This window comes from Rhea americana, unplaced genomic scaffold (assembly GCF_003343005.1).
Source record: "Rhea americana isolate MKP2758 unplaced genomic scaffold, rheAme1 scaffold_51, whole genome shotgun sequence".
NCBI lineage: Eukaryota > Metazoa > Chordata > Aves > Rheiformes > Rheidae > Rhea > Rhea americana.
In genome coordinates this window covers 4,416,315-4,560,493 of record NW_028186657.1, presented here as the reverse complement: position 1 = coordinate 4,560,493, position 144,179 = coordinate 4,416,315, and the positions used below count along the sequence as shown (strand labels likewise).

The 144,179-nt window shown below is 39.5% G+C and overlaps 2 protein-coding genes and 1 long non-coding RNA gene across 4 annotated transcripts; 1 reads left to right on the top strand and 2 right to left on the bottom strand.

Moving 5' to 3' along the window:
* The first annotated feature begins 62,738 nt into the window (after positions 1 to 62,738).
* Positions 62,739 to 115,237, top strand: CLINT1 (clathrin interactor 1). 2 transcript variants are annotated; one of them, XM_085317964.1, is made up of 12 exons: positions 62,739 to 62,928; positions 89,865 to 89,969; positions 90,621 to 90,717; positions 92,179 to 92,287; positions 93,164 to 93,328; positions 96,649 to 96,817; positions 101,979 to 102,216; positions 103,365 to 103,446; positions 107,877 to 107,954; positions 111,738 to 112,030; positions 112,789 to 112,993; positions 113,490 to 115,237. In XM_085317964.1, exons 1-12 carry the CDS (start codon positions 62,888 to 62,890, stop codon positions 113,852 to 113,854), a joined length of 1,947 nt encoding a protein of 648 aa, XP_085174090.1. In that variant the 5' UTR covers positions 62,739 to 62,887; the 3' UTR covers positions 113,855 to 115,237. The 2 variants fall into 2 exon arrangements, with proteins under 2 accessions (XP_085174090.1, XP_085174089.1); XM_085317963.1 differs by having other exon boundaries at positions 96,649 to 96,823.
* A 3,218-nt stretch (positions 115,238 to 118,455) lies between these two features.
* On the bottom strand, positions 118,456 to 124,103 carry LOC146588518 (uncharacterized). Its single transcript, XR_014897413.1, has 3 exons — positions 124,032 to 124,103; positions 122,133 to 122,392; positions 118,456 to 118,557 (listed from the first exon to the last, which is right to left on the bottom strand). It is a non-coding gene; the product is annotated as an uncharacterized LOC146588518 (long non-coding RNA).
* Positions 124,104 to 130,026: 5,923 nt separating this feature from the next.
* On the bottom strand, positions 130,027 to 140,899 carry LSM11 (LSM11, U7 small nuclear RNA associated; the record flags this gene model as incomplete). The annotated part of the gene is made up of 3 exons (XM_085317962.1): positions 130,027 to 138,286; positions 139,896 to 139,979; positions 140,741 to 140,899. Coding segments are annotated over 3 exons (648 nt in total), but the record flags the coding sequence as incomplete, so codon positions are not given.
* Positions 140,900 to 144,179: the final 3,280 nt, after the last annotated feature.

Sequence of the window (144,179 nt, the reverse complement as noted above, 5' to 3'; positions counted from 1 at the left end):
GTTATTATGAGATAATGAAGGAAAACTGCTTCCAACTTAAATAAATAGAGGGTTAAAGAGAAAATAAGGTGAAGTGAACTTTCTGCAATGACACAAAGATTATCCTGGAAAAATCTTTAAAGTCTTAATTTATTCCTTCTTTCTGAATAGATTCACTTTTAAAACCTGCATCCTGCTCTAAAAGTAATAAAGAGGAAAATCTACTTCATTCTTCTGTGATTAAGGAAATGGTTAATGGGTTCAGCAAAAGTGGCAGTCTGAATCCTGGGGAGCTCCATTTACTTTTATAGTGACTGACATAACCCTCTCAATTTGTTGGATGAATTGTTTTTTTGAAGATAAAATACTTTTCTTTTCAGTCTTTCAAATGTTGCTCCAGGAGTACAGATTACTCAAAAAATGTGCTGGATGCATCAGATATTGCAGCCCCAGGAAAACAGCCCTTGATAGAGTAGATTTTGTCTCTTGCTGTTAAGTTTCCCACGCTTCTCAGCCAGATTCTGCTGGCCACAGCTCAGAGCCTGACTCTTGCTGTGAAAGCACGGGAAACCAGTTCATCCTTAGAGCTTACAGCCTCTGGATGTTTGAGCTGCAAAAGAAAGAGTGGATGTCAGAGAAGACAGAGAGATGATGTAGAACAGCTCACTGTAATGCCAGGTATTGTAAGGTCTCCAAACTCCTGGCATGCTGGCCACTTTACAACAAGTAACATATTTATCCCCATATTGCCTACGTGAGGAGGGAAGGTCCCAGAAACCTTACTGTCCAGCCAGAGAGCAAACACAAGGTCACAATGGAAAAGGCAGAAGAGGAATATAACCTTGTGGCTTTTAATTCCCAGGCTGTATCCAACTCCCTCTTCTGCAGATCAACTTGCTCCTCCTCTTCCATCCACAAAAATGACACTGCAACTCCAAAGGCTTACGTTCAGCAGGCTTTGTCCACAGCCGTCTTTCTGCTATAACCAGAGATGATACACAATATACTGTTGTCTGTTTATTCAGTTCACCCTGGCTCCGGAATCAGTTACAAAACAGCATGCCTTTTTAGAGCACTTACAGACACACCTGAAGTAGGCACAGAGATACACTTGGGTGCCTGACAGCCAGGAAAGAGTTTAGGGTATGCGATCCTTGTCCTGGCCTCTCTCTGTTTTCAAATTGCAACTCTGACTGTTCTGTGGAGAATTTAGTGGAATTTTGTGGAAACCGGAAATATATTAATCAACTGATAAGTTGTAGGTGACTCTGAGGATTCTCAGAGTTATCTGTGTACATCAGTGCTCTTTAGAGGTCTTACCATGAACTGGGATCCCACTGTGTGCAGAACTATGAATGGTAGTACAATGGAACAAACACTGGYACATCTGCAGAAGCAATTGTGGATACCATTTTTAGAGTAAACCTCACTTTTTTCTTAACTATCCCACATTGCATTCAAAATATTCTGCAAAATCCCACTTYATGTCCTGCCCCCATGGCAAATGGGAATATGGAAATGAGAGAGAGCAGGAAATTCCACTCAAATTCCAGCTGCAATCATTTCTGTGAAGAGGCAGGACAAGAGGAAGCAGATTTAATGATGGATAAATGTCATGTGCCAAAAGAGACATCCATCAGAGAACARAGTCTGGGATAGGATGCAGGTCACACATGGAAATGGAAGGAGATAACCATGATCTTTGTCTTATATTTGGATAACAACACTAGTTAAGACTTGATTTTACATAAATAAGACTAATATTGGTAAAGGTGTGTGGATGAGTTTCTTGTGTCCAAGGACAGCTGGACAGAACTTCATTTCAGGTTTTGAGAGGTGGGGGGGGGAGGCTGCAATTCATTGCTAGCAAAGTTTTTCCTTAGTTATTACTACAGATCTTACTGTTATAGATACCAGTAAGAATGCAACCCACCTATGTTTCCTGAAAAAAAGAAGAACTATCAGTTTTGCTTAAAGTCTTCAGTGGGCCTTTCTTGCACTATGAAACTGTCCTAAAAAACTCAGTCTTCTCCAGAAGCAGAAAAAGTAAGTACAGGACTTTGAATTTGGTGCCAGCACAGTAAGATATGTATTTTCTGATCTCATTAGAAGCCTGATTTAGCTCAGAAGATTACCCTTTAATGTTTTAAATCTGAACTTAAAAATATTTAATTTCCGTTAGTGAGCATACTTGTGCAAGACAGGCAAGAGAATCAGCTTTACCCTGGAAGGGATGTCTGCATATCAGTCTCCCATGTTTTAAACATATCCCTGATTTAAATGGTGCGAGCTCTATGCCTAGACAGATCTAAGAGTGAGGAACCATCCTGGCTACTTTGGAGATGATAGACCATCTCTTTCCAACTCCCCTAAGGCTGTTCCTTTGCATACTGAAGCTAATGGAATCACCACCACTGCTACTTTCCCATTTGGTTGGGGATGTCACTAGGCCTTTCTCTGCCCTTTCCCTTTTCCATCTTCCCTAGGGACCTGCCAAAACAGTACAAAAGAAAAGGAGTCAACATCACTCTGACAAGTTGTCTCCTGCTACATTGCCAATAAAAATGATCTTCCTTACACCACACTTCTCTGAATCTGACATCTGTCCTAAATCTCAAGTCATACATATCTTTCTTCCATTAACATGAGTCATCCTACAGACATCCTTCTGCTACTCTTACAGTCATGTCAGAAAGAATCATTGACTTATTGTCAGCAAATTCAGCCTACCATGTTAATGGTGTCTGCAGAACCCTCTTCGCTGATCATCTTGTTCTTACATTCCCAAAACTGCTATAAATTACTTACTGAGCTCTAAGATGTCAGGAACAAGGAGAGAATAGTCTGCCCCTGACTGCTACGTTACCTGGAGTATATGGGATCATTTGCCAGATTTTTGAGTTCTCTACCCTAATGCAGAGCAGAGAAACTGTCTCTTCTTGGGATCTCACAAAGCCTCAAGCTGCCTATGTGGGCTAGCTGCTGATGCTCTTGAGATTTTTCAGGAAACATAATTGCCTTTCTCCATGTGGATTATGGGCGTTATGTCTATAGGAATTTCCTCTGATGTATTTAGCACAGGAGTCTATGCTGAACACAGCCTAATTCTAGATACTTCAGGGAAAAATACCAGGACTTCAGAGTGAAGAGTTACATAAAAAAAAAAAAAAAAAAAAAAAAAAGAACGTCTTAAGCCTTGAATCATGATGTATTTACATCCCCTCAATCCTTACAAGCAATAGGCCAAAWAAGAAAGAGGCTTTCTTTATGGGGAAGGGCCCACAGCAAGTCCTGCTAGCTGCTTTCATTATCACCATCAACAAGACATCAACTTGGTGTCTTGAAAGATTTATTAACTCATTCTTCTTATTACTCTTTTCTATTTTTTTAAAGTCACTAATATTGCCTCTATTCTTATGCACTTCAAATAGCCTTTCTGCAAAGTCAGTGAAGATCAATCTCAGCCTYTCTCTTGTCCACAAATGGGAACTGAAATGTTTTCAGAGTGTGGGGATGGCTGTGGTTATGCTAAGATCCAGAGTCAAATCATTGAGCCAAATCCTTGGCTAGTGTAAATCAGCACCAGGAGGGACAGAAACTCTGCCTAATTATTTATAGGGAATAAAGAAATCCTTAAAGGATCAGACTGAAGGTCCACATATCCCATTTTCAGCATTGAGCTAATTTTTTGAGGGAGGTGCACAGAACCTTCTAAGAGTTAATTTTCGTCCTGCATTACTTCTACTCCCAAATCTTTAATGCTTAGTGACTGGTTTGAATTCTATGGTTTGAGCAAGCTCTYCAGCAAAACTGACTTCCCAGCAGAGCTGGCAAGGAGACACACATTGGGACAGAGCTTATGTAGGTATCACCCTTAGCCCTGAGGATACGTGGGGCCAGCCACAAGTAAAGGGGCCTTAYTCAATGACTGCCCTTTTTGCTCCCAGGTCACAGTGTCTGAGAGCCTCAGCTGCTAGCCCTGGACTTAGGACTCCCTCCAGTTAATCCCGTTTTGACCTTGCATTACATTCCCTGTTACAGTCTGTTTTCTCTGAACAGCACTACTAACTAAATTGCACTACCTAGAATTGGCTTGCCTGCCCATGAAGGCCGGAGAGGAGACTGGGGTAGGCTGGGACCAGAGAAGTGAGGCTGCACAGCCTCTTGGTTTGCAGAGCTTTGTAGGTCCTCATGTGTGCCCATTTGCCGTGATGAGCTACACTCTTTTCCACCTTCTTATACTGCAGCTGAGTGGTCTGGAGACATAAAATGCCTTTTCCACAAGAGCAGTAAGTTACTTAGGAATATATTTGTGTCCATAATTCCTTTCAGTTAGAACAGCCTAAGCACCAGAAAACTCTAGTACTTTCTTCTTTCTCCAGCATCTGTGTTTTCTCCCCAGAGTGCTCTCTTCTCACAGTGGAGGATTTCACTCGCACAGTGAACTCACACTAGAAATACATACAGTAATCCCGGTGCACAGACAAAGGGTCAAGGCAGGGCTGGAGTCAAGACACAACATGAAAAGCAACTGTCTAGAATCTCTGAGAATCACTCAGATGTGTGAGAAGAGAACTTTTCCACCTAAGAACAGTAGAAGAGGGGTTGYAGGAAGGAGGTCAGCTCAATGCCAGCTGGGGAGGGATAAAGAAGAATAACACCCAGAATAACACCCAGATAGGATATACAAGTAGAGAAATGGTGGCGGGGGGGGGGGGGGTTTGCCCAAGGTGTTTCAAAAATGTGCCTGGGGTGTAACTACAACCTGGGTCCCTGAGTTGACTCATGAGAAAGCTCAAAAGCTGCGGGCAGGATGGCTTAATTAACATCAACAAAGAGTTTCTCCTCTCTTGCTCTTCCAGTTCCTCTGATATTCAGGTAATAGGAGGAACAATTAAAAACTTCCTCCTATCAGGTGGCCAAGTATTAATTAACACTGCCATGTATAAAGCTGCTGTGGGCTGTCAGGCCTGGTTTCTATTTCCTTGGGCTACAGAAGCTAAGGGAGAGGCACCTCTCAGCCTTGGTAGGTTCTGGAGGGAGCCACATTCCTTTCCTTCCTGGAGCAAAGCCTGAGGCTGTGGAGAATGACAGAGGTGTAGAGTACTCCATTGCTCACTGTAACTCATCYTTGCTTAGGATGCAACAACCCCTTACAGTCCCATCCCAAATGCAAAAGTATACGATTGGGGCAATCACTATGGCTACTTGCACGTAAAAATATACAAAGCTTGGTGCTCCGGGATGTGCCCACATCCCRCTGTCATCCAGAGAGGAGAATAACACATCAATGAGGTTCAGATGAATCAGTTCATTCCATTCCATCATTATGGTGGACAGCAGACTGCCATGAAACAGTTCCATCTCTGAGACAGACAGCCACCTTGGCTATAATTAAAGCTAATTATTCAAAGGCACCCTGTTCATGTAGCATTGCTCAGAAGCTCCCTGCATGAGCATGTAGGCAGTAGGGCTGTTTTTCTTCATAAAAACTTATGAGGAACGCTGTGCAGATTAACAGCTTTAATGACAAAAATTACCGCTTACAACACTGACTTCAAATCAAAGAACAATATCTGCAGACAGATATTTTCATGGTTTTCATAACAATTCATTATAGGTGGCACCAAGGGATTACATTTTTATTTCCCTTGTGTCATTTCTCTCAGACTCAGGTTCATTTCTCTTAATGAGGCAGCGGAAGATAAAGGGCAGTGAAGGCTCCTCCAATGCCTCTGCAGAGTGTGAGGAGTTTAGGGGCAAAGTGATAACGGATCCTCCAAAGGAAGAGGGAGGGCTTKGAAAGGGAGGGGGAGAGGGAGAGTGATGGGGTGGGATGCTCTCTGCCATAATGAACTAAAATTAAGACATAAATTCTCCTACCTTTGTTCTGACCAGAGCTAACAAAAGGGATTTGGCTTTTTAATGAAGAAGGGATCAGCTGCAAAATTATTAGCTAATTAATTGTAAAGAGAAGGCAGAGGAAGGGAAAGAAGGGGGAARAAAATCTTCTCCCTGAAAGAACAGGACCAAAAGTTCTCCTTCTGGGTTCACAGAATAGCAAGTAAGATCCCAATCCAGGGAGCTCTACTTAGACAGCAAGGCCCTTCCTCATGCATAGTTTTGGATGGCAACGTAAAGGTCTAAGTGAATCACAGAATCAGTAAGGTTGGAAGGGACCTCTGGAGATCATCTAGTCCAACCTCCCTGCTCAGCAGGGTCTCCTAGAGCATGTTACACAGGGTTGCATCCAGGCGGGCCTTGAAGATCTCCAGAGAASGAGACTCCACAACCTCTCTGGGCAACCTGGTCCAGTGCTCCATCACCCTCACAGGGAAGAAATTCCCCCTCACGTTCAGGCAGAACTTCCCGTGGTTCGATTTCTGCCCATTGCCTCTTGTCCTGTCACATGGGACAACTGAAAAGAGTTTGTCCTCGTCCCCTTGACACCCTCCCTTCAGGTACTTACACACAYTGATCAGATCTCCCCTCAGTCTTCTCTTCCCAGGCTAAAGAGRCCCAGCTCTCGTTAGTGAGAAGGAGTAAGAATCAGGTAGAGCTCAAAATAGGAGTATCAGGCTTGTCTAGGGCTGAGAAGAAGTTTCCAATGCAGCTGGATGGAAACTGTCCTGTGAAATAGTTTTCTAATGGAAAATAATGTGGAGGCAACACAAAAGGGTTCCAGGGAGTGGGGGACTCCTGGCATGGCCTCAAGAGACCAGACAGCTGTTTTTTTTCTAAAACCAAGATTGTCAACCCAAATGCTTCAAAGTTTTCTGAGACAAAACAAACTGAGAACTGGCATTTCTGATTCATGGAAAGTCCTCTCATTCTTGAGTTTTGTTCCAGCATTTGTTCKAACAATTTCAGTTTCCTGTGAGTGGGGCATTCTGAGTTTCAGCAAGCTCTCTGCCCCTGAGTCTGGAGTCCCATCACTCCCTGCATTTGCGGCTCTAAAGAACAAACAATGGGAATCCAGGGCTTCCTCTATTTTGGGGATCACACTGGCAGAGAAAAARTCTATTTAGATTTTCCCAAAGTAAAACAAACCTGAATTCGGGYCTATCAAAAAACCTCCACTAAAGATAATTGCTTTCTTTGGGCTAACTCTAACTCATATCCTTGTTCTGTCTGCTCTTAAGTGGTGCTTTCATGAAAACCATCATTTTAAGCACTGCTGGAGTTGGGCAAAAGTCTGGGAGCCTGGATGGGTAACTATATCTGACAAGTCACAGAGCCAGGAGTCAAAGGGGCTAGACAGGGGAAAGGAGAAACCAAGGATAAACGAGATAAAGTTAGTGACATGTATGTACGTTCAGCTATGGTGAAGGCAATCCTGAAGAAGAGGAAAGAAGAACTTTATTTTAGCCTCTCTCCGTCTACTTATCTTGGCTCTCAATTTTTCAGCTAGTCTAAATGAAACAGGAACAGCCATCCTTTTGGGACAGATAGGCTAGATTGAAATGGAGCCTTTATTTATGAAGTAAATATCTCTAGAGTATTTAGCCCACACCCCTTCTGCCTCCTTCAAATGATGAGGAATCCTTCCCACCACGGCAGGGGACCCGAGTTGCACACAAAGAGGTGCTTCACACCCGCCTGACTGCTCTGCAGCCACACCAGGGAGCACAGACTTGCAGGTTGAGAAATGCCCGACTAAGTGACTTCCAAGGCTGTCTCCGAAGAGACTGGCTCCAAGAAAGTACAAAGCTGACCTTCCTTCCCCCAAATGTTTAATACATACATATATTATATATATACACATATATCTCAAGGAGCTAATTCTTTGCCTTCTGCTTCTCATATTTTTCAGTGTTTTCACTTGAAATCAACAGGGCTTGAAACATCTCTCTCATTTAATGAAGGCTGAGCTTCTTGTGGACGCCCATGACAGCAGGAGGTGCTGCTCCCTGAAAAGCCCAGAATGGTGGGAGACTTTGATAATATCACGAGAGTTGGTAACACGGGCAGGAGACTCTGAATAAAGCTGTCTGACCTCCTTGGCCCACGTGCTTTTACAGCCAAGCAAAACAATTTCTCTGGACTCTAATGAATAGAGTTCTGTCGTTGTTCATCATAATAATGCCCCGATCCTGGCTAGATTACCTAGATGCTACCATCATCCTGCTAATAAGTGATGATTATAAAAACCACACTTGAGGAAAAGGAAAGGTAGAATTTGGATYTTTTGCCCCAGTCTCTTCCCAAAGGAAAGCAGGATAATAAATGACTTCTGACTGTGATATATGACAAAGGGCCTCACCACATCAGAGTCTGCTACAGCAAAATTCAGCCAGCTCACTCAGTTTTGTCCATAAAAACACTGCACTATTCAGTGCAAGAGGCCTGATAAGTGTGTATGTGTTGGGGGGTGAACCATACTGAAGACACTTTGTGAGATTTTTTTCTTTATTTCTGGGGCAAACAGCTGGAGACAGAAAAAAAGATTAATTATKTTTATGAAACAAACATTTTTTCAAGTAGCAAAACTTCTTTGTAGTACTACAGAAATATACGATTCTCCCATCACGGGTTAATTCCTATCCTTTTTCATCTAGAGWCTTCTGTTTGCTGGCAGAGTCCATTACCAAGTATTTTACCCACAGGTAAAAACAAATTGCTTAAGACAGCAAAGCATGACTGAGTGGACTAGAGAAATGAAAAAAACATAAAGTGGGCTAATTCTGACAATTTTCCTTTGGAAAACAGCATGTGTGGCTGTCCCTGCAGTCCCTCTGACTGGATTGCTGTCCCTTGACTAGGGATAGAACTGCAGACCAGTTATCATGGTCACAGTATATGTTTTTTTAAAACATGGTCATGTTTTCTTGCTCCAGAATTTGGTCCACTGTAGTTGATGGGAGATGCAGCACAGCAGAGTTTCTCATGCTTGTTTTATGTCTTATTCAAGCCTAACTACTGTTTCCAATGCTAACAYAAAAGGATGGCTTCATGCAGAAGCATGAGCAATGCGTGTTACGCAGGTAAAATTCTGTGACAGCCTCTTGCAGTACTCTGTATCCTTAGAAGTGGGAGTCAAAATCTTGGTACGTGCAAAGAATAAAGCAGCATTAAGATTGTTTGAATGGGAAACCTCACAAGTAGCACACAACCAGGTCTGGGCAAATTTCAGCACAGGAAACCTTTAGGTATTCTTACAAAATATGTGTTTCTGTTGCACCCATTGTTATGGTAGCAACATACATGTCACTTTGTTTTCACACTAAAAATAGCTTGTGTGCAAGCCAGCATGAATTCAGAAAACCTAATATATCACCAACTCAGCTACCACCTGAGCTAAAAATGCCTTTATCTTAGGAACAGAGCCTTTCTCTTCCTACTGGATTACATTTCAGTGGGAGTTGGGCCAGGAATTTGCTTTTATTTATATTCTCCACCCCTGGCAAAGTCCATAGCCTCATTATTCCACTGATGGGCCAGCCTCACGATGGAAACTAGAGATGGTGCAAGCCACATTGCCAGAGGAGTTGCCATTTCCCTCCTCTCCCCAGGCTTCATCTTGCTCCCAGCCTAAGCTCACCTTCAGTGCCCTCTTTCCAAACCTCAGAGCTCTTCCCACCATCTCCATTCCACCTGGATGGCCGCAATCTTGAAGACAGAAAGAAAAATATGGCTTCAAAATCCATGTACACTCACATCTGCTGGTCTGAAAGGGGAAGGACTGAAATTAGAATGTTGCCTCTGGGATCAGGCCCAAATAAACCTTCACTGTCTAAATAYGTAATAAAATTGCAACACAGCCTATAGAAAATTAAGTGTCACACTGTCTACAGTGAATCCAGGGAACATTGCCTCCCTTTCAGACCATAGTTTAGCTGCTTGCTGATCTCCTGTTGGAGGAGCTGCTACCTTCTCACTTCTTTTCAACCCATCTTTTTATGTAAAAAGTGTTTTTATCTATGGACTTTAATACTGTGACCAGCTTTGCTTTGACTTTTGTTTTGCACATAATCTGTCTTGCAGTAGAAGGACCGTTAACCAGTCAACAATGTTCAATCCCAATAACATTATTGCTTAACAGGAACACAGCAAAGATTTCTACTAACTAGTGGGCAGTAAATTTACTCTTCTAATAGGTTCATCCTTTATTAAGTATATATTTCAGGAGGTTAAACTATAATTAGATTGTGTTAGGAAGACGAACTAAAAAAAAAAAAAAAAAAAAATAGGAATGGAGATTCCAACCTGGCAATTTTTTTATTTGCTCCTTGGATGTCCAAAGAAATTCTCAGTACAATCTGTATTCCTCCAGATAGGGGGTTGCACAACTAAACAGCTCCAATGTTTCTGCCAGGAGTTTGCATTTGTCTTTCCTGTACAAAAGTTATTGCCAAGCTGTAATCTTTCTCTGAAATACAGTGTGTGGAGCCAACACTGAACCCAATTTACTGTGGCAGATGAATATAGCCAAGGTGGTGGTCTGAATGTTTGGCCTAAAGGCACAATCCAATTTTCAACTGTTTCAAAGCTATTATGTCAAAGGCTGTTTGCATAAACATAACAATAGCAGAGAGCCCTGGCAGAGCAAGGCAGGAGAGGGAAAGCCTGCCCTCTCGTGTCTTCTGCCTGCATGTGTCTGGGAGCAGATTTACAGCCATACGGAAAGGTTGCTGTGGAGTTAAGAAATAGGTAGTATTATCAGAGCACAGTAGGCATGCATATGCACTTATATACCCACAACCCGTCTATGGGTTCATGCTTGCCCATGGTGAATGTATGCACACGCAGAAAAAGGTGCTATTCGTCTATATGGAAGTATATGCAAATACACAAACATCGTTGTAAGCTGCAGGCACGCACATCCGCATGCACAGATATTTTTTCACATGCACACGTGTCCACACTGCTGAGATGCTKGTAAAAAAAAAGAAAAGTGGATTCTGCCAATGATGGAAATAGGAGAATGTTAATGACTTTTTAAACTTTTCTCAAGCTTGAGAAACAGATGTGATTATTCAATTCATTACAAGAAAAATGTCTTGCAGCAGCATGCATGTGATGAGCTGACTGATGATGTGGGAACCTATGAGAAAGCTGTTTCCCTTATTAGAACTGGAGAATTTTCAAGTCAATGTTCAATTTCTCTTTCCCATTATGTACGCACATACATACTTTTTAAACAACAGGAATCCAGACAAATCCTTAGATCCTTTAAATCCATAATGAACAAAACCAAAATACCAGACTCAAAGGTTCTGTAGCCTGCATGGTTTTACACATGGATCAGAAATTCTCCCAAATTTGCTRTGTTCAGACACTATATAGACTAGGCCTGGTACTGAGACTCATCTCTGATTTAAAAGATGGGAAGAGGATACACTTATCATTTTTCTGGAGAGTAGTTGGAGCAGGAAAATCATTAAATGACAGAAGCTGACAAAATAAACATCCTCTGCTTTAAAAATCCTCGCTCTACAGAACCTCCAATGCAAAGGGTTTATTAAGACATCTGGCAAATTATTTTTTCTGATGAAGAGAATTCTCAAGGCACCTCATTTAAGTGGTGAGCAAACCTAGAATAACAGAAGATGTCAAAGCAAAACCTATTTCCAGCATTAAAGCCATGCATCCCTTAGCTACTTCTAAGAGTCCAAGTTCACTGAAATCCAGCAGTTAAGGTAGGATTGAAGCCAAAATCAAGGGAAGCAACCTCACAGCCACCCTGCTCAAAATAAAGTCTTCTTCATCCAATATCTGATCACATCAATACCTGTCACATCCAGCATTGGATGACACTGAGGAAGATGCTAGTGAGAAGACTGATGAATGTGACAGATGCTGAGTAACCTGTTCCAAAATTGAATCTCTTTCTAAACTCAGAGGTCTGGAGTCTTAGACCAAGAAACACATTGCTCCATACCTTTTATTTTTGCATGAACTACTTTACAAGCACATGTGTTTTCTAGAGCTCTGACTGGACATATCTAGCACCTTTCTAAGACACGGCATAGAATCCTACTCCAGTTTTGGAAGACTACTGAAGTATGCCTCATAAAGGCCAATTCTACTACTAAATTATGAAAAAAAGCAAACTTGTAACTATTATCACTCTTTCAAATAGCAAAGTGATAATACAAATASAACCTTAAGGAAATAAAACCATTTATACAGTCAAAAATAATAGCTAATGACTRCATAGCGTGAAGGGCATCTCAGGAGCAGAGTGGACGTTACATGATGGCACATAATCAGCTGACAGAAGGCAGGCCTTGTCCTAGAAAGCTAGTTGTCTCAAAAGGGTGAAAAAGATCAAAGTAGAGCAATGGACAAGTAAGTATTAAGTTAGAAATAAGAAAACAGTTATTTTTCTTCATAAGCAAAAGCATGTCATACTTTTCATCATGTATTTCATTCCAGAATTAAGGCTTRTAGATTAAAGTTTAAATGAAGGTTTGTAAATCCTGTCTTGCGCTTCACAGGCACATAGGTTTATTGAGATCAACAAAATACTGGTAAAATACAGCCAGGTATCTCCAGGGTTTTCCTTGCCTGTGAAATGGGACAACGACAACTGAGATAATTACTTTTTTTTTCAYAGGACATCATAATGATTAATTAGGTGCAGAAGGAACACAACGTACAGAAATTAAGAAGTAGATATTTTTATTTGATTGAAAAATATTTTTATACCTATGYAAGCTCTGCCCAAAGTTCACAAGTGAGAGCAGCAACCTTTTGAGCTACATCCTGAACACTGTTCTCGAAGAGAGGTCCTGCCCAAGTGCCGCTCTTAGCCTGCCCACATGCCTCTCCTTACTCCTTCCTCACAAATGGAAACCCATTGAGTAAAGCTCCTGTTACTCACCTAGGTAAAACTGAGAAGGGACTCAGGCATTTGGGAGTTAGGAGYGGCAAGAACCACAGGACAGGCACAGAGTGACAAGGAAAGTGTGACAGCGCCTTTGCAGAACTCAGTAACAAAGATGCCCAATGCCCAGTCTGGTGCTTCACCAACAAGAGCACCTGCCTTCCAGGGAAGGGCCATCTGAACAGAAACAACTAAGWCGAATTGAAATGGCAGTGGGAACAGCTGAAAGAGGCAGCTGAGAAACAGTTTAACAAAATCCAGCTTTGTTAGATATTTTTCTGCATCTTGTTGTTTTAAAAATATATTCCTGTTTACATTGTTTCGGATGCAGCTTCGTCCTTGGCTTTCCTGGGCTCGCCGTTAGATCATCTCGCCGACACCAGGATGTTTGGAGTTGTCCTTCTGTTGCTATGACTCAGATGTTAGAATCCACTTAGGCATAAACAAACCTCCAACCTTCAGAGGCGCTCCCCCGAAAGAGGGCTCTGTCATTGAGAAAAACATCCAAAGGCTGTTCTCAGCTTAACCATGACGCACTGGGTGCACCAACTTCAAACAGGGCATGTGCATACACTTAGAATCATTCTCTGAATAGATGCAAGATTATTTGCAGACTGAAGTTTTGGTGCTGTGCTGAGTAAGGAAAGTTCATGCATAAGCGTTTTGCTGAATTGGAGCTTGATCGAATGCAAGGAAGCAAGAAGCAACTGACCTCAGGAGGCAAAATATAAAAAGTTGAATGTTGTGAGGCAGATATGTGACTCCAGACTGGCCCCTGCTCTCATCTCAGTCCCCCGCACTGTCCTATAATTCAGCCAAGGGGACAATCCAGAGAAAGTGGAACAGGAGGACTCAATGTGTGCAAAGGATGTGGGGAAGCCCAAGAACCAGAACTTCTGTGTAATCAATTGTTCCGTTACAGTTTGCTTCACAGTCTCTGTCAAGTCACCTAACTCTACATTTTTAATACCCTTGTGTTTTTGAAGGCCCAATACCAAGCTTTCTGAAGCTAGACTATGCTTAGATCAGAGGAAGCAAGAAGATCTTTGAGCTCCCTTATACATGTGGGTCCTGCTCCAGTCTCACGTTCTGATTTTCAAGCACATGGGTCAAAGAAGAGTTAAGATACAATGCAACAGACTTCTCATCTAGGCAATGCGAGAAGCAGGCCTTCAGAAGGGTTGTGGCCTGCACCAGGAGTTCAGTTTAACTTTCATAGAAACTCTGGAATGGTAAACAACGGGAATTTGTAGAAACTGGAGGACCCCACTATTCCATTATTTAAACCATTGGAAAATGAGGATAACATCTGCCAACGAGGTGCAGACACAGCTTCCTGTGTGAAGCCAGTGAGTCCTAGCTTTGTCTCACGCTGGTCTTGCAAGGCTTCCTTAACATTTGTAAAATGTTTTGAGATCCTCAGATGAAAGATGATACTGGACAGCAAAGTAGCATTGTTCATTATTGTTAGAATTAAGTCTGCGTGCTGACAGCAAAGTAGATGGAATGAAAAATGTCAGCGACTCAAAAAAATTGCAAACTTCAAGATGCATAAAGGGAATAGCCTGTTTCTCCCCCCCTCCCCCTTCTTCCCATCACGCTCAGATGTAATAACTTTCCCTCRTTCCGCGGCTCTCACATAGCTAATGCTGTGTTCGGTTGCTGGAGTCTTTACAGATGCAATGCATTAGCAAAGCCTGCCAGTCGGCATCCTGTTTTTCCAATCACTCTTCTGAAACTCCTCCACTTTTCTCAGAGGTTTTATCAGAAAGATGTTCCTCTGAAACATTTCAGCAAGGGGATCTGACAGCTCTTCAAACACCAGCTGAAATTCATTTGTTTTCCACTGCTTCCTGTTTTTACAAGTTCATTAGTGTTTCACTAAGATAGACTAAAGATTAGTACTTTCACCAGCCATCCTGGATCTCTGACATAAAAAGTCATGGGAGACTATATCTCTGTGTTACATATACAAATACACAGAAATATACGTGCCTGTGTGCACATATATACACATTTTATATTTAAGTATAAACATACATGCATATGGGAAAATATATTGCAGTCCCTCAGAGTATCTCTGCATATATCTAGGTATGCATGTAGCTTGGTGTGCATACACACACTCAGCAACACACATACCTAAAGGCAGCAAACTAAAGGCCTCATTGTGGGCAGCCTGACACAGATCCTTTTTTTTTTTTTATGGAATTTGAGGCCAACAAAGTAAATAAGTGTCTAAGTATCTCAGCTGTGGTCCATAGGTCAGGGCTGCTCTTAGGACAAGCAGGAGGCAGGGAGCATGTTGTACACGTACATTCCTGAGGACTCACGAGGGCTGAGCGTTAARGCTCAATGAAGAAAGGATTGTGTGTGCTCAAGCATTCAGGCTTTTAGTATTATCTGTCTGGTACATTAATATGCTAATTGTAAGAGAAGAAACATGTAACTAATTCCATATATCATTCATGTAAGAGCATCTAGGTAGCACCGAGATAGAGTTGTATCAAAACAGACACAGTCACATTGCTCTTGATGTATTCTAGAGCAGGACTACACAGTATGTTCTCCTTTTTAAATAGGTTAACCAGATGTTTAGTTACAACAGCAGCAACAAAAACTGAAATCTATTTCTAATTTTCATACTGGAGCTGCTTTCTCTTATATCCCTGAAATGCATCTGTGCAGCCTCTTCCTATAAACTGCAGTTGTGAAGAAAACAGCAAGAAAGAAGACAGGCAGTTTTCAGATTAGTAGATCAGTTCATTTCCAAAATCACAAAACATGATTCTGTTGTTCTTGATGATTTAAGAGTTGGCACTTAAACTATTCATCTTCTGTTTGGGAATTTTTATTATTATTTTCTCAAAATCTCCTATAATTGATCAATTCAGCAGTTATTAGAAAAGGAAAAAAGGCAAAGGAAAGCACGCGTGCTTTGGTCTAGTGATTTTAAACAAGTCTGATGTGTCAGCCAACAGAAAGTGCTGTTGATATAATCATGAAAGGCACGGGGTAACTTACTGTACTTTTACATTAAACTAAATTTGAATGATTGCATTCTGGAAGCTAGAGCTTTCTAGCTGACTGCTAAGAAAATGTCAAATAACGTCATATTTTTAAAGTGGGTTCTGGGGCTGGTGGTGATTTACAGCCAAATGTTTATGATAAAATCAAAAATCCTTTCTGTTTGCTTTTCTTGCAGGTCAACTTGCATATTTTCAGGGCTCTCTGTCACGTGATTTAGACCAGCCTAACTCTGAAAATGGTTCCCTGGATGGCCAAAATATCAAATTCCTTTAAAATTGTCCTGAGCCCTTAACATCACAGAGCCATTATTAACTTATTGCCAGAGACCATAAAATARAACATTATTGCTTGGTTACACAATGTATTTGTTGATTTGTCTCTTCATTTTTAAGTGAAGTAAAGCAACTGCTCCAGACCTACTCACTTTGGAACTTTCTGCCATTTGATGCTATTATTAATAGCATTAATTTAGTGACTAATGAATACTCTATTGTTATTAAGCTCCAACTTCACTAGTGTTTGCTGATTTTTTTTGTATTTTCTCTAAGGTCTTTTGGCCTGCCAGACAGAGCTGGAAACATAATCAGGTGTTCTCATGCTCTTTTCATTACTGCTCTTGCCCTGGATGAACTAGTACTGCTGCAAGAATATTTTATTTGATGTATTTCACCTTCACCTTCAAGGTTTTGTGAAGACCACCACAAAGGGACACTAGAGGGAAAAGTAAGTTAGCAGAGGTTTCCTAGGCTTTGGGAAAGAGAAGGTCTACTGGTCAGTTCAAGCAATGGACAAAAGTTCAGATCATCACTAAGTTTATGATAAAAAATAATAACTACCACCACCACCACCCATCTGTGTGAAGTCTTTTGCATCCTGACATGTCTGAAAATTTCATCCTAACAGCATGGCCCAGCCACGTAGCAAACAGACCATCTAAGAATAAGATCTTTGGCACAGTGCAAGGTATGTGACAATACTGATGTTTTTGTTGGTCATTTGTTCTGTGAAAAAAATACAGATGTCTAGCCAGCAAAGGAAATAGCAAGCTTAACCTTCCTACCTGTTGGCTTTGTTTAGTTCCAGCCAGAATACTTTAATTTTCCTGACCTACATAACACAAGCGCCATGTTAGATGATATATAGACAGGTGGAGAACAAACTAATACCAGAGTAGGTCAACTTCAATATTTATCTCATTCTGACTTCTTTTATGAAGTTCTTCAGAGGAACAGTGTGTTCCCCACTAACACAAAGAATAGGATGTGCTGTGTTTTGTGGGAAGTGCCAACAAGGTTACTAACAGCAAGAAATCACCTTCTGCATTGAAGTAGGAGATCAAGATCTATTCTAAAGTCAGGTATGTTAATACAAAGCCCTATTTGCAGTCTTCATCTACTAATTAGTTATTGTAAATGAGAAATGCAGCATATTTTCTTACAGACAATTTTTTCTATCTTTCAGGGTCTTAAATACAAGTGCCACCTTGGTGCTGGTATCCTTGAGTCTCAGTAAAGGCAATAGGAACWGAGTAAAAAAGGAGGGGGAATAGGAGGACTTGAAGTGAGAGCAGCAAAGTCAGCATGTTTGGAAATCATGTCTATTGTTTTCCTTTCAAAAACCATAGATATTTAATCTGGAGTATTATGACCATATAAATTACCTTTTGGAAGGAATGAGTTTTAATGATGTGCTTGACAAAGGGGAAGCATGGGAGCACAGGAGAAGCCATCTGGGAGAAGAGCACAGCATGGCTTCAAAGAAAAAAGCCAAGAGCTGAGAGTAGGAAAATTCATCAGACAACTTGGCCAGGGCAGTGAAAAGCAGTGGAAAGAGATGAGGAATGGAGTCAAGCTTCTGCAGATCTTCCTTCTGTATTGTTTTTCTTCTGCTACTGACCCTTCCACCTCCTTTTTCTCCAAGCTGCCAAGGCAAGGTGAGACTGTCTGTTGTCTGCAGCCCAATTTCCAACCCCCCCAACACCATCTGTGAATTTGCATTCCTAATGGAATTTCCAGATGTTTGTGTCATCTTAGTGATTCTGTCATTCTGGGCCTGGTCCTTTAGTTCGGATCTCCATGTCTCTGCCATGGCACTGCATGGGCATCAAAGCTTCACAATGCACAGAATAAATCACAGGAATCCCATGATAGATAAAAATATGCTGTAGATAGGGATGGCTGAGCCTTCACTATAGGTGTGCACGCACACAGAYTAGTGAACAGGCCAGTCTTACAGATAGGTGTGCTAAATTATCTGTATACTACCTCAGTTCCCTGCAGGCTTGAGAACCATTCAGCTTTCAATGCATACCTCAGTTATCACTACTGGGTGGCCACTGCTTGGAAGAGATTTCAAAAAAGTACAGAAATCATTGCATCAGGTACTAGAGGAAACACTCCTATTAACCTGTTGGAGAAAATTTCATCTAATAGATTCTGCCTTCAACTTGCATGCTGTAGTCTGCAGAGTTATTCCAGGTAATGGTACTGTGGGGATTCTCCCTGAACTTCTACACACAGAGGGTTACACACCAACCCAAGAGGTAGACCTTAATCCCTACACGGCTATAATTAAATTTTACTGGATTTAAAAACAGAACAATCTCAAATCTGTTTCCTCAGACTTASGAAAATTCTCTGCAAATGCCATTCAGATGTATGTTCCCATTGAGCCCGTAACAGACTTGCTTTGCCCAGCAGTCATTTGCTACTTTCACCCTTCTTGTTATCAAAACACTGGCAAACTGTTTTGCAATAGGTTTGAAGTAGACATAGCCTACAAGGCAGGTTTTTTTAGAACTATAGGAGACTGCCCTAGGAGAAGCAAACACCTGATGATGTGTTTTGCTGAAAGAAAAATGTATTAACTTTAATCTGTCTTTTAAAAGACAACAAATACATTGCAGCACTTCTAAGCAAGTATCTGTTTTGTTCTAATAAGAACTTGACTACACAGCAAAACTAGCACAAAATAAAGAACTTAAAACTACAGTAGCTATTCCAGGAAGTCCTGAACCCCATGCACCCTTTTGTATAGTTTAAATTAATCCACTTGCAAAGTGGATCAACTTAAGTTGCACAAAGGCACTTTCGTACAGAAGAACATCCGCTCTGGGAATTAACACAGAATAGTTGTAGTGCTTTAAACATACCCCCAAACTTATTCTGTACTAACTTCCTGCTCAGATAAGCCGTAATAGTTGAACTTTCTGCTCCTGATTTTCCCTGTTAAGCTGTGAGAAACCAGAGTGTCAGGAGCATGTGCCTTAGAGTTCAGGAGTCAGAAAGAGAGAATCTATCCAATCATTTTCTCATTTAAATAATAATAATAAAAGAATTCCCTTAGACTTCCAGCCAAAGAAGAAAGTAACTTGGCAAACAGGCTTCCTTTGAGTTCTTTTACTGGAAAGATTTATATTTTGCTCACCACAAATATACAGAGCAGACATATAGCCCACTGCATGTTTGAGAGGTCGCCTGTGCTCCTTGTAGCAGAAGTTTTTGGCAGTCTTCTCTAGGATAAGTTTTAGAAAATACACACTCCTGGGGGCAACCTGACCATTGTGAAAGCCAAGAACAGCTTTTAACTGGATAAGTTACGGATTCAGGCATTCACAGATTTTARGCCAGAAGGTATTACTGATCACCTGATCTAGTCTCCCACACAGCTCAGGCCAGAGTGCTTCTCCAAAATGAATTCCCCATTAAATCCAGTAACCACAGCTGAATTCAAGTATCTTTTAGAAAGACATCCAATTGCAATAGAAATTTTTCCAGTAATGGAGAACACCCCACATCACTGTATGTCTGTTCAGAATTTCTTGGACAACCTCACTGCACGTGTTCAGCCGTGCTACRGCATGTCAGAAACTTTCAGAAAGCATCAGAGCTGCTGCTCACACACAGCGGTTACTGCAGCCTGTGCTTGCTGAGCGAGGCAGACCTGCCTTCAGATGAGAGCTCCCACATACCTAGAAGCCCCAGACAAATACAGCCAGCCCTCAGATGAAATTAAGGTAGATTTTATACTTCACAGAGAAACCTCAGAAGAAAGCAAGAGAACACAGGCCTGTAGCACCCTAACTACAACCCTTACTATCTCTAAAAGAAGATCATCCTATCTAGAAAAAACATCTTACAGACATCCTAAGGAAAGCCACATAAAAGCTAAAAGAGAAAGAAAACTCTCATTAAACTGGTATAGTTCAGGCAAAATCCTCAATCCCTTTCCTTTGCTTTTTAAGCTGTTTCTTCCACAAAGTACTTAGGCAGATAACTYCCTACAGCTGCCCCATCCCTTGCCAGCACTCAGGGCTCACAGCTGTGAGTGCATTTTCTAGCCAATGGAACAGGGTTAACCCTTTCTCCACTGACCTCGTAAGCTAATTCCTTCTTTTGGTTTTGGGGTACACAAAAAGCTGTGTAAAGCCTTGCAAGACGTCAGGTGAAAGCAGGAAGAAAAAATAGCTGTTCTTTGAGGCTGTGCTGTTTGTGGCAATACATTTGYAAGTTAAGGTGCATCTGAGTGTACTGACACTTAAAGAATCAAGTGCATGACCAAGATTTAATTTCTTTGTCATTCATCATGCCAAATTTTAGGGCTTCTCTGGAGACTTTATCTCATGCCCCAAGAAGAAGGATCTAATTCCTGTTGACCTTTACCTGCTCCAAGGTATGTACTGAAAAGTTTGTTTGACTGAGTGACAATCCCAAGACCTTCCACAATGCCTACTGATTATAAGGACTTCCAGTCCAAGGAAGCAAATAACTTAGTATGTTGTCAAGGAGAGYCCAATATTCACTTTCGGAAACGCAGGCTTTTTTCAGCTACTTCATGCTGGACAAGCAAGTCACATAGGATGTCTGTTCCAAAGRTGTCTTTCCCAAGAAGGGGGTCTTCCAATTCACTCAGTACAGGCATAAAACTACCCTCTGTCGGAATTGCTCTCAGCTTCCAGTGAGGGCAGAATAAAGGCARCAGTACCCTCTTTGGAAGGAATCTTGCAGGATTTTTCACTCCAAATATCAGTTCATCAACATAACAAAGCATATTTCCACACTGCATCATTTTTAGTCTTTCTGTTCACATGTTATTGCAGGGTTATGCATGAACCCAAGGCTGGGTACGCTGACAGACTGGAGCTGTGGAGGGGCACCGGGGACAACGCACACTKGTGCTTGCCGAAAAGTTTGGCTGATCACACTATTTTGATTTTTAGAAGTTGCATGCACTGAAAATAGATCCTGGCTCTTSTAGTAGTAACACAATTGCATAGACCTTCTCCCCTTCATACTCTGGCAGCACCCAGCCCAGCTAAGTCATATGGTTTGTACTGGATTTTTAGCTATAGAAAATAGAGAATTGCACGGTCCTGCCACACAGAAGGACTGCACAAGGTCCGAGGCACTGAGAATATCTTTTAAGAACATCTCTGGGAAGAAGTTACACCATATACCTTAGAGTGAAGCAGAATTARGAATATGGACAGGAAAACAAGTATTTTTTTTCTCTCATTTTATCCTGTGTTTAGAAACAGAAGTTTACAGGCCTCCAGCCAGTTGGTACAAYATCCATTATTTACTCCTGTTGGAGTGGGAATTTCAGCAATCCCTAACACCAGTGATCTGACACCAGCAGCACAGAGAGTGGAGGCAAGAAAGATGCTCCTCAATGTCCCCAACAGACTGCTCCTGCTGTCTCAGCCAGATGAGCAGCACTGTGTTGCTCCTGTTTGGAAAGAAAGAAAAAAAGAAAGACTATTTATTTATTTATCCACCAGCATCTTAGAAGATTCATTCCCTACTCAATGGGGCTGATTTTCCATTGTTCCCCTATAAAGAAATAGGGTTTTTTTTACATACATGTTGCATTATTTTTGCGGTGATTTAAATGCTGTTATTTTAGAAAATGAAGTGGTATAACATTTACATAGAACATAGAGGTCAAGTACCCCCAGGGGCATAAGAGCCTTTCCACTTTTAGCTAAGAAGTCAAATCTATCCCAGAAACACTTCTCCTCAAATATTTGATATGTACATCTCAATCTGCTAGGACTCGCACTGATTTCACCGGGTTCAACTGAATCTAAAATTTCCTTTAATAGCACAAACTCAGTCTTCAAGAAAAAGCTGAAGGAAATAGAAGATGATATAAAGAAAGAAGCCACTTGTCCACAGAACACTGTTGTCTGCTTCTGGTTTATTTTCTAAGCAACCACTACCTCTCCAAGCCAAAACTTCTGGAGAGGGAGAAGCTTAAGCCCACTTAGTGCCATAACACAGGTTTAAACTCTCATTTACACAGTCCTGATAGAGGAAGAGATGAGTGAGCATGCAATACTCTCCATGCCAGAAATACCATGGACTTCTTTTCTAAGCTTAATGTTGGTGGCCTTACGCTGCAGCTGGGCAGGCAAGCAGAAGAGTAGAAACTGCACCCTGCAGAACAGCCCACATGTGAGTCGCAGAAGAATACTGCTGTCCACAGTAACTCAAGGAACCAAACAACTGGTTGCCCAAATTGTTCCCTTGACTTCTTTTTTCCAAGCCCACTCCACCTGCACAGTTTTCAAACTATATCTGGTTACAACAATACTTAGAGTTTTTCCACACAGCCSCAAAAACAAGCATCAGCATTGGCAGAAAATGGACTGCAAAAGGATTTGTGACCCATGGGTGCTGATGCAAGGTCAAATACAGTCTCAGCTCCTACTGTAGGTACTGCTGTCTTGTCAAAGCACACAGATGCAGAAGGAAGATGAGCTCAGAACTGTGGTCCTGAGCCAAACACATCTATAACTGTAATCTAATCTCTGAGCCTACAGGAGAAGTGGGATTTCTCATCACTCCCACTCATCCCCCAACCWCCCATCCCCTATGTGGTAATGTTCAGCTTTGGCCATATATAGCATGTAAATTACAGTACAGGCAAAAAGGCTCCATTTGCTATTCAAAGAGTAAGAGTCATATCCCTAGGAGTTCACAATACAAATAAAATGGATTTTAAAGTAAAGGTTTCAAAGTTTGGGGAAGTTTAGAGGCCCAATACTATCACCCAGAACAATAACTGTCAGAACCAGAAACTGAACCAGATTTCCTGAAGTGCAGAATCTTTATTTAATAGCAAAGTTAGTCTGGAATAGAGAGAAATTCAGCTTCTAGTCAAAACCCTTTCATTCATGGTTCTCAGACCTGGAAGCCTATGGGTAAGTCCTAAGGGAGCCTCAAAAGGTACAAATCAAAATTCTAYTGTCCATGTGCAAAAAGTAAAATTCATGATTCCCCAAAAGTTTAAAATTTGCTGCTTTGGGAGAATACTATAAGAACTAAGAAGCACAAACCGCAAGCCGATAACAGTATGTTTAACAAACATATGTATCCAATGAGCTCCAGAGTAAATATTCTTTTTTTTTTTTTTTTTTTACCCTGGATATTCCTCTTCCCAGCCCCCATCCCTGCAAAGATTTTCTTGCAGAACATGTCATTTGTGACCAGCTTTGGGTGTTTAAAACATTTATAGGGGGAGAAAGACAGATTGATGCCTTTAGTGCAGCCTGCACTCATCAGGTCTAAAGACAGGTCAGGGAGATGACAGGAATACTAAGCTTAAGGTGACGGGCTTGGCGCCATGCTACATTTAAGCCGAGACTGAGAGTCCAGAATTCCTGGACATCATAAAGAATCTATTATCATTGTGGTCGCTTTCAGCAACACTGGTTTCATTACCATCTGTCTTCATCCTCTGATGCTTAGGGAATAAATATTAAATATGAAACTTTTCCTGGATTCAAGTCACAGAAAGCAGAAGGCGAAGCAGTTCTCTAGTAATATCATCTCAGAACACCTTCGAGTAGGTGGAGGAAGATAAAGAAATCAGATAAGATCATTAGCTCTGTCGAGTTGAAAATAAGGGTTCAGTTTTCAGTTGAGCAATAATTCTCTTTTCAAGGTGGGCAATATTTAAGCAATCATCCCTAGAAAATTGGTCATTACCACTGGCTAATAACTGATTTGTTAGTTAATAGCCCAAGGTGAAACCAAGGGTACTAAATTCTCTGGAAAACCACCACTGACTGCAGTATTAACAGATTTCAAGGGCATCATTGCTATTATAAACCATGTTCATTGATTTATAACAACACTAATATGTTTTATAAAAGAGCAGTGCAGTGTTCTGGAAAAATTAATCATTTCTCGCTAACCCACAGCTGACTGTCTACTACTCTCAGCCCTGTAGCAAGCTGGATACTGTCAAGTTTTGTCTTGCTTAGACGGACGAGCACAAGAAATGGACTGGAGGAGGTGTCTCTTCCAGAGTAAGGAGCACACATTTGTGTCATCCTGGCAATGGCATGGCTGCCTAGTATCCACAACTCACTCTTGCATGCTTCTTCCACGGTCTATCTGGTATCACATTCACACCCCCACAATCTGTTTCTTCCATGCCATCCAAAGAGCCATTCATAGATGGGGCCTCCTTCCTAAAGCTTTCACAGCTATGCTCGAGAGAAAATACAGACAACAGGCTCAGGTACACATTCATGCCACAAGTTCCTAGGGTCTGCTGAACTACAAGCTCAGCACTTACAAGCTCTTAGTCATCATCATCTGTGACAACCTTTGAGAGAGGCATTTAAATTAAACTACACTTCTTTGCCATTGGCGTATGCTAGGATTGCCTGTATGGATGTTACTAGAGCTCGGCTGATAGGTTTTAACTTAAGTCATCGTAACTCAGGCATATCACTGAATCTTTGGATTCTGTGACTGAAAGCAGTATCAAAAAGCTAATTATATTAGAGCAAAGCCCAGGACACTCATGAACAACACAGGGCTAGCAGGCTGGAAAAAAAATGCAGCTTCTATTCAATAGGTGTTGCAGTTCCCCCCAGCAGTACCCTTCCCACATTTCACCTAGAGGACTGTGCGCTAGCATTGATGTATAGGTATTATCCTTGTCATCAGTTGAAAGGAATCTACAGACCTGAGCAAATGTCCTGCCTGGGCATAATCTGTTTCATCTGTATGCATTTGACTCTTGTGATCATGGTGAAGAATTCCAAGGAAAACACTTTGCAGGAATTATACCTCTGGATTATTGTTACCACCTGGCATATAGCTAATTCCCAGTGCAGTCACAGGCCCCATGCGAGTCTTGATAGGACTCACATAGAAAGAAGGACAAAAAAAAATCTGTTTATCCTTCCATTTTGGAAAATACCTGGATTTTCCCAATTGTAGTAATGCATGAATGGTAACTAGTCAGCTCACATAAGAAAACTCTAAGCAGGACTATTCCTGGTTAAGAAGGATACTGAAAGTTCATTCATTCATCCTTCTGTTAGTAAATCTGTTCTTTCTGTCACCAGTGCCCATCAAACATGAAGAAGCCTCCAGGTTTTCAAGGGYATGATATGGCCATTCATGCAAACTTTCCCAAGCTGCAGCATGAAAGCTTTAAAGAGAAACACTTGAAGGAGAATGAACTCAGTTTGCTGACTTTCAAATAGCCGGGAAAACTTCTACAATTTCTAGTCAAGTAGAAGTCTTACCTTTAAGTAGGTAAACTACTTGAAGCTCCATTAGAACAAAAGCTGAGATGCCCAGCTCCTCAGAGGTTCTTACACACTATTGATCAAACGTTTCAGTGGGAATTTGGTGCCTAAATACCRTTGAGTTCTGGAGCAAAGTCTCTTAGCAGAGAAGGACTTCACAACCCCAGCCTTCTGTTTCCCAAAGCAAATTTCAGTCTGAACCAAGCTCTGCTAAAAGAGACAGATAGATGAGCTAGAGCTACTATATGTACATACCTGCCTGTATATATATTAATCATAATAAGGATCTGGTGTGGACATTTCAACCCAGTAATTTTAATGGAAATGAGGCTCTAAATCTGTATTATTGCACCAAGAAAAATGGAGCYATTTTCACATCTCAGTTGCCTAATGGACTAGACACACATTTTCCTTTGTCTTGGGGAATGAGCTGTAAGTGACAGCCTCTCCCCTGGTTGTTAATGGTGCTTTCTTCTATTGGCTGGTCCATGACAACCTGCTGGGTACGTTGCTATAAGAAGTACCTCCACTTTATCTGCCAAAGCAGTTTGTACACACGTGTTTGTGCATGTGGTGTGTAATGCTGCATACAAAAATGCACAACTCTGTGACCAATGTTTTCTGCTTCTGAAATGAAGAGGTTTCATGTGCTCGTATTTTCAATTAATGTCTGAACAGAAGGTAACATTTACTTAATATAGTAGCTAAGAACTCCAAGACATTTTCAGGAATCAATCTTCTTACACAGAAAACCTGTTGATCTCATAGTGAGGACTGTGCAGAAACTGAGTCACAGCTTTGGGATTTGTCCCAGTTCTAATAGTCATTGGAAATGTGTTTCTAGGTATTACACAGGCTCACTCTGTGATATATTCTAAAGCTGGCCCTGCCCAACAGAACCAATAAAGATTGTCGACTGCAATAAAATTTCTTTGACAATTTAGGAAGAACAATTGGAAACATAAATTCATGCTGTGGATACAGCACCTCAGCAAACATTTGCTGCTTTTTTTTTTGTCTTTCCCACAGAATGTTTTTAAAAAAAAGAGAAAGAAAGAAGAATGACAAAGAATTAGCTGTATGTTTGTGGTTTATTGGTTTTCCTAGAATTTATTGCGATGCCAGAAATTAATTTATGAATAATAGCAAGCATGGGATCACAACAAACTTCATGTGAAGAAAAAAAACACCTCAAGAATGTTCTAGTTGGCAAGAAAAAGCCCCTGCATCAATTYGAACGCCAAAAAAGGAGGGTAAACCTCGCATACCAGCTTTGGAAATCATTAGGGGTTTGTAAATTACGAGACAATGTTACATTGTCTTCCCAAGCATTTTTTCCCATTTACTCCTCTGTGTGCTCGCAGTGTCCTGGAATTTTATTGCCTTATGGCCACCGATACGCACAGATTCAGGAAAATGTCGCTTTCTATTTTTTTTTCAAAGTTGCTCTTTCCTTTTCTTTGAATGGAGATTGCTATGTATTACTCATTCCCATGTCTCTTTAACAAGGATCATTACTTTTGTTTATTATAAAAAGATGCTCTGCATTAGTGTCATATGGTTCCAGGATTTGTTATTATAATGTTGCAGAGTCCGGAAATGGCACAAAACAAAGGCCAGTTTTGTTTGGCATATTTGTAATAGTCTTTCACTGCCAAACTCCTCCTTAGTTGCTTCAGTACAAGCATCTCTGAGATTTAAAATAGAAAACTCATTTTGCATAGGGAACTAAAGCATAGACCAATTCTCATTTTGGAAAAACAGGTACAAAATCATAGGAACCACATATGGTAGGTTAAATTTGTTCACAGCACAGTTCAGCTTCGCATCCTACAGCCAAATGCATCCAGTTGTCCAGGGTTTGTAGTTAGTTAAATCCCACGAGTTCCAGGAGCTGTGTTTGTCCATCGTAAAAGCCCACCTTAGGCCTGGCATCCTTCACAGAGCTCAGCAGGGAAACCAGTGGCAGGGGACGCTAGATTATGGAGCTTAGAAGAACATAGAGGTCAACAGGCGAAACCACACTGAGTAAGGCTTGCAGGCAGCCAGCATGTGCACCAGACGACTCTGCACTGATACGGACCTTCCTCCATCACACAACCAGAGTTACACCTTGCACCAAGACARCATAAGGGAAGAGGAGATACAGTCTCCTTAACTCTTCCTTTGACTTAGTAAATTTGTCCCAGGAGAAAATTTTCCCACTGAGGTGTGGTTAYGGAAAGATGTCAGGGTGCTGCACAACACTACTCAAGAAACATTTGGGAAAGATATCAGAATTTGCTGAGGGCTGAGGTCTACATTCTGAGAAAATGGTGTAGGAAAGGCAGGTTGGTTAGACAGACTGAACTGGTGGTTCCTTTATTGAGATKTATCAGTTCTATTTTCACGTAGACAGGACTTTTAATATTGGCAAAGATATTGAATTGATAAACAGATATAATAATGCTTACCTGTGTCACAGACATACTAGGATCCCTAGTTAGACAGAGTTTCTACAGATCTTTACTACTCCAGCTAAATACTATACTGCATTTGTTAAAATGGAGCTTTCTCAAATATTTCCAGGTATGGCTATGGGCTAGTAAATGCAATACAAGTATTAATTTAAAGGCTATGTTGGTCCTAATTACTAAAAAAAAAAAAAATCATGCAATAGCATCTTGACCACTTAGATGGCAATATGATCAAGGTTTGTAGCCATTGGGGAAAAATAAAATTGTTCAAAATATAAAAATGTTACAAGAAAAATCAACATTTTGAAGCAGTGTTGCATTCTGAATTTGAAATAAACCTTAAAACAAGAACTCTTTGTGAACTGAAACATTTCTCATTTAAACCGCATAGAAGTGTCTTCCTTCAGAAAGGTCAAATGTTGTCACATAGTATTTCCTGTTTCATTTTGTTCTTATAAGACATTGTATTGAAATTGAAGTGACAATTTGAACCTTCTTGGACTTAAATGTCTTTTTCTTATCAAAATGAAGTGTTTCAGTCTTATCAAAATGAATTCTGAAATAACTTCTGATAAAAACGTTGATGCAACTGGTGCATTCCTAAAAATACCTCATTTTTAACTGTTAAATGGTTATCTTCYATAGGACTAATTCTACTGCATTTTCCACACAAAATACCTTGCATAGTAAAACAGGCAAAAAATTGAAATTTTTCTGCTTTTATAAGAGTAAAACAGCAACTTTGTCAATTCCTAATCAAGTATAATTTGAGAGATGTTTGATTATATTCATCAAAACAGTAAAAAWTGTATTAGGGAATGAAACAGAAAAGTTGTGAGGTTTTGCACAMATCTAACAGCAACTTTCAAACAATAGCCACAGAAAAATCGTCGTCGCAGGCTCACTTACTGCAAAGCCACTTTGAAGASGGTGCCCATCAGCATGAGATTTCTAGGCTTGTTCTGCAAAATCTTCCAAATATGGCTAAACACTGACTCCACATGCATAAGGCTGGGTAAAAGACAGCTAGATTTCAAGCTCCACAAGGGCTGTGCTAGAGAGATTTCAGCTCATGAATCAAAATTAGGTTTCACAGGCTTGTAGTCAGTGAATCCTGCAGCAGCTCTGCGGATGGCTGCTCTGAGAGTCGGGGGTGCTAATGAACAGCGAGCACAGTTAAGACTTCCTACATTGGAAGTAAATGACAGAGGTGGTTTATCTTATTGTTTCCAATGGGTGCATTTGACAGGAGTTCAACTGGAGCAGAGAAGTAAAAGAAAAAAAGAAAAATGTTAGGTCTGGACCAAAATAATAATGCCTGAGAATCACAGCACTTTCCTTTCAAGGATCTCCAAAGAAACTGTCATCTTAAACAGGGATATGTCTTACCAGAAATGGCAGCTATATAGGTGATGTAGATATAAATACTAGCTATAGGGTCACTAGAGTATAAAAAACACATTGAAAGGAGGTTTTCATTATACACTTGCTTTTGTCTTCTTTTGTCAGGTTAGTGTTGAATTTGCTCTGTTGTGTAGTAGCTATGACTTTCATTGATTTGTGTTTTTTATACTGTAAATGCTCCTGGCCAGGGGCTGTCATCATTGCTTGACATGACTATATTCTGTATAATATTTAGCATGAAATATATCAATAAAAATAGTGAAGCCCCCAGATGATACAGCTGTGGAGTGCTGAGCATAGCCCTGACACATCTAACCTCAGGATTCACAAAATAAGGATTCACAAAGGAATTCAAAATGAATGTTTTGCTGCATGTTCCTTTCTGAATGTCTCTGATCTCTGTGCAGTGTGGACAAGCAACAGCTTTCAGGAATCACAAGTCAAGCCCTACACGATTATATCAGCTTTCTTTTAATCTGCAACTCTAACAATTAGACATTTATTTAAAAGAGATGGAGATAGAGATAGGGATTAGAGACAATGATAGTGATAGAGGAAGAGATAGAAAGGTTCCTAAAATCCCAGGACCTCAGAGACTATTTTTTAAGAAAAAAAAMCCCGTTATCACAAGACTGCTGCTAATATAATGGAAGCCAGCAATGATCAGCTCAGGGCTTCCCTCATGAAATCTCCTTAGAGAAACTTTTCATCTTTACTACTTCCTCATGACCCAGTTCAGGATTTTCACTGTTATTCTCTGAGGGCTCTTATGCCACTGCTACTTGTCTAATTTAGGTCCTGAGTCAGCAAGTTACTTAAATCTCTGCCTAGTAGCCCCACTAGYTGTACTGGGATTACTCCCGCATTTAAAAGCAGTATCTTGCCAAATTGAAATCACATGCCCTACTTAAAGTCACTTAAACCATAATCTACCAAGCCCAGACCCTCAAACCATCAGGTGTCTTTACGTAGCTATTACCTAAGATCACTCATAAGATCAGCCAGAATATGAGAGTCCTATCTCAAGCACTAGATGTATGCAAAAAATGCGTATGTTTAAGTTTATTGCTTTTCACTTTCAGGTCCTTGGGGTACAGATGACGACAAAATTTTTCTGCCAGAAAGAAGAAAAGGTCTTAACTGCTTTTAATTTAAGAGATTTCAATTCATTTATTTGTTAGAGTGATGGAAGGGTAATGTAGCAATCCTGTTTTACCCAGAAGAATTTCCCATGACAAATGATATTGGCTCATCATCTGTGGTCATGATTGAATTCCAGTATTTTCCTTGCTCTAAAGCATGGATAGGGCTGTAAAGAGCTCTTGTTTTCCTTGGGACATTTGTTTCCAATTTTGCAAACACTGAGAATGTGGTTATTTTTGTAGTGCTGTTATGAAAGCCTGGCATTTTCTTCTTCATGTTGGAGTTAATTATAAATCATTGGAGTTGCACTGCCCACAACAAAGTTCTCAGACCCAGAAACTGAATCATTGCTGATCACTGGTCTCCCACCCCTGCGTTCTCTCTCACTGTCAGTTACTCTTTGAGGAAGGGAGGGGGYGTTATTTTAAGATGTTTTTATTGGCTTCAAAATATAAAGTGTCAGTTCCAAGGTCTTTTTTTCCCAGAGCAAGATAAACTCCTTTGGGTCATACATCATGGGGCTTTCGCATAACTTGACAGGACCTCACATTTAAATGSCTTTGCAATACCATATCTGATGACTTATGGGAGGGCTGTAGTTTTTCAGGGGATGTATCATCAAAAGCCCCTTTCAGTAGCATTGGGCTTAGTCCCAGGTTTGCTTCTTTAACACTTTCAATAGCATCTTTTTTCTTTTTCAAGAAAGAAAGTACACTCACAAGAACACTCTCACACACACACACACACTTAACACTGTAACAGGCTGGCTGTCTACGGACCTAGATTGTGGTTTTGTGTTTGGTTGGGGACAATTGTTTTGTTGCTGTGTTGCTGTTGTTGTTTTAAATTAACAGCTTGGTTCTTTTGTGAATTTTACTGTCATTTTAGGCTAAAGTATGTTCTTTAAAGCAGATTAAATCTGAAAATCCAGGTCAGAGAATCACATCAAGTTCTGTTAAAGGAAATTTGTTAAAGCTCCCCTCCCACTAACCTACTTAGTGTCAGGTCTGATTTGAAAGTAGGGCACTTATAAGAGGAAAGAGTCTAATCAGGTTTCCTTTTTTATTAAAAAAGATGAAAATCCAGCTTCTTTTTAAAATAAACCGCTCAATTTTTATTTGGGTCTTGGTCAAGGCAGTTTGTGTTCATTCCTAAGGATGAATGCATTTGCAGGAGCTGGCTGGTGCAGACTTGTGAAAGGGAATTGTCTCTGGAAACAAAATAATCATATTTAACTTAATTGGGCCCTAGTTCAGCAAAGCACTTAAGCACAAGTATAAATCTAATCTTACTCAAGACAAGACTTATACAAGCACTTCAACCTGAAGTGCTTAATTTCCAATAGAGTCAATGGAGCATTCCAAAATCATGACTCAGATCCTAGAATCATTAGACTGGCATGACATTTGGAAAAAAAAAAAAGAAAGAAAAAAAAAAGAAAGCATAACTGGATGTTATTTTTCCCTGTCACTAAGGTGGCTAGAAAGTTTCTTAAAAATAAAGCTCCTTCCTTCAATCTTCAGGGCATGCCTAACTGCAAGATTTTTTTTTCTTTTCTGAATTAGGGATATGAAGCACTACGTCAATTTACTGCAGTATAATCTCCCGTCAAAGGATGATCTTTCTGAGATGTGAGGAATATATCTGTCATCAGAAGATGAATGCCGTGGTATAAAGAGATGTTTGTAGTAGGCTTCAGTGGAGGTGGGGTCAGAGACCAGAGCCATTACATGGAGGTTACTGTTTAGCACAGTCCCCCATGGTGACAGTGAAAAAAACATAACCACTCATGTTTAGACTGATGTGGACAGTGGCTGGGAATAATTTACAAATCCTGTCACTACCTCCTTTGAAATAAAAGGGAATCAATGTTGAATGCAAATACCAATCCAAAATGCATGGCTATAAATGGCGCATTAAGTTCCCTTTCATTTAAATGAACAGCTTTGTGCTTGAAGAGAGGAAGGGCTAAAAAGGCACGTCTATTTTGCAGTTGCAGGTATACTGGTATTAAAAAACACCTTCTGGGAAATGAGCCTGTCAGCTTGCATACATTGTATGTTACCTAAATAATACATTCAGTGTTAAATTACCTCCTGGCATAGTATGTAGAATTCTATTGCTGACCATACAGTGTCATGCTCATTTACACCAGTGGGAGTATTGACCTTAGTTCTACCATTCAGCAGGCTCATTTATTCCTATTTAAAAAGCCCAAACTCATGACAATAAACTTTGGTTGTTGTAGTTAAGTCTTTTTCTCACTTTTCCACGAGCTTCAGACATTTAATATTTCAAGTGACACCAATACTCTGTGTGCATCTGGGGTAAATCAGCCTGATTCCAGTGAAAACAAAGACRCAATGGCAAGTCCCTCTAGCTGAGAATCTGGCCCACAGTGCCTGCTAACTTCTCTAGAGAGGCTAATGGGGAAAATGCCTATCATTTTGCGGCTTCTTTCTCTCTACAAACACATTTAAGACAAGTTTGGTCAATTATCCCCATGTCTCCTATATCCATTTAGTGTAATTCCTATTAAGTGCAGTTCCACCTACAGCACTAATGGGAGAAATACTGATCAACCCCAGGTCCCTCTATGCTATATTTAGCAAGCCTAAACGCTTGTGATTCCAGTGCATTGCCAGGGAAATGAGATTGTTATAGACTATAGCGTTTCCATTTGACTTCCCAGGAGGATAGACCAGCATGGGCGAAATCCAGAAACCTACTTCAACAGAAGTACAAATACTAATAGGCATAAGTGACTGTAGGCTCTGCAGTCACAACATCCTGAAAGCCAGGCAACAGAGCTGAAATGACATTAAACTAGGCATCAAGAGAGCTGGGTTCTACTTCTGTCACTATCCTGTTGCGTGACACAGAGCAAGCCCCTTCATCACTGTGAGGCTCTCGATCTTATTTCTTTTCTTCTTTTGTTTTCACTGTCCTGTGTCACTGCTCAGGTTTGCCTGGGAGAAGTGGTTCGTGGCCTTGCAGAGAGCCTCTGGAAGGCCTCAGTTAAACTGGGCTCTGCGTGCTCTCAGGCACATGCAGTGGCCTTGTCTGCAGGCTTCACATGTGCGCTCAGAAAGTCTGGTTCTCTCTAACAGTAGTCTGTGCCCTTGCTCTCTCCATAGCCATTGGTGCCTGGTATTCTCTGTGGTTCTCTATGCTAAAACACTTCGGCATTACTTCTCCAATGATGGCAAGAGAAGCCTGTGTGCTATGGTGGCAAAGTGGGGGAAAGGCAGTGAAGGAGAACCAACCCTCAAATGAGCTCGTCTCCTCCCCAGAGAGCTCTGGCATGACCAAAAGCACAGCTTGTGTTTTGACCCTTACAAGTGCAAGCAGACATGGGTACAAGGCACAGACAAGAACCTGCTATAAGGCTCTGTTGTGCGAAACCGCATGAGCTGGCTGCACCCCAGGCTCACACCACAGTCAGAAACAAACTGGCCGCTCATTGCTTGTGATAATCTGAGCTTATTAGCTCAACCAAGTAATTAGGTCCTGCTATACACACAAATAAGTAAGAATACTAACTCAAACACCAGTCAGCTAAATGTGTGATTATAACTAGGGAGATTTTAAAAGCTTTGTAGAGATCAGCAGTCAGGCACATCTGGCTCCAAAAGTGGGATTTTATTGGGCAGGAAAAGGATGTGGCAGATAAGCATGCAAAATCAAGCCAGTGTGCAGGAGGGAGAGAGATAAGGAATCAGACCTCTACAAGGAATGCAATGAAACTGTGTTTTAAAAATTTGTCCCCATATCTGTATACTAGTGGAAGGCCTGGGCAGTCTGTTCACACTGAGATATCAGGAACCTGCATATTCATTCTACTGTAGAGACTAGTCCAGGGTAATGGAGATGTATAGCAACAAAAAATATCAACCTAGGTAGATTTCTTGCTTCTCTCTCACACTGAGCACAAATAATGTGATTCTCAGGAATCATATACATGTACAAACAGTCATACATCTGTAGGTATATGTTCTGCTTCACTCTTACCACTTTTATAGCAAACTCATTACATGCTCATACACTCCTTCACAACATTTGCTAATTCACAGAGAGTGAGCACAATGCTAGACCAGAAATCACCAGGTGGAGGAAGTCAGAAAACTTTGGACAATGTGTTGCTGCTGCTTTATCTCTCTTAATTTTTCTGCCAAGCAATGGAAGAACAAGATTTGAAATAAACAGAATAGAGGGATGGGCAAGACTATCATGGAATCATAAAACAACTTGTTTGAGGAGCAAAGCAGCTAATGAAGCCCAGTTCCCTCCAGCCCTGTGTTCTGCATCCCCTAAGCCCTTGCCATGACCTACAGTGCTCCCATCTCCCTCACAGACTAGGGCTGGAAGAGACCTTGAGAGATCACCAGTCTATCTGCCTGCCCTAAGGCAGGAGCAACCATACCAACATCAGTCCTGACAGATGTTTGTCTGGCTTGTATCAGGCATAGCACACGCACTTTGGAGCGTGCCCAAGAGATGAGAAAACTAGCTGTCTTCAAAATACCTGGCAAGCTCTTCCATGAGCTTGACACAGCATTTCTTAGCACCTGGAAACCTGAGAACATCTGCTTTCCACACAGGGAGAGCAGAGCTAAGTTACATCAAACCCTACTATCCGTATTTTAAGCTTATGCAGCTAACTAAGATACAATCAGCACAATCAGCTCAAGAAGAATGGAGTAAAAGTGACTTCAAATCCCCTGCAAACTTCCCTCAGTCCCTGCCTGTGTGGCTGTTCTTCCTTATACTAACTGCCAATGAACTGTACTCCATTCTGGCAAGGGGGGTCGTTACAGAAGAATACAATAACTGAGTGGCTCTGGTCTAATGCATCTACTGCTTCACTTCATCCATGCACTCTGGCCCCAAATCAGTTTAACATACCACAAGGCCAGTTCTTGTAATGGCTAGTAGAGAGTCTGTTAAGCCACTCCATCTTCCTCCTGCCAGAACAGTCAGAGATAGGAGTTAGAGACAGAGGAAAGGAGGTTTGACTGGGCTGTCCCTGGGCTGATGTTGGGCTTTCAGCACACCCAAGAGAGACCACACACCAGGCTGCTCTGACCACCGGATGAAAGTAGCATCAGAATTAATGTGAGGAAAAGCTTCAAAAACTCCTTTTCCAGATTACTGACTTGCTTTTTAATTTTCTGTTCTTCTTCATCATAAATTATGTCTCAGTCCATTTCGGTGCTTGACAATTAGAAACAGAGAAGTTCAGCTAGGACAGAGTTCTCACCACTTTTCTCATGGGTTGCTGTGTGACTGCAGATCCAAATTCAGTCACATGCTAGGTTGGTTAGGAATCTACTCCAGGTCAAAAGTCTATACTATACATATGGGTCAGCCTGCCATCAAAAAGTGACCTCCATAATGCTAGTAACTCAGTACATGTCAGAAATACTCYTGAGCTTACTAAAGAATCTCTGTGGTTGGAAAAGGTTTTCACTCATCAATCACCGTTTTATTCACACACGATAACAGGCACATTAAATCATATGAGATTTGCAGGAGATTTTATATGCTAATTTAATATCAATGTAACCAATTACACAAACTTTACACAATATTTTTAAACAACCAAGTGGTTATTGAATTAGCATGTACTAAAATCTCAACTAATTCCTAATTTAAGACTAGTGCAGTGATTAATCTGCACAAATCCTAAATAAACCCACCAGAAGAACCAGCAATGTGCCCCTGTGGCCAAGGAGGCCAATGATATTCTGGGGTGCATTAGGAAGAGTGTTGCCAGCAGATCAAGGGAGATTATCCTGCTCTACTCAGCCATAGTGAGGCCTGAGTCTGAAGTACTGTGTCCAGTTCTGGGCTCCCCAGTACAAGACAGATATAGAACTACTGGAGAGAGTCCAGCATAGGGCTACAAAGATGATTAGAGGTCTGGAGCATCTCTCTTATGAGGAAAGCCTGCAAGAACTGTGCCTGTTTAGCCTGGAGAAGAGAAGACTGAGATGGGGGTCTTATCAAAGTATACAAATATCTTAAGGAAGGATGTGAAGAGAACGAGGCTGGACTCTTTTCAGTGGTGCCAAGAGACAGGATGAGAGGCAACAGGCACAAACTGAAACACAGGTAGTTCCATCTGAATATGAGGAAAAACTCTTTCCTGTGAGGGTGACAGAGCACTTGAACACATTGCCCAGAGAGGTTGTGGAGTCTCCTTCTCCAGATATATTCAAAACTTGCCCGGATGTGATCCTGTGCAGTGTGCTTTAGGTGACCCTGCTTGAGCGGGGGGTGTGAACCAGATGATCTACAGAGGTCCCTTCCAATCTCAACCGTTTTGTGATTCTGTGAGAAGCCATGGCCCTGAGACAATAGCACTGCCCAACACATAAGCAGTAGGGATACGATAGTTCTACAGGAGCTCTCTAAAACTGCTTCTCCCTCTTCATACAGGGCAGCCAGTATGTCTCCCAGCACTATATATACCTCTATATACCTCTGCACCATTTGATGGAGAATCAAGTAGCAAAACTCAGAGTACAAAAGCTTTGGCTCTGATTTCACTTCAGCTGTCTCAGATCAGACTGGTAGGGTCTAGACACACAGCCTAAAGCAGTTTAACAAGTTTTCAACCATTAACAGAGCCACAGTAGTCAACTCTGCCCACATCAGTGGGGTAGTAAGATGTTCCTCACAAGCAGAGGACTCAAATGATAGGCAGTAACTTGTTTCTATGGTAGTTTGACCAGATATTTTGAAGAAAGTCTCTGAGAAGTCCTCTAGCCCTGGACTGAAAATTTCTGGGGCAGTTCAAGGCCCTCCTGCCCTTTGCTCTGTGCCACTGTTGGAAGCCCTTGCCCCCATGCAGGGGTAGTAGGACAGTCATGCTGTCCCACTTCTTGGCTGTTGTGATTCACAGCTAAGTGCACTTGTGAAAACTAAAGCTAACAGTTGTGATGACTTGCCAGCCATCCTGCCTCTCTGAGTTGGGGCTGCCCATTCTGCAAGAGTCACTCCCACCTGAGATGCTGTGTCCTGACTGAACCCTCTGAGCCAATTAAGACAGCCAGCAAGCCACCTGTCTTGCCTAATAGCTCATCTCATTCAGGCTTTGGCCTCACACACTATTAGCTTCAGCGACTACCTTCATTTCTCAGGAGCTGTCATGCTCCCCTACTCCATCCTATCTTCTGAACCTTCCCAATATCAGAGCTCTCTTCTTGCTGCAAGAAGGAAAGAGGAATTCTGCATATGGCTGCCAGAAGCCTGCCCACTCCTGCCATTCCCACAGCAAAGAGGTAGCAGATGTATTGTTATGACTGCTTTCATTCTGATTCACTTAATAACAGTTTTGCTCAAGTTTTTGCAAACTGTGTCCTAGAGACCAGAGACTGGACACAATGGACTAGAAACAGACCTTTCTAGTGATACCTGCTCCAATGCAGAGGGTGGCATTGCAATGGGTCCTGGAAGGGAAGCAGGTCTGGAATCAGACCTTATATGGCTGGAGAGGGGCAGGCTGTGACCCACAACAGAGCTTCCTTCAGCTGAAGGCCAGATACACAGCACACACCATGCCTGTATGGCACATTGTCCCCTTCTTGTTCCATGATCTCACATGCCAGGAGCAGGCAGATAGTAGAAACGCAACCCTGACAGCCAGGGTCACAAGGGAAGAGGCTCTCAGCCTTACTGCATAAAAATGTCAGAAACATTCCTAGCTGCAGAAGTACATAAAGCAGGAGCTGAACAGATGAGTTTAAGCCTTTGTGAAGATCTGGCACACTTGTGGGAGGGCCACAACCAACCTGTGTTTTGAGTAGGCATGAACCCTGTAGACCCTACCCATTGCAGGGCTGTCTGGCCATAAGAAACTCAGTTTGTCTGTGCTTGATGATCAAGCAGCACAAAGGCATAGCCACTAAATCTTACAAATAAAGATCCCTCTATGACCACAAGAGCAGCAAGTCACCTTTGCTGTCACTATCATCACAATGTTTTTAGCTCCTACACAGTGGGGACCCCAAACATTCAATAAACACCATTCCCAGAGCGAAAAATCACGTCCTTATACAGGACAATTATGTGCATCGCTTTCAGCTGAGCAGTTGAAAATCCTCCTCATATCTGCAGAATGTTTCCTTGCCTCCTTTCTCACCTGTGAAAATAGAGCATGGGTTGCATGTGCAGGCAGTTGTACTTACAAGTGGCACAGCTGTGTTCTGAGAAGCCGGGTGGAAAATTTAGCCCATAGCTATTTTGTATTCTTCACAGGGATTATTACGAGCTCTCCGACAGTTTTACTCTATAGTCTCTTGAGATCATGTCACATTTGGGTTTCATTTAATGGTGTTAATCACAAAGCAACTGTGAAACTGATGTTTGTCACTGCTGCAGCTAGAAGACCATTCACCTAGCAGCAAAAAAGAGCACATATTCAGAGGAAAAGGAAAAAACAACTACCCATAAGGTTTGCCCTTTGTTCATGCTGGGGCTGTCTTCTTTCTCCCACAGCAAATTCCTTGGCAATATTAAGTGCAATAAAATAAACCAGCTTAAGGTGGAAATGATTGCTCCATTGAACACCGCAGTGAAGCAAACCCTTGTCTCTTCTGCTCAGCTTCTTAAATGCTTTAGTGCAATTGTTCCACTAGATGTCAGGGACGAGCATGAAGCAACCAGAAAAGACTAAGTTCATCCAGCTAGTCTTGTAAAACAACTGCTGTTCTTCATCGTCACAGCACTTACAGTCAGCTCTGTGTAGCCTAGGTCAGCTTAGAAGGAAAATCGCTCTTCATGCTGCTGAAGAAAGGCACAAGAAACCGGAGGGGGCTCTTCCAGGTTGTTGTCCTGTTTTCCTTAATCTTTAAGAAGAGATTTGCAAGGTTGATTGGCTTAGTGGAGGAAAGCAGAGTTAAAAGTGAGGCTTGAATGTGCCACTGCATTACWGTGCCACGTGCAACCTGTGACCTATGCATCCGCCAACACTTGCAAGTGTTTCTGGAAGGTTACTAAGGGTGCAGCTCTGCAGCAGCTTAAAGAAGATCTAAAGGGGAATGAAGGAAAGGTTCCTGGGAAAAGCATACTTGGTATGATGTAGAATAAGCATCGTTCAGCTCCTCACTTGTGGCCACACAAAGCAGTCTGTGACCTGTTACACACTGGAAGATACGTGCTGTGTATCACATGCCAAGATGGGGGAATGGACAGAGCTGTCAGCTGTGGTGTAGAAAGGCAGCCCTGAGAGCAACAGTGCATGGACTTCATCTCCCCTTTCCCTACCCTGAGCTGCTGTTCACATCCTCAGCTTCCTGGCATGACTACCACAGTGTAAGGTTGAGAATGTACATGGTGTAGACACAGTGCTGCACTGGCTTGCCTACAGGTAGACATGACAGGGGATTCAGTCATTTGAGTCTGGAGATCAAGCCATGAGGTTTCAGCACTGGAGAATGGTGGCTCAAGGAGTCAGAAAAGTCTTGGGACAGACACTGTGAAGAAAGGCTGTCTGAGTGTCAGAGCCTGGGCAGGAGCTCCAAGGTGCTGGATGGGATATCAAAAGAATGAACCACAAGAAGGATTCACACAGTTCTCCCTGTAACTGCCTGCACCCATCTTAAGTCAGATCCTCTGAAGTCATGTTGGTCTTTAACAGCTTCCTCTGTTTGGACTGGGAGTTACTGGGCTCCCGGCTAGAATGACAAAAGAGCTCGTGGCAGTGTATGAGGTCCATTCTCCTGCTAAAGGGAGGGAACATGGCCCATGGTTTCATCAGAGACACTTGCCTAAAATGGCTGGACCAGGCCTGGGTGTAGGTGTTTCTCCTTGAATACATGAGCATGTCTTTAGAAGAGATGCAGACCCACCCTGACTGGTTAGACTGGCTTTTCTCTGGATTTCTGACAAATGCTTTGTATTCAAAAGGTTAGACAGCAATGGCACCTCACACTCTGGAGCACAGAATCATTCCTCACTGTTTCTCTCTGCTCATGCCTGGCTGCCCAAGCTTGCTCCATCTCCCCTGCATCAGACATCCAAACCCCTCTCAATGCAGGGGACATGCAGCCACTTCCTGGCATCAACTGTCAACTCAAATAGAGGGGAACAGCACAATGACATCAAAAATGTGTTCATGGATATTACCCCTTTACCCAAGTCCTGCCTGCAAATCCTACACAAGAGTGAAATTTTTGTTTTCCAGCAAGGATCCTATTCTTTTGCTGAGACAATAGCTCACAATCCAAGTTTTGGAAGGGAAACAGGGAGGCTCTGTTACGTTCTTCCTCAAATCCCCTATTAAACAGCTGCAGTTCTTGCAAAAGATCCTTGTTGTCTTTTGCACACATTTGTTAGAGACAGAAGGAAGCAGAGATGCAATGCTTAGAAGGTGGATATGCTCCTAAGAAGAGGACTCCCCCTCCCTGCAGCAATCTCTTCCCATGGACTGTATTTCATGCCAGGAAGCACCCACTATGTTTTAACTCTTTTCACTTCCGAGAGAGAAACATTCCCTCCTATGACCTGTTTTGATGACTCCCCCATTAGCAGGTGTGAAACTGCCTCAAGCAACCCTTTTCTCTTTGTACTGGCAACCCTGGGGAGTCTCTGATGACTCTGTAAGCAGAAGAAAATGCACTGGCAACTGTCAGAGACCAGGGAGTAGACAAGAAAAATAGATGTTTAAACAAAAAGACAAATACAAGTGTGTTTGCAATTTTACTGGGTAATTTAGTCCTAGAGTGAATGACTCAATCAGCCATATTTCTCATGCTGAAGTTCTAATACCATCAAAGCCATGCTAATAAATATTGAACTCTTGTGCATGCTCCCATTTCTTTCTTTGCATAGGCAGAGGTGCTCACTGGATCCCCCACTGMATGAGCCCATTGAGTGCACTGAGCTGTCAGAACGCTAACCCTACAAAAAGAGAAGAAGTGGGATTAGTTTCTGCTAAGCTGAAGTCTGTGAACCAGCTCGTGATAAGAGCAGACAAATGCCAGTGTGGAAAGCACGCGCATCCAGGAGCTTGGCCAGTCTGAGCGGAGCTATTGTGGAAACATGTCCCAGGTGATCCTTACTTTTCCAACAGACTTGTTCCTCTACCTGCCTGACCACTCACAAGGGAGGAATTGAGAACATATGGCCAGCAACAGGGACAGGAGAGCAAAGCTAGCCTTCTTGGCATCCTACAGACTTAGATCAGTTTAAGATGATTCTGAAACTGTTCCCCAAGTGGAATTTTACAGTAAGTATTTCTATGATTTGATACTCTATGAAGAGTCCTTCCTAAAGATGAGGGAACAGTGGTTAGAGCTATACAAACGCACAACCGAGGCTCACTGGGAGCTAGGTAGCTCCAAATACCCATGCAAAGCTTTTAACATAATGAAGGCTTTCTTTATGAACCAAATTGATTATAGACAAAGAAATGAAGGAGGATAACCCAGACTTCAAGTAAGAGGAATAAAGCTGCTCACCCTTTCTCCAGAAGACTGAAGTTGATTGCCTAACAGGAATCCAACCTAGACAGTTTATTTTTCAAAACAGTTGGCAGCTGGAGCCATTACACAACTGGTTTGGAGACACAAACTTGTTGAAAGAGGGAACCTTGCACCAAACTGTTCAAATGAAACTTTTGGCATCTTTCGTCATTGGCATTTTTAACAAAAAAACTTCTCATGCCTTTTAAAATATTTTTTCAAATCTTTTTGTCAAAAAAATTTTTTTCTCCGTATCTCCTCTACAACAGTGTTTATTATCCAGGCATCGAGGAGACAAAAATATTCATAATGTCTTTATCAGCATGTTGGTTAAAAATTTGAAAAAGAGTATTTGGAGGGAAGTGTAAGAAACCGAAAACATCTTTTCAAACTCTTTGAAGATAGATTTTTTTTCCACACGAACATTTTTATTAGATGACATAACAGTGCAAAAGGAGGCCTTTCAGAGTTTGGGATCAGATCCTACTCTCATCTGTATCAACATAAATAAGGAATATAGCTAAGCTATATTGGTATGTATGAAAAAATACTACCTGGCCATTGTCCTTTCGTGAGCTATCAAAATTTTGTCTCAGACTAAAGCACAACAGTATCACTGTTGTTGAAAACTGATCTTATTTGATATTATAATGAGGCTGTGATTTTTTTCAGATGATTATTTTATATGTATCACTGAAGGATTRCAGTCACAGAGAGATCTTATTTATAGTTTCCAATAACTTATGCTAAAATTTAACACAGTACTTACAGATTTCAGCTGTGATATCTATCTGAATACCAAAGACAGTTATAAGGACTGACGCTATTACAGTGCATAGAAAATGAATCTGGAATGATGAGACTCCTCAGATAAATTATCACATGGCATTTTAAAATTGCCTTCATTTATCTTTTTTGGATCATCTTAATTGTTTTGTCATCTTCATTGGGTAAAAGGGACTGTAGAAAAGTTGGTTTGTGGGATTACATGAACTTGCACCAGAGAACCTCCAAAAACCTAGAGCTTCTCAATCCTTTAACCTTTTCTTGTCACAGTAGCTCTGTTCCTGCAGACATACAGGGCCACGTTAGGTCCCATTAGTGATGCATCTGGAAAACAAGAGATGCCAATGGCATTCCTACATAACTACTACTTGAAGGGTTCACCTAAAATTTTTGTGTTTTCTAACACATGAAATTTCTAAATCCAGGAGAAAAGTAAATAAATTAAAAAATAAGAATTCAGAGGATGATCAGACAAAACAGTTCCATATTGGTAGCAATTTGCACATACAGAATTGGCCTGATCTGCCTCTTTAAGGACTGAAATTTAGCCACTGGCAAAGTCCTACACAAACATTTTATTAGGGGTAGGGCTACCACTCCTGTCTAATATTACATCTAATTCTTGTTCTATTGGAGATTCATCAACAGTCACTTTCTTAAAATAGAAAAGATGCATAAGGTTCCTTTTAAAGAATTCCAGTTATGGTAATGGTGATCATGATGAATGGGTGAAATCCGCACTTTTCTATCATTCCTAGGCGAAGTTTTCATGGGGTTATGCTGTATGGGAGTACTCCAGCATGTGTCTGGTTCAGGGAAAAGTAAACAGTTTCATTTCATCTATTCATCTCAGACACTGAGGAACACATGACATCGGATCATCTTTACTGCTTTGACTAGAGCAACCTGGAGCTGGCTAAAGACTGTGGGCTTTGAATAACTGGAGCAAATAAGTATAATGCATTCTTCTTTTAAAAAGACGCACTATGAGCCTCAGCTCAGCTCCTTAATAGTAGTCTCTCTGGGTTTTGGTAAAGCCAGTCTCTGAAACTTTTACAAATATAAATGTCATACAGGGTTGAAAATCATAATTATTGACATACTTCATCAGTAACAGTAATTGAACAACAAACTCAGCAGGCCTCCCTTAAATGGTTTAATGGCTTATTATGTCTCCAGGCTGCCAATCTATCTCTTTTTCTCTCCATACTTCAGTCACTTTTATGTTTGCAGTCCACATACAACATATTGCATTTTTTTTTCTTTTTATCTTTTCTCTTTCTGTGGCATCACAGTGTGGCCATCCTAGGAACACAGATTCAATAAATACGCAAATCAGTTCAAATACATCTCAAATACCTCTTTTTCAGGTGGGAAAAAGTGAGGAATATGGTCAAGTATCACTTTAAATTATCTTCTCAGTGAAAAACAACAACATGCTAAGGAAACAAAAAAAAAGGAGGAAAGTGACTAAAACTAATATTCTTTTTCTTAGAAATTTCTCATGCCTTTGGTCACAACCAGCACACAAGGAGCTCAACTTCAAAATGGAACAGACTGGGACTGATCTGATGAGAATTACAAACACATTAGGCAAAATGTTGTATCTCCACATTTGTGAAAACCATGTAAAGCCAGAACAGTCCCACTGACCTCAAGACTGCCCCAGTGTAACTCAGATCAGATTCTCCCTCAGTGGGACAGAGGAGGAAATACTTTGCTAGTAACCTTTACTGATGTTCATTTTTCAGTTAAGAGATCAGATTCTGAGATCTTCCTATTGGCTCCTGCTATAAATGAAAGACAGAGATTGTGCCCCAGAAGGCACAAGGCCTCAGAGGAACTTAGTGGAATAACAGTAGTATGATTTAGAAAGCAGAAAACCTGCTAATGCTGCTGTGGAGTCAGAGGGCCCAATTCTGCTTTCAGTTACATCTGTGTAAATGGACAGAAAGCTCCACTCAGATAAATGGAATAGTCCACATTTTATTAAGATAAATAAGCCAGCTCTTGACAAGTCATCTACCAAGTTGACACTCTGAAGATTTATTCTCCTTGATATTTAAATAAATACATAATAAAAATGTACCATCAGCACAAATGGGAACTGATAGCAGTGTGGCAGACAACTGGCTCCCTCTTTTCCTTGCCATAGAGAGGGTCAAGAAAATCCCTGGTGGGGATCAAGCTGCAAGGAGGCATCCTAATTCGCTGTGGCTCTGCTCCTAATCTGTTTTATAATTTTAGAAGCTTTTTTCCCCTCCGTACCTCTATCTCCTCTTTCATCATGCTTAGGCAGCCGGTCAGTTATTCCACGTAATAAGACTGGGGATTCAGTTTAGACTGTGACCCTCCAAAACAACCTAATAAATAAGGCCCTGTGTAAAAATGGAGAGAGGTTTTTATTCCTGAGAATCTGTAAGCAATGACACAAGGCTTGGAGTACATCATTTTCAGCAATTAACACCACAGATCCACCAAGTCTTAAAGCCAGCATATGCCTGCACTACCGCTAAAGGAAGTGGCTCTTCCTTCCCCTCACCCCAAGCCCACATTCCTCCTTTCTCCCTCTGCCACTCCCTCTCTTGCGCCAACACAAGTGTTCTTGTGGCCCTGCAGTGAACCAGATCAGGGAATTTATCCAGGTTAAAACTAACCTGGGGAAAAGSAAATTGTTTAGTTTTAACCTGGCAGAGTTCCCTGGACTGGTTCATTGCACAATCATGTATGTGCTCGTGCCAGCACAGGGAAAGCGGCAGCCCTGGTCCAGGAAGGAAGAGGCAGAGGAATGGGAACAGTGGTGGACCTCCCTCTGATAAAGGCTGTTGCAGGGCTGGCTTATGCCAGCTTAAGTGTTTGTAGAAATATGGCAAATATTTAAAATTTCTGTCTTCAAGGAATATTTGTCTTCAAAGAATTAATGCTTCCCAGGATATTCCAGCCTTAGGCCATCTGTGGAGCATTGCTTCTCCCTCTATCCCACCCCACCTCAATATACTGGCATGGAATTAAAGCCCTGGGAAACATGAAAGCAACAGGCCTGGGGATCTTGTGACAAATGCAAAAATGTTCATATTTGTTAAACCATTAGCAAAGGGGTACAGCTGTTTTGAAAGCCTTGACCTCATGCCAAGTGYAGTCAGGCCTGCTTAAGTTTGCATGCCTGAGTCGTACTCACTTTGGCAACTCCCATTCAGTTCCCTTCTGCATCCCCATGACAGGTGCCCAGACAAACGCAGGTGACTCCAAATTGTACAGAGGCAGATTATTCAGGCTGCACATCACCTGAGCCACAGATATTGGCTATGCGGCTCCAGCACTTTCAGCTGCATTTGCCAACATGGARCCCGAATGAAAAAGCCCTGCCAGACAAGAGCCAGCTTCTGTGGAGCCAAGCAGGGCAGCTCTGCGCTGTGTGACTCAACCCACGGCACTAAGGGCAGCGACAGCCGGGACCATGCCCAGGCACACTGATGGCCCTGGAATTGGAGGCAGTAGCTGCAATCGCAAAGCTGGAAGAAGGCAAAAAGAAGTCACAGCCTTCCCTTGTTGGGTTGATAATGGGGTGGGGGAACAAGGAGCAACATTGAGGATGGGGAGGAAGAAAAGAGGAGGTGTAAGTTGGTAAGTCCAGTGGTGAGGAGTGGGTTACAACATGTGTCTCTGTAGCACTGTTTCAGGACATCGTTTATTTTGTAGGTTCTTTCACTAACCGCATTTACCCTAAGAGAGCTAGGTAAAAACCCAAAGCAGAGATCTGATAGCCTAGGCCTGCTCTACTAGAGACAAGGGCAAGGCTGATATGAATCAGTCAGACTTACTGGCTTTGCATCAAGCTGATTGGTGTTCAAATTTCATAGCACAGAGCTACAGACATTAATAACTAAATAACATTAATAGCTAAACCCAAAGCATTTTATTTTGACTAACCATCCAAAGTTCAGGGCCGATTCCGATGTCTTTGGTCAGCAAATCTGGCTAAAACTGTCGTGCGATTTGGCCTCTACCAGATTCCCAGAAATTTTTGGGCTGGAAATACCATGAGGATTAGGCAAAAGTTAAATCCTTCTCTTCATTTATCTAGATATATTTGTCCCTGCTCAACAGAGCAAACATTTGCTTTCCATATTTGCCCGTCAGTTTAAGGCTTTCATTTTACTGCTGCCAACTTTTAGCTACTTTAAAGCCTGACAAATCTTTCCTCTTCTTCTGCACCATGTTATGTCTACTGGGAGCATTGATTAACCCCTTACYACTCTCACTCTTCCAAGAGCAACCCACACTTTATTCCTTTAGGAGGAGTGGCTGAACAAGCCAGATAGAGCAATGTTTGAGAATGGGGCTGAGTACTAAAAATAATCAGTTCTAATCCTGGCTGGTTTCCTCATCATTTGCTGACCTTTGGTCAGATTCTGCTACTTTCACTCATTCTGAAAATAAGCAAATTTTTCTTATCTCCAATGTTTGTACTTTCACAGTACTCCATAGGGTGAGATGAGTGCTAAGCATTTTGTATATGCAGAATGTATACAGAGTGAGAGACACTGTCAAAAGTTCTACTCCAACCAGATCGCGAAGACTCAGGGAGGGATGTGAAGTAGAAACTGAGAAAGGTTATGTTATGACTTAAGCCAAGGGCCTTCTCCACCCAGCTGTGCTAGTGTGAGACACTGCCCCCAGCTGTGTGCCACTGACCTTCCTACGAGAGTTCACCACCTTTCCCTATTTAGACCTGCTGATGGAGCAGGCTCATGAGAGTGTGCTTTAATTTGTTTCCTGAAAAATCATCCATATCAACTCAAAAAAACCCAACTGCAATTCATTCACCCATCCATCCATCCACGTGTTATTGCCTGAATTTAAGACCACTTATGTGGGATGTTTCATTGGCAGACTGACTGGGGCAGTAACCTCTGGCAATGTAGGTGATGATGACCTGCTGGGAATAGCATCATCTTCCACCAGCACAGCTGGATCTATCCACAGCTGTGTAAACTTTGACTAGCTAAATCCAGCTAGTCAAAAACAGACTCTCAAATCAATCCCAGGCCCCCTGAGCTAAGCTCCAGTTGGGTGAAGCCTCCTCTATGTCACACAGTCCTTCAGCTGCTGGGAACAGAGCTCCAACAATTAAAAACTACTGAATATGCAAGGGGGAAAGAGGGGGCATTAGGTCTTGTAAAGCCTCATATCTCACTGTTCCCTCTGCAAAATGGGACATTGYCCTGTCTCTTACAGGACAATTTGAGTAAAAAACACTAAAACTGTTGCAGTGCTTTAGAGATCTAACATGGTCAAGAAATGGTAAGGTTGATAAATCCAGAGGCCCAGGCACAGCTCAAAAGCAAAGCAGAACTCTCAGGACAGGAGGTTCAAATGGCAATAAACAAGCAACTTTAAACTTTCCCTTGGCCTCTGCAGCAGTGGCTCCTTTAAGACCTCTGGGTAAGCGAGTTACTCTTTACAGCTACAGGTAAGCAAGTTTTTTAAATATTAATCGCATCACATGAATGTCAGATTTTTCCCTCGTGTACAGTAATTAATGTCTTTGCAGTTGGCAGTCAATGTGCTGTGATGTGCAGTTCAAACAGCAGAGGTGAGAGAGAGAGAKGTTTCACTGACGTGCTTCTTCCTGCACATACATGTACACGTCCACATTCACACACACACATAGATTCAACTATGTGACTAGATCAGCAAATAAGCACTCTTTCAAGGACATCTCCCCCCCCCAAAAAAAAGAGGAAAAAAAAAAGATTCGGGACAGAAAAAAACACASGGAATTAAAACTATCTGGGCAGGTTTTCCCAGCTGCCAGCTAACTTTTCCTTACTAATTAGAGGAAGAAGTGGATGAAAAGAAAGGAAAAGAAAATAATTTATGAAACATTACAAGTCTGATGTTTAAGAAGCATTTTCAGAAGACGGGTTATAAACCTCTTGCTAGACAGGGGAGTTATTTCTGTAGCTGGTTAATCAAAACAGACAGAAGTCAGGTAGAGTGTGAATTATTGCCGTGATGATTACCGAGAGGGAAAGGATGAAGATCAGCTAGAAGCGTTGCCTTCTCTATGCTGTGAATACACCTCAGTCAGTCTTCTTGGAGTCACTAGAAACATGTCCATTCTTTTCAAGGGGTGCTGAATCAGACTAACAGCAAAAAAAAAAAAAAAAAAAAAAAAAAGAGAGAGAGAGAGAGAGAGAGAGAGAGAGAGAAATGGGAAGGAACATGAATCACTAAGTAAAAAGTAAAACTCATCTACAGCATACTTAGAGACATCTGAAATTCCAGAGCCTGAAGGAGAGGGGTCATTTAGTGAGAACTGTTTTTTTTCACAGCAGTGCTCTCCTACTATTAGGCTTAAGATTCCTTTTATTTGATTTCCTTTTATTCAGAAAATTWAAAAATATCTAAGAAAAATGTTGATGAAAGGAAAAAAAAATGTCAGTGAAATATTTTCCACTGGAAAAAAGAGAACAGAGCCATTTGTCTGCCGGCTGCTAGTTCTGTTCGCTCATCCCATTTGAACTAATTCTCTGTACCCCACCTGATGCCTCTTCACTTCCACTGGAGACTGGCCTCCTAAAATGGCAGTGCAACTCAACCCCCGGCCTGAGATCATGTGGAGAACAACATAGTCTTTCCAGTCTGCCCCAGCTCCCCAGGTAATTTGGCAGAGTTTCACCAATGCAGGCCTTTTCACTTGTAGAAAAATTCAGGACTGGAAAAACTAGAGATATTTGAGGTCAGAACCAAGCATGTCAGCAAAGCTAAGCTGAAAGGAATCTTGCACAATGTCTATGTACTCTGTGCCATGAAGCAGTTAGTTCTAATACCCCTGCAGTTCATTAGCATCAAATAGACTTGGAAGAGAAAAAGAAAAAAAGAAAAAAACAGAAAAAAAAAGAAGCTTGCTGCCCTTATTCCTGCAGATCAATTGGCTCCTCTACTTCCACCTCCCCTCTCCTCTCTGTAATGATGTATTCCCCTTGCACCTAAATGCCATTGCCTCTGGCAAGGGTGTCCCTTTCACATGAGGGATTATACTGCTAAATTGCCTTTAGCTAGGAAAACCTAACATTCTGCTGGGTCTGCAAAGCTCCTTTCACATTCATCTCATCATCCTTTCCAGTGCAGCTGGTGTGTTTCTCAAGAGCCAGACTGGGCTGATCCCATTCTCTGGAAAAGGACACACATTGTTGCTCAGCAATGGGTGTGTTGAGAAGAAATTCCAGCTGTGGCAAGATTTCAGCAAGCAGTTATACTCTGCAGTAAAACTGAACTCAGCTGGCTGCAGCCAAGCCTTATGTGGGTTCCTGTGACTGTTCAGACAATCAGTCCCCAGTGCTGACTGCACCTAAGCACYTGCCTGTTTTAACCACTCTCTATGCGTTATTAAAAGTAACATTTGCAAAGATATTTTCAAACAYTCTGAAGTTCCAACTCACTTTCTCTTTCAAGAACTTACTGTCTCTTCTAGAAGTCCTCAGCTTCCCTCCTTGTCCACTGTCCAATGAGACATGACAAACAGTTCATAATCATGTGCTTGAAGATGGGGGCCAGATTCTCAGCCAATTTAAACCATTTAAAATCCCACCTATTTTGTATAAGGTCTACTAGCTATGCGTATACAGCATGTTGGCRTCTTGGTCAAGGAAACCACTAACTACATGTATTTCTCACCCAGAAATACATGTAACATTTTAAAATAATTTTCATTTTTATTTTTGATGTCAAAATATTCTTAATAAATGTAATGTTTATATTAGCAACAGGTTAATATAAATATTAGCAAAAAGCTAACATAAACAGGCTAACAGGTGTTTTCAAACTGCACTGATTTCAGAAAGCATCTCAAATACCTTGTTCTATTCATATACATTTACGGAAACACTGGAAATAATCAGCATCTTATTGTAGCCCCAGACAATCTAGAGAACTGTCCCAGCTACTTCCTACCTGAAGGTAGGATCACTCAGATCCTTTCTTGTGCTGAGCCGACTTTCACAACTCTRAGCATGTAAAATTAAGTGAGTAAACAAAGTTGGATTTAATGAAGTTTACTTCCTATGGAAATCAATTTTGGCAGCTTTTGAACAGTAATTTGGGTATAGGAGTTTTGGTTATTGTTTTGTGTCCAAGCCTGACAAGGAAAAGGGACAGGAATAGGCTGTTGTTTAGTTAAACTCTGCATTGCAGCTCTGTGTCTCTGCCTGGGTTRCCTGAGCAAAAGAGGGGAACCAAAGACTTCTTGTACTGCCCAAAGCTGTGAATTCTCTTCAGTATCAGATGGGACTTAATTCAGTCCGTGCAGTGGTGAGAAGATTCCAATGCTGTTCTTTGCAAGAAAAATRAAACCCTTTCAACTGGCTAGTCACAGCCTCTGGGCACTTACAATTTCTGTTTTCTTTATTACTTTGGTGTGGGTGAGCARAATTTCCCTTCACCAAGTCACTCACAACTTTTACATAACAGGCATTAAAACCAACCTGACCAATACACAAAACCCTTGAGAGTTCTCTGGACYAGTTGCAACCACACTACTGGTACGAAGACTGTTGCAGTAGCTTAGTTAYTCCTTCCTGAAACTTCACATCTACAGCACTCATCCATGTTTGGGGACAGATAGTTTTTCCTAGGGAAGCTGCCTCTGAGCCTTCATGCCAATATCAGTGTTTTAGGAAATGAAACCAAGTATAATAATAATTCTATTCATTAAGGCTAAGGCTTGTAATGGTACTTAGTCATGAAAAGATGCAGCCAGTGGGATTTTCAAATTGTGTAAGTAGATTACACATCTAATTCCCATTGACAGCCAATGGGAATTAGGTCCCAAACTCCCTGAGGCACTTTTCTAAATCCTATTAGGTGCCTGTCAGCATCTTTGGGTGCTTAAATACCTTTATAAACCTGGACAAGGGTATGCTCCCAYGCTCCAGGGGTTGTGTTTCTGGGTTTTGGTATAGCAATCCACCTAATGGAATAAAGTCAATGCCAGACCATCAGGCTTACTTTGCAGATCTCAAAATTTGGAATATGGACCACAAATTAGGCCTTTCCTACCTTTCAGACCTCCCAAGTTAGAGCAATAGACCTGCTCAGATGTGTTCAGAGGTTGCTCACTAGTGTTGACTCATCACTGCTGGAGAAACTCTTTTAGAATCAGCTGCCCTTCCTGTCAGCGTTGCTAGAACAGGTTAGAGAGCCCAGAGCAGAGYCAGAAAGCTCAAGCCTTGTGGCATTCAGCCAAAACACTCAAAGGTGCTTCCTCCTTTATTTCATCCTGCTTTAAATGCAGATGCAGGAGATTATGATGAAGATGCAATTGATTTGAATTTTGTTGTAGCTGCAGCTGGTTTCTGTGCTTCTGGCTGACATGCATGTGGAATTTGTGCAGAGTTCTAATCAGATTAAGCTGATTCTGTGGAAGCACAATGGTGCAATTTTTAAAAGAGCACAGCCGTGTTTTTTCTCAGTCTTTGAGAGTGCATCCTTTACAGAAATGGCTTTGTCACAATGTGAAATTAAACAGGCCAAGGCGAAAGCAAACATTCCACTCTTCTGAAAGGCGACAGTGTGATCACAATAATACCAGCTGAATCCTACTCCAAGCTAGASCAGTGCTGATGACTATTTAGAAAATAATTAATTGAACTTTACATGACATTCAGTTGTTTCTTGGCTCAAATACTCATCTATTCCTTTGCTGAATTCTAGGGATTCTGCAAGYAATGAAAAATATTTGCTTAATGACAGACTTGCAAACAATATTCTTGTTGTATGAAATCACAGTATTTGTGAAGGCACAATGTAAAAARGGTGCTAGATACATAAACAATTTTGTTAGATAGATTTTGAGTGTGATRAAGATAGATCTTAAATATAGAACAAATATAGTGTGGTTTTAGAAAAAGGGGGTCACAGGCATGCTTTTCAGCTCTGGCAGGAAATACTTCAAAGAATGTGGGATTTATTTTGTTGAAATAGTATTGCTCATATAACTGCTATAAATGTTAAAGGATCTTTRGCTCTGATTACATCAGAATTGAAGAGTAGGCTTGAGAGTGGACTTAAGCTTGCTAGGCCGTGTGACCCCTTGCATTTTCCATCTGCACTGCTGGCTATGGATTGGGACAAAGCACCCATGTAATGCCTCGGAAGTTCTGGATACCTGCTGCTGGGCAAGAGTCACATTCAATAACCCACTCATATCCACATACACATTATGAATAAAACATRTCCTCTGCCAAGATGCTAAACAGTTTTCTTCAGCTCTCAGGCTGGGATCATGTAGACTTGATCGTTTACAGAGTGCATGACGACTCTGGTCTTGACAGTGGGCTCAAACTTATGTCAGGCTTACTGTGTAAATAGACGTGCTACATTTTTCTGTGAAAATCTGAATGAGAAACGTGTTGCTTGACAGCAAGAGAGTATTCCAAGTCCAAATTCTCAACCCAGAAAAAGTGGAGAGTTTACAAAGAAACCTTAATCGACACAATGGGACTGAGAGAAGAAGACAGAAGAAAGAACAGCTAAGTCCCCAGGACATTTTTCCTTTTACTGATGGATGGAAATGCAGATGTTTCTGTGTGCACATGTATGTACATGTGTATACACACTGCTGGAACTGGAATTTCACATTTCTGAGGGAAACTGCATTCTGAATTTTCATGAAAAACTGGATATAAAATTTATTCCAGAGAAAAAGACATTTTCTAAAAATATCATCACAGACCTATCAAAACAAACATAGCAGAGAGCTAGATGGCTAGGAAAAGAAGCAAAGGTTTCAGATTTGACCACAGAAAATAGCTGGATTTCTGAAACACTTTCACCTATTATCTATGTTCTTAAAAGCATGTGCCAGTCACTGGTGCCTGTTTTTAGTAAACAACAGTTGCAATTTTTATACAAAGTGTTTCAGTTTCACAAAAATATTTTTGTTGTAGAACAAATACAGGTGTAGGTGCATTCCAAAGCAAATAGCTAGGATGCCAATTGTAAGGCTGGCTTTCATTTATGAAGCAGAAAAMCAAAAGTGACCCAAAATGTGTCTTTCACTAAGAATGATTTATTCATGATCATAACTGTGGCTGTGTGGAAATCAAGAAGATGGCAAATAAAAAGTACAGAGATTGTGTAAAAGATAATGTAATCTCAAAAGGGAGAGAGAGGACACCTAGGAGATATTGGCATGCAAAGATAAACTCAAAGCAGCAGCTGCATGCCAGACTCTTCATCATTCAAAATGGAAGACTGCCTTACTGACTTGGAGCTTGCAAGCTTCTTATTTAATGGAGCCTTGACTGATACTCTCTGGACTAAACCATTTAACAAGATCTTTTTAGCTTTAAATAGCTCCAAATGCTAGTTTCATAAAAATAGCCCCAAACACAAAAGCATCCTTCATATGTATTTAATACAAACTGTAACTGTAAAAGCTAAGTCAGACTTCTACTCAGCAGGGTTTCAGAAACGCCTTTGAGTGGCCTGTGCAGGATGTGCCTGCGCTCAAGAACAGCTCAGAATGGCTCAGCACTTCTAACCAGCTAGTCGAAGAGCCAAGCAGGTTCGTAGGGAAGTACACATCACTTCAAGCAGGTGCTCAGTGGCAAAAAGCTAAACAGTTTTTGAAAGATCTGATTACTAAACAGTTCCCTTTTACTGGCCATGTGCTTTCTCCATGAATGGATTCATTGGATGTGCAACTATAATTGAGTTTCATCCCATGGGAGAGGTCCATTTGGCGACTTAAGTGCAGTCACTTGTCAGGATGGATTTTTCCACAAATGTACATTTTTCAAGTTTGCATGTCTTTTGTCAATACCTTGGCTCTCCAAGGGACAGCATGTCAAGTTCCTACACTCTTGCATTTGACTGGTACTGAAAATCCGTCTGTTATGGTTCTCTGAAGCCTGTCTGATGAGGAAAGGCTTTTTGACAACTCTTGCCTCTCTAGAGCTCTTACCTCTTTGTTTYTGTTGTAGTCCTTTCCTTTCCCAGCAGAAACCTTGTATACAGGCTAGCAGCATTTACATTCTCTTTTTCCCTTCCCAGTCTTCTGAAATAGTGAACAGTTCAGAATTCAAACTGTTCATCAATCCAAACTGTAAGTATGGACTTAGATATTTTACATACATTCCAAAAGTATGACACAGGGGAGCCAGCAAATAGAAGCCACACCAATGGAAACAATGGAGGAATTGAAACTATTGCAAATGAAGGAAGCAGTAGAGCAACTGGTAGAAAAGTAACCAGGYCACAACATTCTGGTCTTGTGCAACATACTTGTTTTACCAGGTGGTACTSCTTGAAAGGCAAAATTTTCAGTCGATCTGGCATGTATTCCAGAAGGAGGAGACAGACAGTTGGAAATGAGCATCATTTTGTTCCGAAAGCTTTCCTCAAGATCAGAGAAAAAGTAGATGKTAGTTCTAACTTTCTTTGCAGGGGTACAAGAACTGAAGGACTCAGTCATGATAACTTCAATACTGAATGTACCTCACTGARGAACTTAGGAACTGGAGATTATCAGTCCATTTAATTCATTGTTTTTTACCTGAAGGCTGTCAATACCAAATAATTCTGAGAAAGAAATGTGTACTAAATGATAGCRTTATAAGGTTATTCATCCCTTCAAGAAAATGTGCCCTTAAGTTGCAATGGATCAAGTCTGGTTCTTGTAGATAATGCTTGAAATACATACTGTTAATTTATGCTATTTTTTCTTATCTGATATTCCTTCCAGCTTAGACAGCAAATATAGCTTCATCAGCTTCACCTCTGAGATAGATTYTGTTCTTTCAAGGTTTCTTTTAATTCACTAAAACATTTGGGTTCWCTTCAGTAGCTTTTTTTGTTGGTATGGTTCTTGTGGTTTGCTTTGGTAAACTACTAATAGTCAACATCAGATTTTAAAGCCTTACTTCTGTAAACAACATAAACCAAAAGAACCATATTCCAAGCAACTGAAATGGAAAAGGATGAGTGAAGCATGAAAGGAAACGTTGCTGAAGCACCATTGCCTCTCTCAAATGGGAGTTACTCAAGTGGGAACCCTCTGTTCCAGGACTTGCATTTGCRGTTTTCCTGGTAATGAATATAAATTATTACCTGACAGAGAGAAAAGAAACTCACTAAACAGCTTGCTTTTTTTCTTTTTTTTTTCATGTACAAAAATCAGCAGCACTTTCCATCATTATTTTCTTTTCTTTGGAACATGATTTAATTGAAATCTGTGGAGGGTAAAAAAAAAAAAAAAAGTATTTTAAAGCATCTTTTCTCCCATTTTGGGATAGAAAGATAGTTTCTCTGACTAAAATTGCCTCGATAAGGATGGCCTGGAGATTCCCAACCTGTCAGGCTGTGGAAATGTTTCCACTAGTGTGTTTTGATTCAAGTCCAGCTAATCACTCTGAAAAARAGGAATTCAAAAATTATCTTGTGAAGTGTTGCCACAGAAGTTTTATTTTCAGCAAAATAAAAATGAGAATAATTGTTGGCCATTCAAATATTATTTTCATTTCTATTTTGTTTGTTTGTTAGCTCGCACCCATAAAAATGGTATATATGACCTTCAAGCAAAAAAAAATTGCAGTGGTTTCATGGATCATGCTTTAATAGCTTATTAAGCATTAGTTGTTCCRGAGCACAGCCTAAAGATGGTACTGATTTGCCATTTCTTTTACATGTTTAGGGGCTATTTAGTAGTGTTAAGGGGAGAATGTGACCACAGCTCTGTCCTCTGTCCACAGCTGATGGAAAGCCCTACAAAGGTCTTTATCTGATGTGACATTTAAGATATTTGTTACTGGTTATTATACAGCATAACAGTCAGAATTCAGAGAAACAAGGCCTTCAGCAAGCAGCTGATGGAAGGAAATCTGTTCTCCTATAGTTTTGTGTCTTGTGGTTGAATTCTCCTGTGCTTAAGAACATACAAACTCCCTCAGAAGCTGCAACATTGATAACAGTGCATTCTCAAGTTATTCATTGCTGTCTAACCGAACTCCCATTTCAGCCACTCCCAAGAGAGGGGCATTCATACGGTCTCCTTCTCTACAGAGCTGTGTATTTTCACAAAAACTATAACTGCATATCCTTACGCCTGCCACCCCTCTAGCTAAACAAATTTGGTTGAAATTGGCCAATGAGTCCAACAGTAATGACAAGAGGACTGAGAGAGAGAAACACATAAATGGCAACATCTCATAAGCTTTGTGTCCTTAGGAAATTAGGCAGTCAATACCTTCCTGGCTTGGGATCTAGCACAAAGCTCAGTGACTTGGACTATACTCAGACAACATAACAAATGGGAACATTTACTGGCTGCAGCCATATCCAAGAATTCTGACCTCAGTAGTCTGGCATGTGCTTCTGGTTCAGCCCTGTTYTGCCTCCAGTTATCTAACCCTGGCCACTGTCACAGGAATTTTGAAACTTGAAATGCAGACTCCTAACCAAGACAAACCTGTCAAGGGCTGTGTGTTACAAAAACCAGACAGCAGCATGTCCTTTCTTCCTCCTTCTGTGTTGTTCAGATGCTAATAAGAGCTGGATTTTTGTCAGTGGACAAAATAACTTCCGGGAAGAGCTGCATTGCAGAGCAGTAAATAGCAACAATGATCCAGGCTCTAAATTCTTAGGATATACTGGAGATAAAGAAAAAGGCTGAGAAATCTGGAGATGAATTGCTGTAGGAAGGAGGATCATGGCTGACTCATCTGAGGGAAGTATATTATATTCTGAAAACCACTTCTCAAAAACAAACTCTTAAATTCCCCTTGTAAAGTACCACAACCAAGTAATGGAGATGTCAAGGGACATGAAGGAAATAGTTGTGACAACAGAGGTTTTTTTCTCCATATTTTGCACTTCTAACAGTGGGAACACACTTTCAAAAACACATTTCCAAAGCCTCCCCAAGTATTGGATAATGCTATTTCATCAGCATGAAGGAAAGCTCAGAACATCTAGTATCAGTCATGAGCTGACAATCCCCAGACTCCACATTTTCATCCTACTTCGGAACTCAGCACCCACAGCCAATTGCTAGTGCAGGAGAAACAAAAACAAACAAACAAAACCCCCAAGTAACTCTGTAAAAAGTGGAACTAATGATGCCTGCTTCCTTGGAGACATGTGTCTCACAGTTGATTGATTTAACAATTAAGCAATAATATTTTGGGAGCAGGAGTTYGCTCCTTCCTAGACATCAGGGAATCCACACCAAAGAGTAACATCATGAATGCTGTAGGCACAGGAAAGCCAGAGTTTACTACTTACTGGACACCAGGGAACCCAGAGAAGATAGCCTTGATCTCAAATGCTTAAGGGCTAAGCTCAAGTTGCATTTGTCTTCCAGGAGCAATAGTAATAATAAAGTCTCTCCTATTCTGTCACCTATTCTCAAGAAGCCTGTGAGAATTTTGCAAAACTTTGTAATTCACTTTGAGAGGYTACCATCTTTGCCTAATCTAGGTAAAATGGGTTTGATTGTTTCAAACGATTGTGAGGAGACAGGCAGCATAAAAACCACATGCCCACAGTATGGAATCAGCCTTCATTTCTTCAGGCCAGAAATGAGAACAGCATTAGGGCTGAATGTAGACTGAGGTTAATACTCAATACAGCCTCCCTATGGGGACTTTTCACAAAAAAAATGCTAGTGTTATGTTGGCTGTCTGAGTGGCTTAGAGACAAATCACCGCTTCTGCACCGCACTTCCCATCTTTTGCAAGGATAGTATGGCAGCAGTTGCAGTCTTGGCTCTTAAGTTTAAAATAGGATAATTATCACTTCTTAGAAAACTTTGAAGAAGTTTTCTGCTTAGAACATTCCTTTATAATGAATCAGACATGTCCTGGGCATGAAACTGCTGTTAGTAAAAGGATATACTACCTCAGAGCAGGGGTGAAAAGGCCAGTGTTAGAAGGGATATAGCTGGAACAGCATACATCACTACCAGATTCTCCTTTTTATTCTCCTTATACTTATTACATGGAACATTCACATCTCCTGTTATTACCTGCACCCCAAGCCTCTCTCCTTGAGCTAAGGAGTGTGAAATGAGCTTAGGTGACAAGCATTAGAAGCTCTGCAAGCAGACTGATGATCATGGAAGTGACCAGAGGGTTTTGCCACTTCTGTTTGCCAGAAGCAGAATGTTTTGTGACAGAACAGGGAGACAGTTTCCAAAACAGCCCATCTAGAGGCCTTCCGTTTATAACAGTGTATGTGTATAAGTTTGCATGTATGGCATATGTTAAAGAAAGACAGAGATTTGGATTTGGAGAGATGTGATTGTTTAGAAAAGCCTGGGGCACTAACCAGTCTCAAATGGAGARAATTATTTCAGTGTTTCTTCTGCGCTACCAATTCTTAAAAAAATGTATATTTYAGGAAATTCAGATTTCAGCTCCATAAGTGGGTAAAAAGTGGAGTTTGATGAAATCATGAAAACAAATATTATTTAAGTGAAAAGTTTGTCTCAATCTCTGCCACTGCCTCTGTTCCCAGACCCTAATGTGTTTTCTCTTGATACTTCTCTTTTTCTTTTCATTTTAATTACAAATTAATCACTGACTTGGATATATCTCTGCTGTACATTAATTGGTTGAGATTAACAACAATATTGCTCTTCAGACGTTTGGAATGTGCAAGACATTTTGTGCACCAAATGGCTCATATTAACTTCTGTAATACCCAGGTGCAAACTCTATTGCCGTGTTCAAATTAGTTCAATTTCTCTAACAGCTCCTCCTGTAATTGATGGCTCAAATTATAATAAAATACAGTTCCTCTACATGATATATGTTACAACTGCTACCTGTTAYGCTGAATATTGCATTGCTTTGGAACTGCATTATCCTCTACCTACATGGATCAGATCTTTCTTTAAAGCAACTACTTATGCACCAGAAAGCATCTTCACATCATTCAGAAATTATACATATGCTCATGCACTTTATCAGTAGCTGACAGAATGGGGATGGCAAAATTACTGTCAGTCATGTTGCATTCAATCTTACATAAAGACCTGCTTTTTACTATACCCTAAAATTGACAATAAATGCCGTTCGTCTCTCCTTGCCCCATTACTGCATCCAGACATAGCTAGTAAYGCTTAAAAGACCTGCACCTTCATCTTAACTGCTTTTTAATTCCAGCTTTATTTTCTTTCTTCTGCATATACTGTTACTCTGCTATGCCTAAAATACTATCTACTAAATCTAAATGCTAAAATACTCTCTCCCTATTCATTCTCTTTTTCTGAAGCATATAATTACAGCAGGACTTTATTTTTTTATTATGGAAAGAAAGATTTGTTAAAAAAACCCAAACAAATTAATCAGTCAAATCCTGAGGGTTCACTGACCTCCAACTGTTTCATTCCAAATGTTATCCGTGATGGAAAGAAAGGAGGGGGTGGATTTGGCTCTGGGACATGTGCACCTGCCAAGTGTGGCCAGAGATGGGTCCCTGTAAACTGCCTCTTGCAGCCTATCAGACCTGCCAATTCATGGCAGGTCTGTTCCAGCACTCAGGACTCTGGGAGCTGCCTGAAGCCGCTCGAGGAAATCAGCATAGACAAAAACATCAATTTCATTGCACCATAGCAGAATCTGGGGAACTTGCAGATCATCAGAAATATATTTAGAAATTTGATTTTGATCCAAAATGGACTGAAGCCAAATTTCAAAATAACAATAGTAAGTCAGAAACTTTGCTTATTAGCTACCTCCAGTTGAAATACTTAATTCCTTTTCTTCTCTCCCATTCCTGAAGACCAGTGTCCTTGGTTTATTCACAAAAATTGAAAGGCAGATAATGAAGAACAAGGGTCCTCACCCTGCTTTCTTTGCCAGGTGTTACCATGTGAAATTAAGGATCTTATCACTCCTAGTCCCTGATGGAAAGGCACATAGCAGAGGGGACAATGAGCACAGGAAAACTGGCACTGAGTTCAGTCAAACACAAAATTACAACAGCCACAAACAGCCACCATAGATGTTGTTTTCCAGTTTAAAATACTAGCTTGGTGTTCTGTAGCATTCAAAAAGGTAAGCAGCATTAAGAACTCTTATGAGGGGAACTGTCAACGCARAAGAAAATATTATTAGGGTGATCTTTATATTGAATACAACATGTAGCGTTATTTCCTCCCCTTCAGTTTCAAAAAAGATACAGTAGAACTGAAAAGGTATGGTTAGCACAACTTTTGCACAACAAAAAACTAGGTATAACAAGAGTCACAGTCACAGAAACAATGAAGAAAACAGTATAGTAGCAAGTATCATAAGATCTATCTTAAAAATTCACAACTGGCAAGAAAATGAGCAATAGGAAATTATTAAACACTAATTCTCATAATACTTGAACAAGCAATACTATTAAGCAGAAAATTGAAGAGAATCATTTTTTCACACAACTCTCTATTCTAGAATTCATTGCCACAAAATGTTGTGGAAGTTAAAAATACAAATAGGTTCAAACAGCAATCAGTTAAATTCATAAAACCAAATTTAAAACCAAATTTTATCAAGTGCTCTTAAACATAAAGCTTTAGCACCAATACTCTGGTATCAAATCCCTGAGCCACAGAAAACTGGAAATCCGAAAAAAAACAAGAATGGGAAATCTGTACCTGGGGAAAGATCCATCCACACTCGCCACTTCCTACATGTCTGGAAGAAACCATAGAAGTACCTATGTAAAAAGATATAGCAGGATGTCAGAAAGTGGGCAATTGATCAGCTGTTTGCTTTTGCACCTTTTCCTGATTAGTTCAAAGAGCAACCAATTTTCAGAAGAATTCACTGTAATTTGATCATTAAGTGAAGTCACAGCTCATCTTTCAAATGCTGTTGTGCCTGAAAACATAATTAAAATGTAAGGTAAAAATTTACAGATATATGTCTTTAGGCAAAACACATTATGTTTTCTGTAATTTTCTTAAAATGAAACACAGGCTTGATATTAAAATTCTCTCTTACAATTTGGTCCGTATAGTATGCCTACAAGTAGAACTGTAGTCCTACCTCACAAGCAAGAAATACACATCAGGAATGTATTATAGACTAACCATAATATCCAGGCACTCTGTTCATGTCCTGTAACTTGCAAACAGATAGCGGACTGACTTTCATCTCTTCTGAGAAAAAAGTCCCTCAGGACTAGTCATTCAAAATTCATGCTGAAAACAAGTTGATAGATAATAAAACTAAATGTATAATGAAACTGCCTGACAATCTTGATTATAAAATCACTTCCCTGGCTTCACTGTTTTCATTATACCAAGGGAGTTGTGATTCCTGTTCAATACAACATTTGAAGATGGTATTGTAACACTTGTTGACAAGTATGTTATAACAGTTACTATTCTCCTGAGGCAGCTTTAATGCATATGATTCTTCTTTGGCTTTCTCTCAATTGACTTGATCTCTCCTCAGCGGCGGAGACAAGGTTCCTGCACTCGCGTTGCCMGGTGGGTCACGCTGCCCTCCGCACGCTTCACCCCGCCGCCGCAGCAGGCCGTGCCCGCGGCCGCACGTACATCGTCAGCAGCAAGCAAGAAGTCATAAAGACAGAATTCTCCTCTTACACGAGTTCCTCATAATGAAAGTGGGGTATAAAACCATATTCAAACGTGATTTTTATGTCTGTGTTTTGTAGTTTAACCGGCTGTTTGCACTGACTCTCTCTGGTGCCTCTGTTGGCTGCGAGTCGAGAAGCTAACCCGGCATTAGACAGGGCCGCAAGGCGGCAGCAGGTCAGGCCGGGCTGCAGCCCAAGCCGCGGAGAGCAGAAACCTCGGTCCCAGCGCAGGGCTCGGGCCGGGCCGGGCCGGGCCGGGCCAGGCGGCCACCGCGCCCCCCGGGCAAGGCCGCCGCACTACGACTCCCAGAAAGCCTTGCGTTGAGAGGCCGCGCTCTTCACCGGCGACTAAACTTCCCAGCAGGCTCCGCGCCCCGCCGGCTTTCGGCTCCCAGCAGGCTTTGCGAGGCCAGCCCGGCCTCCGCGCCCGGCCGGCGCGGAAACTACATATCCCATGAGGCGTCGCGGCGGGGAGTCCTCCATTTCCGGGAGTGGCGCCGAGTGCCGCGGCTGGCAGAGGCGGCGGCCAGCCGGAGCGGGCCTGGCGCGGTGGTGGCTGCCCGGAGCGCGGTGAGCGGGGCCTCGTGGGGCCGGCGGCGGAGGGCAGCGAGGCCGGGGAGGTCTCCGCGCGGTCAGCGCCATGCTCAACATGTGGAAAGTGCGGGAGCTGGTGGACAAGGCGTGAGTACGGCGGGGAGCGGGCGGGGCGGGGGGCCGGGGCGGCTCGAGCCCCCTCAGCGGGGCCCGCGCTCCCCCCGCAACATGGCCGCTGCCCTCCCCCGCCGGGGCGGCCGCCTCACGCCCCCTCGTGATCCTCCTTCCTCGCCCGCCTCTGTCCCGGCCCCTGCGCCCTCGCCGGGGTGGCTGCCCCGCGCGGCCCCTGCCCGCCCGCCCGCCGCGGCGTGGGCCCCTCTGACAGCCGGGGCCTGCCCTGCGGGTGCTCCRTGGCCTTCCCGCTGCGGCTGGTCCGTTCCCTTCTCTCTCCGGCTCTTGTGGGCCCTGGCAGGTCTTGGTAAGCTTCTTTTGGGCACCCCCTTCCCTGCCAGGGTTCTGCTGGACGTGTGCCCATTCTGGGACTTGAGCCGTTAAAATCAGCTGGATCGCCGCCTGTCATGGCCACAGGGCTCCTTAGGAAGAAACGGGAGTGTCACACGAGAAAKAAGGAGGGGCGTCGGGAACCACCTGTACAGCAGTCAGTTTTTAGAGTGCTTCCAAAGTCACCACATTCTCCTTTGAGTTTTTTTTCTTCCTCCCTAAAGACGTGTCCCTGCTGCAACCACGATTGACTCACTGCCCTTGGGCCTCTTAGAGGTGGAGCATGATAGAGGGGTGAAATACTCTGTCCCAGCCCTTAAACGTTTAAATAGTTCAGGTGTTTGCAGACTGGTTTCCTTGAGTAGAACCTCCTCCCACTGTAAACTTGGCAGTAGTGGTAATAATCACGATCACTGTGTTGCTCTGAGAACATGACATTATTGTTTTGTTTCTCTGCCACTTCTTGATTAAAGGCATGAGGAAATTCTGATATGGTGGCTAAAAATATATATTTTGCCCCATTAAATAATCTTTGGATTATTTAATATTAGGCATAAATTCAGAACACTTTCCTGAGTTTGTGGACCTCTTAGAGGAATAACTGGCTGACATTTTGTAGATGAGTATGTACCAGATCAGATTATGTGATCTAATAGTTGTGCCTAGCTTTGGAAGTTAAGGTGAGTCTTTCAAAATTGAGGTCCTACATTGATTTTTTTTCAGCTTCTTTTTTCCCAAACAATACTTAAACTTGTATGTAGAATGGTTAGTTTAAGGGCAACAAACTGGAGAAAAATGATAACTTATTCATGATAGTATTCATGATTGATATAACATTGCTACACCCTATCACTATGTTTAAAATATTTACTTTAAAGATATTTCATAAGTCAAATAATGCATCGAAATCTGYATTGGAAAAGACTTATAATTTTTAAATCAAGCACAAGAAGCGAGTAATTTCAAATGACGGAAAAATACTTCTGAACAGTCTTCAATTTCAGAGGCTAACATTATCCAAGGGAAGTGAACTGTATAGCATTTAGAGGCATCAAAATCAATAGTCCCAATTGTGTTCAGTACAGATCTGTCATAATGTCTTCTGTCTTAAAGCCTCGAGATACAAAATTCTCTGTAGAAGGGGCTATGTCATGTTAGCCTCTTCTTAAATAACCGCAGATGCTGTGGCAGGGACATACTGAACTTTAAGAATGACTTTTTCTTTCCTTTAAAAAAAAAAAAGAAAGAAACATGATTAAATAGTAGTTTCGAAAATGCAAATAGCCTTAAAATGTAAATTTTGATAGTTTGGGGGAGGGGAGATRGTGGTGTTAACTCTACATCTTGGTTTTGTATTCAGCTGATGCTTATCATAGTACTTCAGCTTGCTCATCTGTTTTCAATTTGCCATTACGTGGGCTTTTAGGTGGCTGTTAGCTTGGTTAGATTGGAGATGTGTCAAGTTGGAGAACTTGTATTAAACAATTCTCAGATTTTTTGGTGTGTAAAAGTTCAGAAAACCATAATATGATTAAGTCACTGTTAAGTTTGATGTCTGTGGGCAAATGTGTGTGTGTGTGTGTGCATGTATGTATGTATTTTAAAAAGAAGTAGAAACAGTAAGTGAAATAAGCTGTTAAAGTCTTTAGAGGTTTTATGAACCTAAAAATGTTAAGAAAAAAACTGCAAGGTATGAAATAAAAATAKAGGTTTGTAGTTGATATTACTGAAATTTTTAGTATTCATGCTTTCTTCAATTTAATAGAAACTGAGCAATCAAGTTTAGTAGGTCAGTTCTGCTTCCTAGTTCTCCCGCACTAGAATCACCACTATTACTTTTATTGTAGCATTTCCTAGAAATTCAAAGTATAGGTCAGCATCCTTTTCTGCATAAGATGTAATTATTTGTATTATAAAATCATAGCCCTTATCTCTTTAAAATTTAGAAAGACTACATGATAGAGTATTAGATTTAAACTGTTCTAAGATATGACAAGATAGTGTGATCTGTATTGTTCTCCCTCTTTTTAACCTCACTGTTCAATAGTTGATAATGTAACTAACCTTCCTTTTTAGTTTTAAAGTGCCTTGATTAGAATTTGGTGCAATTGAACAGTAATCTCTCTTTTTTTTTTTTTTAAAGTTAGATATTGTGAAGTAGTTTGAGACTTAAAGCTTGTCTGCACCTAGTAAGAGTTGTTTTGTTCTAACTTTATTCTTCTGGTTTCTAAACAAATGTCAAAGTTCTTTCTACCCTTGTTCTTCCTAGGTATTGCAATGTGCACAAGCATTCTTCTCATGTGGAATTAGATCAAGTTTCTGTCTGGCTAGCTTGTAGTTTAGAGGGTAGAGATCTAAATTTTCTCTCTTTTTTTTTTCAGGAATAAACTCTGTATTTCACATTATTTTGTGAATAAAGGCTTTTCACTTTTTAAAACATTCACTTGTGTAGTTTCTTTTTTTGCCCAGTAGGTCAAAACTGAATTGGGAGGTAGACTGAATAAATGCAGCCCTCTAATGAACTTCTACATGCTGTAGCAGTAGATTCTACATTTTCCTTGAGCAGTGGCAAACTAAACCTATGCCACTTCAACAGTGTTGTGTGATGCAGAGATGGTGAGTCAGGTGGCAATTTTGAGTCACTGCTGAAGTAGTGTAGTAGACTTCTTGTTAAATTCTGTGTTGCCATAGGCTTAAGTTAGGTCAACCGCATAAACACATAGCCCGTGTGGCTTAAATTGGCCACCTCCTGCACAGTGCTCTTCTGATCTCATGAGCTACATACTGCACTCTATGTAAGTGTGCCACATACTTCTGATAGCTGGTGGGAATATGAGTTCTAAGAACATTTTGCAGGTGGGAGGTACACTGCTATTGTAGGATGAATTTTGTAGCTTTGTCTCTGAGTGGCCAGGTAACAGCACTCCTGGATATTCTGCTGTCTCCTGCAGCAGGGGGTTCAGATTACATAGGCATCCCTGCTCGTGCACAGCCCTGCTGCTGTGATGCAGCTTGAGGGTAAGCCTTGTATTTGAGCAGCTTGCATGAGGCTTAAGAGGCAGGCTGGCCAGTTCTGAGCTCTGTAACCTTGGAAATACATGTCTGGTGTAGAAACAGTTTACAACAAAAATACCGTGTTTTTGTTGGTATAGGTGCATATGTGCTTTGAATGTCAAACCAACAAAGACTGCAACTAGCCTATTGTGTAATAACAGCTATGTTGGCAGAAGGTTTTGTAGTCTCTGACATCAAGTTTGGGAGTCCTGGATACAGAAGTCTAGAATTTTTGTGCACCCTGGAATATTCCTTCTTTAATCTTGTAAGAGAAGTATGTAGTGCTTGGATTCTATGTAGAATTTTTAGGGGTGTTTTTCTGAAGAATGAAAACTTTTGAAGAAGAAAACAGGAAATATTAAGAAACCCCGTTAGAGTGATTTTTAACTTAACCATAGCACAGAGGTATTAACTTGGCTTTATTGGCCTATCTTTTGAACCTGGCATCACATCTCTCCTTGACTTTGAATATTCCCTTTTCCTTGAAGCAGAACCTGTTGTGATTCTTAGTTTATTTTCCTGAGTGAACTACTATTGCGGTGTTTCTGTACACTGTTACCCTAGCTCAGTGTTCTTATGCTGAACGTAGAAGACTGTGCATACATAGTTGGCAAAGCTGTTTGGAATTCTCTTAGAATTCCTCTGTCAGTAAAAGATGTTATAGCTTAATGTTTTGGCTAACTAGTTTCCGTCCCAGGTATGTAGGATGTGCTGTAAGTAAGGTRGAGGGAAAAACTTAACCTTTGGACCCACAGAGATTAGATTGTTGCTTGTGTCACAAGGTGATGACTTTACAGCCATTTTCTTTAAAAATTCATTACCATATTTAGCTTTTGTGACCTAGAGTATGAGAGATCTTATGCTAAGCACCTTCCACACATTAGAGAGCAAAGAAATAGCCTAATTAAAAATCTGGTCAAGGTGATAGATGAGCATGTATAAAAGACTGTAATCTAGATGCTCATTTGAATTGGTTTAGGTGAGTGAAATAATTGTAGCTGAGTTTTGGAGCTTCTTGGATAAGTATTGAAAAGAAGAGAGCCTGTGAATTTCTTTACAGTGTTAAGAACATGACAGCCATCCTACTATTTTTCCCTACCTCCTTTCAATTAAGTATGGTTAGGGTTAATTTGTCCCTATAGCTATGTCCTAACTTCCTTGCTGATACTGCTCTTGAGCACAGCTTTCTAGTACCTGAGCAGGAATGTATTTGTACTCCCTTATAAGATAGAATGGGATTTTTGTTACAGAGCTATATTTTCCTACATYTTGCAAGGTTGATGAATTGTCCGAATATTACATATTTTAAGTTATCTTGAAATGGAGACCAAGGTGTCTTTTCTCAGGTTAAAACTGATTGTAATGTTTATACACACATTAAATGGTAGAAGCACTTATTACCTTATTACCTTTGAGAATCTATATTCCTTGAGAATCCTTTTTTTTTTTTTTTTAAGTTGGGCACTAGGGTCTTCTGCCAATTGTTCTGATGTTATGTCTGTACAAGGAGGAATTATTTTAAAGTAAGTGAAAAARGAAGGATTGAAGCTACTGTAATCAGCTCTAATACAGCAAACTAAACGAGAAATGCTTTTAGTTAACAGGGTATATTTTCCTTAGCTCATACCATTAGAAGCACTGTAAAGAGAAGGATAATTCTTGGCAAAGTAGAGTGAATTTCTGCTTTGGATAGTTGCAGATTCTAGCTGTTGTAGTTTAAAGCATAGCATGCAAACTAATCCATGTTCTTCTGCTGAGGAGTAGAGATTTCTGGATTAGCCCTACTTCACCGATGTTGAAAAAGAAAATTGTCAAGTGAACCAAGTTGCAGTGAGTTGGTGAAGATTAAAACCAGATTTGCTGGCTCGTGGTCTCATGTTGTTGTGTGGCAGCTCATGTTATGTCTACATTGTGTTTATTAATATGGTAAATACACACTACTAGTTAACTCTACAGTTATGTGACTTACATGTAACTTTCAGTTGCTTACTGCCTGTGGTATGCTTATGTTTGACCAATGTGTAAGTGGGATTATACTTGTTACTCAGCTGGAAGTTTTAAATCATCTTGCCCAGCTACTTTCCTCTTTTCCAATGTGCTTGTAATTGTTCTTGTTTACAGGCACTTTTCTTTCTGTCCAGGGACCAAAAGTATCGTATGGTTTGGCTCAGTGATAACAGGTATAGTGGTAAATCATCTCTCTCCTGAGGTATCCAGCACAGGGGTACATAACTGTCTAATACTAGTTTATTGCTGTCTGACCTTACTGTAAACTCATTTGCTCCTGTTCCAGGATCATTTAGTTTTCTTTGTATTGAAGGTTTATTTTGGTTTGCAAAAGCAAGATCTTCAGAGCAGTAAGCCCTTTCATTGTTTTATGTAAGGGATAGTTAACCTTCACTATCCTCCTGTTGCTGCTTAAGAGATGTCCTGCTGATAGCTGCTCTAACAACAGCATTTTGTATCATTATTACGAGCAAGGTCATCATTATTATCTCCAGTCCTGTAAGGACTTGTCCTCTGCTCAGTTATCAGGCAGTCTGAGAGAAGCAGTACTCCTGGGAATGCAAAGAAAGACTATTTGAACGTATCATTTGGCTCTGCAGTAGTGTGTCGCTGTATCTAGTAAGCCACTGCCATAGCCCTTATTTCTTAGGGCATTCCTGCTTCACTTAACTTTGAAAAGAGTTGCTCTAACTATTTCTTTAAGAAGGAGTAAAAATAATTGTAGTTTTTAGAGCATATAATTTAGTATTGGTGATAAATATCTTTGAAATTATTATGCTCTATTATCTCATGTACATAGATGCACCATTCTCCCGTTTGAATATTCAATCAATAGAGTAATCAAAGTAAGCTAATAATATAAGTTGAAGTGTAAGGAAGTTGTGACCAAATACACAGGCTTCATCAGCACACTCCTTGAAGTGGTGCTTTTGTTTGAGCTCTTTCAGATGATTGTTGCCCTTTTACACATTATAAAACAGTTAGTATATTGCATAATACTAGTTAAGGCAATGGTCACATGTTTTCGGAGAAACTAAATGGTATGTATCCTAGAACATTTATGGATTTGAAGTACTTTAAAATTTTGTGTCACTTTACTAGAGGTAAAGCTAGGTTTCTGCTTGATAAGAGCTGTACCTACAGCACTGTGTTCAGTTGTGGTCAAAAAGGTCAAAGTGTTCAACTCTCAGATCTCTGCTAATTTCTCTTGGTTGTATTGTGAGGTACAGTGTATTAGAAAATACTAGATTATTTCTTACCCCAGATATAATTACAGAAGACAGTGGTGCATTTCACAACACTTTGGAAGTAATCAGGATTGCCTATTTAAAGAAGTAACTGTAACAGTAGTGGTCATAAAATATAATCTTTGATATTATAAATCTGATTCTTGAACTTCATTTATACCTCCATTTAAAGTTTCAACTAAATTTTTGTGTTTATGTAAAACAGCTTAGCTCTTGTAAGAACAGAAATACTAGATAGTGGAGAATGAATTAAGCTCTTTGCCTTGTTTGATGGCAGGTTTAGAATGCACAAATGTGGTGTTCCTTAGGAAAGTTGTATGCTTCATTTTGAACTTCTCTCCTTCAATCTGAAGTTTGGGACATGGTTTGTCCACAAACCGGAGTTCTAAGACGCTCCATTTCAAGCTGGTAAACTCTTAACTTCTGTAGCATATTTAAAGCAACTGTTTTTTCATGTGTTCCAAATACTTTGCTAGAGTGCTGTTTGATGTATAACCTCAACTTCCAAACTACCGGTGTGTGTTCTGAGCTAATATTAAAACAGTATTAAAAAAAATCTTGAGAATCCTTGACTTAAGTGAGTGACTTYAGAAAAAGTAGAGCAACTACTCCCTTTAGTAGCCTTTTTTTCCTAAAACAAAGATGTATATAGAATAAATCTGTTTAAAGTTCCTTGTTTTACAGGCTGCTTTTTTGTTTACATGCTTACTTCACTTTTTTTTTATTCATAATGCAGAGCTAATACAGGGGAAGAAAAGGAAAGACTAAATTAGTAGCAAATGTACCAAGAGAATAATGTATTCAGTTTTGCAATTGATTTTTCTTCAGCTCCTTGTAGTATGCCTCATCTTCTGGGCATAGGTCAAGCAGAGGCACAGTTATAGACAAAGATTGATAGTTGTTGTGGTCTTCAACTTGGAGCATGAGCTTTATTTACCCACTCCATTAGGAATAAACAGCTGCAGTGTAGCGGAAGTTTTATTTTAAGGATTAAGGATGCTCTTACAGTCTCTCTAAAGAGAACAGCACAACCCTTTCTTGAAGAAATAGTCCCTCTATTTTGCCTCTCTGAAAAGTAAGCTTAAATTTAGCTTGGGTACGTATTTAAAATGCAAGTGTTTGTGAAGATAGTTGTGTGAAACCATTTAAAAAGTTGTTAGTTTGCTGTTTMTAGGAAGCTGTCAGGCTGTGATTCTTCAAGCATTTTTCTTGGTAACGATATTAGATTAGATCTTCATTATTTATTTATTCCTATATCTTTTGCTATGAAGTATTGGCAGTTTGGGTTGCCATGCAGTTAACTGGTTAGAGGAACATCCCAGAAGGATTTCAGAGTTTTTTTTGTTTCTCAGTTAGACTGGTTCCCTAGTCTGGTTTACCATGCAGCTGCGCGTGTGCACCTGAGGGGACAGTGTCAAGGTGTGAGGGGAGAGAAGAGAGAGACAGCTGAAGCTGGCATAACTGGAGGACACATGTTCTTATGTCTGAGTCTCCCTTCTTGGTTGCCCTGAAGTCTCAAACTGCCTCAGCAGCACTGTTGGAAATATGAAAACACAGCCTGAGCGATGAAAATCTTAGGTTATGGTTTCATAGTCAGTGTAGGCATAGACTGATACTGAAAGAGATTTCAGTCTGCCTCCTGCCACAGGCTGCACATTTCCACTGCCTCCCTTTGGCTGGCACTAGCATACTTTCTGCCTGATCAGAGAATATCTCCCCCAGACTAACCAGTTGTTTTTGCCAATTTAGTTCTCAGCTGGAACAGTTCCCTGGTATAGTTGATTCTATGGTCACACAAATATTTGTACTGGCATAAAGGAAGGAATGGTATTTGGGTAAGAATAAGTGGCTGAGGGCAAGGGAGGGCAGAGACAGGTTTAGCAGTTGAACTACACCCTTAGGATGTGGTTTCAAAAGTGGATGAAGAAGCTCTAAGATTATTCTGTTGTTGAAAAAAAAAAAAAGTCTCACTTTCATACTTGACCATTCAATGTTATTCCCTTCCTTGTGCTTCTGTTGTGTAGCTCAGTATTTGCTTTTACTAGCTTGCTGATACAGCTTTAAAAAAATCCTTTTATTTTGTATGGTTAGTTTACAAATGGATCTGCATGGTGCTGCATAAGCAGCTGTTTGTGGGGCTGCAAGTGCTTGCACTGGTAACAGATAAGATGATAAGATGGGCTGGGACCATTTTTGATGATTATGCAATTTTTGGTAGCTTTAAGTCAGTTTTGAAACTGCAACATTAATGGTTTGTTACTTGCAAAAATGCTCTTAAAGGAAAATCACAAATTCTAAATGTAAATTTCTTAGTTGTTCCTCTCGTATATCGCTCTGTTTCAGGCTTATGTGCTAACCTTCCCATGTTCATATCATTGTATTTTCAAAGCTGTACATTCTGGTTTAATTCTCAAGTCCCTGATTTGTGAGAAAAGCTGTAATTTGAAGTGCGTAATTGTTTATCTGGCATGGTTCTACTTTAAATCTTTCAGGTTGAAAGTAGTCTCAGGATGCAACAACTCTGCAGAACTGCAGTTACTCTGCAGGGTGCAGAGTAGCTAATTATACTAGAAATACTAGGRGCATTTATTTCAGATATAAAGTGGTAAAAGTGGTATTCTATGCAGAGTATTAATTTCAAATAGATTAAATATTTCTGGATGTGGTTGATTTACAAATAAAAATCGAACTAACGAGACAGTGCCAGCATCTCTAGTATGCGTTTGTATGTTTTAAGAAAATTGCATGAAAACTGGCACACTCACCCTTCCCTTCATCCAAATAGTGTGTTGTATCACCCTAACCGGTTAAATACTGACTGCATGCTTAATAGATATTAACTGGCTCATTTGGGATACAATTAGAAATATTAATGTGTATCCAACTTGTTTAATGAGACTGACCTGCATGTTTTTTTAATCTGTTGTAATAATAATGAGACCCACTGGGAGTTAAGTATGTTGTTTTTTCTCTTCTCCATCCCAACTCATAACGATAATATGCTTTTGTTGGTGGTTCTTTACCTCCCTCCTCCTGCCAGTTATCTAGAAACATCTTATGTATATACAGTAGATACTCAGTGTTTTCTGTCATGATAAAATTATATATTTAATAAACAAATAAATCCCTGTGATCATTGGAAGCTGTTCTGTGTTTCATAAGACCATTTAGTTGAGGGTTTCTCTAAGTCCATTTTGAACTTAAAAGGCTTTTGATAACTTTTGGTAATTTTGTTGGAATTAATGTGGGTGGATCTCTGAAAAGTAAATTTCATTCTTGGTATCTTATTTCTGTTATTAGAGTTAATTTCTTAATGATTGCTGTCATCTTTAATAATTCTTCCTTGTGTTGATTACTTATTTTAATTACTCTTCCATCTGATCATGGAAAGAGGTGGAAAAAACCCTTTCTGTTCAAAGGTGTTTAGTGTCTAAGTGAGCTAACTTAGTAACATGGCAGTTTCTTTGTCTCACCAAAGACATTACTGAATTGCTTTAGAGAATTTAAACTTAGTGTTGGTAGAGTTCTGATTGGAAAGTGGATTCTCTTAGCCTTTAAACTGCCAGCCTCAGTTTTTTATGTACAGAATAACTATAGTCTACTTCTATAGTTACAGACATTAGACTGTAAAAATCCAGTAATCTTGCTGTGAATCAGTGAGAAATACTTTTTTTCTGTATTGAATCATACTGAAAAGTGCTTTGTGGTAAATTCATTGTTTAATTTGAAGACATCATCTGTATGTGGACAGAAATTGGAAACTGGGGCTCCTAGCAAAAGGAAACAGCTCTTGTTACCTTTTAGGCCTGAAGAGTTACTTGATCTCCTGGAGGAACCAGTTTAACAAACAATACCTATGAAAGGAGAGGAAACAGTGGGTCCTTATCATTCACAAATAAACATTGCTTGGCATTTTGAAAGCTAGTTTGTATGTGATTTGTCAGACACTTCCTGCAAAAAAGTGTTAGCTTGGAGTAAAAGATACATTTTTGTTAACTTGCAGGTTTTTGCCAAGCTACCCTTTTTATTTAATGTAAGCTACTAATCTAAAAATTTTAATAAAATATTGAATATTATAATGATGATATCTTGTTTCATGTGCCTTAAGCTTCATCTCTAATTTTTGTATCAGTTGAACTACTGTGATTTGGCCAAAGAGAATTACACACTTAAATAATCAAAGAAATAGTCCTTTTTCTTTCCTTTCATATGAATGCTATTGCTAAGATTTGAAAGTCTCCCTTACTGTTACAGCCCATCTTCCCAACTGTGTGCATGCAAAGCGTCAGTGTTGTATCTTTACTGACGTAACTGAAAAAGTACATTTTTGGTGGCTTGCATTGTAATCTGTCCATGGAACTTATCTAAGCTCACAGGACCACACCAAAGAATTGAGTTTTCTGACACTGTTGGACCAGGTTAGGTACTTGCTGAACTTACTATTGCATAGTTACATGCTTAGCCTATGTAATAAGATGCTATAGGAGAAATGGTGGGAAACTGCTGATTGCCGGAGCTCGTTGTCCACATAAATTTGGTATAATCTTAATAAAGTTACTTGATCAGGAGATGCTAACTGATGTAATTGCACAGGAGGAAGGCCTCAAGCTTATAAAGAAAGAAATAATTCTATTGGACCTATTGTAAAAGATAGGTGTCTACAAACAAAAAAACGATCTTGAGGTTAGGACTCCTGGTTAGAGATCCTGGGTGTACTGTAGGTGTGAACAATATAGTCACAAACACATTATTTATGCCAAAAAAAGACCTAGAATAACGGCTTGCCTGTTGCGCAGGAAGATGACAGACTTTACGATGTACTTGGATAGGCTTTTAGGAAGTGTTGGAGAAAAGCTACTACTAATTTCAGTCTATGTGAGTAGCAGTGTCATTGGCAAGAGTAGGAGTGAGGTTCTTGAGCTCTTAGGCAGGATGATAAAGATAAGAATTTAAGTGCAAGTAGTCTCAGAAATAATGCTAGCAATGTGTGCAGGATCAAATGGAGGAAAAACTGCCTTAATATGTGGTTAAGAAAATGATGTAAGCAGGAGGGTTTCAGATGTATCAGGATCTGTGGAATGGGGGAGTTTGTACAGGAAGAAGGAGTTGTATTGAAGCCAAAATGGAACCAAATTGATAAGAGGTTAAAACAACCAACATCTTGAGACTCCTTTTGTGAAGTCAAGTCACAAAAACTGAATCCCCCAGTAAAGAGGAGGAGGGGAAACTAAGGAGTCAAGTAAGGAACAGTTAGAAGATAAAATTTAAATGGGTGCAAATAGAAAATCTAAACTGACTGTGTGTTCATTTCTACACAAATTTTAGATTGAAGGATAAGGTAGATGAACTTAAATACTTTCTTTTCAGAAAACTTTGGATAGATCTGCTGTGACGATGTCCTGTTTTAAAACAATGTGATTAGTGGGACTATAATATGCTGGGTACAAAATAATACAGGAAAGGCTGAAAAGAGAAACAGCAAGATTTGCTGTTAACCAAATCAATGAACAAACTGTGAATAAGTAAAGGTTTCTATGAACTGAATATTTGGGGCCAAAGGCTTTGGGCAGAGAGAATAGGAAGAGGGACTGTATCACTTGATATCCTCCCACCCAGTGTGGCTGACAGAGAGGCCGTGTGGGCAGGAAACACGATAGTGGTGAGTGACTTYGTTTACCCCATGTAGGTTAAACAACATCGCGTCTGTGCATTATATTGAGGCTAAATATTTAGATGATCATCAGTTGCTTCATCAGACAGTTAGTCAAAAAGACAAAAGTAGAAAGACTTGACTTGATCCTGAGCAGTATGCTTATTCTGGTTTATGTTAATACCATTAGAGCTGCTTTGTAATAGTGAGCACAGCACATTTACATTAAAAGTGTTGTTTTTTTTTTTTCCTTCTGTTAGTCATGAAAAAAAAAGTTTTTGTGTTTCAGGACTTTATTTCAGAAAAATGTGAAATGTTTTAAATAAGTTCTAAAAAGGCATTCAGAATAATGGAATATTTGCAGTGACATGGAGATTATGAAAATATTATGTTGGTGGCTCATAGCAAAGCTTTTAACACTGAAGTCTTATTATTTGCTATTATTTTTAAGCTACGGGCTTTCTTGTTCTCACTTGTTAGCAAGATGAGGTGCAGGGGAGGCTTTAGCTTCCTTCCTAGGAAAAGTGAAATATTCTTGGAGATATTGAAATACAAAAGGGTCTCAGTGGTGTTCTTTTTTTATGGTTGTGTGGAGTAGAGTCAAGAAATAAGGCTCTTGGATCTGGATGTACTCAGTGCAGTCTTGCTTTAAGACCACATCATTCTAAAATTGTTTGACAAGTGTAGTGGTCTTTTCTGGATTAGATCTTGGTACTGGCTGTGAAAGGAAACATTGACCCTAGATGTATTTCAGCTGGAGGGAATAGCAGTTAATGTAGTGCTCTAATCCATGGAACAATTCTTGCATTCAGCTTCTAGCTGTGAGTAAGCAGTAGACTGTAAGCAGTCAATTTTGAGAAAAGCTGATCAGTTTCTCTAGTGAGATCAATCAGCTCTAATTCTTTTAATTTAAATTATTTTCAGGAAAAGGCCTGAAATCAGGAATGCTGAAGAGTTGAGGGGAGGGGGGGCTGTTTGTTTTGGCTTCTGGGGTGTGTGGTATGGCTTTTTCTGTTTTGTGGATTTTGTTTGCTTTTTTTTGTTTACAAACAGCAGGAACTGTGGAACTAAATCCATAATGTCTAGAAATAAGATCAGTAAATTACATATTTGTTTTTTAGATGAACACAAATACTGAAGAAATTAGTCTCCAGTGTATCTCTGTCCTACTGAGTATCTACTGTATTGCAGTTCTGCTGAAAGACACTCGATTAGATGAAGAAAAACAAACTAGTTATGAGCCTGTAATTTGATAACTTTGTGTAAATTATTGTCTTCTCCTTCCATTCTCCCACTCCAAAAAGTCCAGTGCATTATCTGCCTCTCTTTCAGATGTTTTCCAGGACATGAGGCTGTATTAAAACAGCTGCTGTAGGTTTTCGATTTTTGGTTGCTTCACTCAGTGCTCGAACCATACTTCTAGACTCTGGAGTTGATGAGATGCATGTCTCTGATTTTCTTAGGAAATACGACACTAATGCTTGACTCTGCCACAGAGGAAGTTTGAAGCTGTACAGAGTCAAACCGGATTGAAGGCAGAAGGAATCTGCAACCCCTTTGGATCTGGTCTGGATGCTTAGGTTATAGTGCAAACTGCGTTGTGAACTCGGGAGTGTTTGGCATGTGTTGGGAGGATGCTCTTCAATTTTGACTCCTGTGCCATCTCCCTGGTTGCCTTAGCCTAAAGGGGCAGGGAGAGGAATTGAAAGGAATTGAAGCCCTCATGCAGGCTAGAGGGAGCAAGGCTAGTGATTTTTAGGGCTGGACTTGGGGCAGGTCTGGTAAGCTTACCTGTACCTTGCCTGTGGATCTGATTGGAGAAGGGCTTGTAACAGATGCTTACTCTTTGCTTAGAGGTGTTATCTCTACTCAAGTTTATTTTTGTTGAGATGGTTGTGGAGGAAGCGTTCGTATTGCAAAATGCTGGGGCGCACTAGCATCAAAGTGATTACACAGAACAGAACAAGTCAGTGTGTTAAAAGCTTTAGCATCTGCGTTATTTAAACTTTAAACAACCTTCCCTAGTAGAACAGCTAGCTTATATTTAAAATGATGCTTAATTGATAATAAATTTGAAACTCAGGCAATGTTTTAATGGTACTCAGCCTGTACTGAAGGGATAGCTGAAACTACAAGAATCATTAAGTGTAGTCCCTTTAATGTGAGGGTATTTTTGGCAATATTAAACCCTGTATTGTTGCATATGCATTCCTTTCTTCTGTCTACACCAACTATTCTATCTGTCAATAAATACTCAAAACCAACTTAATTCCTGGAGTAAGGAAAGTTTGGATTATTTAGAATACAGTCCGATTAGCAACACCTAGTAGTTTTGCACTCTTCGTAGGTGAAGTAATTATCGAGTAGTTTTTCCTGCTTTTCAGAGTAAAATCTCTTATCTGTAACTATTCAGCTAGTATCTCTCAAGCATGTATGGCTTCAAGACTTTTACTTGACCAGCTGTGGTACTGTGAACTAATAATAGAAATATGACGTGCTCTTTTTATGGTGTTAGAAAACCCTAGTAGGAATTTTGTAGTGAACACATTTCAAGTGAATAGCGACTGAACTGTTACAAATAGCTCAGAGTTGCAGTTTTGGATTTGAGGGGACTTTCTAAAGGAGTTTTTGTATCTGTGAGGTCATTCTAAAGTAGTAATGGCACAGATTTTTTTGATACTCTGAAGAGTAAGGATTTTTTGAAAGTAGGAGGAAAATGGTTGTGTAATGAGCTCTGTACTTAAGATGTTCTAGAGTTTTGGGAGCGTGATAGCTAGCGACTGATAGAATATTCTTTTCACTGATTTTCTTCTCCTCTTCTTCCTCTGTCCCAAGATCGCTCCCAAAATTCATTATGGTCAAGAAGAGGAAGTCTAGAGTAYGCAAGTGAGCTGAAGTTTTATGCAGCCTGAAAGTTTAGTGTTAGCTCAAAAATAAATGTTGACTGTAAATACAACTTGAATGACCTCTGAAAAAATATATAATTTTTTACCTCTTTATTTTTTGTTCTAAAAGGAGGATAAGGCTTGTCATAATAATAATAATAAATCTGTGCCCTAATCCTGAAAGCTCATGGACTGGGAGTACAGTCTTTTTGTCTGTTGGTTTTCTGTACATGCTTGAAACACTTGAGGTGTGGGCTTGAAAATGGTATCTTTGTATGAACAAAGAAGGAAGTAGTWTTAGATATTTTATTCAGAAAGTGGCTTATGCAAGTCATTATGAACACTTGAAACTGGAGCTTTTTATTTTCAGGAAAGGTTACTGCTGAAATTGTATACAGTGCAAGAAAATACAGACTAAAAACAGTTGATTGAATGCAGCATTTGGAAAATATCTAGTGATTATGGCTCAGTCTTGAAGGAAGTGAGATCTGACCGAATTCTATAAGCAGATGCAACTAACTATATTTTTTGTTAATGGCAACTTTTTACAGAGTAAAATATGAAAAATAATGAGCAAAGCAGGTGAATAAGTCTGAGGGCTGAGCAGAAATAAATGTCATCTGGTTGCAAAATACATATGGTATCTTTAGTTCTGCAATTACAGAAAGTTATTCAAGTTCTGTAGTTCCACTTTTTGATCAAATAAATGCTCTTGTTTAAACATATTGTCTCTCAACTCTGGGAACAGTTAAAGCTAAAGGAATAGGGCCCACTAAGCAGTGACTTCAATCTAATAAGCCAGGTGCRTGTTCACATCGGTACAAGGAGACAGAAGTCTTGCAGAGGACCAGAAAAGCCTTGCTTTTCTGTCCGGAAAATGGTTACTGTTTTAGCATGTAATTGTTCCACCAAAGTGTAAAAATGTTGCCTTGAAAAGAGGAACTTTTGAAAGGCAGCTGTTTACATTTGTTTGTGAAATTGTTGTTTGTGCTTAAGATAACCCTGATTTCTCATAAGAATGATTTATTTGTACTCTTAATTTCAACTACATTTTGGTTGATTCTACTTGCTAGCATAACAAAATGTTAAGTCACCTTTATAAAGGTTTAATATGAAGCATAGTAAATAAAATCACAGCACCTATTAAGCCTCTAAAAATGAGGCCTGCTGAAAGGTGTGTTTGAAGTGAAGATTGTCTAATCATTAGGGATTGAAGAATGTCATGGATATGCGTGTTTGGGACCAAAAATCCATCTAGGAGTGGGGAAATAAACATAAGTTTTAGATGAAGAAAAGCTGTTTATAGGAGTGGTCGAAACCTCTATTGATAGTATTAACTTGGCAAAATTCTCTGTGTTAGGGAAGTTATTTGTCACCATATATTGGTACCCTACAATTGTTAACACATTCACGTATTTAAAGCAGTCATGTATCTGTTGGTGTAAACCATATAATATGGTTTTATATAATAACTTGAAAGTATTTACAGCACTTACAGGGGTTCTGTAATAGATGGAACCACTCTTGATAAACTGTGGAAAAAGTTTTCTTAACCCAAATACGCTTTAAACCTACTGCATAATTGGTCACCTCATGTTCCCAGCATCTGTAAAAACTACTCCAGCTATAGCATAGCAATTTAAAAAAGAAATTAAGAATATAGCAAACTGCAGTTGGGTAATTTCTGATGGAGAAGAACTTTGAAAGGGAAGACTTCAGCACATGCAGTGGTAACTTCTGAGTAACAGATCTTCTGAGTGCTGTAAAAGACTGCAGTTCTTACAGTCGCCGTCCTTTTTTGAAAGTGTGTGGTGGATTTTGGGTTATCTTGTTTACTTGGTACTCTTTTGTGATTAAAAGTTGTACAGTGCAGGAAATAGCTTTATAGTTCCTTCCTCCCACAAGTTATAATTCATTTGTGGACATCAGGATGTTTTTCTTGGCTTATCTTTTTCTGTGCAGTTTGCCTTGCACATCTGCCACAAATTATGAAACTGTTAACTTGGAAAAACTGCAAATGTATTTAGGGTTGTATTGTACTGCAATAAAGGTGATAGTATTGGTCAGAAAAAAGTGTAATTGTAACTTGCCTAGAAGGTCTGTAATACCATGTATTTAAGTATTAAGTTATCTGTTGTGCTATTTGTAATACTTCTGAGCACTTTTTTTTTAAGTAACTTTAAATGGTCAAGTATCACTTAATGTTGAGCTGTTACCTCAGTGTAACCTGCGGTATTTTAGCAGATGGGTACCCATCTGTTTCTTAGCTGAATGTGGACTACTGGCTTCATATTTGGTATCCATATGTTTCATCTGTAAGACTCTAAATCTAAGCTGTATGTTTTATAACAGAAGTGACAGTACTGACAGGAGCAAAACGAAAATGGACAAAATTTGTTACTTTTTTTAGTTAGTTTGCCTTTGCTAAGACAAACAGTTGTTGGCTAAAATCTAGCATCTGAGTTAACTGAAAGGAAGAGCAACACTGTCTTTATTTTGTGGATGATTAGTRTCTTTTTCTGTGTAATTGGCAGTAACATTAGGTACATTTCTGATTTGTCATTATGCTATTTGGGAAAACAGATGGTTACGTGGTGTCTTTCTTTCTGTCCTCTATCCATGAATCAGTCTGCTTACTGAACTCTCTAAGGTAGTGACATGGAGTAACAGTAGGCAATAACAGGGTGGTGCTGAGATGCATCTTTTGGATTTGGGTTTGTTTTCAGTATTAGATCCTTTCATTTTTTTGAATCGCAAGTCTGAATCAGTGATCAACTTGAATCTCTCAGAGTTTAAAGCAACTGATGCTAGTAGAAATAAATGTAGTTGATGTGATCCAACTTTTTATGCAATGTTTCTTGCATGGTGTGCTGGCCCCTAGCGGTTTGTGAGGCAGTGCTCTGAGGATCTGAATCATTTGTTTTTTGGGGTTACCAGTTCAAATGCTCTGGTAAAAATATTTCATGCCCTGATAAGTATTAAATGACCTTTTTTTAATTGGCAAATGAAAACACTTCTAGAAATTAACTAACTTCATAGATACTGAGTTTTCTGCATCTGGGAGTGAGAAAGATGTATCCTGTATTCAAATGTTTGGGGATATTATTATTATTATTATTATTTCACTGTGTGCTGTCAGCAGTTAAAACCACCATAAGCTTGAGTCATTTAATTTTAAAAGAACTTTTAAAACACTTTTGGAAAGCTTTTCATCTAATTCCACTCCTGCAGTATAAGAACATTTTAATTTAAATACTAAAGATACTTTAGATGCATGACTCAATGTGAATGATGGAGGTAAAGGTATGTTTCCCCTCTCCAAAGGCTTAATCTTAAATGCAAGTATACATATTGGCTAGGGTCTTTTGGGTAACTACTCATTGTCAAAGTGTTATTGGTATCTGCGTTGTCTTCTGTCCAGCTGTTGAATGTTCACTTTCCTTGCATTATTTCATAGTGTTTCCATTCATTCTTTTAAAAAATAAATATGGGTGCTGCAATCCTAAACTTCTAAAAGCAAAGCTATATACTTCCCTCCTCACCACTTCTAAGTTTTCAGCCCTGTACGGTGTTTTGGGAAATCCGAAAACCTGCTGTTCTTTTGTTTTATGAATACTATCCAAACAGACACTGTGTATCAGGTAACAGTACTTAGTTGATGCTGTCTAGTCTTACGGTGGAAGACTACCAGCTTCTCATATGAAAGACAACCCAACATTTAGGAGGAAAGTTGTTGCCGTAAGAGAAGATCTGCATTTTAATTGTACGAGCAGAACCTCAGCTCAGCCTCGGACAGAAGTTGCTGCTGGGTTTGTTCAGTGGCTTGCTTTGAAGTTGCTGCCATACTGGCAACAAACCATCCTTGTGGAAAAAATACTCCTGTTTTTATGCATGTACCTCACTGTAAAAATCTTATTAAGGTTTGGATGGAGGTATAGAAAACGAATAAATGACCCAGCTGTGTATGTCTTTCCTTGTTCAGTTAGATTCAAAGCAAACTTTCCTTACGCTCTAACTTCAGGATTTCTTTACTGTGTATTTTTCAKATGCTGTCATTCATTGTCCTATTTTGATTGGGAAAAGCAATCTATTTGTTATTCARTCTTGAGAAGCATAACATAGAGGTGTGTTAATGTATTCTTACTGGGCTTTGTGGATGTAGACTTTGAGRCTGTTACCGTAATATCCTCCTTTACTATATCAACAAGTGAGGTTATGAATTTTTTTTTCTCCTGAGTCAATGACATTCTGTTATGGACTAAATTTAAAGTTAATTTTGTTACTTTTGCTCAGTACTGAAGTCATAGGAGATGCAGAGAAGACTTTCTAAAAATAAAGAAGCTGCTAAGAAAATTACAGATAGCATGAGATTAAAATATTAGTATGTGAGACTGTTTAGCAGTATTAGCTTTTTAATAGGCACACATAGTAATCACTTAAAGGATAAAAATATTTTAGCTTTTAGTTATTTCAGATACCAAAGCAAATACAACATAATCTTATTTCTTCAAGATTTTCGTAGTATACTAGTACTGTACAGTAACAGCCCTTCTGCTGACCCATGCTCATTCAGAGCACTCCCCTTCCAAGAGATCACAAGTTTTTACTAAAAAACAGAAACAGCAAAAAAAACAAAACCCAAATACCAACATTAATTTTTTTAAACAGCATTAACATTTAAGCTGTATATATGAAAGGTATGCATGAGTAATGCTCTTTTTTTTTCATGCTTTTAGTCTTTAAACAGGTATTTGCAGAATGATCTCTCATTGCAAACTGTTAATGATGGTAAAATGTAGAAAGTTTCTCATCTCAGTTTCTAGTGTTTTAGTGTTCCCAGCTGTAGAATAAAAAAAAAAAAAAAAAAAAAGAAAGAAAAAAAAAAAGGAAAACAGAAGGTGCCTAATCCAGTGATGTCCTTGGAGTAATAGTTAAAGGCATAATATTATGCCTTTAGGAGTCCCATGTATACATGGTATCATAATTGGTTTGAAATATACATTTGAAAAAAAAGAAGAAACTAACTGTGTAACCAGGTTTCTTGTTCCTGCTGCTCAGTCCCTCAGCACAGTGGGCAGCTTCCCAGAGGTTTGAGAAGTGTTCCTAATTAGGCTTACTCTGTCCAATCCAATACCTTTATCATTACTATAAAGAAACCGTTGTAATGTACCCTTTCTGTGACTTCTGTTTATTTTGGTTTTCACAAGATTGGACGTGGCATTTCACAAATCTTCTGTGGATCTAATGTACAGAATTKTGCTTGTGTCCTCAGTGACACCACCCACATCAATAACAACTCTAATCCTAATGATGCTTTTAATGGAGTGGTCTGACTCTTGCCCTGGGGCATATTCAAGGCTTTTAAGTTTTTGCAGAAACATTGGCTAAGAGTTGTTAGGCTTTCTGATTCCTTAATATTAAAGTTACATTCTGAGTAAATGGATATATTTATTTATTACTCTTTCATTATATTTAATATACTTTTTCTCACAGCATTTCTGTTGTTGAGGTTTCTTACCTTAATGAAAATCAATTAGTAGTAGTAATTTACCATATTTTAGCACAGATGCATCTACCTTTGTTTACATAGAAGCAAAGACTGCCAAGTAACATATATACTGATTGAAATGTACAGTAAAACTAAAACCCTTGTTTTCTGTACTCCAGGGTTTTTATACAAATGCTGTTTAAACTTCTCAGCAGGTTGAAGACTCTGTTGCTCTTTGAGCAATGAGTATGAATTACTCAGTTTGTCATTCAGGGGTCTGAAATGTTGCGCTGTAGATACCTGTTCCCTGACCTGATGAACGTGCTTATTTTAGCAGTGCTACCTTCAAAAGAACAGTATTCCCCAAATCCAGCAGTGAGCTTTGAGCAGTGATTTCACAMACTTGAATATATAGGCAAAGTGGCAGAAGAATAAAATGCTACTGACTATGGAAAAAGCTGAATAATACGAGATGCTGGGGACCATGAGACAGAGATACCTATCTGCATGAAGTCGTTTTGTGAATATTGTGGGCACTGAGCTATTTACTCTTATCAGTGTCATATGTTACATCCAAGGTCCTAACCAGAACATTTAATCAAGCTAATGAATGCAAAAATTGTTCTGCACCTTTCTCTTTAGCTGGTTTGCTAGAACTATGTATGAATCATAGTTATGTTTTTGTTGTTAGTTTGGCAATTAATTTTAGTGTTTGGGGAAAACTTTAGAATGGAGATGAGCTGAGAAAATAGATTTGATTCCCTGTTGGTAACTTTTCAGACCTGAGTTTGTCCCCAGTCCTGGGTCTTTTTCCATTGCTGACTATGTTCAGAGCCTTGTGCTTCCACATTCTGTTCAAAGCGTGCCTAGTTCCAGGGATGGCACAGAGATCCAGATTTCTCTGTTGTGGAACGAGCAGTGACTGAAGTGGGATAGTTCAGGTGCAACCTTGTATGAAACTGGCTGTAATGTTACCAGTCAGAACTTGTTACTAGAAGTAATATAGTTAATTTATGTAATACATAAGTGATGATAAGCTGCTTACAAATAACTGAGGAGTCTACTTCAGTTACAGCACATGAATCTACAGAGAACATCTTATGATCTCAGACAATGAAAAATGTTCACTCTAGAACAAAACGTTCAATATTGTGATTATTTTAAAAATTATAGGTGTGTGACTTTTGTGGTGTGTATCCTTTTGTTTTTGTTAAACTTTGGGTAGAAATACTGAGAAAATAGAATCATTGTGTATTGAAATTGGTTTTTTTTTCCTCCTTCTACCCTACAGAAACTCTTAAGTATTTGTTTTATGACTGTTTTATGGAAAAATACTTTGAAGAGGTGGTGATATGTTACTGAGAGTGTAATACACCTTAACTTCTCTAGTACTACCTCTCTGAGCATTAATAGCTTGATTCATATGGTGCTGTGTAATGTGAGAAGCCTTAGCAGAAGAGCCAAGATGCAGCTATCAGAGGTTTCTCATGGAGTACATTGAAATCAAGCATGCATATAAGAAGTTGCCTGCAGAAACATTTATTGCTCTTGGTAGTCTGTTTCTTGTGTGAACGTTGTAGGCTATGTTCAGCATCTCTGATGGGGGTGGGAGGAAGCCTGTTAAGGTGCATCTTTTGTATGACATCCTGTGAAGTGGTCCTGCAGTCTGCAAGCCTCGCTTTTCAAGTAGGCAGTCCACAAGCTGTATTTCACTGGCATAAAGGATAGTGTTCTGAAGACTATCTCAGACCTATAGGGTTTTTTCTCCTCTTATCCTTGAAAGCTAATGTGGATCCTTGCAACTGTACAGATTTTTGGATGGACCACAYTGGTTTCTCTGATCCCCTTAGTTTTGTATGACTAGTGTAGGCCTTCTTGTTCCCTCTTCCTTGCCTGCTCAGTCTCCCTAACACTAAATTACAGTTTTGCTTCAAATCAAATTTGAGTTGCATACTGTATTCCTCTCACCACTCACATTTGCCCCTGCTTCTTTCTTTNTTTTTTTTAAGAACACTATAGGATGTGACAACTGGATCCAGATGACAGCTGTATCTCAATTTACAAATCTCAAAATGTAACTATTAAAGGAGTTTGTAGTTACTTACAAATTGTTGAATCCTTTGAAAGTGAGGTGGGTTCGCCCCATTGCAAAATGCAGATGAGATTTGGGTCAAACTAGTATTTTGAGAATGTTTTATCTATGCTACATCTATTCTATTGCAAAATATGTTAATATAATTTATAAGAAGCATTCACAACTATTTCTTTTAAACACAGGAAGAATCTCTTATTGTCTGATCTAGTCCAAGATGACTGCATATTTGTAACTGTTGACCATTCCTTACTAATGTCTTTTTATACATGTGGAGAAATTTAGTCTTCACACTTGAGCTAACTTTTTAATATTGCTGTAAATCGTASATGTAAGCATTTAATGTTGAGCATTCTCTTGCTGAGAGATTAAAACCCACCATTTCATTCACCATCACCACTGCTTATTGTTTCACAGAGATGTGACAGTGCCCCCTCTTGGCTTTTCTGAAATTAAAATGATATATAATTGAAACAATACAGATAGAACTTTTTAGAGTATAATCAGGAATAAAAAGTTCATCAGTGCTTGTTGACAGTAGTCTATGATTTTAAATAGACTAGTAAATGTACCACAAACAGAAATGAATGTGACAGTTAAATGGATTGATATTAACATTGATTGGATATGCCTTTATTTTGGGTGTAACTTTCAAAATACACTTTTTTACGTACACTGTCTTCATCGTGCCAAAAGTTCCTGCAAATCTTTCTGTTGAAAGATACCTGTTATGTAGGGTTTAAATTCACAGTTTGGGGTAAATCCAAATGTAGTCTGTTGGATAATAGTTTATTTTAAACACTGACTGCTAGAATAGCTTCTGCCAGTCTTAACTATTGTATCTCCATTTGTTTGCAAAGCGGACTGTGTCCATGAAATCCAGCACGATTCCCTGGAAGCTGCCCAGTATAAACTAATCAGAGAGCCCCCCCTGGTGTCTGAAAGTGTCCTCGGATATTAAATTTATATCAATCACAGGAAGTCTTGGCAATCAAACTAGTCACTTTTTCCCTTCACATCTGGACGTAAATTATTTTTTTTTGTTGCAAAGGTCACAGGAATCATGGGTAGGGCTTGGAATGAGGGCCATAGAAAACATGGGAAAGGAAGAATAAAACTATATTTCCACCTTTTTAGAAACGGTTATTTTTAAGTGACCTGGAGTGGTGCCAAGCTATACAAGTTTTTCTTTTTCTTGAAGTTTACATTTGTTGCTGAATTAAATGCAGCTTAAAGATACTTTGTTTTGGAACGCTTTGTGCCATTAGATCTCATCTTGGCATTTATAAAGAGATTTCTCGTAGTTGAGAACAATATCTTTAATGCAAGATAGTTTTAAAAATACAGCATGTTTTCCTACTTAATGGGATTTAATGCATCTCTTTTGAGGGGAGGAGGGGGGGATGCAAGTGGGGCATTACTTAATTTCCCTTGTTTCCCTTCAATTTCCACCTCTCAACCCCAATGGTGTTTTAGCCGTGCACTTTGAGTTCCTTCATAGCTAATGTTGGTATTTTTGCAGTAAGTTTGCACCTTTTTTTTTGTAATTTCCAATCTTAAATGTTTTTACTTAAGAAATGAAGGAAATGCTTCACTTTATATAATCCCCCAAATTCTCAAACAAGCACTCAGGGAGTGGTTATAAAAACAAATAGAACCTTTCCATTGAACTTGCTGGCTTTTCTTGCCTTTGGATAAGGGAACTAGTGTGCTGAAAACTGCAATGCTGCTGAGGCCTGGCACCTTTTTTTTCCCAAGTTCCATGCATATGGGAAGTAAAGTTTACATCTTTATGCATAAGAAAGAAAATGTTGGTAACAGAAGTTTGAAGTTCATTTAGCATAAATTAATTTATTAAAACCTTAATAGCTGTTGTTCATACCTACTGCTGTGTTCCTTCATGCTTTTTTTGTAATAAATTCTGTTAGCTTGCTGATCAATTTTTTTAGTCTTGTAGCTTATACCCTTTTATATACAAAATTGAGTAAACATAATGCTTCAGATCAACAGCTGGAATTCTCATGCTGAGCATCCAAAAACATGTCCAGGAATTTTATTCTGTTTTAATAATCATCATCTGTGTCCCCTTTTGGACTTAAGGGGATCTCATTCTTGTTTTTACTGTTTAATACATCCTGTTCCAAGGTGTTTGCTGTACTTATGCCTTATAAAGTTGAATGCTTGTTGTTTGAATGCTGCTTTGTGCCAACTCCTGTATGAGCAGAGGGATAACTATAAAGCATTCTGAAATGCTTCTAGTACTTTCAGGTTCAGAGGAGGGTTTTAAACACTGAAACCCTTCTCAACATGATATCACAGGATCTCCTCTACATTTTAATCAATTTGGCTTTATAGAATAGTTGAACAAGTTGACAACAGTCATTTTGCAGTGATGATGATGTTCTAGCTTCTGAAACTAATAGTATGATATACCTTAAGAATTAATTATCTTTTGATAGCGTAGGTATAAACAAGTAATTTGTAAATGCTTCATGTACACTACAGCAGATGTAGAGAAAGTAGAGACTACCAGGCTTCCATTTATTGATGCTCCCTTACAATAGTGGGCTATTTCATTGTGCAATACATGTGAGTTAGAATTCCATTTTCCTGGTGATAGATTACTCCTTTAGTAAAGATCGGATTTTCTAACATTCTGTGTTTGAATGGAGATGTAGACAAACACACTGGTCCCTCTCTCACCTGAACTTTTAGGTCATGACATTTTGTTATCAAATGTATTTGGATGTTTTTCAAAGGGCAAATAGAATAGCTAGGCTTGTGATTGAATGTTACTAATTTGGGAGAGGTTCATTAAGAAATCACGTTTTGACTGTTCTGATATATCTGATACTGGAAAATCATGCTTCCTCTTTCAAAGTTACATTTTTCTATGAACTCTAGAAGATGCTTGAACTCCTCTTATTTGCATTGCTTTAATCAGCATGCAGAGTTCTGTAGCTTTTCTTCTTTTTCTGTTTTCCCTTAATTAAATAAGTTCAAGCTGGGAAATATACTTTTTAGTGAATCCCTCATCAGCCTTACTTTAGTCTTCTATAAGCATCATTTTGCTAACACCTGTTTGGTAGTGATACTCTTCAGATTTTGTTGCAGCACTTGTGATTCAAAAAAAAAAAAAAAAGTAGTATCTGCTTCTGACTGAGTTATAAAGTTTCTTGCAAATAACTGTTCAGCAATGTGCCCTTCTGGCCAGGAAGGCCAATGGTCTCCTGGGGTGCATCAGGAAGAGTGTTTGCCAGCAGGTCGAGGGAGGTGATCCTGCCCCCTCTATCCAGCCCTGGGGAGGCCTCATCTTGAGTACTGCATCCCRTTCTGGGCTCCCCAGTACAAGACAGACATGGAGCTACTGGAGAGAGTCCAGCGTAGGGCTACAAAGATGATCAGAGGGCTGGAGCACCTGCCCTAGGAGGAACGGCTGCGAGAGCTGGGCCTGTTTAGCCTGGGGAAGAGAAGACTGAGGGGGGATCTTATCAATGTGTAAAAAGTACCTGAAGGGAGGGTGTCAGGGGTATGGGGATAAACTCTTTTCAGTTGTCCTGTGTGACAGGACAAGAGGCAATGGGCAGGAATTGAACCATGGGAAGTTCCGCCCGAACGTGAGGGGGAATTTTCTTCACCGTGAGAGTGACAGAGCACTGGACCAGGTTGCCCAGAGAGGTTGTGGAGTCTCCTTCAAGCCTGCCTGGCTGCAACCCTGTGTAACATGCTCTAGGAGACCCTGCTGAGTGGGGAGGTTGGACTAGATGATCTCCAGAGGTCCCTTCCAACCTTACTGATTCTATGATACGAGCCTGTAAGCAACCCATATATTCTTAGGGAAACTACCACTTGACTCTAGTTTTGGTATTTTGCTTTGGTTTTAATTTGACAAAAAGCAGTTTTTATTGGACTGAATTCCACTCTAATTCCTAGTTTCTTATCTGTATTATTGAAGGCTAATGGAATAGTAAAACCTTCTTAAAGATAACTTAAATACATTATATAGTGTTCTCAGGGTAACTTCTGCACTAAATATGTTTTCTTTCCCACCCTGTAGAGGTATCTCATTAAGGTATCCACTAGCGTCAGTATTAAGTTTTCATGTGTTTCTCAGTTTTGATGCTAATCTGTGTGTGTGTTAATTCTTTTTCCTTTGCAGCACCAATGTGGTTATGAATTATTCAGAAATAGAGTCTAAGGTTCGAGAAGCAACCAATGATGATCCATGGGGACCTTCAGGGCAACTCATGGGAGAGATTGCCAAGTAAGTGATAATTTGACTCAGTGGTGAAGAAAAGAAAGGAACGTTTCATACAGGAATGCAAAACTTGCTGCTAGATAACTTTGCCATATGCTGACTGACAATGCTGGAAAGTTACTCCAGATCAAAWTTTTTTAATACATAACCTTATTTATTAAAAATTCTTCAGCAGAAAATGTAGTCAAAGTATCTTTAATTCTTGATTTTTATTGTAGGTTGTCTAATAAGGCTTTTAGTGTATCTGATTTTTTGGGGGAGGATTTATTTGCAAACTGCTTTTTCAGTGTTTTCCTGAATGGAGCCAAACAGGTCAAATTCTTCTTTGGACTTTCTTTAAAATGAGTTTGGAAGTTGCACATTTGACTGGTTGCTCTGGTTAGTAGACTACTCATGTTAAATAGTGTTTTCTTCATAAACTAGTGGAGGTTCTTTCACTGCCTCAGACTTACAGTTTTTTTTTTCTTTTTGTACTGCTGGTATGCAGATTACTTCTGTATGAGTAAGAAATACTGATAGCTTTTCACTTGTAATTTTATCAAACTTGAATGGACTTAGATCAAGCCTGCCATCTACTGTCAACCCTGACTCTTAACAAGCTGTTATGGCAAACCATTGTGAATATAAATTCTTTATTCCTTTTGTTTAATTCTTTAGGGCTACGTTTATGTACGAACAGTTTCCAGAACTTATGAACATGCTTTGGACTCGAATGTTGAAAGATAATAAAAAGAACTGGAGGAGAGTTTATAAGGTATGTATTTATACAAACTGGATGTATTCAAGACTTTATTGGCCTAAGGGCATAGTTTTTGCTTTGTTAGTACAACGTTGTGATGTAGTATCTTCTTCAGATACTCCTATACCATTTACTCCACTAAAGTTTATAATTCTTTTTCCTAACCACCTGCTTAATTCTCTTACTGAAGTCAAAATTGTTTTTTGAAAGCTGCGTATGGAAAAGCAGAACTTCTGGGTTTAGAAATCTTTCTAAGATGCTATTTAATGAACATAATAGGRCAATTATTTTGCTGATATTCAAGTATTGAAATAACATTCGCATTTTGAACCTACCCAAAGGAGTTCTTGCAGCGCTCCAAGAGAGAGACATGATAACATAATAATTTATCAGGAAAATGTTTTTGAAAGGATTTAAAGATAACTGAAATAAGATAGAAACTAATCTGGATTTTTTTTTCTTTTTTCCTGACAACTCATAATTCTCTTAAAGAAAAAAGTGGATTTGCTTCTTGACTATCAGGGAAATTTGTGTTGTATGAGGCTTTTATTTTATGTCCTATTTGCATTTTTCTTGGCTTTAGCTAATTAGTGTAGTACAGAAACTTTTTGCTTAAGATTATCATGTTGCACTTCAAATGGTGTTCAGTGTTCACTGAATAATGCAAATATAACCTCATTTTTTTAGAACTGGTCTATTACATGGACTATGTTGTGTTTTGTTTTTCTTGATGCTGGGATTGTAACAAGACAGAATTAATTCTAAGGCAAGGTTTGTGCTTTTCACAGGTGCTTGATGTTTTGTATTCATAGTAATTGTTTTCCCTGATGTACAATGTAAATTAATATTTAATGCTATCACACATAATACTTAATGTTATAAAGACTGYTTGGAATTGCTTATCAGCTTTGAATAGGTTGCAATATAATGATACTTAGCTGATAAAGGCACTACTTTGCATAGAGCATTTTTCTTCTTTAAATAAAAATTATAAAGGAAAAAAATTACAACTGAATTACGTAAACTTCATTTTTTGTAACTTGTTTAAAATTGTCCTGAATTGCAGTTTGGTATATCCATTGTATCCTGCAGAAGGCTTTATGTATTTCTGTAGGACTTACTTTTCAGTAAAACACTTAAGAATTATGCCTTACAAAAAGGCAAAAGAAAATGTTTCACTTCACTGTGACTTTGCAACTTTCTGTAAATTGCTGCAGCCATGTTTTAAGAGATAAAGGTAGCTGCTTGTGATGAGTAATAATTTGTTATTACTAGAACAAATACAATTTTGATATCCTAAAAAGGAAAAAGAGGGGGGAAGTATTGGGGTTTTTCTAGGTGAAGCCATATAATAAACACTTAGGAGAAAATTTTATTATTTTCTAATTTGGTGGTGGGGGAGATCTGGTTTTCTATTGCACTAAAAAAAAAAAAGCTTTTGTTCATGCAATCATAAGGTGCTTTGTATTTTTATAGTCTTTGCTGCTCCTAGCTTACCTCATAAGGAATGGATCAGAGCGTGTTGTTACAAGTGCCAGAGAACACATTTATGATTTGCGATCCCTGGAAAATTACCACTTTGTAGGTGAGCAATAGAAAAATCTTATAAGCAAATTAAAACAGTAGTTGGAGTTGTCAGTCACCTGAACCAGCTTAGAAGCTTCCCCAGTCTAATTAGAATGTGACTGTTGCCAGTTGTGTGAAGAGTGCAGAATCCAAGACGTGGGACCCTAGAGTATTAATTAGTGAAGACAAGAACTTGCAGAAAAGACTGGCTAATAACAACAGAACCAACACAACATGAGTGTTCGGGTTTATATTAAAATATGCACTAGAGACTGGTCCCCTGTGGTGTCCGTAAAGGAATAGCTTTAATCATATGGGAAGAAAAGGTTAGAGCTCCAAAACACACACACATCTGTTTGAAGCTGGGTTTCTTTCCTCCCACCAAATAATATTTACAGTGCAAAGGCAGCAAGGCCAGTGTGTGTTTTGAATGTGAAAAAGGCTGGGAAAGCAGCACGTTTAGCTTGTAGTGCATCCTAACTGAAAGCGTAACTTCAGTTTTGCAATGACAGGGAATTCTAGCAATTAAAGTTGCAAAAACCAAAAAGACTAAGCGAAAGGGTTATAATTTGAAGGATTAAAATACTGAGGTGATGAATATAATTTCAATCTCAGTTGTCTTAATCTTCAGTGCTTCAGCAACTTTTAGATGTTTCTAAATACAGCGTTCAGTGAAAACTGTCTCATTTATCTAAGGATGAAAACTTGTGTGGAAACAAAGTATTTGGTTCCTTTTAAACAAATGCAGTGGACCTCAGTATCCATATGACTTTTTTTCTTTACTGCTCATTATTTTTCTGTTGGTTTGTAATGTTCAATATTACTGCCTCTGATTTACTTTCTTCATCCATTTTCTCCCCTTTTCCATCCCTTCTATCCTGCATTATCTATACAGATGAAAATGGCAAAGACCAGGGTATAAACATACGCCAGAAGGTAAAAGAAATGGTTGAATTTGCTCAAGATGATGATCGTCTTCGGGAAGAGAGGAAGAAGGCAAAGAAGAACAAAGACAAATACATTGGGGTTTCTTCGGACAGTGTTGGAGGGCTCAGATACAGTGAGTACTTGGTTGTGTTGGTCATGGGTTAATAATCTTCACATTCAGCTTGGTTTAAGTATGTARGAAGAAACAGATAAACTGTTCAGGAATTTCCAAAATGCTCCTTTAGATGCTTTTCCTATAGAAGTCTTTAGCCTCCAGAATTGATACTATTGGTAAATTAATTTTGTCCTTTTTTAAACCTACATACAAATTTAAATGAATTACTTCAAATTTTTTTTTTCTTTCTAGAAACTTATTTAAAAGAAAGGACACTGATCCATTGGCTTAGCTAAAACTTTGCTATTTCATCTTTACCTGTAGATAGCATGTCATTCCAAAATGAATGCTGYTGTTGCAGAAGTCTTTTTTTTTAAAGTTTGTCTAACTGCAGCTGCTAGTGAGGAGGTCGCAATTAAGTTAACAACATCAGAAATTTCTAAACTCTTTTTAACAAGCCAATTATGAATGTTTAAAATAGTGCAAAAGATGTGTGATGGGTCCCTTGGCAAGTCAAAAATCTATTCCCTCATCATTGTACAAGATGCTGATCTTGTATTCAACGTGGTCCTGGCACTTTCAATAGGATCTTCATCGCTAAGGCCTTTTATGGGGCGGTGGGGGGAAACACTTTAAGAACACCTTTCTGAAGACCTTTCTATTTTTAGGTGTCTTAGTAATTTAACTGAAGCATATTTATCTGTAGTACACTTGATCCGATGTGCACTTCCTTATGGAAGTAGTTTCTCCAAGTTTTTGAGTTACCTCTGCAGTGCAGCATGTGGTTTTGTCAGATCTGGGTTTTAGAAGATATAACACAACGAATTTATTTGTGTAGAGAGAGGGCACAGCTTTGTCTGACACCCTTGGTTAGATAAAGGCATACAAACAGTACCATGTGTTTCCTTACCAAGTCCAAGTGTGCAGCTTCCTGCTTACTCCCCAATGCCTACCGTAATGTGGAGCAGGGATCTGAGCTTGAACTTGCTTTTATGTCTTTTGTATCTCAGTGTGTTATCCATGATCCAGCTGTCAGTCTTGATCTCTATCTGTGTTTTGTTTGGCCTGAACCTGTTTGATCCCTTTTATCAAGGGATGAATTCTCATATTCACAATGGCACAAGGCTCTGGTTTGCTAGAATCAGTGCAACTTTCTTGAGAGAAGAGTTTGGTATGAGATCTGTATAAGAAATAGCACCAAAGAGGGAGAAGTGATGGGTATGTGAATGTGTATATATTATGTATGTTTTATGTCTTCCTCTTCTGTGTGAGCCTTAGAAATGTAAAGATTTGGTCTCTACTGTTTTTGGCAGTTACCTTTCCATGTTCTTCTATTTTTCCTCATATGCTGTATAGATAGAAATCTCCATCCCCATGGCAGGATAAGTCTGTCTTATTTTGTTATATTCTTTCAGGCTTATGCTATCTGCTTGAAAGTTTGGTACTTCTGTTTTAGGAAATACTTAAGCATCACTGTGTCAGTACTTTATGTAGGTCTCCCTCTGACTTTCTCTGAGATCTCCTTTTGATTTTTGTACAGAGTTCTGATCCATCCTCTGTGCTGGGTAGGTGTCTTTCTCCTTATGCTCTTTAGCTATCATACAAGTTTTGAACATAAAGGACTCGTTCCTTTACCGTAAGAATGAAATACAAGATAAAAGTTTTCATTATTCCTTTAAGTCCTTAAACTTTTCACCAGCCTCGAACAAGTTTTCTTTACTAGGTCAGACTTCTAAATTAAATTGTAGTCATTTAAATAGAGAACGTTTGTATTCTCACAGTTCTCTAGACTTTGTATCCTCAAAATACTGAGCTCTCAATTTTATTGTCTTTTATTTAAAATATTCCTAGTGCATAAAGAAATTTGTTAATAAAAGTGCTTGAGAGAGCCTGACATAAACCAAAATAAGACCGCTTCACACTCCTGTAAAAATTAACACTAGTATATTTTTTACCAATTTCTTCTTTCTCTATGATATCTCACTGAGTGTCTAGCTGATGTCTGATAGGTGGTAGACTTTGAATATGTTTCTCTGTCCTTTATGGATCTTAAATGCAAGTCTCTTTTTTTATCCCTGATTAGAAAAATCTGTCCTCTGATATATGATGATATCAGACAGATAGTTCAAAATCTGTACTTTGCAGTGCTGAAACACATTATTTCCCTTTTTATTAAGGAAGACTTAATTGAAAGAATTTTGAACGTTATCTGAGCTGCAATATAACTTTTATATAACTTGAAGTAATGATTTTTTTACTATTCTTGCTCTCTGCTGTTCAGTTTTACTCTGCTTAAATAGTAGAATTGAACTCATTTGTTTCCTGTTCATCAGTAGTACAAGAAAAAAAAATGGTTTCATGTGTATGATGTCCCAAAATACAAAATGTTCATGCCTAAAACTGTTATCTAGAAGCTGAATCATACTGGATTACTTTATTTTTAACTGAAGTATGGTTTAAGATTACAATACCAGTCAGTAAAGTGTACTGTAGTTCTAACAGTTAAGATAGAACTGAAACCAACAGTTTTAGTAGAATTTAAGTGCTGTTTTTTCTTCTAGATTATACTCAGGCTGGGGTAGTGTTTAAATAAACCCAGACTTAAATTCTTTATCAGTTTGCAACAGCAAATGTTCTAGTTTCAAATAAACCTGTCAGCTGTTTATAAGCTAAGATGTCAGTAGAGAGGTCTTGACACTGGTGTTCAGAAACATGTTTGGAGTACTTGATGGCTGTGGGAAAGGTAAGTTGCTTTAGTGCTTCTTCTTTGGTTCATCTTTATAAAATGATTTCAAAATCACTGTGTGTAGAAAGGTACAGAAAGTCATTACCATACACTGAGATGCTTTTTACGCTTTTGTCCCAGTATTTTGGTATAGCTATGTGTTCATGAGTGTCAAAATGTATACAAGCCTTTGATTTACCTTTTAGCATATAACTTGGCCAAGAATGGAATATCATTCATTAAGTGACTGTTAGTGGCATGTTGCATTTCTGGTAAGTTGTTTATACAGCATGTATTGATTGTCTCTTGTGCTTCTCCAGCAGAGTCCAACAGTATCCTGATCTTGCACTATACTGTGCGCTGCATTAAGATTGTGTGATTATCATAAGGAAAAGTCTTTGAATCTGCATTCCTGCCACTTAATGATTGACATTACATGCTGTGCCATGCTGTAATAGTGTTGATTCAGCACTGTGGGAGTTTTCGGATTGCTTTGAAAATTTGTGAGGTTTATGTATATGTGGGAGAGGGGCTTGAGAGGATTTCCAGAAAGACTACAGGCACTTTTTTTTGCTGCTACCTTCATTATTTCTTGTCTTAATGCCTTACACAGGTGAAAGATATGATCCTGAGCCCAAGTCAAAATGGGATGAAGAATGGGATAAAAAAACTGCGTTTCCATTCAGTGATAAATTAGGTGAGCTAAGTGACAAAATTGGAAGCACAATTGATGATACTATCAGCAAGTTCCGAAGGAAAGATAGAGAAGACTCTCCAGAAAGGTACAGGTACTAGAGCTATTTTGATGTGAATTTATTCGGTAAAATTGTTTTTATAAAGCCCTTTGACATTTCTGATTGCTAGTTAGTCCTCTGCCATTCTTTTTCTCTGTATGGAAATGTCTTGAGGGTCAATACCTGGTTTCTGGACTTTTATGCAGCTCTTACTGGCCTTAGAGAATAACAGCTCTGTTGAGAGTTAACTGCTCTTGGCTGCCTTCCATGACAACTCCTTGCTTAGATGACTGCTGGCGAAGCAGGGAATTTGGCTGAAATTTCCTAAGCCCTTGCTTGTCTCAGCATTTCAGTGGTCTGTCTTGTGCCAGTATACTTGAGGCTGTCATTTCATTGCTACAGTTACTCTGAATGCTGAAGTGCTAATGAAGAAGGAGATATAAAACTGCTTCAGTCTACCTTGGCACCTTTTATTCTCTGTACTGCTTCTTCACTGAGCCCATCTCAGAAAGAACAGACTGCAGGTGACTTACTTCAATACTAAGAAAATAGTTTAAATTTCTGCTGAACCTCTGAACAAACCTGTCATATTTCACATCTGGATATTAATTATTTTCAGTATGGAAGAAAATTTGTACTGCCTTGCCTGCAGAAAGAACTTTAAATGCACTTTACTTCAACAGGTGCATTGAATTTTATTAACTGGAGATCCAGTCCAGACTTAAGAGAATCTGAAGTTGCTGTGGAGAAAGAGCCTAAGTATATTGAAATAATTCCCTTTTGAGAAGCAGCTTAAAATTCAAATTTGCATTGAGATTTGATTAGTATTTTTCTTCCAGTAATATGTTAAATATAAAAACATGTGGGGATACATATACCTATGCGCACACGTATGTATGTATGTTTACGTGCACACACACACACACATATATATCAAAAATAATCCTAATAGTAGCATTTCTGAGAAAAAGGCAATATGGCCTTCTTGCTAGAACATTAATAAATCATAAAACTGGTACTTTTGCACACATCAGGGTTTCCTCTTAGAACTTATTATCAATAGACTACAAAGAAAAAGGATCAGAAGAAGAGTAAACAATTTCACGTTTAACAATGATACATTGCTTTATACTCTTCTGTACTTATCTTTCAAAGGCAACTTGTAATGTGAAGTCTGTAAAGCTCACTAGCCATATTTCATGTAAAGGATGTGCCGTAAACAAGTATTTATCTTACTTCCTTTGCCTTATGGCTTCTGGATTTTTGCTTGTGCTAGTAGTCTTGCATTTTCCAGTGTTTTAGACTATCCTTTTTGCAGTCTAATCTTTACTAACAGCAGATTATTTTGATTTTCCTACCGTACATCTCTACTTCAAGTTATATTGATCTTTTTGACTGACTAAAACTGCTTTTTTTTTGGGGGGTCTCAGTTTGGGTTTTGTAACTTTTGTTCTTTTTTCTTTGTTCTATTTTTGGAAGATGTCCAAAATGTCAGGTGCGATGTTTGTCTTTGGAAATTGTAAAAGATCTGAAATAATAAACTAAGGATTTGAAATAAAAGGAGATTTTGAAGGACATGAATAAGCAAGAAGGTTGTTGGGAGTTGCAGGTTGTCCTGCTATAAGAAGGAATCCAGATTGCTGTAGTATGTCTATTTAATACTGCTTAAGGTACAAGGCTGAGGGGTCCTTCTGGCTTCTCTTGGCATGCCGATTAGACAATATAGAAGGTATTTTACTGGGGAAGTTGGAATTTGTGTGTCTTCCTACAGAAGGCCTCAGTTTGAGGTGTTACCATAAGGATCTAAGATGACTGAACTCTAGGTTATAGAATGTCTGTTTATAAATAAAGCTGCTATAAATAACAAACCTCAAAATTCATATTATAATGTATTAGCTGAATACTATATTTTGTAYGAAGCTAAATATTGAAATTGTATTAAATAGAGAAAAAAGTTAGTAATATCTGACTTGAGCTCACAACAACATTTTGTTGTAAATACTTTATGAAATCCTTGTACTTCTGTTTTTTCCAGACTTGCAGCAAATTTGTTTTTTCGAAAAACAGTGTCTCCAAAACATTTCCTAGTTTTTGTAGCCTGCTAGTATGCCATGATGTTTTGTATTACTGTGATTGTCTTCCTAGGAAAAGTGACTAAATGGTGACGCTCACTCATCTAGCAAATCTACTTGTGTGTTCTGTTGTTTCTAACATAATGGCTTTATAAATCATTATTTCTTTTGTCCTGCAAAGCCAATAAAAGTCTTGAAGCACTAAGACAGAATAAACCCGATTTGCATGTATTTTGAATGGTTAACAGAATTCAGATGACACAGTCTCATATATATATGTATGTGTGTATATATATATACACACACACACACACACACACACACACACACACACACTCTAGAATTCTGCCTAACTTCTGCATTTCTAACTCTGCTTGCAAAGCTGGGAGTTAAATAGGGAAAAAAAGCCTGAAGTAACTCAACTGGTGATGTAGCCGGTATCAGTTTACAGCAGATTTAAGTGAAACTGCAGTTCACACAACTAACTGTAGAAACCTAATCTACAGTTTCTCATAGAAGAAAAATGTTTGCATTGCTGTGAAGGACTGAAGTCCTCTTCCAGTARTGTATCCCCTTGGAATTAGAGAAGACCAGGAAATGATACTCAGTGGGGAAGGAAGAGCTCTGGTTTTCTTTCTTAGTGCTTGTTAGTTCATGATTCTTAGACAAATAAACCAATTACTGACCTAATTCTAGCCTTGTGTCTTGAAATTGTAGTTTTTAATTTTTTTGTGGATACACAGATGTTCTTATGAAACGTTACGAAAAAAAGTAACAACTCTTAAACTCTCCATCAATCTTTGTTTTTCCAGCGTTCATAACAGTTAATACAGATAACAGGATAGAAAAGAAGCAAAACATTTTGTGGTACTCCTATAAAAGGATGCAACAGCTGTGTTTTTTTTAAAGGTGACTTCCATGTGGAGCATTAGCTTTGCAGCAGGTTACATTTTAGATGGTCAAATCATAGAATCATAGAACGGTAAAATGGGAAGGGACCTCTGGAGATCTAGTCCAACCCTCAGCGTAGCCCATACGGGGATTGAACCCACAACCTTGGCATTAGCAGCATCATGTTCTAAGCAACTGAGCTAACCCTGCCCCCATAAATTATCTGTAAACTACTGCTTTAAGGAATGTTGTTCAAAACAACAGTTTGTAGCGTACGCTTGGTACAGTACTACCTATAACTTTATTTTTTTGTTCATTCTGCAATTCCTAGATGAAGCACTGCAATTTTACTATTCGGGGCGTAATAAACACTTAAAGGGAACATTAATCTATAATGTTTCATTGCTGTTAATGTGACCATTAAAGAAGTGGGGAGGAAACACAYGACAGATCTCCTGAGACAGTTTTGAAGCGGTACAGCTTGTCAGAGAAAATTGAGTATTGTAATGTTTGTCCTATATTCTGGCATACATGTTTAATTTCCTTTCTCAAAAGCTTTTAGACATTTTGCTGTAGATCACTTGAGTCACTTACTCTCATTCTTACATTAGTGAGATTAATCGCTACCAGTTCTGTTGCAATAAATGTATTGATCAGAGTTTGATGCTTGTCAGTCACTTCCTCAAGCCACAGAATGCGTGTGCGGAGCAGGCAGCCTCTGCAGTGATGACAGCTATATTGCAGCAGGTTTTAGGGGCTGAGTTTTCAATGCGACTGCCCTGGTCTTTGCCTTTTAAGAATGTGAAGTACSTTCCATTCTAAAAGCCTCAGAGGAGTGTGGGATGATGTACTTTGCTAATATGATGGGAGCTTTTATTAAAACCCTGATGTCTCAACCAAAATGTGGTTGGGGTCCCATCGTATTTATTTGAGCGCATAAGCAGTGAAAGCCTACGCACAGGAACTGAGAACTGGATTAGCCTGTTAGCAAGTCAGGGTTGAAGTGCCTTGGATGTATAAGGTTACGTGGTGATGTTTGAGTCCACTTGTCTATGGCTGGCTCAAGCTAATGCTAGTAGTCACTCGGTTGGCCTGCAGCTGTACTTTTTCCTTTCTTTTTCTTTTTTAACAAATGGGAACATTGGGCATTTATATTCACTAATGTTAATGAATTGAGCCATCCCCAGTGATGAGTAGGTAATATGCATAGAGGAAACGAGACACATGCAATGTATTCCAAAAAGCCCACTATTGTTAATGGAGAACAAAGGCTACCCTCCAGAGTATATTGTAGTTACTGTCGTATTCCCGCTGACAAAGGGACAGCCTTTCTTAAATTTTGCAGTTTTAGTATTCTGATGCATTATTAAAATAAAAAAACCTTCCATTTTCAACTGTGTGCCCAAAAGGGAATTGCTATTTCAAAATAACTTTCAATATATTTTAGCTTTCTCTACAGCAATTTTCACTGTTACGTACAAATCTCATCCTGATGATAAAAGGCAATATGACTGTTGGGGAGTTGGAGGAGCATTGTGCCTTTTTTGTGATAAACAGGCTTAAAAATGTAAGAGCAGAAAATTTAACAGACTAAACAAATATTACCCAGTGGTATCCAAAAAGTTTTCATGTAAAATGGTGATGCTTTTGTTCTTTTACATTCTAAGAATAAATGTGTGTTCTCTGGAAACTGAATAGCAGCATTGCCTGATTCTGTAAACACTTTTTCCACAAACATTCTAAAGAAAATAAAAGCCTGCTTACCTGAAAAGAGAAATGAGTTGGAATAGGAGTGGCTTTCTTGAAATTTGAAGGATAGTACCTTTTGTCTCACTGCTTTCTGTCTTGGTGCAAGTATTCAGCAAACTTGCCAACTTTACTTTTTATCTCTGAAGTGTTATATAAATGTGTGGGGGAGCTCCTGTCAGATGGTAACTAAAATAACTAGATTTAAACACTGATTTCCTATTACCTTCTGGCACGGACTTGCTGTGTAACACTGAACAGCACACCTTATTTCTTTCCCTTTATGTGTATAATAGGTGTAGTGCTATATTGTCTTTATGATGCATGATGGAAGGGTAAAACATTATTGAATGTAAGAAGTATTATTTCTTCTGATTATGAACCATCACTATATGGAACTACAGTAATCAAAACTCTTGTGACCTAATCAGAATTGTCCACTGAATTAACTGAGAAGTAATGAAAATGATGATTTTTTTTTATTGCTTTTGTTTTTCTAGTGACAGTGATGAGGAAAAATCGAGAAGAGGTAAATCTCCCAAAGCAGAATTTAAGGATGAAGAAGAGAGCGTAACAGCCAAGCATATCCATATTACACAGGCTACAGAAATTACTATCAGACAAAAACGCACAGCAAATCCTTCGAAAACCATTGACTTGGGAGCAGCGGCACATTATACAGGGGATAAAGCAAGCCCAGAACAGAATGCTGCTCATACTGCACAGCCTACAGGAAAGGTAAGGCAGCAGGAGAGCAGAATAAAACATGACTTTGGAATCTATTTTCTTCTAAACTCGGAGACAATGTTAGAAATACTTACCCTGAAGGCTTCATAGCAAAATTGTATTTTATCAAAAATAGTAAGGTGGGGTTTTTCAAAAGCTGTGAAATAGTTAAATTATATAGATGCCTCTTCTGTGTTTTAAGATGTAGCACACCTTTTTTGCATTTTGGTTTTTTTAATAAAGGCATTACCACATTTACTCTTTAGCAAAGTGAAAATCTTGGCCTTAACTGTGAAAGATTGCCTGAACCTGCAGACTTACTGCCAAATTATCAAGCTCTTCAGTTATCAGAAAGAAGACTGAGCCACTGGTTGTGTTGATCTGGAATTTAGGCAGGCTCCAGTGACTGGTTTCAAAGCCAAATCTGCCATCTCTCCGAAAAACTTCCCAGAAAGTCATTTAAGATAAGCGATGTTTGTTGATTTTGTAATAGGCAAATACTTGGATTTCAAACTTCGTATTTCACAACAACTTACAACTACATACCTTTTAGACTGCTGTAAGTCACTGCAAGTAATACATCTGGCATTTTAACAAAGTCATTTTTGAGTTATCTGTGTAGCTTTCTGAACTTGTTTGAATTCAAACTTCCGTTCAGCATATCTTAATTACAGATATGCCTGGATTATTTTCACGGCATGTTTTGCTATGCTTGCTTGTATTAATCAAGTAGTTTTCCACTCGCGTATATTTAGATATTCCAGGGGTTTTAAAACTATCATCAAGTGGAATATTCTGTCCTACTTGAATTTTATCTGCTTTTTTTCAGGAGAGATTTAATCTTCATGATAGTAGAATAGATAAATTATTACTCTTTCCTCTGTCTCTTTGCACTCTTCTTAATCCTAATCACTGTGAGAAGAGCTGTACAAGTGCTAAATATTTTTCTATGGTCCTGTTTTCTGAATGGGAGAACTCTTATCCTTGAAGAAATGATGTATAAGTTTAGTTCTGGATTTTTGATTTTTCTTGTACAAACTTTGGGCAGAAGTGGATGTGCAGTTTAAATGGCAAGCGCCAATAAAGGATGCACCAAATAGATTTCTTTCTTTAAAAGAGTTGGCTAGGGGTGAGGAAAGATTGTGCCATTTCTTCTTCAGGCTTCTGTACCCTCTGGCAGCAAGTCATCTAATGACCTGGTTGATCTGCTGTTTGATGGAACCAGCCAGCCAGTCTCAACAGGTAAGCCGATTTTGGTTTTACATTCTTAATGCATATTTTGATGAACTAATTCTGAGGATAAACTTACTTTATCTGAGGAAAACTACTACATAAATAGAGGAATAAATAAATTGAAAAATCATTACTCTAGAGCTGTCTAGAACCTTTTGTAGTAAACATTCTTTGTGCTGTTGCATGGGATTAAAGCTAGCAGCACAAAGATTAACTGCCTGATCAGTATGTCAGAAACTGTTTGTAATGCAGTTATTTTTAATTAAAATCTAAAAGCAAATGAAATCCACCTAGATTTAAGCATTCCTTATAGTGCAATTAAAGGGCTAGGCAGCTGTGGAAATGGATGATTTTCATATAAGCCTTCATCTTAAGTATAGACTTGTTTCTTTATCTTGTGTTACCTTGGCCATTGATTGATCCTAACCTTAATGCCAAAATAAAATTGCTGCCTGAAAGTAAAACTGTTCATTGTAAAATACTTTTACAAGTATTTTAACTCTTTAAATATAAAGCTGAATTTTTAAGGCTATTAATATTCATGTCAGCTTGCCCTTCAACTCTSAAACTGCAGAAGTTTTAGGAGTTTAGGTTTTGGTGTTTTGCTTACAGGATTGACAATGGATTTGGGGGAGCTTGTTTGCTTTTAAAAGTCCCAAATTTACAGACTTGTTGCTGTGCTTGCATGTCATTAATATCAACAGTTTTATGGCTAGTATGCAACATTAAAGGTATTCTTTCATGCCTCTGTGATCTAATGGCACAGCTGGAAGATAGGTAACTGTGGGCAGAATCTTTATTAGGAGATTACTTTGAATAGAGGATTAAATATGAGTATGTGCCTCTTTTAGATAAGAGACCTATTATGTAACTTCTCTCCATTACAAGTAGCAGCTTCTATTACAAGGTATAGGACTTTATTCATACTGTTGGTAGAACTGCGTGTGTGTGTTTATTGGATGATAAATGCTCAAATCCAGCATTTGTTAAGGAAAATCCAAAATTGTGTGAGATTTTGTACCAAAAATGACAGTCGAATGGTTTCATGCCAACGTGTACAAAGGTGGCTGAATTCATACATATGTAAAGACTACTTCTATCCTAAGTTATGTCACTTCTTTGTGTACTGTAGTGGGAACCCCTATAATATATCACACTAGATAGTTTCATTATAATGCCTGAAAAAAGGCAACATTATGAGCATCTTAGGCAATGGGATTCCTTTCATTACTGGGATACCAAAATACTCTGTCAATATTTAATAAAACAAAATATATCAAAACCCTGTTGCTACAGGGGGGAGAATGGTGGGTGGTACACAGGAGAATTGTCATTTTAATTATAATTTGTATCTCAGTACTAAATACTAGTCTTAATCTTTTCTTTCCCATTAGATTTCTGGTTTCTGGCAGAGCCTTCAAGCTTTGTCATACTTTATTTGGGAGAAATTAGATTAAGTTTATGTCTGTGGCTTAGAAAAATAAAATTTATTTCTGAAACATCAGGAAGTAATATACCTCATGTATCCTGTTTTTATGCTTAGAGAAAACACCCCCAAATTTGAAGAAGTTTGTGTTTTTCTTTTTTTTTTTTCTTTAGGTTCATGTGCAAAGGTGTTCGTGTACATTAGAGTTACTGGAGTTCCATAGAATTTTAAGATCCAGGATCAGAATTGCTATCCCAAATCAATTCTGAAACTGCTCACATCCAGTTCCTTTGATCCCTTCTTGATTAGGGAAAAACAGAAATGGGAGCCTCTTCTTTTTAAAGAAATCGCACTCAGAACAGAAATTTTCACTTCAAATTGAGCCTTCCTGTTTGTGTTTGTATTTCATACAAATAAAGCTAAGGCAGCTTTCATATTTCAGTGTATTTGAATCTTTGATCAGTTTGATTCTTTGCTGTAGAAAASCTTTTATTATTTTCTTTGCCTTCACCCTCTCCTCTTTTTCACAGCAACATTTAGAAATAGTGTTGAGGAGAGACGCATTACCAGCTGGTCCTGCTAAATAACCTCTTTGCTGACCTGGGAAGGCAGATGGAAAGGGTTCATTTATAGTGACAGATCTCACATGGGAATCTTTGAGGATAGCTCATGTTGAGAAGATTAGCACTGTCCTTCACATGCAGGTCACACATTATGACCACTGTTCCTTGCAGCACAGGGTGTGGGAACATTCCCAGAGTCATGCAAGACACAGGGAAGGGGTCAAATGCAGCCTTTGATCTATCCTGTGAAGAAACTGGCAGGGAAGTACTATGAATTCCAGGAACTCAGAATTTGTTCATCTATATATGTTTTCAGGTGCAGAGATATGAATGAAAGGTGATGAGGTTTGGGGGTTTACGCATTACTAAAGCAACGCAATTTGTATGCGAGGGAAAAGACTGGCTACCATAAAAGCATAATTCTTGCAAGAAGATGCAGAATCTGTAATTAGACCTGCTGGAAGAAATTTTTGGTGATATTGGGAGATTAGGTTCTCAGATCTTATCTGATGATACCTTTTCTTACAGAATTATTGCACTTAGGTTATACTCTGCCACTTTCTCTGGATCTCTTTTTCATTTAAAAACAGCCAARTAAGAGATGGAGAAGAAAGTTGCCTAGGCTGAGAATGTTAGGGGATTATTTTACGTTTGAACCTAGTTCTGGTTTCAAGATTAAATTAATCCCTAGACACTTTGACTAACAGCCCAGGAATAATAGGCATGCTATGAGAACGTTGATTTTGAGGATGTGGCCTGATAGAATTTGAGACCGCGGCCTCTTTGCTCATTGTGCAYATAAAACCCCCAAACCATTAACCTATTTTGAGCCCTGTAATAGGGATGCACATGAAAAAAAGCTATGAAAATGTTAATTGCRCTGGACAGAGTAAACATAATCAACACAGCTTTTTGCTTAATATTTCACTGGCTTATCCTACCCTTTTCATTTTTAGATTGTACTCAATGTAAAACTTCTATGTCAATTTACATAAGGTACTTAGTAGATCACTTCAGAAATTGTTATGACGAATTTTTTGTGTGAAATACCTTCCCTTTTGAAAAGGTGGTTAAAAACTACGGTAGTGATGTGTCTCTGAAATTCTAAGACTGTCCTTGCATTCCCTTCTCTCGTTTTATATCATATGCTACACACACTGCAAGAAAATGCCATTTCCCCTTGGAAGAATAGTCGCCTTGCTGGCACTGTCTACAGTAAAATAACATTAAAAAGAAATACAAGTACACATGTATTAGAAAGTGAATGGTTCCTTTTATTACTGCTAGCCATTTATTAAAAAGGAGATGGTTCTAGTTTAATTAACCCAGTTGAGAGCAGCAGATGGGGCAGAATGTCTTGCAGCGATAAGACAATTCAGAAATGGCACCAGATGTTGGAAGCTGTCCCTGGTGGTGTTTGAGTGCAGCACAGATGTTCCAGTCCCACCTGGCTAGTTTCTAAGCACTGCAGGCTAAGCAGCTGTGATGTAACCTATATAATGTACGCATAACACTAAAAGCAAAATAATTGAACTGCTGCAGCTTCTTCTAAGGGTRGGGCTGTTTGGAGGTTAAATCTTTGAGGACAACAACTAAGGTCAGCTAAGCTGGCTTTCTCAGGTCAGTGGAGTATCTGTTTAAAAGCAGTAGTGAGAATAATTGACTGATTGCTGTCAACTCTGTTTTAGGTTTAAAAAACATTGTTGTTTTCCAGTATATAATTCTTAGAGGAGGTTTTGCAGCTTGGCTTTTTTTTTTTAATGAAAAAATATTACTATGCTGTATTCAGAAGTTAATAATTTATTTGCTAGTATAAAAATGTCTGACTGGAAAACTTAATGTTCCTGCTGTGGAAAGGAAGCAAACTTATTTAGGGAAGGGAGGAGAAAAAAAAAAAAAAGAAAAAAACAAAATGTAAATGCAAAGCTGTCCTTGAAATCCCAATTCAAGATCATTCCAAAATCATTCATGCTTTAAGTAACATAACTAAGTATAAGACGACATTTAATTTTTCATGATATAGCAGCATAATAAATTAATGGTTTTCCCAATAAAAGTGTTTGGCTTTTACCTATTACACTTCCAAAGTTTTAATTTCATAAACTGCCACACTAGTGCCATTGCTATCTAGTTGAATCTATGTTAACCTTTTCAATCTTTCAAAACGTATTTTTAGAGGTAGTTAGCACAACTTGTATCTTTCATTTTTTTCCTAGGGGAAAAAAGATCCCAACTGTTGCAATACTGTTGGGAATAATCCAGTTTGGTGGTGTTCAGGCATGTGTATATAAAATATGGTGAATAGGAAAAACAGTGCAGACTTATGGAGCAGAATCAATAAATCCATTTGCCAAATACAGGACAGGTTTTCTTCATGAATCCCTCATGCACTTACAGCAGTGGATCTTTGCACACTCCTGTAACAGCACTTCACTTCCTTCTGTTTCTAGGTGGATCAACTGACCCATTTGGAGGATTTGCTGATTTTAGCTCAGCTGCTGCTTCAGCAAGTTTCCCATCATCACAAGGTAGGATTAATTTACAGATTGAAATGCTGTTCAGGGGAAGAAAGAGAGAGGGGTTGCCACATGGCATTACTGAAAGTCATTTCCCTTTCTGGGGCAAACTGTTTTTCACATAACTGGGCCACAGGTGCTAAATTCAGTAAGACCTGTTGTGGGGTACAGCACAATGTGTCTTGTCAGACCTGAAGCTTTTTCCAAACTTTGTCATAAAAATATATTGGTAGAAGTTTAAAATATAACCTTGTTCATATAAAGGCATATAATAAAACATAGCTCCAAATCTTACTTTGAAAAGTACTGAAAAAAGATRTGACTTCTAGGGTGAAAAAGTTACTAAAACTTGAAATATAGTGTGGATCTAAGTGCTGGCTGAAGAGTACTCATTACACAAAGTTTTAAAAAGAGCCTAACGCACACTATTTTTGTAATAGTGGACAAGCAACTGTTTTCATTGGCATTCTACAGTATGATGAATGCTTCATGATGACAGTATTTGTGTTTCCAAAGTGATAGGAAAATTGGTGATGTACTGATAGGATTTTTATATCAATCGTAGTCTTTGTAGTGCTTTATGTAAGGTTGTTCAACTAAACTGTTTGCAAGGAAAAAGTAGTCTCTTTTTCTAATGCTCCATCTGACAGTTTGTAAGGCTTTCAGATACAAGTAGGCTTTCTTAAAAAAAAAAAAAAAAAAAAGAGTGAGAGAGAGAGAGAGAAAAAGACTATTTGCTTTGTGGGATAACAAGACTTGCATGAAGTGCTTGGTAGTCCATTTTGCTTGGTTGTGACAATGCTGTGAACTGAAAAATGTTCAGAAAGGCTTTATGCTGCTGTTCATAGTTTCCAGATGTGTACAGAGGGTTCAGATCGGCCTTAAAAATTTTAATGATATTGGCCAGACAGTAAATTAAATAGTGATGAAAAATAGCAGTGGAATTTTTGACTTTAGCTAAAAGTTTAATTTGAACTCTTGTACTGCTGGAAGCATGGAACCAAATCATAAAATAATTGCTTACTCCTACTTGCCGCCCATCTCTAAAAGTTGAACAAAAAGACAAGATCATGAGCAATGGGAAGTAGCAGTCCACCTGTGCTAGAAAAATGATAGTCCCTGAAGATATCCTCAGATCCCACCTATCTCTTAAAAGAAAAAAAGAATTGTAATAGTTTAAAGGGATAAAATWGTCGGCTTTGTCAGAGGTGTAACGAGGTGAATAGACAAACTRTTTCCAAAGCTTCCAGTGAAGCATGGGTTACTGTTGAAGGCCTACTATGGTGCAGGGGGAAGTATTGCAAGTTATGACTTTCATATGCAGTACAACCTCCCTGCCGAAAAATAGCATTTGGGCAGTTTCCCTTAAAATTGGACTTAACAGATTCTGAGAAGCTACCTAAAGTGATTGTCTTCCTATTGGCCAAATGTTTTGGGAACTTGCAGAATTACCCAGATAGGACAGTGCTGCAAAGGAACGTGGAGGGGAGGGGGGARAGCTGGCTGCCATTGTGAGCTGAATTTGAGCAGTAGTAGTGTTGTGACTGGGAGTTCTCAGCAAGTGTAGGATTAGGTCTAGAAAGAGAAGAGAATAGTGAAAAAATTTATCMGCAAATCTACCTGCGAACCAGCTTTTAGTCAGCATGTTTGTATCTCTCTCTCGCTGTGTTAGGAAAACTATATCGGGCACTTATTAGTTAATATACCTTTAATTTGCTTGGCAGGAAAAAAAGTTCTAATTTTTTTACAGGCTTTCTTGGACAAAACTAAGTTGCTTTGCAAACACAAAGCCGCCTACTATGCAAATAATTTGTGTGTTAATACAGCCTAAATTGATACAATCCTTTATCTGCATTAACATGATTAATCTATTCCAATCGCCATTATGCAAGGGACAAGGAGTGCTGTGAAATGATTAATCATTCTTGAACAGCGTAAGCCCCTCTAGAAATCTTTTCCTTCTTGATTAATCATCTTTGAAGTTCTTCTGCAGGGGCAAAACCTTATCCCTTTTACCCCTGCTTCCATTATTGTGTGCTTAGTGCACAGGTCTGAACGTAGAAGCAGCATACTCAGCATTTACTTATCTATCAGGAATATTTAAAGTAGGTTTTAATTTTTAATATGTAATACTAATTGAAATACTCTAGTATAGCCCTTCTTTGTGAGGGAGATCAAAGCAGATATTCTAGTTAAGCCCAAAGCTAATGAATATTAGTCCACTCCATGTATTGAAATTGTTGGCAATACTTGGATTTTTGTGAACAGATTTACTCTCCTACTTCTCTATCTTTACCAGTGCATTAGAATTGAAARATGATTAAAGTTGGTCTAGGCAGGTGTATGTTGGTAAGTATATAAATAGAGTGTAAAAGACTACTACAGCTACCTTTTGAGTAGATAAAATACAGTAGAAAATTGCCATAGATGACCATTATAAAACTAGTCAGTGTATAGATTAGACATGAAAACYGGCACTGGACTCAACTATCCCAACTTTACGTGCTTGAATCTTCYTTTGCTCATCTAAAGAAATTCAAAGGATGATTTAACTGTTCATTAGAATTCAGTTTACTTCACYGCAGTGATGATATTACTTCTGACTTAGTCATTTGAAGTGTATTGATACACAAGTGTATCAATAACATAATCAAAAAGCTGACCTGTGCAGTGGCCCAGACTTGAAACAAGATTCATAATCTAGCAATGACAGCTCTGTGTTGCTTTATTCTTAGCATTCCCTGTGAATGCATTTTGTAAGGTTCTCCTCCCTATCACTATTGTGAATAACACTTTTTAGTAGAAAAACAAGTGGGTTTTAAGGGAGATAATATGTACTCTCATTGACTCAAAGGTTGTGACACATTGGTAGKTCACTGTTTTGTGGCCGTGGACATCTGTTATCTTCAAGTAGGTAGCATTGCAGCTGTGCATATAGATATATATAGCTTATACTGTTAGGCGCTTCACAGTAGGATACAGATAAAGCTTTAAGTTGTGTTTTGATTTAAGCACTTGTTTAAAGAAACCCTAGTATATTGAAATGAAGCAAAGTTTTAGTGATGACCTAAGAGTACAGTGAAGCATCTACTGACAGATTTCTTAGATTCAAGATGGAATTTTTACTTCAAGCCAAGAGATTGTTTAGGAATCCAGTTTGGAAAACTTATGTTTTACATTAACACTTAACAAGATGGAAATAAATTATTCCTTATTGCCTCAGATAAGAATTCCCTGGTAACTTACTTTCAAAGTTCTGCTTCTATTCCTCTCAATATTATTGTTTTATACAAAGAGCTTACTGATTATCTGTAGCCAAGTTTGTTTTGAACTAGTATGTTTTTATGATGGAATTTGATTTCTTAACAATTGTTTTCTGAAAATATTAGAGTTCTGAATGAAAAAAATGGTAAATTTGGTCAGCTCTGTTTTTCTTTTTTCTTTTTTTTGACTAGAGCCTTCAATCTGCTCCTAAGTAATCTTTCAATCATATTTTGATTAATAAAACCTGTCCCTACTTGTCTTACATCTACAGGTGACATGTTATCAAGCATCCTTTTTCTGTCTGTGCGTGGGTGTTGCATATTTCCTTTGCTACCTTGTTAAAATTGTTGGAATATTCATGAGAGGGAATGATGTCCAGATGGAGGTTCTACCTGCAGATGTTAATCTGGACGGACACAGATCAGCTCTCATTTGTTTCAGTTCGAAGAATATGGCATTTGTTCTGTGCTTTGCTCTGTCTTCTACCTTTCTTTGTTATTGTCTTTCCTCTCACACTGTACCCTTTTTCAGGCACAACAAGTGGAAATGGAGACTTTGGTGACTGGAGTGCCTTCAACCAAGCTTCTCCTTGTCCCAGTGCTTCATCTGGAGAATTCTTCAGCAGCACTGCACAGCAGCCAGCTATAGAGCTCTTCAGTAGCTCACAGCCAGCTTCTGCCCAGCCTCCAGCTGCTTCAAATTCTACTGATCTCTTTGACTTGATGGGCCCATCCCAGGCAACCATGACCTCTTCACAAAGTATGAATTTCTCTATGATGAGCTCTAGTGCTGTGGGCATCAGTTTACCCATGTCAAGGTCACAGGTATGCTGCTGCTGTTACACAGTTTGCTAATGACTTTCCTGATGAATCTCTTGCGTTCTCTCTAATCACAACATTGAAATTGGATCCATCCCACTCTTTCTGGAGTCCATATAAGATGTTCTGATCAGTTTTCATAAGAGTGTTTTGTCCAAAAATGGTTTAGTAACCACCTAAAAAGAAAAAGTGTCAGATATTCTTGGAAAGTCATCTTTTATTAGSTAGTCTTCTCTGACATGGTCTTCACTGCTGTCTGAAGTGTTGCTGATTTGTTGGGGAAAAAGTGGTTGATGCTTTAAACCTTACAGCCATTAGCCACAGAATGTTACAGGTTTCTAACTTCAGGCAACTTTGCAGGCAGGTGGCTATGAGGACTGGTCTGTTGCCCAAAACCTAGAGGAGCTTGCTTCAATGAAGAGTAACTGGCTTTGGAAGCCAAAACACATTGACTTGGTGTTGGACTTGGTGTTAGAAGGTGTGTGTGGGGGGAGTTCCTGAAGTTAAAACCTGTATTGCAGATGATCCCTTAGCTTGCATCCTGATACAGGAGCTTGGTGCTAGCTTAAGAAATGCTGTTTTAACCATTCTAATGGTGTATCAGCTAATGTCAGCACTATTTTGAAGGAGTTGAAGTTCATGGCTAAAGATAATCTCTTTGGCTTTTTATCTTCTGTGAAAAGATGAATTCTCATTGTTGTAGTCCTGAAGCCCACAGGTTTTGAGCATGTGGTATCCCAATAAACTTTCTTTTTCTCTTTTAGCCTCTGCAAAGTGTGAACACTATGATGCCAAAGCCTAACTCTCTTTATAACCCAAGCACAGAGATGGTCCAGAAAAATGCAAACAAAACTTTACCCTCAACTTGGTCAGATCCCAGTGTAAATATCAGTTTGGACAATTTAGTACCTGGGATGCAGCCTTCCAAACCTCAGCAGCCATCACTTAATACCATGATGCAGCAACAAAGTAAGTGATTGTTGATACATTCTTTTGCTTGCACATGGAGCTCTCTAGGGATTTAGTAGGTTACTCTAAAGATGGAATGTTTTGCTAATTACGGTTTTTCTACATTTAGTTAAAATTCTTAAACTACTATGTTAATGTTTCTTAAAATACTGTGGTGCTTCTGTCAAAAGTGGTCTTTTGTAAATAGCTGGATACCTAGCTTGTCAATCTCTATGTAACTCTAGAGGGCTTTACTGTAGAACTTAACACCACTCCCGTGTCTTGATTTCAGGTTTCGTAATCCCTTGAACTCTTAATATGCATAGTAGCATGTGTTGCTATAAAATATGTTTAAAGATTTTTGTAATGGCAGAAAACGCTGAAGTGAGCAAAATAGCCACATCCTTGGCCTGCAAGTCTTTGAAAGATGCTTAYGTATTTTAAGTAATTACATAAATAATTGCTGTGAACAACCAGAACCTGTTGATCAAAGTTTTTACATCCTTTGTTTTTATAGATATGCAACAACCTATGAATGTCATGACTCAAAATTTTGCAGCCGTGAACCTCAATCCTCAACCTAACATGATGCCTGTTCGACCCCAGACAAGCCCGTTGATGGGAGGGCCCATTCCCGTGGGGATGGGAATGCCCAGTGTGATGACAGGTACAATGGGGATGACCTCTGTAGGACCTACACCTATGATGAACCAAGGAATGATGGGAATAAATGTGAACATGGGAGTGCCAGCCACAGGAATGGGTTTGACAGGCACAATAGGAATGGGGGTACCCAATATCACTATGACCTCTGCTATGACTCCRGGGACTGCACAACCCAAGCAAGATGCCTTTGCAAACTTTGCCAATTTTAGCAAATAAAGATTGTAATAAATAACAGGCAGACTGAATGAAGGATTTTTAGCTGCACAAATATAGCTGGGAAGGGATGGAAAAAACACTGATCAATACTCTTTTTTTTTTCCTTTATCAGTTACTTTAAAAGTATCTACGTAAAGAACCAAAAGCTATTTTCTAAATGTTGAAATAACTAGTATTCAAATTCTGGAGAAATGAAAGGTTCTTCTGAGAAATGTGTTAAATGATTTTGCAAAATAATTTGTATTGAGACCATCAAAAGCCTTTCCTAGGTAGAAGAACCAATTTTAATGTTGAAACTTGATGGAAGACTGGAATGGGGGTTGGGTAAAAATGTTTGAATCTAATTTTATACTTTTCTTTTTTCTTGAGGAGCTTGACTTTCTTTTTCCCCCTCTCCCTGATTGCTTTGTCATAATTGGATTATTCCTTTTACTACCACTCTGAATCGACAATTGAAGTCAGTCAAATACTATGATCAGTTTTTTATAAGAATATATATTTTTGTCCAAAAAGGCTTACATATGTGATTATGGCTAATTCAAAGGGACCTGGAATGTACATACACTTTTTGCTAATGTTCCAGCCACACTGCTATATTACCCAAATTTTTATTGTAAAAATCCTCTTTCAGTAATTTGGTGATCCATACGTTTCTGGGGCTCTACATGCCTCTACTRTTATAACTGATACCCAGTACAGGTCTGGGAGAAGCTTTATCCAAGACTGCTGTAAGGTTTCCTTTCCGGAAACTCCAGAAAATGCATTTTCATTTCTTTATACAGTGGYACTGAGCATCCTTTGTAACACCAATATCCCTATGGAGTCACTGATTTACAGTGTCAGCAGCAGTCAAATGGCAAAAATATTCATTTTTTTGCATCCTTACAAAAAATAACGTGAATTACATCGTGTTAAGTTACATAAATCTATAACTCTACTTAATCCAGCAACATTGAATCTTAGCTTTTATACAACATTTGATGATCCTTTTGTGTAAATATGGCATTAGCAGCTGTGGAATCCAATAGAGGAGTAAAATATATATATATTATTAAAGGAAACCTGTAGCAGTCACAGATTTTACTGATTTAATGAAAACAAAAGATTGAATTAAGGCTTTGGGGGGGGGTTTGGTTTTTCCTTCTGTAATTTTGTGTTTAAGTTCACATGAATCATGATTCTAGAATCTGGAATACAAAGACATTGTTCTATTCACAAGCTGGGAATATTACTAAGGATAAGCACTATATTGTAGGTATGAAATTTATTGCCTCCCTTTTCTTATGTTGGATTTCTTTTTTATTATTAAATTGATAAAACTTTGTTTCCATTGTATTCATAATGTTCTGTTATATATAACATTAAAATGTTCATTAAAATCAATGTTGGGCTGCCTTTCCTTTCATTCCATTTGACGTTTATGAGAGCATTTGGGGAAAAAAAATAATTATAATTTGGGCAAAGTAATTTTTATAAATAATTTAAAATTGTTTAATGACTTCTTATCTGAAGCCTTTCCTATCTGGCTCTACTGTTAGGAATTAAAAATGAAGCAGGCAAGATATCCTGACCCGCTCCAGCCTTGCTAATGCTCCATCTACAACATTTCTAATTAGGCAGAAATTCATGTACTTCAGCTAAGTGGTAATGAAAAGTGATTCATTTGCTGAATAAGAGATGAGAGTGAGTGTAATTAGCTGACTGCGGTTTTTAATCTTTCAACAATTCAATGTGTTTAAATTAGTTTCAAAGAATAGGAGCTTTCAAGTGTTGTTACATCAAAGTAATCAAGGCAGGGTTTAACGGCCGAGTATGAGAGATCGCTCCGGTTCCCATTCTGAAACCTTTAAACTTTGGAATAATCACCTACAAAACCTCTAGTTCTAAATATGGAAAGATTTAACCTGGTTCCAAATATGCAAAATCATTAGAGGTGGCCAGTTGTGGAGGGTGGGTGGTTGGCAAGGAAAATTGAACTGTTAGAGCAGACCTGTAGTCTGTCATAAGCTTAGTGATGCTAAAGGGGCACAGATCCTTCTAAGTGAGTGAACCTATTCGTAACTGTCCTTTTAAGCTAAGTTTAGCTGGCTAAATAGTTGGCTTTCAGTTTAAAGATATTCTTGTTTAGGTTGTTCAGATCTCTTCAGAGGAACTTTCATGACTTAGCTTCATTGTAATTAGTCTCTTGGTTGGAAATATAGGTGTCAGGGTTTAGACTAACTCCAATAAGAAAACATTTGGTCATTTTTCTGTGGTGGTTGACTAAGATGTAAGGGACACAGTGCCTATGCTTATGGACCAGTTGCTGTAGTACTGAACAGATTCATTGCYGTATTCATACATTGTTCTCATGAACCAATATCTTTAATTATGAAAAAGGTTATATGGCTKCTTAGAGCTTAGAAGTTTCTTATCCAACAAGCCTGCCTACAGGGGGGAAGAGAAGGATGTCCTTTAAATCAAAACAAACAAACAAAAAAAATGGAGAGATTCCTGTGGAGCATGGGCCAAGTGCATTCCCGCTAAACTTCAGTCTGCAAAAAAGGGAATCCAGTTGCACRACAGTTTTATTTTTGCGTGTTTAGAGGAAAAGAATGTGATTTGTGTAGAAGGCATAGATCATAGGCAAAGGTAGTGCTTAGCTATAGGATAATCTTTAGGATAAAGTCTGGTTTTAAAGTGGATTGCAACTACTTACTTAAAACAACACTGGTTTTAATGGTCCACCATTTAAGGTGGACATCATAAAATGTGTAATCAGTAATCTTTCAGATATGAGCAAAATAATAAATACAGTAGAAATGACTTTCCAGGATGAAAATGAARACAGGCTACAATGTGAGTAGTGGCAAATTGTGCTGCCTAATAAAAACTGAATCTACAGCCTCAGTCATGCTGCTACATTAGTTAGTACAGTTAGAAGTCCTTCCCTCATTTTTGAATTTAAGTCCAGCTAAACTGCAAACTGACGAGAAGCCCAGGTGTGGCTAGCTGATGTGCTGMGTAGTCCTATCATGGGCATGCATCTGGCTTCCTCCCATCACCCTATAGCAAAAATCTGGCTTTCTTGTGCTTTACCTGGCCTGTTCACAAGTTGTTTTCTGCATTTCTTAAAACTAGTATCTGTGTGCTCATATTATCATGGTAGTGTCAAAGTGCTCAAGGTTTAAAAACACAGGCTACCAGCACATTTCTGAAAGTTTTGTGACAAATGCCAGCATAGTTGCACGGTCTTTACATAYCATACTGTAAAGCAGCAGCTGTCATGGGAGTTTCAGGTCTACAGGGAGTTATTTATCAGATGGAATTAACTCTTCTTGTCTGGTTTTAAGAGGCAAACTTTGCCACCTCTGCATTCAGGAGCTTTTAAACTTAAGAGTTCAGATAAAATTACGGAAATGCTTTGTAAAGGATGTCTGTACTTATGAAGAGGAGGAGGAAAAGGCTCTGAATTTATCTTTGCGTGTTTATGGAATCCTTTAAAAAAAATCTTAATGCTGTGTACAATAGAGTAATAAATTTCAGCACAGGTGCAGGTTCAGTGATAACTTGAGCATTCACTATGTTCTACAAAAGAAATTATATTCAGAACAGTTAAACAAGGGTATTTATAGCAGCATCTGTTTCAGCTCTATCTGTCAGCTAAGAACAGTCTGACACAGCTTAAGGGAGGTGGGGGAGGGATTTATCAATGAAGTGTTTACATAATGCAGGCAGGCGTTGTATACTCAAGGTGATATCAACTATAACAGGATAACAAATATCTAAAGACACTTCTATTCTCTGAGGCCTTTGCTCCAGGAGTCACTCTACAAAATTGCCTCCACATTCATCTGTGTATGACTGTAAATACTTTTATAGCATATGACACTGTATAGTACCTTCACTTTGTTCTAATTCAAGGTTTTAATGGAAATGTGACTTCTTTTTGGTTTTCTTCAAAGCAATTGCTGAATACAGTTCAGAGTTATTTTAGGCAAACCCATACAGTCTTAGTGCRTGTTGAAACACTTTGCTTTGGTTTAAGCAAAATATTTAATTTGATGGCAAAGGAAACTTTTTCAGTTAATGTTCAGAACTGCCAGTTATTGTATAGTTCCAGTAGTTCCAGGTACAGATCTGACTGGCCAAAAAAGAAAAAAAGAAAAAAGGAATGAGATACTGCCTGTATGTTTCCAATTATTCCACCCAGGTGCTCTTCCTGCCACATCGGGTCAGCAGTTGCCCTCTTCTTCCTATATTAATAATTGGAGGGCAGCTCTGTCTTTGGGAGAAAGCAGCACCATATTGACTACTCCTTAGAAGCCATAGCTATGGGATGAGATGCAGCTTAAATTACCAAAAACCAAACGTATGGATTTGGAGCTGACCTAAAGTTTTGGACAAATGTTTCAGTGGGAGAATAGTTTCCTGGGGGCTATGGGGGGAGATGGTTATGGTTCTAGCAGCACTCCTAGAACTTGCTTCTTAAAGCTCTAAGGGAAGAAAAATGAAAGGGGGAAAAAAAAGGTGCAGAAGCAACTAGGTGAAGCCAGGTAAGACTGAAAAGCATGGCCTGTGGAATTCCTAAATTAACCTGGACAGCTTATTTAGGTGATCAGGTTATCATTTTATCTAGCTGGGGTGCTGCGGAGATTTTCAGATACAGCAGCCTTTAAAAAGCAGAACCATTGTTTGTTTTCCTTTCTGATGTTTTTCTGTGGCTGCTGATTAGATAAGGGAGGAGAAGAGGTAAGACAGAATTCTGCAGTAGGTAAAAAAATGAAACAGGTACCTTTAACAAAACTTTGGTGTAGCTGAGAGTTCTTTACACCCACAGGAGTAATCTAAGTCTCTGCATGTATGTATGATATTCTGCRCACACACAGTACAGAGAAGTGTCAGCTCATCTCTGATTTAAAAAAAGAAAGAAAAAACCAATCTTTACTCCTTAAAAATTTGCAGATTTTTTTTTTAATCATGTGCCATAAGGTACTGGTTCAGTAATTAACTGGCTCTTTAATAGAGCTACAATTACTTTGTTTCATGATAAGGAAAAAGAAAAAAAAAAAGCATTCCAAGACAGCGCTACTTTCGACATCTGGGAACCTCCTAACAGCTGGCTATCTAATGAATATGCATCTGCTTAAGAGGCTGTAGTCCATTAATAAACCAATAGATATAAAACAGAAACAATCTTTGTCAGCTTCAAATGAGATTGGATGCAATGTGCTGTGAAGTGTCACTGTCACATTGAATCGAGCTGGGGAGGTTAACAGTTGACTCTTTGGTACCAGTGTCTTTGTGGCTGAGACGAGCAAGGGCTGCGGCTTTACAGGAAGGGGGATGGGGAAGAGGGCTGAAATCACAACGCTTCGCAGGTGGTTTCTGCTGCGTTTTTGCTTCCCTATTTCTCCTGGTACCAGTTGTATTTGAGGCACTGGTGACCTTATATTTGCAAATCCAACTAGWCTCTCTTGTTCAGTTTGACAAAGAAGGTGTGTTTTTTCCTACAGAAATGATTTGAGACACATGATTTTATCATGTGCATAAATGACTGGGGAGACAGTTACAGGAATGTGATAAAAATGCACCTATTTGAGAACTGGGGCTTTCTAAGGGGATTAAGAACAGTGAGAGCTGTGTTGTACAACAGGATTGTTGTAGAGTGAAATAAACACTCCTAAAAATCATGACAACGACCCCATTTAGCTGTATAAATATCTCTGACCCCTGAAGAGTTGTATCCATGCTTGTTCTAAGCTATGTAGCATCGTACATTGTCCCAGTCTATAGCAATTTTTGCATCTTACTGTATTATCCTGCACCTTTATGTCCTGTGATGGCTGCTGTAAAATGTGGATTTAGCATTACTTTAAGCATCCAGATCCCCTTTATGGAGCTGTCAAATCCAGCAGGGGTTAGTCTAGTACCTGCGTCTTTTCAATGGTAATCACACTATATATTAGCCTCGTGAAGCAGTGGTAATTATTTCTGATGAAATGTGCTAACTAGTTGGAATTCTCTTTAGGGAAAAGTTAGAATTTCATCTTCATTCTCCTCYGTGGCATAGGTATGTCTATCTTTTATTTCTGGTACTGTGGACCTGAGGTACCAATCTTGTACTTCGTGTGGCGTCATGCCTTAGAGATGGATTTAGGCCATGTAAGTTTTAGTTCTCAGTTACTCTCTCTGTAAGTTGAAATTTAGACCTTTCCCTCCCACCCACCCTGCAGCTCTATCCATCTGTTGTAAATAGTGGACTTGCATTTAGCAAAAAAAGATCAGCACAGGACAAAGCACTTTTTTTTTGAGTTATGGTTTTTGGTTAAGATAAAAAGAAGAAAAGTTAAAAGGGGAAGATAAGTTCTCTGTAATTACTGCAGGTTTTTTCTAGCAACTTCTCCAGAGGGAAAACTATTGTTCTCCCTATTTATCATCATTTTGATGTAATTTCAGCTAAAATCTGTTAAAGAGATCAACTTAATTCCTAGAATAATATTCCTCCTGCTCTTATTAGTAAGTTTTAGAACAGAAGAAAAATTCAAACTGTGTCCCAGAGTTGCTGCCGTACTGRTGACAAACTCTGCTTTTCAAACCTAAGGCGTTGCACAACAGGCTGGTGCGTACCAGAGGTGTAAACCTCTCTACTACCAGACAAGCATCTTTCTTTCTGGAGTACAATTTGCTATTCTTATTTCAGGTGCGGGTGCTGCTGCAGTGTCGCAGCCTCTATTTCTGGCCAAGAGAAGCTGCTTTTTGGCTTGAGGACTAGCAGCTAGGAAACCAGTGCTGGACCTTTGGTGCGTTCCTCTGTCATCCCAGCTCACAGTCAGCAGGCAGCAAAGACTGCCCCGCAACAGGGCATCTCCTTGCTTAAAAAAATGTCGCAGTGGCACGTTCCACTGCCCTGCAGCAGTGGAGGGAAAAATCAAAAAATAAAAATATAAAAAAAAAGTTYACAGCAAATGGAGAGACCCTCCTCTCCCTCATCCCTCATTTTGGGATGCTCACGTGGGACACCTGATCCACTGCATGTGTTGAGAGAGTCTGGACAGCTGATGCACAGAAGAGCCTTTGGAGGTTTTTAGAACCTACACTAGACTGACAGCATCCCTAGACAGGCTAGCCTAGCTTTTTCCTATTGGCATCAGGAGAAAGATTTTTTTTCCCAAAACTCATCAAAATCTAATCCTTGCCTTACCCCGACATGGAGAACAGGTGAATCTAGCCAGCAAAGTTYGACTTTCTCATGAGGATTGGAGACTGGCCGTTTTTGAATACCAGCAGGTAGGTCAGTGATTAGCAACCCACCTTCCTTCCCTCAGGAGCTCTGCTTTTCATCCCAGCATTAGCAGGACTAAGATGCTCTGGTTTTATCTTTTTTGAAACAGACAAAAGAGCAGGCTGTAAAGGAGGGCTGTCCTTTTAAATACTTTACTTTTCAAGGTCATTTGTGGAGCTTTTATCAATCAGAAAGCTAAATTCATACAAAAAGCATCTATAATGAAGCAAGCATATCTTGAACCTTACTCTCAGCTGAATATGAATTAGGTAGGAAGGTACTTCAGTGGCCATGTTCACTGAGTTCAGCATCCCTGTGAATGTTGAAAAAGCAAGCCAAGAAGCCATTGCAATTGTGGTTTAGCATCTATCAATTTTTTGTCTTTTTTCTATAATTGATGTATTAATTATAGTATCTTAATGATCTATTTAAAATAAATAAACCATTTACACCATTTCAAAGGTATTTTGTGATGTTCAGCTGATATTAAAATAGCACCAGCCTTATGTGCTTTTTCAGCAAGTGACCTAATTAGTTAATAAAGTAATTGAATATTAAAAAGGATGTTGCAAGTGATTAAAATTTAAGAGCCTTCAGAACATTATTAAAGCTATAAATCATACATCACTGTTTTAATTTGCATAGCTACAGAATTACTAATGGTCCCACATGCATAAGCTACTTGGCAATTAGTCTTTTAACAAACTGTTGGTGATACTATGAGGTTACCAAAATCTTTGCCTGTTTTTGATTTGCAAACAAAAACCAAGATGAGAGAACAATAAGGGTTAAATTCCTAAAAGCCAGGAAATTAAGTTCTTTCTTTTACATGTCTTTCTGCAGAAGCCTCTGTTCACTCATTGTCCCTAGCCCTTCCTGCCAGAGGACCACATCCTCTAAAATCATATCTAGGTGTAAAAAGGAGAAGAGGAAGTCTCTGTCTCCACTTTGAACTTCCTTGACTAACACTGAAGTGTTTTTCCAGGCTAGCTCAATGTGCAGGAATTTCCCTACCTGCTGGGACAGTTTCCATTTTTGTCTCCTGCAGACAACTGTCACAGTGAGACTTTTCTTCCTCATCACCTGTACTCCAATTCCATTAACAGCTCTGGTGGGACTGAGTGGAAGCAGAGCGCCACCAATGCGAGGTAGTGGGTTTTTTAACTTTGGCACATGGACATCTTTGGGCTGTGTGAAAGACAGTCAAAACCAGCTGTTTGTCACCTTCCACTTCTTAAGCCAGGGCTTGCAGCCTTTTTGGAAGTCTTAAATATCTGCAAAAAAACAAACACACACAAATTGGGAAAAAAAAAAAAAGAAAGAAAAAAGATATATCACTAGTCTGGAGCTACCTGCTCTGCCTGTGTCACTGGGTAGAGCCTGTTTCCTGGCGCATTGTGCCTCTAAGGGTCAGCTAGCCACAGCCTGTGTTGCACCTCTTGGGCTGGCTGCTGGCAGAAGGTAAGACAAGGTGACAGCTTTGAACTTAATTAGAAGCAGACTGCTTTGGCCAAATGATCTCCCTCCGCCCTCCCTGCTAACCAAYGCCCAGCATTTCCAGGCGTCAGGAACACAGTCCAGCTCCCGAACTCCAGTGGGATATGGGCACACTGCACAGCGCAGCCAGCAGATCTGTCTCTATCTTTAGGGCCTACAGACTGACAAGAGAAAAGGTGGTGCTCTGGRCAAAACCAGCCACGTACCAGTGAAGGACCTGGCGCATGACAGAGCGCAACCTCAACGTCGCTGAGCTACACAGCGACAAGCTGAGGCAGCAGGAGCAATGGGCACAACCCAGGCAACCAGCAAGATCAGATCTCAAGAGAGGCTCAGCAGCCTCCTGCACCATAGATCAGTGCTGCACACTGCCTCCWCGCCCAGGGCTAAACCCCTGAGCTCAGTCTGGCCCATGCAGGACCTCAGACCCAGCAGGAAAGACCAGRAAGATTGTTTGCTTGTTCCCACTCTATGGGCAAACTGACTCACAGCAAAGGAGGTGCTGGAGCCTCCACCATTTCTCACCTTTCCTTTGTTAGAGACGGCATCTTCTCTCCCTTTGGGGAGCTGGAACCTCAGTGGCCCAGCTCCCTCCAGGAAGGCAGGGACTGGAACCTAGGGAACTCCGGCTCTCCCATTCCTCCTTGCAAAACGCCCTGCTCATTTGCTGCAGTCAAACTGTTCGCATAAGCTGATATGTTCATCTTGTAAGTAAGTCACATGTCCTTGTTTTGAAGCAAAAAAGATGCTGCAGAACAGTGTTTACATGTAAAACAAAGATGTCRTTTCCATCAAGGCAGCAGAAGCCTTGAYGTRGTTTTAGCTATGAAAGKGCTCTGACTGCTACATTACAGAGAGAATTTCTTTTTTTGTGTGTGTRCTGCAAAACTTTGCAGGAGCTTTCTCTGAAGCCTTTATTGAGGTCAGGGGCTGCAGCCTATTGCAATCTCTCCATGTCAGCCCGCAGCACTCTTTGAAAGCCCTTACACTGGATATTGTGACAAACGCCAGGTCTTTGTTCATTAGTTTACACTTGGTAATAGATGTGAGGCAAGGGGAGAGATGGCTCTCAGCAAGCGATTCACAGTCTGCTGCACTAACATTTACCATGTCTTGAATAGTTGGAGACAGCGCAAGCCTCTTTTAAGGGTCTGTGTAATTAAAACAGCAAGCTAAGGAATGGGTGACTTCAGAGCATTTTGACCCAACAAGGAATGACAAGCACATGGTTGCTTTTAAAATAAATTAATCAATACCCACTATCTTACCAGTATAAGCCTGTCATCACATGAAAAGTGTATGCAAAGCCAGCTGCAAAGTAGTTTTGTAAACCATGCTACGAACATGCAAATGTTACTGTGATACAAGCAACACATTGGCCATCAAAGATGAGCTAGAAAAGAGTGAAATACATACCAATTTGCATCATTTGGCTGGTTTTAGGGCAAGTTAAATAGAGAATCCATCTCAGTGCACCTGGATTCTACCACTCAATTTCACTTCTGCATTGCAACATTACACAACAGTGTTTGCCAGCTGCTGGCAARCGCTCAAAATGTCAACGTGAGAATGTGAACAAGAGCCCGTTCTGCAGTGTCACACCAGATCAGCTGGTGGCAGGTGTGCCCGTAGGTGGAGGCTAGGACAGGCATGTTCTGCACAATTAGAGGTTTTAGCTTTTAAACATCCAGTTTAAAAAAAAACACTGAAAAACATGTGCAACCTGAGAAGCAGATGCAGCTGGTGCACCAGGTAACCCTTTCCCAACCCACTGTCTTCCTGATGAACCCACCAGGTAACTGTTTCACACACCATGTGGGATCCTAGCACTTCATTATGAAAAAAGCCTGTTCCATATAGGACCGTATCTCCCCGTGACAGTCTTCCAAAAGAGGACAAATCAAAGATGATTCCTTGCTCTCAGATTTAAACAATTCCATTTTTAGTGGTGGTTGCAAGAGGGCAAGTTGAGAACGTCCTTACACATATCTATTTCTGTGGCCCCAGCTCACATTCAGGCCTTAGAAAYAGCGAACCCCAGCTGAAAACATTCAGGAGCACCTGGGCTCTAAGGGATGTCTGCTTTTTAGATTTGCCCATGCAAATTTGGCAGAAGGTTTTTAGCCACGAAGCTCGAATCSCTGAATGAGGTCCAAGAATAGCCCTGCCCACTAGACAAAACCAGTATTACATATACAAGTATCATTTTTTCAAGTATGCCAAAATACTGATTCAACCCAAAGACAAGTCAAAATGATACTGTAAGAGTCTCTTTCCACAGCATCACCTCCAATAGCATCCGCACCAAGAACCTTAACTTCCAAAAAGGACAGGCACATTCCAACCCTAGACATAATCACAAGGTGTTGCAGCAGCTAGCAGGAGAGGTGCTGCTTTGTCAAAGCATATTCCCTTCACTGTTTTTTGAACTTTTTTATCCAGGGGTTTGAAACTGCCTCCCAGCAAGCACATGGAGATCCTGCCAGGCTTCCCTATTTTCCTTCAGCATCCTATTGTTCTAATTTTGGAGCCTCCAAGCAACTAAAAATAAGTTCTCCTCTAGTCATTTCTTCCATCATTTTCAGAACTTTGTGATGTTACTTAACATTTGCCTGATCTTCCCCAGAAACCAACAAAGAACCTTTCTTCCCATCACAGAAGTGTAAGATCTGTATCTTTCTACAATACTTTCTGGTTCAGCTTTTTCTGCACTCGCAATGCAGACTTCAGCTGACTCGAGCCTTCTCAGCCTCAGAGTTGTTTTGTATCCTTTCTGCCTAATGCAGCATAGTATCCTGTTTGCCATCCTTCCTGTTGCTATATGCTACTAGCACGATAGTATCAGTTTTTCCACTCAAACTCCCACATCCTTTTCCTGATCAACATGTTATATGATTGTTCCATTGACCACACTCTGATGGGAAAAACTTACTCCACCGGAGCCTTGCCCCCAAAAGGGTAGCACAGASTCCCCCCTAGGGAAGCGGGCTGGTTTCTTTCTTCAAGGTCTATACTGACGTTTTTACAGAAAACTCTATCAAAGCATCTATATCCTCAAAGAATATTGTCCTATAGCATTTACTCCGCTGTACTGCTCGCACATAAATGATACATGATTTCAGCCTTTAAGTAAACAAGCTATGGCCATACACGGTACACTAACTCCTACCTATTTTACAGCCGCGGGAGCATCTGCTCACAGTCTCAGTTTGTAGCTACTTTCCGGTATGTCTACCACCGTAGCAGTGCTGACTCCTGCTGCCCCACATCCCGTGTCTCTTTTAGACAGTGCCATCATCCACGCTGGGTGGCGATTGGACTCCCTGCTGCGGTTATCCCCAAACCAGTGTATAACTCCTACTGTTAGGAAACATACCTGAGACAGCCTTGCTGGCAAAGACCGTTCCCCACTGCAGCTCCCTCCTCCACCTTGGCGCAGTGATGGTCTCCTCCRCTAAGAGTTGCCTCCCAGAGAGGTCTTGGATTTCTGTCTTCATACATTCTACAGAAAACACAGTGATATTTTTCCTACCGTGGTCTTTCTTTTGTGGGCCGTGCTGTAAGGTTCAACAGCCAGTTTGCAGAGAATACTCCTAAACCAAAAGACAGCGACAAATTTTGGGTCGGTTCCTGCCAGCTCTGTTCATAATCCCCTGACCCAAAGGAAGAGGCTCTTTCACAATTACTTCAGCCATTCAGAACTATTTTTGCAGGGGAACTTGATCTATCCAATTGAGCTGGAAAGCGGCGTTTTGGGGGGTCTGCCGTACAAATAACATACAGTGTGTTGTGTCTGACACACACTCAAACTCTTGGGCCTGAGCTGCTTATTGGGCCTGCACATACCCCATAGAAACATTCAGGATTTCTGACTGCTCTGATATCACTGCCTCCCTGCTCCCAGAGCCGCAGGCAGGATCTGGAGGACACCTGGATTGGTTACTCCATCCATACTGATCCAACCACAGCAGTCAGGGAAAGGRGAAGGTGGTGAGACCACACCATGATTTGCCTGCACTCTTGAGTTGGGCAGGTTGCACAAATTCCACACTAATAGGAGAGAGCAGCGTTGCAGCGGGGCTAGTGGTGCTGCCTGTGCCTTTCTGCCAGGCGCTGGCTGCAAGTGTACAGCACTGATTGCTGGTCGCTGGAGAACTCGTTCCCCAGCCGCRAAGCACACACGAATTTCCCTTCAACTTACTGCCACCTCGTGGAAAGTGAGCAGAGCGTGTAAGGGGGGAATATTTGAACAGGATCACAGTAACATTTCAAGTTTTTCCCTTGGTTGGAATAGGGAAAAGGAAAGCAAGCAGGTATTTTGCAATTGAAATTAAATACACTGCCACTGTCCTCTAAACGGCAATGAAAGTGCAGCAGAAGTATGTYCTCTTCATGTGGAAGCAAGGCTTCCTTCAGCCTTTTCTCTACAATCACCTTGAATTTATTTAACACTCCCTTTTCTYGGGGGAAACAACAGATTTGCTGCTCCTTAGAGCTGTCACAGGGCTTGGCAGGGTCGGTGAGACACTTTGCCATCACTGAGTTTCCTCTGCTCAAAGGGAAGGTCTGGCCAATGAACTCCCCAATARAGAGCAATCAAGAGCGGTAACATACGGGGCTTGTCTGAACAATCAGGGATTTAGTGCCCATGGAGGAGACCAAATTCAGAGCATCTGAAARTTTCTCCAGTCCTTTCCTACAAGACAGGTACAACATACAGCACCAGGAGTGCACTTATGAAGTCCCTTGATGTGCCCGTCTATCCCCTCCTCAGGATGGGTTTCCCAGGGTGAGTGCTGGGGCTCTGTGCTCCCATTTTGGCCTACTCAGATTGCCAGTGGCAGGGAAAGATCTATAGGGTTTGGACACGTCCCAGAAGAATCCAGACCATCAAAATTGTGCCATAAAAGCTGCTGGTAAATTAGCACAGATCATTCTTTACAAATACAATCTGGATTTGAACTACAATCAGAATCTGAACTGTTCTCTCTCCCAAACCACCCTTAAAAAGAGGATCTGCACAAACAGCAATATCCAAAAGGGTTGGTTCTACAGCTAGACCTGTGAGCTTTTTGTGCAGTGTAAGGTGGTAARGTGCTTGGGAAACAACGTATCCAGGCCTAGACTTACTTCTGCATCCAAATTTCGTTTAAGCATCAGGCAGCAGTGCTGCAGAGCTGCACTGAGCGAGTGACCTAAAGGACAGAGTCATCCCAGAAGCAGCTACTTTTTGTAATGACACAAAAAAGCAGATGGAAGGGAAGCAATGGCAGAACCAGCAAACAGTGAAACAGAGGCTAGCAAATTAAATGCAATCTTAACTGCAAACCCCYCAGCTAGTCAGAGAGACTAATGGGGATGACTAGCACACAAAATAATTTTTAAGGTGATTCASGAAGTTGTATTAAACATTTACTTTTACATTTGCCACATATTGCAAAGGGGGAAGGGGAGGAAGCTGAAAGCGGCCAAGGCACTAGCAAAGTGGAGTTAACTCCTCAAAGCTGCCAGCAGCCTCCAAAGAATTACCTTCTTCTGTTGAAAGCCGGAGCCTCCAGCCCAGCTGCTATGAAGGAAACTCATCTTGCGAGATGCTGCTTTCCTGGTGAATCTTCACAAAAACTACATCTCCATCASCAGAACTGAGGTAGACTGGTATTATCAGAAAATCCAACCTAGCTGGTGTCTTAGCAACTCTTCAGTTCATATTCATTGTCCTTTAATTCAGAAAACCAACAATACCTGTATTTTAAATATTAAAATATTCAAATACTTATTCAGATTCCAAACAGGCTATGAGTGTCACTCGGATTGATCCATAAATGTAGCACATGAATCAGCAACATACTTATCTGTATTATTAAAACTTTGTTTTTTGACATACTCTTCATCACACGGACTGTTTAAGAACTTACAGACCATAAGGGGCTGTGGAGAACAAAATCAAACCTAAAGATAGTCCCGTGTTATAAAAGATGAGAGAGAGATTCATAGATGCCAAGATGAGAGAGCTCTCCAAGGAGCATAAGGAACTGTGGGAAACAGGCTATTTGCTTGGCATAAAATATCACTCACTACAAGAATAGCATCAGGAAAATGTTGCCTCGGTATCACCAGGGAAGAGCTAACTTCTTATAGCTAAGAAGGATGTACCCTCCCCAAAGTTTTTCTTTTTAAAAACATCATCTCTTTTCCCAAAACAGGACAAACAACATCATAAACAGGAGGTATATGGTTTACAGAACTCCAGGCTACTAGCTAAAATCAGGACTGGAATTCGTGACAGTTTCTTACCACTCTATCATTTTTGATTAATTTGAGCAAGTAGTCTCATTGGATATGACAAAAATAGTAGACAAAAATGTCTACTTAAATGCTATCGGCTATATGTCATTTGCATGCAGAAAACCCCACACTACAAATGACACTACTAAAGCAAATACCTCTGCTCTACAAAACAGCTGGAGCAACTTTAGAAATTATTGCACTTACAGTGGAGCAGGTGGAAAAGGCTGGGTGAGCTCTTCACAACCACCTCAGGACTTAACCTGTCAATCTGACCTCACCCACTATACCAGAGAAAGTACATATATGCTTCAATCTGCTACGTTATCACAGAAGACTGAAGTTTCCAGTTCCAGTGGTATCATGTTTTAACAGGCTTTTTCACACTAGAAAACGTATACACTTTTTAAACTTATGGGTAGAAAAACAATGAAGAAAGCTCAGTAAGTTTTTTTGGCAGTACAGAACTTGTCTCTCCAACAGCCTGAGAACATAGCCATTACAGTTTAATCAACTGCTTTGGCTCCAATTTGGGAAAGTATTTGAGTGCATGCTTATCCTTAAGCACTTGCATGAGTATCAAAGAACAATTCATGTCCTTTGCACTTGTAAATTAAATGGACAGAACTGCAGCCTGAAAAAAGCAAGAGTCTGCTGCCACATTGACTGTAAATCATCTTGTAAGACATCAGGCAAAAATCAGGCACGTGGAAGAAAGGGCAGACTCCTAGTGTAAAAYAACACTTTAAAATGCAAATGAAAGTCAATGGGTTGTAGACCTCTTCTGTGAATTCTCTGTCTGATCCTTCTCATTACAGGCATCTTCACACTGCCACTCACAGCTTTACATTGCAGATTTTGTTTTCAAAAAACAAACATAATTAGCATCCATATAGTTAGCATCTCCAATTCAAATGCAACAAACATTATCAGACATGTATAATACTCTTATTTTGTACATTAACAAACCTTTGAACACAGATGAGCAGTTTGCCCCAAATCATTGACTAGATAGCAATGCCAGCATTCAAATCCTGCAGTCTCCGCATCCAAGCATCTGCCCAAACCACAACAGAAACTTCAACACTGACAAAACAAACATGTTGACAGAGCACAAAAAAAACATGCTTTGAAACAATCTGTTACATGGATGTATTTATTGCATTGCAGTTTTAGCACTGTTAAATATAAATATTTATATCTAGAAAGCAGAATATTGCAAATTTCATATTATTCAGTGTGTTCATAGCAGCATCAGCTTCCTAATAAACAAAATATTTAGGAAGACAAAGGAATTACAAATGAGTTACACTCCCATTTACCACCATTTGTCCAAAACATGGTATTGCAGCTGTGAAACAGATATTGAAGTTACCAAATCTGACCTTGAAGACACAAGTAATTTCAAGACTCAAGTGTGTCATTGTACCTGATATTCTGCACATTTTAGTGTGTCGAGACATAAGGCTAACAGTCAAGTGCCTGAAGAGGGCAGATGATCTATGTATCTGCATTACCTGACGTATTATACTTTTGATAACAACACGTAGCGTTTTTACAGCACTCACTGCTCCCTAGAAACCCTTGCACAACAGGCAACGATTGCTCTCAGATGCGTTACAGCTGTGGAGCCTCAGGGAGAGAGAGGGAAGGTGACTTCCAAGGGCCATACAGTGAGCAAGTGGCAGTCGGGAGGTCAGAATTTGTCAGCACCTGACTCCAATACCCTGCTGGTCTGGTAGGCCATGCTGTTCTTGGGTGTTTCATCTAGGAAGTTTTACAAATTACTGATCAGTTAACGAGTCCCAATCCATACAGCTATACTGGATGCATGCACCACCTGAAAAGAGGTCAACACAACTACTCCCCTCATAATGCCCATTTTAGTCCTAAAGAAAGTGAACACTTCTCTCATTTTCTCATCTCAGAATGATCTGTCAAGCAGAAGATACAATGATACAGCTGCACTTTGCTCTGAAGCAGTGGAAATCAGAAGCAATCGCTAAAGGAGTGGGAACAGCTTTCATTTCTTTCCTGAGGGAGAGCACTGATCTTCTGAGAGGAAAAAAGGATGGATATRTTTTTACATAAGCTGATCAAACCACTTTTCATTCTAAACGAATACAAGACTGACTGAAAGTCTCAGGTGTACTAATTTTCTTCAGCTAAGTCACCCAATGTACACTATGAAGCTAGCAGCTAATGAAAGAGTTATCCAGGAACATCAGAAGCCATCTTCCTTCCCTGACAGGCCTTCATTTCTGTCAACTGAGAGCATGAGCACTTAGTGACATCTAACAGGACTTGTAAACATCATGAGACAAGCCAGCTCTGACAGTCCTCCACTAAAGCAGTCCTTTCTCCTGCAGTTCCTGTTTCTCCAGGAAAGGAACAAGGATAACCAAGCCTCCTACCATCACTGCCTCAGAAGAGGAAATTTGCTTACTCGTTTTTTCTCCCACCGGGTTTCCTCTGCAAAACAGGAGAGGCAGGATCAAACACACCAGTTACTAGGGACGGAGCCTGGCAGTGACTCTGCGGGCACACCTCGTGTGCTGTGAAATGCTCACAAAATAACATATWCCAGATCTGTCTCTCTCCATCCTCCCTGCGCCATCTGTGTGGCACAACAGCCCAACGCTGGCCAAATTACACCAAAGYGTATAGCAAAACCTCCTCACGAGCGGCTTCACCGTTCTGCCCAGGCTGCTAATGGCCAATAAGGGTGGCARCAAGAGCTGCTTTTGAACAGTAAGCTGCTTCCTCACATCACTTCTGCCATGTGACCAWGGATGCTTTTTTCCTCCTGACACATCGGCAAAGCATGACAGAAAGAGTTGTGAATTTTTGGCAAGCGTTTGTCCTTTCCAAGTCAGTTTTAGGCTATACCCAGCTCTTGCTGATTCCATGGTGGCTCCAGAGGCAGGACAGAAGAAAAGGTTTTTTCCTTCGAATGACAGTGGCTTTTAAAAGAACCTTTTTAGATACGAAACGCACGTTACTGGCTACATGAGGAGTGCTGTAGTTTTTTAAAAAGTTATAATGTTTATCTGACAGTGAGATACAGGCACTGCTGGAAAAAGTCTGAGCTACAGTTTCTGAATGAAAACTTAAGTGCATTTTTATCTTTTGGTCCAAGTATACCCTACCAGGGTATTAATATTTTTGGTAAATTAAAAAATAAGCTCAATGGGACAGCACTTCACGAGTCCTTGAATTTGCCATTTTGTTATTTGTGACGTTAATACCAAGAAAACTGCATGGAGCTAGTRCTGTAGACACCTGAAGACTGTAAACTCCAGGTGCTTCTTGCTAGAAACCCTCATTGTAAAGTTAGATTGTTTACACTCAAATCTGCAAACTGACCTGTCTCCTTGAGCTCTGTTTTTCTGTATGTGCACAACTGACCTTGGTCCATCGCCTGTTTAGGCCCACTTGCCATCAAGTATGGGAGAAATAGCTTTGAAATGACTATCTCAGAATAGACAGATTACCTCAAATCTTCCCCTTCACTGGAAGGCAGAAAGTATTTCTTTAGCCTCTCTTCTTCCTACGGTGGCTTCATACATTTCCACTTGTGCATCTTGATAATAATCTTTTGAGAATAAATATAGATTTTTTGTTTGTAATATCTTAATTACAACAATATGACCTTAGTCACTATATCAGGCAGTATCACATAATTCCACAAATTCTGTAATCCTTTCAATTTTCAATACCATTTCTAGTAAGTAATAGCTTATCATCATGTTTAACAAAGGTAGTCCTAGGATTGCTATAGTATAAGCTTCAGATATTGAGGCCAATCCCAAGAAGCAAAAGCATGAACGGAAGCAGTTCYGGGCTGCACTAGATGCATTGTAGCATTGACATTTTACACTTTGCAACACAAGCAGAAGAAAAAAAAGTCTTTGTATTAATTCACAGTACTTTGCAGTCATGCTTTGAAGCAGACACCAACATATTACTCAACAGCTTCTCAGAAAAAAACTTCCCTGGCTTGCAGGGATCACTGCATCGCCTCTTAAAGGGCATAGCACTGTGCCTTGCAATTTTAACCAGTTGCAGAGCTTTCAGTTTAAGCTGGTGATTATAATTCTGATCCGTTTAATCAAAGACAGAAAGTTTATCTGGAGATATACATCTTCAGAAACTTAGTGTTTTCACAGTTTGCTATCCTACTGCATTTCAAGACTCTGGGTATTATCAGTGTTTCCACCTGGCTCATGTAGGTCTGTCACAACAATTTAGGGCCTTAAGTCTGGGTTCTAAAGTCTACACAGAAATTTCTTATTCCAGGAGRACAACAGAAAGGATAATAGTGTGTGCAGCATGTTGGACAGAATGTCATACTCAACAAAAATTAGACACCTTCTGTCTTTGCATTTTTTTTTCCTGGAGACTTCTTCTGCTAGGTGCAAATGAATGCTTACAACAGCAAACTAGGAAAATCCAGAGCTATAGGACGGAAAAAAGTGAAAAATCAGTTTACTCCAACAGACCCGAGATAAATAGTTCTTGTGACCAAATACTTAATTTCAAAAGTCTGCCAACTATTCTTGCAAAGAAACGTATGAATTTTAACAATTGCCTACAGCTATCAGGATGTAAAACTGAACTAGGTAAACTAGGTAACATTYGTTAGGGAGGAAAAAAAAGTTGGCAGTCAAGCCTACTCCTGCTGAGAAACCTGCCCCTGCTTCCAAATGCTACAGAAGGGAAAGCTGCATCAGGAACAATGAATCCAAGAACTGAAAGACAAGAAACAGATGGAAAACAGTACTCACGGACTATTTCAGTAACAGCCTGGTGAGGAGATGCTAAGTACCTGTCTCTGGATCAGTGAAAACTTTCAGGCAATAACCAAAAGCTGGACTAGCCAGTTGAGAGAAAGAACAACAATCTCATTTTCTACAAGCTGTTTATWTTCCTTTGGCCTTATTTATTCTACTACCACAGGCCTATTTAAGAAGTGTTTGATAAAAATGAAGCACCTGTGCAAAAGGATTTCCCAAGAAATAATCCTATTCATGCTATCCATAACGTAAAGCTATCATAGCAATTCTCTGCCCATCACCACTCAAATTTTTTTCCCTACTTTCCCACAGCACAGACGGATTTTACGCCATGGTCCCATGAACATCTCATTCAGACTATATTAGAARGGTCTACAGAATTGTATCACCATACAAAGAAAACAGACATTCTTAAAGTAATCATGAGATTTTGCTCCCCACTGAACTGTGTTGGCAATGAAAAGATAACTGATGACACAGTAAGAAATACCTGACATCACACTTCAAGAGTATGTCATTAAGTCATTTCTGCAGGTGTCCGATATTTTAAAAACGAGTCTTAAAAATTMTCAAATTTTCACAACCCTTCTTTAGAGGTAGTTCAGAAGATTTTGTTCCTTGCAATAACTTGGTACATCACAAGAAACATTCTTTAGGAATCACTGCTGTCCATCAGGCTGAAACRTGTCCCAGAAATACTGAACAGAATGCAACCAGTTTATCAATCCTTTCCAGGAAGTTCTTTATAGTTAGCCCAAAGCTTTTTTACTTTTACACAGTTCTTTGTTTCTTAAGACTACCTCTGCTGTTTATTCTTTAATGCAATAACTTCAGATATCTATGCTCCCATCATCTTGCYTATGACACTGCTGCAATAAAGGAATGGCAGCAGCAAACAGCTTTTTGAACAAAGAACTTGGATTTTATGCTGAGATTGGAAAAGGAAAATCAATGAAAGAAATAACCAGGAAAAAAAAATGTTTCCAAGTTTTTTTTTTTTTCCCACAGGTTTACACGAATACTTAAGTGAGGTAGAAGACTTCATTCCAGAATATCACATTCACTTTTATTTAAAGAGGAACTTTATCTGAAGGATTAAACATGCAAGTGACAAAATACATACAAGCTCACTTGCTTAGTCACAATCAAATACTATGCTTCAAAGAGACAAATATCATAAAATAGCATTTTGAAAATGGGCTTTAAAATGATACGTCAGAAAAAGCAGGGAATAGGAAGACATGTCCAAAGATCCGAAGTTGTAGAATGGGCTGTATTTAGGAAGCAGTTTGGAAATAATGAGAGAGGTAGATAGGAAACTAGGAAACAAAGGAAGGACCACCAAATAAAACCTTAAGTCTAAAATGGAAGACAGAATTTTAATCAACTCCACAGGCAGATGAGAAAACAATGAGAAAAGAGGAGTAGTAGTTTAATAATGAGGTAGAGCAGGAAAGAGTAGACAAACTGTACAGTTCTGAACTGGATTTGCTAATGTAACCATTTTGGAAGAGCGGATCAGTGGTGATATAAAAATCAAGGCACAAATGCAAGTCTAAGCACCAGCAATTTTCATGAAACTTAAGAAAAAAACTTGTAGATGTGAAACAACATACACATGCAAGACTTCATGTTGGGAAGAGCAGAGAAAAAAATGTTCTGATGGAAGGAAACACTGAGATTTCTAGTAGCATCTGAAAACTTTGTGAAGTGTCAACTGAGAAGGAAACCAGGCAGTGTAGCTGCAAGAACACGTCTTATTTAATGCCCAAGGCAGTATAAAATGGTAAGACAGAAAGAGAATTAAGAACATGAGGTCAAGAAACGCAAGAACTCACTTCGATGTCACGGTATGATGGGCCTAAGTGATAATATGACACCCTTTGGTCAAGTGTGAAAGAAAGGGGAGGTGTCAAAAGCAGTAGCCTTTGGCATACACTAACAGAAGAGACAGAGATGGTCATCCCAGCAACCGAAACAAAAACAAAGCATCAGAAAGCAGAGGGAAAAAAAAAACCCACAACCAAAAACATGATAAAAAATGCTCCTTTGCAGTAAAAGCTGGTAAGTCAAGAGGAGAAATAAGTCCCTTGTTTCTAGCTTCCTAAGTTTCTAGTAATTTATGAGAGTCCTGGTCAGCTGATRACCGCACAGAAAGCCAACCAAGCAAGGTTCAGAAGGCCAAGAGAATTAAGGATAAATAAAACAACAACCTTCCTAAACCAGATTTTAGAAAGGAGTGTCCTGAGGAGACAAAGTACTGAAGGAGGGGAAGTAACGGGAGGGGGGAAGGGAGGGAAAAACAGTGGACTACACAAATACCCATAGGAACAGCCCAAGGGAGAGGAAGCAAGAGCCTCCAAGGGAAGAGACTTTTCGGTGCCTAGTTGTATTTCAGAGTAGGAAGTGATTACAGCAGTGAAGCTGTACATAGTAAGAAATTATAGACATTTATATTTATTCTACTCTTGATGGAACTGTCTCAAAATTACTTTTTATTTAGGCACTTCTGTCCCATGGTGAACTTGGGTTTGCAGCTCAGTGGCTAAGCTGATCAGTCACCAGGCCCCTAGCCATATGAAATGCTGACATAAAAGTTTCAGGCTCCCCCAGAGGCATACATCTGCTTTGTGTGTCCAGAAACTTGTGCTAAATGATTTCTGTAATTCACCCAAGCATCAGACATACTCCTAATGACAAGCAAACAGCGTGCTGCATTTGCAACAACAGAAATACATGTCATTGAAGAGTCCAGTCATTCAGTTTGAGGACTTATGGCATCGTTATGCAGTACGTGACATCTTACAAAGCATCTAAAAAGTTGTTTTACCCATTGCCAGTTCTAACCATTGCCCTAGCAATTCCTAACTTCATTTTAAACACAGGAGCTAATGCAAAGCTTAAGATAACTGAGATGAATATAAGAACAGAAGGGTGAAATCTAGTGTTATTTGATGTCCAAGAGGTCAGACTAGATATTAACAGCTTTATTTACCCTCAAACTTGGTATGTAGCTCTTGGAAAGCAGTTTGTACCTGCAGAAGCCTGGCCTGATCTACAGTACCTTAAGAATACTGTTAAAATAAAATCACTAATGAGCTAGGCTTGACTTAAAACTTTTATACTTCTAAATAACCTCAGGCACACCTCCAAAGCTCAGTTCAACTGGAATTAGAAGACACATCATTTACACAGATAGGAAAGACTCACAAAGATTTCTGCTCCGTGAGAACCACTGGAGAGGCAGCACCTCTAGTTTCAACAGAGGGAAGTTGAAAGGCGCTTAGATACAATACAACTGTGCTTAGCACAAACACTCATATCTGAGAAAACYTACCTCTTTGCACACTTCACTATTACACCAAGTAGTAAATGGATGAAAGACAAAAATACAAATTTCAATATGCCTCCACAGCGTTCACAGATAAAGTCCAAACATGGAGGTCCCTGGACCAGCTACATTAGCTGCTTGCTGGTGATACAGGGCAAAAGCACACCAAATAGGAGCATAAGCTTTGTCACTGAAAAATTAAAATCTTGCCATCATTCAGAGAAAAAAAGCAATTTTCTATTAAAAAGTTTTCTATCATGCAGAGCATTACAAAGCTAACTATGAAGAAGAGGCTAATAGCCATCAGAAGTACATCATCCCACTTTTTTTATATACTATTTCAAAATTACTACTGGAATTATGTCTGGAAAAAAACACATCCYTGTAACAACAGTACATAAACTGTTGGTTTCATCAGTAATCTTCTCTTGAGATTACTCGGAACATGTGAAATATACAGCATTATTGACTCACTTCTGGTGAAGGTCTAAATTTATGCTCCTTAAATACATGCCACAATTAGCTCCTCTAACCAACTACAGCAAAACTCTCTTCCAGCTCTCTTCACTTAGGTTTCTTTCCGAGAGTGCTGGGATCTGTGCTCATCTCCCTCATCTCACAGAAACAAGTGTGTTGCGGAACTTGTCCTGAGAACCACCCCCAACAAAGACCGAAGAAGGCTGCTTTGGCAACAAGCTCAGGATGCCCCAGTTCAAACCATCTCCCCTACCTTGTTATGGCAATGGGAAAACAGTCAGACTACCATGATATTTAACAAGAATGCTAAATAGCAATGAGAGCTACAGCGGCAATTCATGCTATCAAATAAATACACTGAAGAAGGCTCAGCCAAATCAGTGCGCTAAATGGACAAGCAAGACATTCTCTCCTCGAATAAAAATCTGGTTTATGTGGCGCGTGAACACCTGCTGATAATCCACCTTGGGCCTCTTCTTTCTCCGTGACTGGCTTCTTGCCTGGGTGCCACCAGCACTGGCACTCTCTGTGTGGACAGCCCCGCTACCCACATCAGCTTCACCTCTGATAGCCAGATGCAAACTGTCACCTGGCATCTTCTTTTCTCCAGCTCTGCTCAAGCGTTTTTGCCTCTCGTGCTCATCTTCTGTTCTCCCTCGTGCTGATCCCGCTTTCCATCCAAGCGTCTGAGAGTCATCTGTCAAGACTAGCTCCTCTGAGACAGTCTTTGAGTCAGCTCCCTTCTTTACTGAAGACTCCTGCAGTCTGAGTCTGTCAAACAGCTGTAAAGGAACATTTGTGTATATGACCACACTCATAAAACAAGCGAAGCCTCTTGTTCTGCACTTCAACATGGTGGTTGAATATATAATCCTGAATCAGAGGTCACAATACAGAATTAGTGAGTTGTGCACTAGCAAGAGCAAAATTTATTACACTTGCAATAAATATTACTATTTGCCAAAGTCAGATCGTGATGTAAGGTGAATGGATCTCTTGCACATGCACAGGTATCTTTTGTGAGATCACTACGGAATATAATGTGGGGAGCAATATAGATGTCTAGTAGCATTTAACTTACGGCAGGAACAACAGAAATTTACCAAATTGCTTCATTAGTTTTCTTTCCACAACTTTCTTATAATGTTATCAGATAGTACTAGAGAGAGTTCTCTCCTTTACTCCTTAGGCAGGAGGCAAATCCTTGTGAAAAGGAGCCTCCGTCATCAAGGAGTGCATACTGAGAAAATAATAGGTCATTTGTGCTCCCTAAAACAAACTAAGGGAGGCYTTGAGGATATTCTGGAAGGTGAGCTGACCAAAAACAGTAGAAAAAAAAATAGAACAGCAGATCCAAAGCATTATGTGAACTCATTAATCTAAGAGTACATGGTGCTGATACTGGAAAAGAAACCGCTTTTATTCTGTCAGTAGGCAAGTTTTTTTTTTTTTATGAAATACTGACACATGGAAAGGATTCTGAGTGAGCCTGTCTCTTCCCAGCAACAGGATGGAAAGCCAGTCCTGTGAGAGAGGGCTAAAGAAACAATGACAAATGATTGTTTTTAATTAATCTTTAAAAAAGGAGATGGTAGGCTCCATTAGAAAACAGATTAAAGTGGTATGAATTTAAAATCCAGTTCCTAACAATGAAATTGTAAATGCTTTTATGATGCTTCTCTGATTTTCAAAAGGCCCAAAGCTGTATCATTCAAAAGGCACAACCCTGTCAATTTTTTTTATCATTTTATTGTTCAAAAGWTCTTCTATCGTGTCTTCAGTTTTTGACTTTGTAAACATTGGTTTATGCAGCTGGTCCTAGAGAGTATCTTGCTTTGGAGCATCAAAAGCTTGGTCTTCACAGTACTTAAGACACACTGTGTCATTGGTTAGAGACAAACACTGTGGTTCAGATTCATGCACTGCCAAATCACCTCTCGGAACAAATTCGAACCGGCTCACTCATGGGCACAAAAAAAAAAAAAATCATTTGTGCCAAATTAGCTACGACACAAAATACTGAATTTACGCTTGGCTATGGGAAGACCGAAAACAGTTCCAGCTAGACAGTACAGAACAAATGCATCAAAAAGCACAAAGTGACTTTATAAAAGATCAGCACATTGTACTAAGTGGTGGCAGCAACTGTGATCTGATATTAGGAACCCTGAAAGTCAGAACTTTTATAACACTGAACTATGGCCAAAGTACCTCCAGAAAGGCCAGAACACTATTTTTTTGTTTTTTTCAGTTCAAGTCATGTTTTAGTCTTCTGTAATAAAAGCAAGTAAAACATTTCAAATGTAAATATAGCTTTCCAGTCAATGTTCCTCTTTTATTACTCTGAAAAATTAGATACTTCAAAAATTAAAATGGGAGATGGCTACCTACCCTGGTTAGAGTGAGCTGAGGTTCAACATAGAAAGCTTTGCCCAGTACTGGTTTCCTGTATGTCTCATCCACATCCGTCAGGGCCTAGAAGATTAAAAAAATTAAAAGTTCAAAATTAAAATAAAAGACATAAAAGGCCTTCAGACCAGCTTTGTGTCACAGCATTGTAAATTATGCTCTATCTCAGGGACAGTGCATCTCAGGAACAAGCTGTGCTTTGGAGCTGGCTTCTTAACATCTAAATTATAATGAGGTATAAAAGCAACAGAGCTGCAAAGCTTAGCATCCACTCTGCATTACTTGCAAAATCTCTGAGCAATGCCTGCAAAATCCTTCTATTTTTCCATCTATTTCCAAGTTTTTCACAGCTCCAGGCTCACAAGCTTTAATAGCTACTTTMTCCATCCTTTGTCTGTAAAATCTTTGTAAGATAGAAAAGAGTGGAAAAGAGACAATCCTCTGCTTTTATCTCTGACATGCAAGTGACTTGTTAGTGAAAGAAAACTGGCTACYGCTACGAGAAGTTTGGATTTTGCAGAGAAAGCTTTAGAAGCTTCTGATATTCTTCATATTCTACCTTGCTGGGTTCTAACCCAAAACCTTGAAACTATCAGGAACTCTTCAAATTTCCCCCTTACCCTCACYTAAAATCTCCTCTAAGATGGTTAAGCATTGCTAGGACATTCCAGTTCTACATYAGGCACTATTTAACTCTGAAACCCAGTGCTCAGTGAAAGGACAAATTAGCTTTATGGGCCACAATATCACACTCATTTTCTCAAAATGTGATWTGCTTAAACCTGTTGCAAATTCCTGTGTAAATCAAGGGCTGGAGCAATAATTACCATATTCCAGAACTTGTCAAATGCAACCAAAAACCCTGTGCAKACTCCACGAAGCCCTTTGAAAGTGCGGATATGGACATTGATTTTCACACCATCTCGGACACAGCGATGAAGCTCCCCCAGTGGGCTGCCTTCGTGAACTAAAACAGAAAGAGAATGTCACCGTGTCACTTGTTTTCAACAAAATATATTTCCATAGAAAGTATGTAGAAATCTGCTTTACTGTACAACAGACCTTGGAACAATGCTTGCTTTTACAGTAAAAGAAAACAGAAGCCCCAAAACACAGTAATGCACTGTGACTGTCATTACTAGATTACCAAACCTCTTTTACAGCAAGGACAACAAAGACTGTAGAAAATATTAAGGTTTCGCTTTGCATAACAAATAGCCAAATCAGCCTTAGCATAAAAATGTTGCTATATTCAAAAAGTATTCTAGGTAATCCTCATTTTAAATAAACATGGTTCAGAGGAAACAAAAAAACTCATGGAGGCAGAGAGCAGTTTCCAGAAAAAAGACACTATCTAATTAAGAACACCCCAAATTAGTTATGTGTTGTTAAAAAGAATAGTATCRGATCCATCACGCAGATGTGCTCCTTTCTTTACAAGGAGATTCTGAAACAAYAGATGACTAGGACTTCTTCTAACTAACTAAATTGGATCATTTTAAATTGATGAAAATGTATTGTTTCAGTTAAGTCTTTGAGCAGCCAGCACCATGAAAACACATCCTTCAAAGACAGGCAATTCTTTGGCAAAGAAATATAAAGACTATAACCAACAGGCACCAATGAAACTATGCTAAATTGCAGAACAGTAACACTGGTAACACTTTTAACCAGGATAAAAACACAGTAACTTACGTGGTACAGACAAGCCCCATCTACACACTATAAATCTTTGCATATAAATTATCTAGAAAGGTAGATACTATTTATGTTACAACTTCTACCCGAGCCATGGTGAAGTCATCTCAGYGATAATTTTTAGCTACTGGAAACACAACCGTGGAATTGCACAGCACTTACTGACAGTTGAGCAAAAGTATTTGTCTGAAACACGCCTCACACAATTCTTCAAATTAATAAAAACAYCTGAAACAGGGATGAACTCTCCCCTTATGCTTTAGGGGCTAAACATTCAAGGCTTTAATTTGCACATTAGAAAATGCATACTGCAAAGCTAAAATGTTACTGCACGACAGCTGATCTGCATTATTTGGCTGCATGGTAATATCTGGACATGGCATGGAAATATAAAGCAGCTTCCTCTGAAGTAACTTATGTTACATTCATTACCTGCAATGCACAGTCTACTTTCCAGCTCTCCCAGCTGGAAAAAAAAAATGCTTTAACACAGCGTATACCTCCCAACTTTATCTAGGGTGGTTATTTCATGGGTCTCGGTATTCTCTTCAGCTTAACTGATATTGAGCTCATTTTTTCAATTCACAAGCCCTCCAAAGAACTAGAGATGACACTGTCACCAYATCAGATGGATGTTTTTAATCAGGTACAGCATTTTGCTTAAATCAATCCTGAKAATTTGCAGGATCATTTTAGACTTGGGTAAATACACTTTTACACTGGAAGTTTATCTAGTACTTCAATTTTACAATAAGTTAAATCTTTATTTCTATCTGTGCCTTTGCTTATTAAGCCCCTATAAGGCCTAGTAGAAAAACATTATCTTTATGGCCCTACCAAATCTAGGTAACACATGCTGCTCCTACTTTTCCTTACTGTGCAAGGCTCCAACTTTACCAGATCAAGAGAGTAGAACACATTATTCAARAAGCCATTCAATAATCAGACATCTACTTCCCAGAAAAATAAAACCAGCAATGTGAGTAATTTATCTCTGCAACATACCTCTTCTGCAAGCATTAAAGCCTGTTATGACCAGGCTCAGCATGCAGCCAGATTTGCCTGTAGCTTTTGATGCTGTAAATATCAGTGTTAATTTTTCAATCTGCAGGAAAGTTAGTTTTTCTCTATTTGTATGAGGTAAACACACATTTAATATTTGGATTCTGAAGAATTATTAGRAAACTACTGTAAGCCAGAGGGCAAATACCTCAGGAGAGACTAAATAAAGATMCAAACTCTGGTTAAGTTCAAGTCCTGTCCTCAGGGTAGATTTTATTAAGAGATAAGATTCAAAAACAAAAGCAAAGCAAGTCAAAGCACTTGAAATAACTCAGAACACTATCAAATGTCTTTCTAACTGCTCCRCAATAACCGCTTGCACAAAGGTTCTTTACCCCTTGGTAAATTCAAGGTAATTTGGAACAGCTTCTGCTGTAATGAAGCAAAACAGGCACTGCTACAGTAGTTTCATTTTTACTTCTATAGCTGCACGTGAGACKTGCATGTTTCCCCTTGTGACAGGCAAAATAATCTTACTCCATTCTACACCTCTGACACCCTGAATTTAAGAAACACAGCACATTAYGTGTCGTACATACTTCTAGAGGAAGCTACCACCTTAGAGTCCAAGCTTCAAGCACAGTCCCGTCTGCTGCACAAACAGAGCCCCTACTTAGAGAGAAAGCACACAATTCTGGGTATAAGTTATTCTTAAAACTCTCCATACARCCGAGCAGCACTTCACACGCCAGTTACGGCAGTCTTCCTCAAAGTCCACATTGTTCACTCACTCATTGCTCAGACATGCAGAGATTAAACATGTGCTCTGAATGGAAGCACCAAATTTATTTGCTAGACCACTATTAAAGTTAGTTCTTACAGAGTTTTTTCTAAGTTTCAGTCATCTAAACGTGAATTTTTTTATGTGAAGATCCTAAATCAATATTTAAGGTCAATTCTTTGGGGAAGYCTACACAAACTGATCCTCTGCATTTGTGCAGAACCCCAAGCTCATATGATGAGTGAGATTTATAGTCATGTAGCACCTGTGGCAATGAATATATTACATTTTGGCATTTAAGCATAAAAAAGTTCTGCTTTGGACATTCAGACCCGAACAGTCTTGGGCTTTGCTTTTTTAGAAAAAGAGTATTAAGGCAGTATTGGTGGTTAGAAGAGATACTTGACTCCAATAAAGATGCGGTATTTGTAATTAAGTGCACCTAAGTTACATCTCRTTTGACAGCCGTATCATTTGGTTCTTGGTATAAGTGCACAAATTGCACCCTTTAATATTTATAGGCTATTACCCTGACTGTGTACGTAACTTTTATATATGAAACTTGTATCGTCATCACAAATTTAGCWATATTTTATCTCCCTCCCACCTCAGTCCACTGTTCTATCATCACGTCTCTAGAAACACCAGCACTCTATTTATGTCCCCAGGATGTACAGTTAGCAAACCTAGATTTTTAACACTGTACTACAGACTCATGCTGTGGTTACGATTTAACTACTAGCTGCATGGGTTGAAATCTTGGTTTAAAAACAGTACTTTTGAAA